Source organism: Gobio gobio, assembly GCF_949357685.1.
Source record: "Gobio gobio genome assembly, chromosome: 16".
In the NCBI taxonomy this organism is placed as follows: domain Eukaryota; kingdom Metazoa; phylum Chordata; class Actinopteri; order Cypriniformes; family Gobionidae; genus Gobio; species Gobio gobio.
In genome coordinates this window covers 36,540,115-36,684,293 of record NC_137109.1, presented here as the reverse complement: position 1 = coordinate 36,684,293, position 144,179 = coordinate 36,540,115, and the positions used below count along the sequence as shown (strand labels likewise).

Sequence of the window (144,179 nt, the reverse complement as noted above, 5' to 3'; positions counted from 1 at the left end):
TGTTTTGCGTGCGGTCGGAAGGTATTGTCATCATTTACAGGGGCTAGTCAGTGATTTTATTGCCGTCCGTCTCCCACCACCCGCATAAAAATCCCCGGCCGAATTACTTACTGATTTTGACAAACACCAAGGTCGTGTGGTAATTTAATTGCTGTCCGAATCCACATCTCTGAGTTTTCAAGAATATATCACTTCAAAATTCACTGTTTATATCCTTTTTGACCACTGCAGAGCACCGTGCGGTTGCGCTTCGCTGTAATTTGGATGCATTTCTAGACTTGTATTTCTTTAAATGCTGGCACGTATTTTCAAGAGCAATATATTTCATCACGCTCAAAAAATAAAAAGGAAGAAAAGCACGTAAATATTTGAAGTGGGCCGGCAGCATTTATTCTTCTCATACCAAGCATATGATAAAGAGTGGCTCTTGGCAGATCCAATAGTTTTAAACTTCAACAGAGAACCCGCCTTCAAGGAAGTAAACGCTTGTCAATGGAGAGTGGCCAGACTCTCTGTACAAATGAAATGTAGGAGAGTCTGGTAGGACCAGGCTATCATAGCGCCTCCTACCATATAACAGTGAAAACACTGAAAGCCGTCAATGGCGGGGGAAGCGTTTTCTCAAAAATTACAGAAATTTCCATCAATGGCTGAGAAAGAGTTAAATTCCATTTCAGTTCCTGAAAGTGGCTTGAATTGAAGTGAGCAAACTGTATGCAGAATTGCAATCTGAATTTGAATGTAAGGAAGTCGAATTTCTGTGTTGAGTATTACTTGAAAAGAAAGTTCTTATCTCCAATGGAGAACAAAATAGACATAATTGTCAGCCACACAATCAACCGTATTTTATAGACACATTCACAGGCACTAACACACACTAACACAGTGCTTTTGTGGTAGACAGAAAACCCACATTTCCTCTGTGAGCCCTCATTTTGGTGAGCTGACCTTGCATGAGCTGCGTCAATCACTCTCTATCCAGTCTATGCCAGTAAATCCTGCCTTATCTTGGGCTTAAACTGACGGAGCACACATCTGCACTGCAGGAGACTGTGAGGCTGTACAATAAGCCAGGAACAGAGTGAGATTGACTGAAGCTGCTGGAATGATGGGATTGTTTGTTTGTGACTGGCGTATGTTGAAAGTGGGTTCGAGCTCAGGGTGTTTACGCAGGAGGGAGCTGAATGACGCTCAGATGTATTTTGCATGTTCAGGGCAGATGGCTGGCTAGTTTGAAGGCCAGATTAAATTCTGCGCAAGGTATTTCAGTGCAAACTAGTGTTAATTTAGCTGTGCAAATTGTGTCCTGCACAGTTTTTTTCATGTGCATTTGCTCTGTTACCTGATTTGCATAATTACTTTTAGAGATGCACCAGTCGACTGGCCATAAATCGGAACTGGCCGGCTTCCGATCGTGCGTTTGGAGTAAAAATCGTCCGATTCTGATTTATGGCTGTTTTTTGTTTTTTTTGGCTAAACTCTATGCTGGACTTGCACACAAACTGTATTGCAATGTGTGGAAATATTACAAAGTCTGTGCACAGGACATTAACACTGGCCAGAGACGGGACATGCTGAAGATGGATGCAAAGAAGAGAACACCGATTTGCCATTAGAGCAAATACTGGAACAGGCAAAGGAAGCTTGCTTGCACTGTTTGTGATGCTCAAAATATAGGAAGCAAAATATAAATATATGAATGAATCTCCGAAAGGAACTGATTGAATTTCAGTTCTACCTCTGTATAAAGTAGTGCTTTATGTACAGCGGTACCCAAAGAAACCGCTGCTGTTCTGTATGCGCCACCTACTGTCAGAGAGTGAATTTGCATTTTCATTCATTCAGTCTGTCTGCTGTTTTTATTTTTTGCAGGTGTCTTATGTAGCATAATTTCACAAAGCTACAGTCAGACCATTCTGCTTTTGCTTTAAATCTTGAAATGATACAATCTAGTTTAAATCATAAACAACTGCTCATGTTACATGTGTATAGCACCTTTCTTTGGATCGTGATTAAAATGCAGTTTGGCTTGTTATAGAGCAAATAAACAAAAAATAAATTTGCTTAAAGCTGCAGTCTGTAAGTTTGACCTCTTTGTGTCCATCTCTGTTTGCGGAATTATCATCTGTACGTGGGTTGTGCATCGGCACGGCTCCTCAGCGCGGATGAATCTAATGTTTTGAGGAGTATGTGTGGCTGTCAGTCACCGCACCAGTGTGGATACTGTACTTCAGAATCACAGATTCTACGTCTTGGAAGTATGACTAAAATAAGAATTTTCAACGTAAAATGTCTGCCACTTTTGTTCAGACCAACTGAGAAAAAAAAAAAAGAAGTCTACCAGTACTACTCAAATTAAAACACATTATTACAAGTTTAACGTTGTGAATAGGTAAGGAGATAGTTTTGAACACTGGCTGGTTATGTACTTTTTAGATTTTTATAGATTTTGGATCATTTTTAACCAAAGAAAGTTATGGACTGCAACTTTAAAAAAAAAAAAAAAAAAAAAAATCAGCAACCGGTATCAGAATCGTCCAATTTTCTTGTAAAAAATCTGAATTGGCCATGAAAAATAACTAATTACTCTAGTGAAACAGCCACTAAGACAATGGTAGAGCGTGCAAATAAGTGCTGCACTCAGTGAGCACGGTTCACTTTTAATATATCCGTAAAGTTTTAGGAGAAGGTGGAGTTTTGTTATAGCCGTTGAGACAGTTCTGTCTCTGGAGGTAGAGCTGTGTGATTTGAGTCGAATTGTCCTCCAAGACATTTGAGGGAACAGCTCTGCCTTGAGTCTGCTGTGCACTCAGTGGAACTGTACATGTCACCGTTGGCTGAATGTGTGCTCTGTTTCTTTCTCCCTCTTGCTCTCTTTCTCTCTCTATCACTCTCAGTTATTTAGAATATCATTGGAAACCCCTGTTGTTACAGAATAAAGTTCTTGTTGCACATTATGTTTTTTAGGGATGTATGATATATTGTTATCAGCCATTACTGGAAATGTTTATTGTTTTTAATTTTGGATTAGTAATGTAATTGCACATTTAGATTATCTTTACTGTAATTCATGCTTTTAGCAAATCTCAAAATTAACATACATTTTCGCGTTGCACATTATTATGTTGTGATGCATAAATTAAGTTGCAACATTTTAAAATGAAAGATTTTCCTTTTTATTTTTGTAATTCATTTATACAAAATAGTATATAATTTTAATATCAGCCATTTATCAGTTATATCAGCCATAACTTTTATTGGCTTATCGATATTTGCCAGAGTTTTAACATTGGTGTATCTCTAATGTTTTTGCTGTATATTTCTGCTTTGTAATCAGTTTATTCCTAGTCTGTCTATTACAACATTATAGTAATAAAAGATGCAGGGATGCTGAGATAGAATGATCAGGCATAACATTATAACAGGTGAAGTAGGGCTGGGCGATAAAACGATAACGATATGTATCGCGATAGACACGTAATCGATATCAATAAAAAATGCGTTCGATAAAACGTTCGATAATTTTTTTTTTTCTTCGTCGTCGGAAGAAACCAGAGGTTGCGAAGCAAGCTTGGTTGCATAAACAAAGGCACTCGCTCTCTGGTAACCAAGCAACGTAGGGACTACTAGTAACAGCCAATCATCGTGTTGGATTAATTCTTCAGTAAACAGAACCGCCAAACTGCTGTGATCACATGACTTTGGTGATTCAAACCGCTGAATCGACTCGCTGATTCATAACGCTTCGATGCTTCATGATGCAATGTTTTGAAATCGGTCATCACTATATAAGTCGTTATTTAGGATTTTTTTTGCGCACAAAAACTATTCTCGTCGCTTCATAAAGTTATTGTAGAACCACTGTAGTGACGACGTCTTTAGTACCTTTTATGGGTCTTGAGAGTGTACAGTGCATTGTGCCAATGGAGGCCTTTCTGAGCCATCGGATTTCAACTAAAATATCTTCTTTTGTGTTCCGAAGATGAACGGAGGTCTTACGGAAGACAGAATTTTCATTTTGGGTGAACTAACCCTTTAAAGGATCTGCTGCTAACATCTTGGTGCCAGATACCACAGCACACCTTCAGGGGTCTATTGGAGTCCATGCCTCGATGGGTCAGGGCTGTTTTGGCAGCAAAAGGGGGACCAACACAATATTAGGTCATAATGTTATGCCTGATCGGTATAAAACAATTTTTCTAGTATGATTGTCAAAACAAGTGCGTGTTAATCAAACACGCCCTCTTCTCTGTTCGCTCATCAACTCTAATCTCATCCTTTCTCTTATGTTTTTTTTTGTTGTTCTCTGTGAATTTTTCGCCCGTTTCTGACTCCTGTAGTGTAACCTGAAGCTGAGCTAATGTGGTGTCACTGCTGCCTGTATGCGGCTGTGTGTGCGTGTCTCTGACGTACAGAGACATAAGGTGGCAGCCTGCAGACTTGGAGATGCTAGCATTTTTTCCTTACCTGTGTCAGCATGGGGTTCAAAATACTTTGCTCAATCTGACACTGATAAGCTAGTATCTTGTATTTTTGTAGAGGGAAGATTTGTTTTTGTTTACAGTAAGATTGTACGAGTTCTATTGACACATGAATGTCTGTCTCCTGTGTTTGTCTACATAAGGGGAGCGAGTGAGTTGGTTCATTGACATTCTGTTAAGGTGTGTTTTGTACTGCTACCTGTGGGTATCAAAAGTGGAAGCCCACTAAGCAATTTGTCAAAACATCACACACTTCATGTGTGTTTGTAGCCTGATGTCGTCATACTCAATTCTAGTCAGAATATGAGTCTGATACTGCTCCGTTGGGCTGTGATTATGGGGCGTGTTTCAACTGAACCAGGAAAGACCTCAATTGGATAGACCTACAACCAATCAGAGCAACGGAGCTACGCATAACGTTAGTTATCAAATGTCAACAGAACTCAACTGCACTGTGTTGCCATGTCCGCGGGTTGAAGCGACCCCAATTATATGATATACAGACCCAGGAATGCGATTTTTAGCGGCCAGCCCTGCCAAAATAACATATTTTACCCCCCAAATGCCTTTTTTTCCGGAGAACCCCCCCTGGAAAGATATTGGGCTTGTTTTTGGCTAGTTTTGAGGAACGTTAGCAATTGGGCGGGTTTTGTTGTAAAAACTTGGCAACCCTGTACCTGCACGCATGCTGGAATAAGTAGCCTAACGTTAGAAGAAAAAGATGAGTGTAAACGATCTTTGCCAGTGTTGTAAAAAAAGAATTTAAGGATACACCGAGTACTTACCAACACGATCATCATTTCTGAGAGAAATAGTAAAGGTGAATGCATATACGAACAAGTTCTCCGTTTAGGATTAGAACAAACTCAACCCAAGCGCCTTTGATGACGTGGATGATTATGTTACTGTTTATCATCTGTCCATCATCGTCTAAAGCCCGCCCTGACAATTTGATTGGTCCGAACAGTTTCTGTTCGGGCATAATTACTTCTCTATGGATCAAGTCCAGACCGAACTGCCCGAGTAAAAATATTGTGGGCGGTGCTAAGTTCGGCTGGCATCCAGGCTAGTGTGTTTGTGTATGTCAGGGTGAAATCAAGCAAAAGTCAGGCTGGATGCGCTTGTGTGCAATTAAATGCACATCAGTGGGCAGGCATTCAGATTAGATTAACAGGACATGACATTTTCTTGGTTGAAGACAGATGCTTGCTCCATTTCTTGCCTGACATTTGCCTCCTTTTTGATGGCAGATTTACACAAATTAAATTTTTTCCTTGTGACATCCAAATTGTGCATTCACATTGTAAAATAAAATAAAAAATAGGAGTTCATCTTTACTGGTCAAATATGATTTGATAAAAGCAATGGTGTGATTCCTGATCAGTATGCAGCCTAATTATAACGTAATGATAAGGAGACATTTATGTCTGTCAAGCTCTTGAGTGTTTGAATATAATTTCATGCATCCATAACTAGGTCTCTTTACTCAATTTTCCACTCTGGCAATCCTGATGATTCTACGGCTGATGCAAACCTAATTTAGCTTACAAAGAATGTATTTGACCATATAGCAACAAGTTAGAAAGGTGTTACATCATTGGAAAACAGACTTAACAAATGTACAAATGGAGCTACTGGTGCTATGACAGAATTACTTGCAAAAGGAAAACAAGTCCTCTGTGTCACATTAATTAGCTACAATGTCTCTATAGACTACTGTATTCCACGGTATAACCAAAGCACTGTGACAACAGATGGAATGAGTCATTCAGAGCTGACCATGGGTCATAGTAATGAAATTGTTTTACAGTTTTAAACAACACTATTATTTCTAGAAAATTGCATTTGTATTGCAAATCTGTTTGTAAACAGGTGTAAATAGCATTGGCTACACAGTGCATATAAATATTATATGATGTGCATGTATACTGTACTGTTCAAATTTGTTGCCTAGCTTGGAAATCTGCTACATTGTTTCTATTGACATAATTCCTACTGACAAACCTAAGCAAAAGATATAACATCTTAAATTAAAAAAAATATTTCAGGGAAACGCACGGTTAAAGTTTGTCTGGGTATCACCAGACCAAGCTCAATTTAAGATTGAACATTGGTCTGGGGAGTCTGCTATGTATTTTCTACTGCACAAGGCAATTGGATAGTCCTTCAACCAATCAGACCACAAGAGGCGTGATCAACGGGCAACGACCCATCGCTTCTCTATCCGTCATTGTGTCAAACTCTCCAATAGCGTGCCAGGTGAATAAGCCAGTCTGTGATTGGTTCCTGCAAAAGTGTAACAGAAGCAGTAGAAATTAATGTACAGGTTTCCAGACTGAGTTGCAGGGCGAAAATAAAATCGCCGGCAGATCAAGCTGGGTTTACCCAGTCTAGGTTAAAGTAGTTCCTGGCAGGTCTTGAGCGCATTACAGTTCCATATCACTTTGCCAAATGATTTCAGTTATTTCAAATGTCTTTACAGCTTACAACAGTAAAATAACCAAAACCCACAATGACACTGACCAAGCAAATAAATATAGTAAACAATAGGATGAAAACTACAAATTATTTCCATATTTTTTGACACAAAATGACAGAAAAGCACATTCTCACTGCCGCTATTCTGCCGCTCTCTCTTCCACTCAAACGCACACATTCAGTATGGACACACACTCACACAGAAATGTGTTGTCAGCGCTTCTCTGACAATTTTGTCAGTAAAACAGTTTGGAAACTTAAAAGCTTCATGACATTCCTCACTGTTCTTGAAGCAGATAAACTTACAGTTTCACTTTTAGTAGAGACTCTGCTGACGAACACTGTTGAGAGATGCACAGACTCGGGTAAATCACACACGCTTGATCTCTCTTTCTCTAACTGCATTAACAACTGCTATCAATGACTCAAGCTCTAAATTACTAGCTCTAAAATGACATTTTGGAATTAGCAACGGAGGCTTGGGATTAGGTGAGTAAGAAATTAGTCCTACACATGAGACCGTTTTAAGGACAAAAACCTGACAAATGTCTCAATACATTATCTGAACAATGTTTTGCTCTGCTTCGCGTAGTGGCTGAATTACCACATCGGGTGTGCATTATTTTTCTAATAATTCAACAGCCCATCGTCAATTATTCATGATTAATTTACAGCATTCTGACATTAATTTATTTTATAGTGATTGATTTCTATCATATATATATATATATATATATATATATATATATATATATATATATATATATATATATATATATATATATATATATATATATATACTGTATACGATGCCCATTGTTCTTGCTGGTCGTTGCAAAAAAACCCTTAAAGATAATTTTATTAATATAAATAATTGTATTTATTATTAGTAATTAGTAATTTGAACAATTATTAGCATCTGCCTACTTTTTAGTCAATTGATACCTAGAGATGCAGAATAAATGCTATTAAGGATTGTATTAAGGAACCATATTGCAATAAAGTGAAAACATATGTTTTTAGAGTATTTTTAAAACAGATTTCTTTGTACCACACTGGTCTTGTCAATGGTACAGTAGGTCACAGCTAAGGGTTGTAGAGTCTGAGACTAAACATCTGAGCCTCAGGCTAATTCATCCCACTCAGGAAGAGAAAGAGCTGCCAATACTGCTTCAAGAGAAGCCACAACAAAACCTTTAATTACAATAGAATTAATCCTCTCCACAAAATGCTGAGACTGGGTGCAGACCAAGCCTTATTTTGGCTTAGCTCAGATTCCCGCCAGGGGTTAGGAGCCATTAAACGTGGCCTCTCCATGTGAAGCCATTTTTTTTTTTTTTTTGGCTGAGCACCTTGTCTTTTCATTAACTTGTTCCTAAGCATCCTTGTATTTCTTCCGTGAATCTGAAGTGTCAGTGTGCTCTCATATGAATCAATCAATGTAATCATTTGCTTGACTGAACCCCTTAATTATTTTTTCCTGATTTGTTTATGGAACAGCTGAATATTCAGAGGATACTCTTGAGTGAGGTTGAGTATTTTAAGAGCCGTCATATATCTGCGAGTTGGAAAATATTGCCTGGATAGTGTTGACATATCAAATGACCCCACAAAACTTAGGCTTGCTAATTTCTCAAAGAACCAGGATGTTTGCAGGAAAAGGAATTAATTAGTTGTCGCATATCTGCTAGCTGGAATGTATGAGCAGCAATAAATAGCCCATGTTAAAGGAGAGATTAATCATTCGCCAAGTGCTACTCTAGTGGAGAGGGTCCTCTCTAATGTCACATACCTTATGCACATTATCAACACAAATACTCGTAAAGAAGTGCCTTCCCACCATGTGTGGCTTTTCTTGACATGGGATAATGCACAGGAGTGCCACACCGATGACAAATTGCATGTACAGTAAATTGATCAAGTGCGGAAATATTAGGTAAATATCCTCACCATTTCCCACTTCACTCTGTCAGCAGATGGAAGGCTGCAAAATGTAGTGCCCCCCATGAGGGATAATGTCCCACACCTGAATGCTGGTATATAAATTACACAGAGCTCTACCTGTTCACCATCACAAGCGCTGATGGGTGGCTGAAGAACTTATGTGGTTTATGGAAATTGAACAAACAAGTTAATACAGTCTCATGGTGATTTTTTAACCTAGTGATCTTTTCGCATTGACAGGCTCGGCTGAAATGTGGGCCATTTCCTGTTATTTGTGAGAGGTCTACGCATAGCCTCAGGGGTTTTATCAGGAATACAGCATTCTAATGAATGTATTCATCATGGAATTTTCTCTAGAGGGTGGTAATTCACTCTACTGTGGATGGCGTGGTAGTTTCCTAGCTCTGTGGCGCTAGCTCTAGCGTTAGAGACTGCAGTAAGATGGTGATTTAGCAGGCTGTCACACCACACCCAGAGGGCAAGCTCCAGTTTTTGCCATCGTCCTCTGGGCCATAAATAATTCCCATCGTGCTGCTGTGTGATGGCTTCCCGTAATGGTGCCAGGCAGCATGCCGTGACCGGTCACTGTCAACTGTGCACACCTGAGACCCACAAACACTGGGGAACGGAAATCTAGCATCCAACACGGCTGCTCAAAGCAAGCCCACTTCTGGCCACTACCACTGAGGACTTATCCAAGATAGAGCTGTTCATGTAAACGATGTTCTTTTAGACAGGTCCGCCTCAGGCCCAATGATAGAGAAAAGAATGTGTTTACCCTTGAGGAATCAGTTCTACTGCGCTGTTTCTTTTAGGAATACTGACATGCGATCAGTGTATTGAATCATAAAGCTCTAAGAGACACGCCAGGGGATTGGAGCTGGAAGATGTGGAATCCCTTGATAAACATGAATGTATTCTGCCTTTTGCATTTTTATCACATGCAGCTCTCCTGCAATCATCCCATTCCCAACACTTCCTGGAGTAATTGTATAAGACTCTTGTGGTCTAATAAAAAGAAGCAAAGAATAGGCACTTCTTAATATGCACACTATTCATCCTAAATATTAGGGCCTGTACAATATTAGAATTACGTTAAGTTGTTGAAAGGGATAGTTCTGTCATCATTGTTCTGTACTCATTTTTTTCCAAACCTGTATGGCTTTTTTTTGTTGTTGTAGAAGAAAATAGAAGATATTTTGAGAAATGTCTGTTTTTTGTGCATACAATGGATGTCAGTGGTGAGGGAAAAAAAACTAAAGGTTTGGCTACGGATATTTGTGACTAGTGCTGGCAAAATGAGTTGCAATGAGCAAATATTTCACATTGTCTATTAAAAAACTTTCAAAATGATGTATGATTTGTTGGAATCAGGCAAAAAATGACTTAGCTACACCTACAACGATTGAGTCAGTCACTTTTTAGAAAAATGAAGGTTCCAAGACAAAATCACATAGCAACCACCTTAAAATCCCTGGTAATAACACCTAATTTGGTCAAAACCAAACATCTATAGGAAAAATATATATTCAACTTTTTTCCATGATACCACAATTGTTTGATTTACATTAAAGAAACAGACAGCCCATACTGTGTTAAGACCTACTGTACCGCACAGATCTTATGTGAAGTTATTAAACGTAATTTCGGGAGGAGTACGCCCATCTAATCTTCCAATTAATACCAAGGTATAAAACCAGCAGCTTACCTCTTCCCATTTTTAGTTCCTGCAGCATCCCTACTCCTCCCCTGCTCCTCCTTTTGTACAATTTTGCTTTGTTATAAGGGGGCAATCGGAGCTCGGATAGAATATCCTCTCCGAGCCCCTCTATAGCAGACAGCAAGCCAAATCTGTTTACCGCTTTCACTAAGATTATATGGGCACACAAACTCGTGAAATAATGTTATTATATACTGCAGCGGCAGTCGTGGAGAAGCGCACAGAGAATTTTTTTTTTCATGGACAAAGGAAAGGTACTCCTCTCAGAATACACACAAATAAAGATACTTTTAGAAGTTTAATTGCTATTTGGTGCATTGGGATCGCTAGACGAGGGCTTAATGAACTCACTTTTGAGAAAAAAAGAAAATTTAACTTTTTCACTTGTTTTGCCTGTAGCTCGTAATTATCCCGTGCGCATTCCGGGCCCTATCATTCACTCTGCGCAATGCGCAAAGTGTGTTTTGCTAGTTTCAGCCTGACACAGTTATCATTTTCACGTCCAGCGCCACGTTGTTTAAATAGCAAATGGACTCACGCTCATCTGTTCGCCCATCTGTCTGCATTGTTGACGCGTTGCTATTTTGAGGCAATTGAAAACGACTACGCCATTGACTACCAACAAAAAACTGGTCTAAAGTCATTAGTGCAGTATTTTTTATATTATTTAAAGGGCATGTTAGTAATATGCGCCTATATACGGGTGCACAACGCGTGTACACTCTGCTTGTTACACACACAGGGATGTGTGTAACAAGCAGATTCCCTTTTAAATGGAATGGGAGATGAGACTCTGGTTTATATATGGTCCTTATATATGGTAAATATGGTCCTTCTCATTAAATGAGAGCACTGCAGGAGAGAGACAGAGATGAATGGAAAACCCAAACCATTGCAATGAAGTCAGCACAAGTCGCATGTACAGTACTGAAAATACATTCTAATTAGCTCTGATTGATCCATGTACACTTTGGGAAATTTCAAGACACTCATATCATCACCAGGGGTTAAATTGAGCTGGAACAATCCAGAATGGTGTTCCAGACTGGCACACATGACTAAACATTTCTTTCAGATTGCACATTATGCCCAAAACACACCCAATATTTATTAAGAGAATAGGGACAACCCTTTTAGACCATGTGCCGGGCATGCCAACCATTAGCAAAAGTGGATTCGGACACGCCCTAAGTACACTTGCGCCGTGCGCTTTAGACCATGCGCTTAGACCATTAAAATAGGGCCCTCTGACTCATTTTGCCAGCACAGGTCACATTTTTCTAAATGTCTACTTTTGTGCTCTGCAGAGGAATCAAATCCATTCAGGGTTGGTACTATATGAGGGTGAGTATTTATTGTATTATTTTTTGCATGAAATAGCCCTTTAGGTGAACAACCAGATCATTGAGTCAGTGAATTAAACTCTTAAACTGCATCAGTACTGCATTGTACACAAATCATTCAGTACTGTGTTTCTCAAAAGCATTGTTAGCTTAATTAGAACTATGATCTGCTTTGGGAAATTCAGCCCTGACTGGTTTTGTGAACTGGATTGACCAATTCATCGAAAAGGTTCAGTTCAACTCAAAAGAACAGTTTGTTCATGAATCAGACATATACTTCCTTTATTATTCCTTACATAATCGCTCAAAGGAGAGTTTGGGCACATTTTCAGTAACTGCTAAAATTGGGCCTGTTCCTCACAAATCTTGCAACTTCAGAAGAATTGGGCTATAGTGTATGAGTCATATCGATCACTTGAAGCTTGACAGCCTCAGTCCGCAATCATTTGCATTATATTAAACCAAATGATTGGTCTGGATATTCTTAAATTCACCTTTTAACAGAAAAATATATATAATACGTGATCGAAACAGCATGAGGTTGATTCAATAATGGCAGAATGTCCTGATTTTCTGTAAGGCACTGAACTGAACCTCTGCTGTCCCAGGGGTTTGCCTTTGTTAAATTAGAGCTGAAGTACTGAGCAGGCTGTGCGGTTCTCTCTGTGAGGCAAGAAAAGAAGTTATGAGAGAGACTGTAGCTGCCAGTCCTGCCCTGTCGAGGGCAAGGGACCTGCAAGCAATGCAGAGAGTGAGCCTGATGGTAGATGGGCAGAATGAAAGGACGAGACAGAAGAAGAGAGAAATAGTGCTCTTCTCTTCCATCGTAGCTGGCGAGGCACACACTGACTGTTCTGGCATCGCTGTGATCTTCAAAGTCACTCACACTAACCCCTGCTCAGGAGGGGCAACGTGCAAGCTGCCCTCAGGCGGGGAAAGCTTTGCTACTTCAAAGTTTTTCTACACTTCTATATATCTCGTTCTCATTTCCACCCTCTCCAAACCCCATATTCAAATTAACTTTGTCTTTTTCATTTACTCTAACAAGAGAATACCAAATTAAGCTTTGTTCAAGGCTGGATTAGATATATCTTAGTGACACAAAGGTTACAGCGGGTAATTAAAATTTCCGCCAGCACAGTCACAATACATCACACTGTCACTTTTTTAGGGTACAACTGGCAGTTTCTGCCTTTCTTTCTTCTTGCTTCAATGAAAGAAATGAGGACGAGAATGCAAGAACAGGTATCTTTCAGTTCTTTGTTTACCACCCGTCAGTTCTCACCTTGCATATCACCTCAGGCCACAAAAGTTTTCTTACTCTGTTTGGTTATAGTTGTTCGTTTTGTTTTCATGTCACAAGCATCTCAAACTGTAAAAAACCTGAGCCTTGAGACCAATTTCCACCGGTTGTTTTTTAATATCGAAGTTCTGTTTTGCTTCAAAACCAATCCCACATGTAATGTAAACGCACACAGAGTAGCATACAAATCTGTCAATTTGTAATTCATAAAACTAGTGTTAAAAGTGCTGAAGGGAAGATGTCAATACTCCATGCCCTTTCTCTCTTTTTTTTTCTTCCAGAAGATGCATGCATTTGAAATGAGTCTATATTCTGCATTTTATATTCACTACTGTGTGTGAATCAAAATATGGTCCTTCTCATTAAATGAGAGCACTGCAGGAGAGAGACAGAGATGAATGGAAAACCCAGACGATTGCAATGAAGTCAGCACAAGTCGCATGTACAGTACTGAAAATACATTCTAATTAGCTCTGATTCCCTCTGAGTCCATGTACACTTTGGGAAATTTCAAGACACTCATATCATCACCAGGGGTTAAATTGAGCTGGAACAATCCAGAATGGTACTCCAGACCGGCACACATGACTAAACATTTCTTTCAGATATCCATTGATATTGAGTAGCAGCTTTGCTTACACTGTTAAAAATGTTAGTGTGAGATTACAGTATATTCCTGGTTAATAATTGCGTTACTTTCACAGTAAGACTTCTCTTGTATCTAACACTTGTATCATACTGTATTTCTACAGTGCGTATGCACTATGACGGTACCCAGCATGCAGTGCGGCATGAATAGATCATGAGGTGGAGTTTCTTGATTCTTGTTGGTTTTATCTGACTTATTTTTTGGTTTACTTTTAGCAGTTTGTGTTGTTTATTTTGCAATGTTCAGAATTTATCATTTGTTTCAATTTTTCAGAATTTATTATTATAATTTGTTGAGTGTCATCATTGTTGTGTTTTGTATGTCGAGATTTGATGTCTGTGCATCATTAGGTGATGGAAGAATGTTGTCACATCTTTCAAAGATGTATCAGCAGCTGCTTCACTACTGTGAAATATCCATCTACAAACAATTATGAATTTGAAATAAGATATTGGTAAATCTTTATGCTGAAACAACGCTAATAATAGTGTAGTCTGACTAACCTAAAATCAACCAATTAGCTTATTGCTTATTACCAGCTTGTCATTGTTTTAACAAATGTTTACATTTGTCACACTTCTGACTTGGCTAGATCAGAAATTTGAATATGAATAGGCTATAGAAAGATCCCATTATGGTGACTTCAAAACAATTACAGTACTAATATAATTTTCTTACAGTGGCATGGTTAAAGACAACTTTATAATGTGAATTCACAGTAAAACACAGAATACATCTCCATCAATGGCCAATCAGTAGAAATTGTTGACAGTTTCAGGTACCTTGGCATTATTTTGGACAATAAATTGATACAGACATTCATGATGCTGCCAACAAAGACTATTTGTCATACGGAAACTCAGAATCCTCTCAGTCAAACCACACCTCCTGCTTCTCTTGTACCGAAGCATCAATTAACCCCTCCTCCTGTACTGTGCCACCTGCTATTTCACCATGCTTTCTCTCACTAATAAAAAACAAGCTCCTTAAAGGGTAACTAAACCCTAAACCAACTTTTTTTAGTAAATGATCTGTAAAACTGGGGCTTTATTAATGCTGTTCATTGATTCGAGTAAATGTTTTGACATTTGGGTATAAAGTGTTTTAATTCTATAAAATATGGTGTAAAACCGCCAAAGTGCTGCCCTCTTAAGGTTGAACAGTGGCTACTGCAGTTGAATTTTCCTATTGGACGTTGCGGTACATCGTGACGTAGGATGGGACTTCCAACGGCTCACTATCCACGCCCCTGGCACGAGCTCACCACGCCCTCAGAAATGTTTTCCCCAATCACATGATGAGAACGGCTTCACTCCAGTATGAACTCTCATGTTACATGAAGTAGAAACATCATGTATGAAACTTACTTGACACTTGCTTTAACATTGTAATTAAGAAAATGCGTTAAATAATGCAGTTGTCAGTACACACCAGGATTTTCTTGCAATATTATTGCCGCCCGTCATGTGTACAGATAAGTTTCATACATGAGATGCACTTTCAAACCCTGACACGCAAGTGGTTGCGGCGGTAACGAACAACAATACCGTAATAGGCTATTAGGTCTGAACTTATTGGTCCTGCACTGCTTATTGATTCAGTTAATTTGAATGAAAACTAGCATCGTCGGTATCGGGAGTTAACGCAGTTTGAGCCAGCGGCTCGCATTGATAAGGCTCTGGGTCTGTGTCAGACAATTCACCCTCCTCCACTTCAGGTGAAGGTGGGGGAGAATGACCGCTCTGTTGTAAAGCTACTGGCGTCATTCCAGTCATTCTCCATCTTTTTGACTTGCGAGTCAGACAGCTGTCAATCAATCCGTCACTGCGGGTCTCAGGTGCACGCCCTCCGCTCTGTCCCGCCCTCGGTTCGTCCCCTCTGTCTCCGCTGGGCTCTGCCCACTTTTCCAGCATTTTTCAAAAATTGCCAGTGGGTGGATTTAAGCTCTGAGCTGGGATTTAGTTACCCTTTAAAGGGTTACTTAAGCGATTTAGCATTAAGCTTTGTATCAGTAGAAACCCGGTAGTATATTCGAATTATGGTACTTTCCCCCCTCATGTCCCCCTGAGACGAGAGAATTATGCATTTTATTTCTGGAAAAAATCCTCAGATGACGCAAATATCGTCATTTTACGTCATCGGAGGATTTTTTGGCCAGAGGCTATAGACTACAGCCAGTAGAAGGAGCTAGTTCCACATGTTATCAACCCGCCCATAGGGGTGGGAACTCACTCACAGAATGTAAATGCGCACGGCCGCTGCCACTCGGCTCTGGCATTCATAACGGAGCGGTACGGAGCAAAGTGAGTGTTTCAACTTTTCAATGAATTCCTATGAGAGTTAAGCTTCCATAGGCATGATCTGACAACGCGCCAGACTGGACATGCGTCGAGAATGACTGCCACGCTTACCTCAGCTCTGCTCAGCTCTTCGCTCTCGTGATGAATGAAATCTGACTCCTGCTGCGTCTGTGCCTGACTTTCGCTCGGCTCACTCCCACTTTATTGAAAAGACACGTTCAGTTTTTAATTGTAGTGTCTGTTCTCTAACTGAACTAAATTATTTTATTTCTATGAATATCAAAACGACGGTAGGGCGGTGTCATGGTGGGAAAGTGTAACCAGTAGCCGTGGCTTTAGGAGTGGCCTCATAGGGCAGCGAAGCAAGTGCATTCTGAGAGTTGCTGTCTTTCATCCGAGTGGCCTCATAGGGCAGCGAAGCAAGTGCATTCTGGGAGTTGCTGTCTTTCATCCACATGAGACATTAATACATGTTCTGTCTTTTCTCTGTCTAGAAGGCACCAAATTCAAAAATAATTTCACATTTCTACTACATAAATGACCCAGTTTAAATACACATTCATCTTACCAGCGCTGAAGTACCCCTTTAATCACTAACACCTCAAAAATAATTGGTCTTGCCTGCCCCAATTTGTCGGCTCTCATTGATGCTGCCATTCGGAGAGCGACCATCATAATACAAAATCATGGCCACCCTCTCAACTCATGTCTCACCCTTCTTCCCTCAGGCCGTAGATTCAGACAGCTGCCCCATCACGCCTATAGGGGAAAAGTTGTGTACTCTCAGCTAGAAGAGCGTTGAATTTACAGAATGCATAATTTCTACATTTTTACAGTTCTGTTGCTGATGCCATTTTTGTACAGTATGTCTATTTATGTATACAATAATATGTGTAGTATGTGTATATTATGTGTGCTGAATGTTGAGTTGAGGACAATAAAGAGCAGTAAATTACTGTGATGTTAGCATCATTGTGCTGTTGATTAACAGTAATTCATAGGAAAATGACCCAGCATGCATGAATTTCACTGTACATTTCTGATTACAGTACTTTATTGTACAATAATGCTCTTTAATCCTGTAAATTCCTAGCAATATTTCTTACAGTTTAGTTTATCAGAAACTATATAGCCAAAAGCAAAAGATTATTCCCAAAAGTAAGACCCATATTTAGTGATATTTATACTGTTAAAAACATTTTTTTGTGTTTGAAAGAAGTCTTATATGCTCATGCACCAAGGCTGCATTTATTTGACCAAAAATACAGTAAAAACAGTAAAACTGTAAAGTAGTGAAACAACTGTTTTCTATTTTAATATTTTTTTTAAATGTAACGGTAAAGCTGTATTTTCAGCATAATTACTCCAGTCTTTAGTGTCACATGATCCTTTAAGATGTTTTCCATTATTATCAGTGTAAAAAAAGTTGTGTTGCTTAGTACTGTTTTGAAGAAGTCATAATACTTTTGCACTTTTTTAGAATTATTTGATATAGAAAGTTTAAAAGAACAGCATTTGTTTGGAATTGAAAATCTTTAGTAGCATTATAAATGTATTTCCTGTCACTCTTGATCAATATAATACATCCTTGCTGAATAAAAATTAATATTCATTTATTTTCAAAAAATTACTGACCCTTAAGTTTTGAATGTATGGGGGATCTTTATAGGCATTTCACTTTTTTATTTGTTTTTGTTTTGTACAACCCTGGCTCATTTTTAGCTTGGTTGTGTCAATAGATCCAAGAAAGAATATAGTTTTTATACTTCAGATGTAAGCTATTTGTTCAATGTGTTGTGTTTTCTCATGCGAAGGTGTTGATAAAAGAATGACAGGTTTCATCCATCCAAACACGTACCTCGCTGGCAGACAGTATGTATGTTTTATGCCTACCGTTTCACTCAAGAACATCATATTTGTTCTCATTCATTTCCCGGGGCCCCTCTTATAGGCAGCCTTTCTCATTTAATTAACTCATGAAAGAGCTGTCTTACAATGCCATTTTGCGATGCGAAATATCATTACCTTATCATGAGTCTCCAATGTCATTGCAATCCACCATGAAAAATAACTCAGCCTTCAGTCTCTCTCTGAAATGATGCTATTGTTCATTTGACAGGCATGCAAAGTAATAAAAGTTGTATTTTTTTATTATTAGATCCTCACAGTAAGGGTTGTTGATTGACTCGCTGTGCTAAAATGTCATGCGAGCCGCACTCTCTCATTTGTTTCCGCCCACGCTGTGTATCCAAAAGGCCACCATTCCTTAGAATAAGTTTACACAGCCCACATCAGCACCCACCATCTCTGGACGCATAGCTGTTGCCAAGAACTGTATATGGACATTTTTTAGCTTCTGTATAATCGAGTTTATTTTATTATGTTGTGCTATTCATTCATTTATTTATTCTCTACTCAATAGGTACCCACATCATTCGACCCATTATTGCCTTATTTTGTGGCCCGTAATATGCCTGTTCAAAAGTTTGGGATAAATACTGTTTAGTTTTTTTAAATTAAGAATTTAGAATTTAATACTTTGATTTAGCAAGGATGCATTAAATCAAGTGACAGTAAGGGCTAAAAAAGCAGCACAGCTGTTTTAAATATTGATCATAATAATAAATGTTAGTTGAGCACCAAATACTATGATTTATTTTGATTATGGCTTTTTCCACCCACCACAGTAATATTAAAACAGTCAATTTAACTTAATATTTAATTTAGCATTTAATGATATTTCACTATGTTGCCGTATTTTTGATCAAATAAATGCAGCCTTTTGAGCATTCAAGACTTCTTAAAAAAAAAAAAAGAAATCGTAAAAATCTTTTTTGAACAGTAGTGTACTTTTTTTTTCTTCAAATACAATGCCATTCTGAATTACATTATGTTTCACAAGAGCTAATCCATCAAACCTGACATTTAAAAAAAAAGTTTAAACCAGGCATTAGTTACAGACAAGTTCTTGAAAGTTTATGGATTTATGGAACCACATTCTTTAGCTCAAATCTCCTTTAAAACACACGTGCAACATTTTTGATGTAAAATGTCAACATGTCTTTTTGATGTAACATCAAGTCTTAAAGTATTACAAAAGATTATATTGAATGACTTGCTGCATTTGATACAAAATTGATATTTTTTTGTTCTGCAGTTTTAACAAAAAGCATGTTTTTAAAACCACGCTGCTACTTAAAATACACCAACATTCCACAGGCCACAATCAACAACCTGATCAACTCTATGCAAAGGAGATGTGTTGTCGCACCAGATATTTACTTTTTTTTTTGTAAAATAAAAATACAAATACCCCAATACAGTAAAACTGCACATTTTAGAGTGGCCTTTTATTGTGGCCAACCTAAGGCACACCTGTGCAATAATCATTCTGTCTAATCAGCATCTTGATATGCCACACCTGTGAGGTGGATGGATTATCTCGGCAAAGGAGAAGTGCTCACTAACACAGATTTAGACAGATTTGTGAACAACTTTTGAGAAAAATAGGCCTTTTGTATACATAGAAAAAGTCTTAGATCTTTGAGTTCAGCTCATTTAAAATGGGGGCAAAAACAAAAGTGTTGCGTTTATAATTTTGTTTAGTGTACATACTCTTTCCACTCCAACTTTGGGAAGGCCCTACTACTGCAGTTTGGGTGGGTGGAGTATACAAAAAATAATAATAATAAATTATCACTGGCTTTTTTTTCATTCAGCTTCACAAAAAGCCGTTTTTGTTCACTGGTTTGTTTTTGAATCCATGTTACCGTTCAAAGAGAATAGATACATATATAATAAAAAAAACAACAGATGCAAAAGGCTGATGGCAGCCCTTTGATTCTGTTAAATGTGGCCCCTGTTGACCTCTGAAGCAGAGTATTTAATCTTTCATTCACGTGTTTCAATGTTTTATTTGGTGTTACAGCAGAAGATCAATTGTAACTATACTTTTTCAAAAAATGCAATCTTTCATTTCCTTGGGCATTATGGAAGCTTGTTTCCGCCACAGAATATTTTTTTTTTAAAGATAATTGCATCTTTTTATCTCGCAATTCTGACTTTTTCTCAGAATTGTTATATATAAACTCTTTTTTCTTGCAATTGCCGGTTTATATCTCACAATTATGACTTTTTTGTCTGCAATTGCCAGTTTATATCAGACAATTCTGTCTTTTTTCCTGCAATTGCCAGTTTATATTTCACAATTCTGACTTTTTTTCCTGCAGTTGCCAGTTTATATTTCACAATTCTGACTTTTTTCCTGCAATTGCCAGTTTATTTCTCGCAATGCTGACTTTTTATGCTGACTTTTTTCTCTCAGTTGCCTGGGTATCTTGCAATTCTGACTTTTTCTCAAAATTGTAAGATATAAACTCGCAATTCTGACCTTTTTTCTTGCAATTCTGACTTTTCTCCTGCAACCGGTCTTTGTCAGACACGTGGGTTTGTTGTGTGTGACGTCACCGCGGCGCCATCTTTGAGTTATCGCTACTGACTGACTCATATTGAAGATATTATAAGAGTAGAGATAACAAATAAATAACTCGCAAAACTGGAGAAGCAAAAGAAAAATGAGAAGCCGTACCACGATTAACTCAATAAAGATGCTAGGGACCGTTATTTTGAAAAATTGTCATCCTTTCAGAACATAGATCCATATGAGCTGACTGAAGTTGGAGCGCTGACCCCGCATTGCTACCTCCATCCTCATACCTCGACATTGTCAACTATCTTGTTTATGGTATAAGCGCATATACCAATGAACAATTAAAAAACGATAAATCTCTTGAAGCCAACGGGCATTTCACCAATGGCTGGGTACAGGATTTATTTACATTCCAACCGTAGGACTGCGACAACAGTAGTATCAGCAAAGGTGGGCTTGCTGTAATGATAATGATGTCATGTTAACTGTATAATTCATTAATAATTACGTGCATTTTTGTTCTTTATTGTATCAATTACACAAACCAAAATGCCTAATACAATAAAACAGAAACAATGTTTCAATAAAACAAGTCATCATCATGAAACAAACTGTCTGACATTACTGAAGTAAATCAATGTATGTAGAATTTTATAGTGTATTTTATTATAGTACATTCGGAGATATGTTTGCAAAGGTGATGTTGTCGCACCGCTGCAACCCTGGCCATCGGACGCCGCGTTACATCCGCTACATGCTGTCCATGTCCTTTCTTCAAATTGGGAAAGCTAAAAAATCTTTCCCCGTTGTTTAGTTTTGACCCTTTCTGTCATGAGACTTACTATTGCAGCCTATCACACAACAAGAACGGACCATTTTTTCACTGAAAAGAAATGAATCAAAAACACAACTACCGGTATCTAACAACAGAACCCCACAGCATTGATACCTTACAAATGGCGGCTCCGCCCACAATGCACTTCGGTTCTCACGAGTGTGACATTACCTGGCAAAGACCGATTGCCAGTTTATATCTTGCAATTCTAACTTTTCTCCTGCAATTGCTAGGTTACATCTTGCAATTCTGTCTTTTTTTCTGTGACTATATTTCTTGCAATTCGCACTTTATAACTGGCAATGCGACTTTATATCACACAATTCTGAGAAATCAGAAAAAGTCAGAATTGCAAGATGCAAAAATAATTGTGTCAAATTTGTGAGATAAAAGTCACAATTACCTTATTTACTTTTTATTCAGTGGCGGAATAAAAGCTTCCAGGGCATCAAAAAGCTCATTTAAAAAGCGAAGAAGCTGTCAGGCTCATTATTGCTATCTTAATTATGCTTGGGGAAGAGACTCAGACTTTGGTTCTAAAGAGACTTGCTAAATGTACGCATGCGTTGCAGCATTTATTTCATGTTTTATTTTGCTTCTCTTCTGTTCTCACTTTGAAAAGCCAGCAATAATTCAGAAATGTGTTGTACGGTCAGAGCAGACAGCGAGACCAGACCCCCCCCGGTGTGGGGTGCGCAGTGTTCTTGGCTCAAGCCAATTACGACTGGAATACAAGCTTCAGACCTGCTTTATTCTGTGCCCTCTTAGGCAAAATGAGGCTGAGGACCTGAACCCGGCTGTTGTTAAGTGATTGTTCAGTTTGCAGAATGGAAACGAAACTGATGTGATATATCAACCCCCCACAGAGTCTAGACGAGGCCTCGTCTGATCCGTGGCTCTCTATTTCCATGCCACGTGACTCAAGTGATTGGCATTCTCCGACTCCTTTTTTATTACTGTCTCTATCTTATTTACAAACACACGATTTTGCCTACTGCTCTGTTGGTCTCAGATTTTCACTAAAGGTCAAAAGTAAGTTCTTGATTTTTTTATGTCTTTAAAAGAAGTCTCTTTTGCTCACCAAGGCTGCATTTATTTGATCCAAAATATAGCAAAAACAATTCAAATTTCTATTTGAATATATTTTCAAATGCAATTTATTCCTGCATTGGTAAAGCTGAATTTTTCAGCAGCATTTCTCTTTAGTATCACCTCGTCTTCAGTGTCACATGATCTTTCAGAAATCATTCTAATATGCTGATTTGCTGCTCAAGAGACGTTTATAATAATAATATCAATGTTGAAAACAGTTGTGTACCATTTTTTTAGGCTTTACTGATGAATACTTTTTGAATTAGCTTGACTTCCTAGTGAACCAGGGTTGTTATGGTAAAATAAAAATAAAACCATCAAAAATTCTGTTGCTTGAAATAAAATAAACATATAAGCTAGTTGCCAGTCATCCTAAAGTAACTAAAACGAAATTAAAAATGTATATAAATGTTTTTTTATGTTTTTCCTTTTTTTTTTTTACAAAATAACCAATAAAAATAACAAAAATATAATAAACACTTAATATAAATTAATAAAATTACTAAAACTTGGTAATGAAAATGGAAAATACATAAAGAAAAACTAATTCTATATGAGCAGATGGGCAGATGATGCATTTTATTGATCTCTATTGTATCTGTGTTCTGAATCTAAAACCCATTCATTTTGCTTTGTAATGCTGTTTAAGTCTGTGACAGCCGTGAATACGAAGTGACATCTGCGTTCACAATTTCACAAATGAAGTCCTATCTGATCACCATTGATTTTCTTCTTTCCACTCCAACGTACTCAAAATAATTTAGCAAGCATTTCAGCTCGGCTAGAACGGCCATTACTACTGCAGTTTGGCTCGGTGGACTATACAAAAAAATTATTCTTGGGGATTCAATAATTTATGGCCATCTTTTTATATTTAACAACAAGCTGTCATCCTGACTCCCGTCACATAGAATCTCAGTGACTCATTCTGCAAACAGGAAGTGACACGGCTGACAGGGCAACCCACGTGGACGAGCAGGAGAGGGTGAGATGTCACACAGAAGGCTGTCAAAAGCCTTTTCTCTCACTTTTAATGAGATTCCCAGATTTCAAATGAGCCATAGTCCGATCTGCCTCAGCTCTCCTTATTATTCGCGGTGGCAGCCGTGACTTTGGCGTGTGTGCGTTTAGGTGAACGGACACCCCTGTGTGTGTGAACATATATCCATCAACAATCTGTATCTATGCAAGTGGCTGTAGACTTCTAGGTCACATTGTTGCTGTGTCACTTGCTGAACTTTCCAGCACTGTAAACAAATCATGAAGCATCAGCACTAAATTCCTACTACAGTCTTGATTAGCTGCTGTCATAATTAAGGGTTGTTAAATTAGTGATTTGCTGGACCAAGAATTGTTGCTTTACAGATCAGTGGCTTTTAAGAATAGCGACAGAGTGGAATATTAATCAGATTTTTCCATGCATAGAGGCCGAGGAGGAGTGCGTTTAGTGTCCATGTAAGAATCTCTGTTAATTAGGTTTAAACAGCACATGCATATTTGCTTTGATAAAATTAGCAGAGAGAAGAACGTGGGCTGATATCAGAGGATGTTCATACAAACACAATCTGTGTTTGCAGCTTGGTTGTCGCCTAGAAACAAGACAAGCTTAGTCAAAAGTACTCTCTAATGCTCAGAGTATAAAGGTAACTTTGGTGCTTGTTTGCTTGTTAAAAGATATACATCTGTGGTGCTTGATTCGATTTTTAAAAGTGAAATAGACTAAATGGAAATGCAGGGGCACTTTTGATGCTGTTAATAATACATTTCTTGACCAAAGTCTGATAAAAAAAAAAAAAATTCTTTTATTGACACTCTTTGGCAAAATACGCTTTGCCAAGAACTTAAAAAATGTGTTTGTTTGTTTTTGTTATTGTTTGTATTTTCACCAAAATATTCAAATTCTGTAATTACACACTGTATAACTTCTTATATTTCTGCCATTTTTTTAAGAATATAATTTTTGAACAATAATAATATATATTGCAATTGTTTAAACATTAAGAATGTTGTGTACACATAAATTCATAATTTTTTTTAGTGATTTTACAGTTTTTTTCATCTAGATGAATTGACCGTAGCCTTAAAAAAATGTGGTGCGACCGTGATTTATCTTTAAATTAATTTATTTCCTCTTTTTTTTCTCTGTAATTAAAGTGTGTGTGTGTGTATATATATATATATATATATACATATAATATATATTCTTTTGAGTTTTTGCAAAAGATGATCTAACATTTTTTTTTAATTATAGAGTTGCCTTCTTAAATGTAGTTAACAGACTTATTTTTCTTGTAAATTGCATAAAACTGATACAAATGTATTTAAAATAGCATTCACTTAAGCATTCTTTATCAGTGATTCCTATTTCAGCCACTGACATGTTATATTTCATTTTTTTTATTTAATACAGTTATTGCTATATATCCATCATGGAAAACACTCGCACCGCATGATATTTTAAAATTCACTCAAAAATTACAGAATAATTGGCCACCTAGACAAAATAAGCTAGATTTCCACAAAAGGTCACTATGAAATTTATAATAAAAATATATATTTGTAGAAATAACTTAATATTCATTGTTTTTTTGAGGTCATACCACATGATATCCAAATGTGGTAACTACATACCAGCCAAATTTGAGAGAGAGTTACACACATGCTTGCTGCTTCAATGGGTCCTTGGCAAATTGGTATATGATGCAACTTCCTGTCTCTGAATGGATTTCAACATTAAAGTCCCAAAAATGGAAATGGAACATTTCTTGATGGTCGCACCACATGATATTTCATAAAATGGACATCATTGGACAATGTTTGTTTGTATATTATGAAAGAAATAATAATAAAAATGTGTGCATGATTGCAAAACACTTTAAACCAGTTTTTAACAGAAAGAATGTAATCGGACAGACAATTTAGGCGTCACGTCATAGAGGTTTGTGAAGACCTAAATGATCTTCTCAGAATGAGGGTGAACAAATTATGAGAATTTTTATTTTTGCTTTAATTGCTGTTATATGTTATAAAATCTTTATCTGCAGCTGCTCTCAGATCTCATTGGGCCATTCTTGAAAAAAAGCTTGAACTGTGCTACTTAAATCTGTCACGTCGTATTTAAGAGAGAGAGAGAGAGTGCCAAAAATGTATCGTTTGATTTCCGTAATAAAATTGACCGAATTTCAAAAGTAACAAAGCTTTTTGTGATTATTGGATGGAAGTTTTCTGCACACTGCACATGCAATAGAAAATAGCAGATTAAAAGATTTCAGATTTAAAGGTGCAGTATGTAATATTGACTTGCTAAAAGACTCGCTTTTCTCTTTGAATTCTTGCACCCAGGAGCAATACAAGTTGACTCCATTTTGACTAAATGTTTATTTTTTACTCTGGTCAAGCCTATCCAATAGGAGCAGACTTATAGTGGCCCAGTGCATTATGGGTCTTGAAGTTTCCCTGCCTATTTGTCAAAAGGGAAGACAACAGGTAGAACCAATTTCAAAAATCACCTTTCTACCGCATAGTCAGTCAAGTTTTATTGAGAGCAAATTTTGCCAGCGGTGAATCACCCCTTTAAATTTGGCAAGTTGTGTTCACTGATGTCAAACCTGGTGTGACACCAGTCATTGGTCTTCATGTTCCAAGTCTGAATATGTGCAAAGCGATGATATATGAGAGCTGCTGTGAAGGGGAACTTTTCAGTGACTGATTGTATATGTAAATATCTGTAATACAAGATTAAATTTCCTTTTCTGAGTTCCTATTCCCTGAATTTAGCTTGAAGACTGAGCCAGCCCTCTACAACCTTTTACGTATTCCTTCCACACATGACAGAAGATGTTAGAGTGTCACAGGGGAACCAATCTGCCAACTCGTTTAACAGTGTATGTGTAATTCAGCAGATTAATCACATTTACCTCCTCTAGCACTCAATATCTTTACCGCTCAGCAAACCGGTCCCAATTTTCAGATGTGAGTTTACAGCCAGAGTGGACAATGAACAACATGAACTATCTTGATTGAAGTCTTAAATGAGTTCTCTCTAATTGGCCCTGTCTATAGTTGCTCTCAGGCAGTCCTACACGATGCAGAGACCTAGTTCTTTTGATATGAGGCAGAGGCACCATGTTTGCGCTGTCATCTGTTTTACACAGCACAAACTAATCTCATCAGAATCCTACATATGTTACCACCCCTCCTTAACCTTATTAAAGGCCTCTAGAGCTTAGCTCTCCGCAGGGTGACAGACAGCCACTGTTCATTAGGCAGATGTGGAACCGATCTGAAGACAGTATGAGAATCTGCGGACTTTTGTATTCAGGGCAGTTTTATTCAGGGATCCTTTGTCAAATAACTGATCTCTAGTACTGTCAGTTTATTGAGTACATTTACATGCACCCTCATAATGCGATTATTATGGGATTTTGGCAATATTGCGATCAAACTTTACCTCATGTAAACGCAATACTTCGATCAAACTAATGCGATTAAGCTAGAGATGAAACGATGTAAACGGCCGCTGATATTAATTGGACGATTTTTGATCAATTTACAACCATCGGCATATCAGCTATAGCATGAAAAAGGCAGATATAACAAACCGTGGTTTCCGGCGTAGGAGGTGGGCGCTCTAGCAGGAGGCTAAAGAGGCAGCCTATTGCGTCAGTTGTTAGAGCACCTCTTGAGATCAGGGGAGTGAGCTTTACATGTACAGCTCTTACTGGCCTGTGGCAGTTACACTCACCCCCTTAAACCTCACCGCCAGCCGGGTCCTACTCAACGCGTTCGGAGCGGGAAACGAACCGTGGTCTCCGGCGTGGAAGGCGGGTGCTCTAACAAGGAGGTTAAAGACTGGAGCCTCTCAGCGTCAGTAGTTAGACCGCCTCTTGAGATCAAGGAGTGAACTTTACATGCACACTGCACAGCTCTTACTTACTATTTATGTAGTGTATATACAGTTGTGGTCAGAATTATTGGCACCCCTGGTAAATATGATCAAAGATGGAAAAGGTTAGAAAAAACCGAACCTTTCATTGAAGTAAAAGAATTGAAAGTAGGGGGTAAATCACATTATGAAATAAATGTTCTCCAAAACACGTTGGCCACAATTATTGGCACCCCTAACATGTTTTTGTGAGTAAAATATCTCTCAAGTATATTCCCATTAATATTGACATTTTTTAGCACACCAGGGAGACTAGGAACATGAAATTGTCTAGCTATAAATATGTGTAAATATGAGGAAACAGAAAGGCCAAATTCACCTAATCATTCATCACAATGAGCAAAACCAAATGATATAGTTCTGATGAGCAGCAAAAGATTGTTGAGCTTCACAAAATAGAAAATAGCTGTAAGAAAATAGCTAAAGAATTGACAATCCCCATTTCCACCATCAGGGCAATAATTAAGAAGTTCCAATCAATTAAAGATGTTACAAATCTGCCTGGAAGAGGACATGTGTCTATACTGTCCTAATGCACGGTGAGGAAGAGAGTTTGAGAGGCCACAGACTCTCCAGGGATCACAAATGGAGAATCGCAGAGATTAGAGTCTTTGGGTCAGAAAGACTTTAAAAAAAAATCTAACAACCCCTACACCACCACAAGTTTTTTGGGAGGGTTTCAAGAAAAATCTTCCTCGCATATCCAAAAACAAACTCAGGCATATTCAGTTGTCAGACACGACTGGAACTTCAAAAGGGTTCTGTGGTCAGATTAAACAAAAAAAAGAGCTTTTTGGCAGAAAACCCACTAGATGTGTGTGGTGCACACAGGGATAAAAAGTACCCCATGTCCATATACTGCTAGATCTTTAATGTTGCAGGCCTATTTTTTTGCTGGAGGTCCTGGACATCTTGTTCAGATATGGTATCATGGATTCTAGCAAATACCAACAGATAAAAAATCTAAACCTGACGGCTTCTGCTAGAAATCATATAATGGGCCATGGTTGGATCTTTCATCGGGACAATGATCCAAAACAAGCATCAAAATCAACACAAAAATGTGTCACTGAGCACAAAATAAAGCTTCTGCCATGGTCGTCCCAGTTCCCTGACCTGAACCCTGTAGAAAATGAGTGGGGTGAAGCACCAACAGATCTGATGGGAATCTGAAGGATCTGGAGGGATTCTGTATGGAGGAATGGTCTCTGATCTCCTGTCAGGTGTTCTCCAAACTCATCAGGCAAAAGTGAGTTGCAAAAAGTATTTAATAAAAGGGTGCCAATAATTATGGCAAACATGTTTTGGAGAAAAGCATTTATTTCATAATGTGATATACCCCCCCACTTGGTTATTGATAATTTGGTCGATTATTAGTACTGTGTGGTTTCTTTGCCTCCATGCTGTGCATTAAAATCGTGTAATGGACACCTAGCCTTGAATTACCACGCTTATGCCATGGTTACTTTCCAAGTTATGGCTGTCATTGATGTTTGCAGCACAAAAGTTGACTGGAAGGGTGAAATGAAGGTTATTTTTTCTAGCTACGACTTGTTAGACTTGTAGCATCCTGCCCACTTTAAATCAGACACAGAGATAAAGTTGTGCAGTAAGGTTACATTTAGTTGATTGAATTATAAAGTATTTCAATGAATGAGAGAGAGAGAGAGAGAGAGAGAGAGAGAGAGACATGTGTGTGAATTACTCTTCTAACAATAAAGCTGTGATAAATTACTCCAAAAACAGTGATGCTACTACTTCGTTGCTAACTAACATAATATAGTGATTCAGTAGCTAGGCTAATTTATTAATAAAAGTTGCGGGGCAGTGTTGACAACAAATGTGTTTCTGTGTGTGCAGCACGATCTCCCATCACTGTGTGCAAGTCAAGTGAGTGTATACATTTCATTTATGTTACTATGTTTATTTATAGCTATGTTTACATGTGCTGGTTTTCGTGCCTATATCAATACATTCAATCCGACTGCAATGTTTATGTGTACCATAAAACACACGTTTTGTGCATGCAAATAGCATTAGCATGGCAACGAGAAGCTGTCAGCACTCCTGTCAGAGACATGGCTCCATAGACTGTAATTGGCGTTCACCATTTTGACATGTAAAAACGTCAAAACAGCTGTTGATTCCATCCAGTTTCTCAACAGACTTTTTATCCACTGATTATTTCTTCACACCCTCCATCTTGTTTATAGTTGCATGCAAATAAATGCACACTGCACTGGACACATGCACAAGGGATTTTTGAACGAGCCTGTACAAATGTAATAGAATATTCTGATGAATTTTCAGCTGAACAGCTTGCTGGATGGTTATTCGCACCGAGTCAGATTACATATACAATTTCAGTGACATGATCACTGACCGGATTGTGTCAATTTCTTTTCAGTCAGTCACAAATTTTCACACCTTCATAACACATTAGCTTCAGTCTGTTGGGTCTGTTTTGTTTCTTTAATATGCTTCTCAAATGTCTGCTCATGTTATTCACCCTCCCTTTTTTATGATATATTACAAAGAGCAAAGTTGAATTGTTTTCCTACCTCTCAATGAGAACTGGATGTCTGCTGTCAAGTGCAATTTGTCATGCTACTAAACTGCAAGAGCTCTACAGCACACTAAAGCCCTATTTGGACGTGACTAGTCTAAACAACGTTTGATTTACGATTCTTATCATTCGACGTGTGTGATTTCATGTACCAATTAGGAGGACAGTGTGTGTTTTCTAGATGTGGATGTTACAAATGGTCATCTGCTGTGCTTACATGCATGACGCATGTCTTTTAATTTACTATTTGTTGATATCATTTTAAATTTATTATAAAACCCCTATTTAAAGGGTTAGTTCACCCAAAAATGAAAATTAGACCATGATTTACTCACCCTCAAGTCATATGAGATTTTTCTTTCAGACGAATAAAATCAGAGTTATATTAAAAATGTCCTGACTCTTCAAAGCTTTATAATGGCAGTGAATGGTTAGGTCGTTTTTGAAGCTTTTTGAAGCTACAACAGCTTGTCAGCCCTGTGGAAACTAGCTCTGAATTGACAATATTATTTCTCGATCTTAATTGGTAATGATATGGTTTCCTAAAGGTGCTGTATGTCATTTTTTCACTGTACTAAAGCATAAAAATGGCATTCGTCTGAAAGAAGAATGTCATATATACCGAGGATGACTTGAGGGTGAGTAATTTTCATTTTTGGGTGAACTATCCCTTTAAGTAAACTTCACAAGTTTACAAAACACTATTAAAATAATCAGTCTTGGCAGTTTCCACGATTTGGCTCTATTTATTATTTTTATAATGTTATTTTTTTCGACGGATGCCATCCATATCGAAACGAAATGAAAGGATGCTGAAGATTGGTGTGCAAACGGTGGCTCATTTAGGTAAAAGAAATGTTAGGATAATACAACATCAGCAATTACAGGCATTCGGACAGGATTAGACTCCTCAGAGGAGTGTTGAGTTTACTGAAAACTAGTAGGTAATCTGCTCTGGAATCTTTACAGAAGTTGTGTGAGAAAAACAGACGGGATTAAAATCGCCAAGTACGTATGTGAAACAAGAATTTCTTTAACATCCCCCTGGGAAAAAAAACGTCCGAATAGGGCATTACCTTATTTAGTTGTATTCAAATTTATTCTCAGCGACACTCACACTAGTTAATAAGCCTAACCTTTCAATCACATTGGAGCACAGCTCAAATGGAGAGACCATGCTTGAAACATAATAACGATTTCTACATCACATGACGTTGCTACTTTGGTTTTCTGTATTTCCCAGACGTCTTCTCCCCTTGGATAGAGAGCCAGGCATATGAGAGGTGCTTTACTGGAGAGTCTATCCAGTCTAAAGATCTTGTGACTCAGAAGATTTTGTTTGGTGTAGAGTGCTCCACTCCTTCCCGACCAGTCTGTTCACCTTTTTCCCCCCAATCCAGCAATCTATTGCGTGAGACACTTCTAGAGGTTCCAATCAGTTTGTGGCATGGATAAGTAGTCGGCTGAGGTTTGTCTGCTAGACCTTCGGCACTTAAGTATACTCGTACACATGTATGAATAAAACATTTGCTTATCAATTGTTTATCTGATGCACAGGGACAAAAGGTGCACTACGCAAGTGCCGGAGTAATGGCCTGTCATCTCGCTGATCCAACCATAGCCTGGGATAATGACTGCTAATGCTAATGGAGGTCTAATTTCCAACGCTGCTCTTCAGAGTGGAAAACAAGGGCATTGCCTTCATAAATAAGTGTGCATGTGGCATGTTTTTGTACAGAAAATTACTATATGTCATTGAGGGGATAATAGCTTTCCTGGAGAGGGCAAACAGTTTTTGTGCTCTGTTTAACCGAACCAACTTTGCACTGAAAACGAAGATTCTGCTTCTGTTAGTGGATTTTGACTACTAGTAGGTACAGTAGGTTTATTTAACATCTTTTTTTGCTTGATTAACATAAATGACACAAACATGTATTTTAGGCTGCTGTCACTGACCGAATGCTTCTGATATACTCAAATCAGTTTTCACCGAGCTGTATACTCCACATGATGGGCATTTTGACAACTGTGTCTGTATTTGACCATTCAGGGATTGCGCGCTGTCTGAGAGAGCTCTTCTGGTGTGTGTCATTCAGCGCAATACAACATTGACTTTTATTCACACCTTATTGCATCATAAACTGCGCTTGACAAACTATTTTTGAAGATCCTCGTTAAATGTACATGCTTCTTTGACATCTTAACGTCTGACTTGATCTCATCCGTGCTCTCTAATATTTGCCTTCACTAAATTGTGATTGGAAAATAATTTTGCTCTCCAAAACATAGCCTACTATGACAAGATTGGCTACCTTTGATGAGGCTATTCTCGCGTGACAGAACACTACTACTTGCTTTTATGATCACCTAGCGAAAACAATTTAGTAAAGAAGAAATACAGGACAAAACATGATTTTTTCATAAGTCGGGACACTAAAAATAGAGTTGAAATATGGGACTGTCCTGGGAAAAAAACGGGACGTCTGGTCACCCTAATAATGCAAGGCGACAAGTTTGGCCGTTTAGCAGGGCATCATTAGCTGGTCACCATTCAAAGTCATTCAAAATTAGCTGTGTACATACATTACCGGTCAAAAATTTGTCACACTTCAAAAAAGTTCTCACAGAACATGTTTTTGCTGTTAAAGACGCAGGTCATTAGCAAGGAAAAAAGTGCAAGGTCTTGAGATGCTTTTCTTAAAAACTTATTGTAACTTTGAGAGTCCTGTTTTTAGAATGCTGCACTGCAAAAAATGCTTTTTTTATTTAGTATTTTTGTCTCGTTTCTAGTCTAAATATCTAAAAATTCTTAAATCAAGATGCATTTACTAGATAAGTAAAATGACATAAGATATTTTTTCTTGTTTTCTGAGAAAAAAACCCCAAATGAAGTGAGTTTTTACTTGAAACAAGTACAATTATCTGTCCATGGGGTAAGAAAAATAAGCTTGTTTCAAGATTAAAAAGACAAGATTTCAAACAGAAACAAGCTTATTTTTCTTACCCCATGGAAAGGTAATTGTACTTGTTTGTTTCAAGCAAAAACTCACTTCATTTGGGCACTTCATTTTTCTCAGAAAACATGAAAAAACATCTTATCTCATTTTACTTATCTAGTAAATGCATCTTGATTTAAGAATTTTTTGATATTTAGACTAGAAATTAGACAAAAATAGTAAATAAGAAAAGCATTTTTGCAGTGTGTGTCATACCCAAGACGCTGCTTAAGACGCGACATACACGTCCATCTAGCGCGTGTTTAAAGGCACAATATCTATGATTTTCGGATTCCACTTGTGTACTTACATTATCCCAAATGTTTCCGAGAATGTTTAAATCCAGAGATAAGCTATTTAACCTATTTTATCCAGGACACAGGCCGTGTCTGTGCGTCGCCTATCAATGACATCATACCCGTGCTACCCTCAATTTATTTTGTAGAAACCATGGAAACACCAAAGACGCTTTAATATATTTTTTGTTTATATATTATGTGTATTCTGTTTGGTTTAATGAATCATTGTTATATAACTCAACACAGTTAGTCTTATTGTTTAAATCTCGTTTTTCATGATTTACCGTAGTGCTGGGTGGTATGACCAAAAATTTATATCACGGTATTTTTCAGAATTATATCGGTTTCGCGGTATATGACGGTATTTTTTTCCCCCCTATGCATGTCATCGCGGTCATGATCAGACGTACAGTTCAGTGTCCTTTGCATAACATTACATTTCATTTGAAGAAGACTTGATGAAATATGTGTGCATACATGCTGCCGGTTTATGTTTAGAGCACTAGAGAGTATATGAAATATGTCCATAAAAAACGTAAACGCACTCGCAGGGGTGCCGCTAGCAATTTTGGGCCCTATGAAAGAATATGATGTTGGGCCCCCTGCTGCACCAACCTAGCTATCCAAAATCTTTGTCTGCAATTTAATAATACTGACCAATTAAGCTCTGCTCACTCAACCCGGAATGCCCCAATTGGCTAATGAAACATTGATTCAAATTAAGATACAATTTATACAAAACAAAATTTACTTTAAAGAAAGGCTTTCTACAAAACAAAACTTAATGAAGTGGTCACAATCATGTCTGACTTATCTTATGATGTGTCCTTTCTCACTCATGCTGTTCACTTTTCAAAATCAACATAGATTGACAGATTGACAACATAGACATAAAAAAAAACATTATAATATTTAAACATGAATATAAAACTAAATACCTTTTCTTAATGGCTACAACAAGTATAGTAGCCTACAATACAGATACATTTCATGTCGGAGTGGGATTTGAGCAAATGTCGTTTTACCCATGAGCATGAGTGGTTCGTGAGTGGAATGTTTTGCTGTATTTTGCCGGAAATGCAGAAATAAGCCATCATCTTGTAATATTTGTAACTCTTTGGTAGATTATACATTTATAATTTATATTACATTACTACTAGTACTGTTACTACTAATAAAACCAATCTCTGGGGGCCCCAAAAGTGCGTGGGTCCTTAGAATCGTCCTAACTTTCCCCCCTTTAGCGGCGCCCCTGCTCGCCTGCTCCGGTCTATATGTGCTATAATTATGATCCATGTGGAGAACATTAATCTCAGCTCCGCGCAGAAACCGCTCTCTCTAGCGTGCCGTGTGTAGTTTGAATTGTCCGCTGTAATCCAGGGATGAATCCAAAATCGCCCCCTATAACCTTAAATAGGGCATTATTTGAGGGGACAGCCATTTTTAGTGGTGTCCGAAACCAGTGGACGTTATTGAGTGCACTCATTCAATCCCACATTGCACCGCAATAACGAGTGTACAGCCGATGTAGCTACACTCAACAGCTGTCTGAATTCACTCACTCATTTTAAGTGAACAATATAAGTGGATAACGTAGGAAATAATGAATGAGGCTTTAGGGGGTTATTTGAGACTTACCATAGGCTGTGATGCAATCTCAGCTGTGCTCTCACTACAGTGCAACACTGAAACGTGACCCCTCGAACAGTGACGCTGCGCCGCGTTCCGAACATCCAAACGTGACACATACCGGTATTGCGGTATCATCAAAAATCATATCATAACAAAAATAAATACCGGTATACCGCCCAGCACTAATTTACCGTGAGTAGCCTACCATGTTTTACCATGCCTAATATTGATCTAGCTTACTGCAGTGTGCAACAAGTGTCTGTAACACTTTACAATAAGGTTGTATTAGTTAAAGGGGCTATATGCAACTTTTTCCCCAAAATAAACGTAACAATAGCCTTTTTATTTGACCATTTATGACTCAAACATCTCCTGATGAGCATACTGACACCTTGTCCGCTCACAGTGGGTGCACCCATAAGCCTTTTTTTTGTCGGGTCGGATTTTTCCCGCGCTGTCTGCGGATGTGACGTCACCACCGCTGCCAGAGCGAGCAGAAAATAAGAGCAGTTCTGTTTTTTGGCCACAGGTGTCAGTCGCGAGTTTAAATTTCAGAAAAACGCCCCTTTAACATTAGTTAATGCATTAGTTAACATGAACTAACCATGAACAACAACTCTGTTTAGCATTAGTTAATCTTTGTTAATGTTAGTTAAAATGCATAGTATATTAGTATAAAAATACAGCTGCTCATGGTTTGTTCATGATAGTTCACAGTGCATTAACGAATGTTAGCAAGATTTTTATAATGCATTAGTAAATGTTGAAATTAACATTAACAAAGATAAATAAATGGTTTATAAGTGCAGTTCATTATTAGTTCATGTTAACTAATGTCGTTAACTAATGAACCTTATTGTAAAGTGTTACCCAAGTGTCTTATAGTAGCTGCCGAGTGAACGCACAGAGAAGCATTATAACATAACTTTCAACACACTGAAATGTATCTAATATGAAAAAACAGTGCTGTGTTACCCAACATACGTATGACCGGAAAAAGTGGAAGCGGTCGTCTGCGGCAAAACTCTGTGAAATCAAGGCGTCATCAAGCTATGCCTTTGTTTTGAATAAGCGACCTCTAGTGGCGGAAAATTACATATTGTGGCTTTAACATAGAAAAACAATGGAAAAGTAGCACACTGGAATGGAAAAATGCCTTCAGTGTATATATATATATATATATATATATTGCAATTATCCATTATAGTAGATCTGTACAATACAATGCTGGTCACAGGAAGTGCAGAAAAACGAAAGCTGCATTTATTGAGTGATTGTTTTTTTTACGTGTTAAGCTGGTCATATTGATCACAGAAACTGCCACTGTGATGTATGGGATGTTAACAGATAGTATTCTCAAGGTTTAGGCGCATTAGGTGAGTTTTAGGTGAGCCTCAACAGCAAAACCTAATCATAGCTATCATTTGGTCCAGCCTGGAAGTAATGAATACACAGAGGTGAGTTGGAGTTAGTTTGAGAAGTAGGGAATACCCAGCGCAACAGGAGGACTCTGGGTAGGCCTGAGAGGCGGATAGTGGCCAGCTGCCATGTGTTGAGTGTCACTTAGACAGACGTGCAGCCAGTTAGAGCCTGCTGGATTATGTACATGGCATTTTGTTAGCCTGGTGGGTGGACAAGTCAGGTTGGTGTGATGTGGAATGTGAAGGACAATAGTGCATTTGATTGTAGGACTTCTGCAGTATTTGAGACATAAACAGCAGACCCTCTCTGTAAGCCCAACTCACCCACTGTGGATGACAAAGGAGAGCATCCATATGTGTATATAACGAGAGTCAGGCTCTTGAATGCACATGCTGGTGTCAGAGGCAGAGCTTCTGAGGTGGTCTCCACTCTGAGGTAAGAACTATCACTGTCTTGTCAACTGTAGGGTTCAAAGAGCAGACGTTTTTCACAGTGCACTGAGGCCTGAATCAGATTATCAAGGTCTGCTTTTTAAGGCCTGTCTGTCTCCTTTACAGGCTTTGACCACCTGACATTCATGCTTTTAAGGCATTTGAGATGACATTGAGCTACCAACTGAGTGTTTTATTTTAGTGACATTGAAATAGTCAGTCTTTGTAGGCAAAGTGAAGTACTTTGCTGAGCACTGGTCAGTGAAATGTTGGTAAATTGGCTCAGCTTTGACCTTCCTTTTGATTATGTATGTTGTGCACCTCTGACTGAGTCATGATGAAGTCTGGCTATAACTTTCTCTTGTATTGCATAAAATGGTTTGAACCAAGAAGAAAGATAGAGATGTTATGCCAGAACTTACATCATGAATTAGACCTTCACTTATTTAACCAACAAAGATCCAATGAAATAGACTTTTTAGCTATAATGAATATACATATACCGTTTAAAGGTTTTTGGTCGGTAAGAGATTTTGAAAGAACAAAAACACAGTAAAAACAGTAAAATTGTGAAATATTATTACAATTTAAAAGTTTTCTATTATAATATACTTTAAAATGTTATTTATTCCTGTGATGGCAAAGCTGAATTTTCAGGCTCATTACGCAGATGATCCGTCAGAAATCATTCTAATTTGCTGGTTTGGTTCTCAAGGAACATTTCTTCTTATCAAATCAGTTGTCTTGCTTAATATTTTTGTGGAAACCGTGATACATTTTTCAGGATTCTTTGATGAATAGAAAGTTCAGAATGGAATAGAAATCTTTTGTAACATTATAAATGTCTTTTTAGAGAGAGGTGTACATTCAGTGTGTGTGAATTCTCTGTATTCTGTAAGTCAATTTCTATGTAGGCATATACTTTTGACACAAAAAGCTTTTCCAATTTTATTTCCCAAAGGAAAAAAAGATACATTTCTTTATTGTAGAACATTTGTCACAGTATTTGATGTAAGTTGTCACATTAGGAGCTTCCCATTTAAATCAGCTGTTATAGGTTAATTAATGCGCCTTTTCCCCCCACAAAATATAAACCGTAAACCAATTATAAGGCACTAAACAGTACCAAAAATATTGTTAGTTGAATTATTAACCTTTCAATTCAAATCTACATTAATTAAATAGGTGACTCTTTTCTAACAGTGTCAATGTGTTTTAATTGTTTAGCCAACAGCAAAAATATGGCATTTAAGTTTTAGTTTGAAGAATTCAATGCACAATAATTATTCTTATTTTAAGAATTGTTTGAACCAAGAAGTGTTTGAACCAAAAAAACAAAAACAAAGCTAGAGTGTTAATCGACTCAAAACATTATACTTAATGAGAGCCCTTGTAACAACCCACCCATATGACAAAAAGCTCCAAGCTCCCTTAAAAATCTTTATGTAGTACATTTGAATTCCATAAAACTGTATCCACAGGGAATTGTTGTAAATTTGTGCATGTTTGTGTTTGTTTGGCATGGGAGGTGTAGGATTTCTGTAGGCATGCCAGTCCCTGTGCTGCCCGGGCCCAATGAAGTGGTGCAGGGTCCTGGCAGTGGACAGCAGAACGCACTTGCCTCTGATTGGAGGAGAAGTCTCTCTGTAAGTCCTCGCCAGAGGCTCATTTCCGCAACTGTTTTTGTTTTGAGCCGATTCAGCACAATTTTTGTCAAACACAAATCACTGAGCGGCGAGGGCGTGAGCGGGGACTCGTTATGGCACATAAACACAAAACAGGAAGAGATCCTGCACTGCAGGTGTTCACTCACAGGTCCTACCTCAAAGTCTCCTGAACATTTTGAGTTTTAACAATATTTGACTCCCCCTCTAGCTATCTGATTAACCATAAATACCCAGGATTAATCAAAGAGACAGTGGATTGAACAGAGAGAGAGAGAGATAGAGAGAGAGAGAGATCGAGGAAAGTCTGAAAAATGACAGTGAATTAAGAGGAACGGCCTGAGGAGGGGACGCATTAGAGCCGTGTGGAGGCATTAATTCACTTACTGCTCTGGGGAACATAGCATACAGAATTTCTCATTGAGACACATCTCAGGTTCTGTTTGTTTTGGCTGTGTGTCACGGCTGTATGGGCCCAGACAGCCGGATGTGTTTATTTCTGCACAGATGTCGGCTGAGATTATGCAGCAGTGACTAGGTGACAGTATGTCGTCATGGTCATTTAACAGGGGGTCCCAGAGGAGGGCTCGAAGTACTGTAGATGATTTGTGGGATGATGAGGCTAAACAGGGATGGGATGGGACTAAAAAAACAACTTGCGGATATATGCCTATCATAACTCAAGGTGGATAATCACTCACTGACTGTATTGCATATGCATGCATGTAATTTTATTCCTGTTACGGCAGAGCTCAATGGCAGGTATTCAATTTATATATTTTGTCTCTTTTGTCTCAAATCAATCCTTTTAAATGCCACGCAAATTAGTCATCATAACGTTTTATTGATATTCAACTATTCGTGTTTTAAAGATGAACTTTGAGTGTTAGATGATGGAAAATGCTGAATGCAAAAATTGAGGAAATTAGATTTAATGTACAGAATACTTCAATACTGGCAGATAATCTAATATTAATCAATATGGTACCAATATTATATATTCCTAAACTGACATTGACATTGCCAGCCCACAAACCATCTGAAAATGTCCCAGCGCTTCCTATGGCTTGTCACTCCCTGGGACTAATGAAAGGCAAAGAGGGGAACATATAGGCAGTCTGACAGCAGCACTGAACGAGACACAAGGGTTTCATGACTGAGGGAAGGCTCCTTAATCATAAGACTTTTGCTGGAATGATTGTGTCGCCGTCCCTTTGCTCTGGACGTGTGCTGAATTCCAGCGATACTTTAAGTAACAGCAGAGTTACTGCCACTCTGGCTGAGGGAAACAGCGCTTACGTGACCTGCAGACAATATAGATATTGTATTTATCTGCCGTGTGTTTCAGGGTTCAGCTGGGGTGCATCTGTACAAGTGGGTATTTGTTTGTTCCTATGTCTGTTCAATTTTTATTGTTATGTTAATATAGGGATTACTTCTGTTTTAATTATATTAATGTATATGATGGAGATGTGGCGTGGTAGTTATAGTTCAAGTCTGGCTCAGGTCACTTCCCAAAACACACCCCTTTTTCTTCTTATAGTTTTCTGTCACCTCTAACAAAGTCACTTTTTAGGCAAGTCAGTTCACTCAATGGCCATCTTGGCAACACTCCCTGGCAGATCATTTCTAGTCAATAGGCATGCAAGTACTGTCCAGCTACTTGAATGGGGAAAGATATCAGATATTTTTATATCAGCAAATATATCCATATTTGACAATAAGGGTATCATAAAATTGCTTCTTCAGCTAAAATTGCAGTATTTTCAGGCACATGGCATTAATTCCATAGGCTCTTTTATTGGAAAAGGGACTTCCATTACTACAGCCGCTATATAATGTGTCGCAATTTTTTTCATTCTTTTTCAAGAAGTCATCTCTTCCTCCTCTTACTTCTAATCTCTCTCAATATAGAAAGGTAATATGCTACAAAACACAGGCTATAATCAATCAATAATTTGCCACTAAGAGTGTTGTACTTCAGGATATCATCAGAGCCGTGGTTCAGATGTGGGCACCACTGCAACTGTGATATTAACTACTTGTTTAGGGAACTGTTGTAGGCTTATACAAGCAATTTCAAGTATCTTACATTTTATACACAAACCTGCATTTTATACAGTTATTTTGTCTTTTATTATGCTCCACTAATTAAAACAGTGCCAAAGGAAACCACAGCAGAAATAATAATTGGATGACACAGAGCCAATAAACAAGATGTGGGCAGTGTAATGAAAAAAAAAAATATATATATTTTTTTTTACTCTTTCTCTGGCAGCGTTTTAAGAAATATATATTTAAATTTTTTAGTTGCCAGTCACCGCCAGCGTTTTTGACTATTTTCACAAAAAAATTCATGGTCCCCAGAATATTTTGTTATTTTGTTGTATGAATATCTGAACATACATATATATCAAAAGAAAGAACTGACCATCTGCTTTAAAAAAAATAACAGCATTTTATTCTAGCTTCATGCATGTTTTATCAATACTTGAATGTGGGTGAGTTTCATAAACCTAAACAATATTTGCAAAGTTACCACGCTCAAAATTCAATGCAAAGGGAGATATTTTCTTTTACAGAAATCACTTTTTAAGGATTACAGCAAACCGCTGGTAGGGACTACACAAGCACAAGTGACATCACTAACCCTAAAATTGACATAAATCCTGTCTCCGGGAACATGCAACAAAGGGGGTGAGGCCATGTTGGGCTGTGTTAGAGTAGAGGAAGAGTTATGTAGTAGTGTTGTTACCACGTTGAAGCGCTGTCTTTTTCACCACGATTGCAGGTCCTCTTTGTTCGGCCTTCATAGTAAATGGTAAATGGATTGCATTTATATAGCGCTTTTTTTTTAACAGACCTACGGCCATCCAAAGCGCTTTACATTTGCCTCACATTCACCCATTCATACACTCATTCACACACCGACGGTGGCGTCAGCCATGCAAGGCGCCATCCAGCTCGTCAGGAGCAGCTGGGGTTAGGTGTCTTGCTTAGGGACACCTCGACACTTGGTCAGGTGGAACTGGGGATCGAACCACCAACCTTCCAGTTTGTAGACAACCTACATGAACCACTGAGCCACTGCCGCCCCAGTCCCTAGGAAGTCCCTGGACTAACACTGTGTCTACACCGAGTGGCGCGATGCGACGCAACAAAAGTCATTAGAACCCATTATAATACAATAAGACAATAAAACCCAGTGTTGTTATGAGTGGCAAATCTTCTACAGTTTATTTATGATGTACTTACACGATGGACAAATGCTTTGCAATGGGCACTTTGTCGCGTCCAGTGTAGACAGCCTTTAGCTGTTGTGATGCAAGCAGCAAACCTTTTTTATTTTTTTTAAACAAAGCATGAACATATGTTAAATCTCACCCCATAAACACAATTTAGCCTTCGAAAAAAGCTAATCAAACACCCCTTTAAAAACAACAACATTTTGAGCAAAAAGCATCCAGATCAGATTCAGAATTATAATCAAAGCATAGATGTAGCAGATCGAGCGCATCAACACCCCCAAAGCTTTCACAGCTCATTCTGGGTCGAAAAAATTCCGCCAGTTGTGGAGAAAGAGTAGCCTGATGTCGTCATACTCAATTCTAGTCAGAATATGAGTCTGATACTGCTCCGTTGGGCTGTGATTATGGGGCGTGTTTCAACCGAACCAGGAAAGACCTCAATTGGATAGACCTACAACCAATCAGAGCAATGGAGTGACGCATAACGTTAGTTGTCAAATGTCAACAGAACTCAACTGCACTGTGTTGCCAAGTCCGCGGGTTGTTTTCCATGTCCGCGGGTTGAAGCGACCCCAATTATGTGATATACAGACCCAGGAATGCGAATTTTAGCAGGCAGCCCTGCCAAAATAACACATATTTTACCCCCCAAATGCCATTTGTTCCGGAGAACCCCCCCGGATAGCTATTGGGCTTGTTTTTGGCTAGTTTTGAGTAACAATTGGGCGGGTTTTGTTGTAAAAACTTGGCAACCCTGTCTGCACGCACGCTGGAATAAGTAACGTTAGAAGAAAAAGATGAGTGTAAACGATTTTTGCCGGTGTTGTAAAAAAAGAATGTAAGGATACACAGAGTACTTACTAACACGATCATCATTTCTGAGAGAAATAGTAAAGGTGAATGCATATACGAACAAGTTCTCCGTTTAGGATTAGAACAAATTCAACCCAAGCGCCTTTGATGACGTGGAGGATTACGTTACTGTTTATCATCTGTCCATCATCGTCTAAAGCCCGCCTTGACAATTTCATTGGTCCGAACAGTTTCTGTTCGGGCATAATTACTCCTCTACGGATCCAGTCCAGACCGAACTGCTCGAGCTCAAATGTTGTGGGCGGGGCTAAGTTCGGCTGGCATCCAGGCTAGGGAAAGAGTTAACTTAAAATACTTTTAACTTGAGCACAGAGTTTTATAATAATTGTGTTTATTATAATATGAATATAATAATATAAATTATAATAATATATGATTATGGAGTTCCCTAAATCCTTAACTGTGTGTTGCAGCTGCAGGGCGGCCGTCGTGGCCGGGATGCCACTGTGTACCCTGCCAGTCGGCTGTGGATCCTGAGGGGCAGGAGCTGCCCACCCAGTGCAGGGGGCAGAGCAACAAGCACCCTGATCACGACATGAATCTCTGCTGGAACGAGATCAAGCGCAAATCCCACAACATCAGGTATACCTCATTTTTTGTCCATCTGCTTATATCAAGCTTCTATTTGGTTCATTGTCTTCTGGGGATTATTAACCTTTCCTCAGTATAGCACCAGTTAGAGATGCACATATTGCAAATTCTCCCAGTCTCAGAGGCACTAATGAAACCATTGATTGAGTTCGGGCTGTTTTGCATGTCATTTGTATGTACGTCTGTAATGCAAGGTGCTTTGTTTACATACTTAGCCTCATAATTACAATCTCGACCCCAACTTTTCTCTGGGGATAAATTTAACACGGTGTGATTGGTTTAGACGTCTTCCCTGCAGTACAGGGCAATAAGATCATCCCAGGATACCCTTATCAGTATGCTGACATCATCTGGCCCAGAAGGAAGGCTACAGCCATACAACATCACATGTAATGGAAATGGATAGAATACTAAGTGGCCTCTACAAAAGACCCTCTGGGATTATATTGCACCAGCGTTTCAGTGGCTGACTTTTTCAGCTGGCTGTGTTTTGACAGACAGATGTCCCTTCCATCTAATGGCCTGATTTTTCATCTTTGGTATGCAGCATCTGTAAAATGCAATGGCAGACATATTAGTCGTATTAGATTAAGTTTTGATTTAGGTTGTTGGAAGCAAATAATAGGTATCTTTTTTGTAAATTAATGGATCAGGGTCAAGGTTTTCGTTTCGGCAATGGTGTTTTTGAAGAACGTTGACTGTAGAACTGTAGAACATTATTTGTTTTATGCCTAATGCTGAATTACTGCTTGATTTTGTAGATTGTGTTTCAGAATCCAAAACAACATGAATAATTTACTTGAAATTTTAGCAGTTTTTTCTTTCTAAGGCTCTGTGACAGAAAGAAATCAAACAGACTTGCTAGCGGGGCAGAACAGAGCTTGTCTTTGTCATTCTCATCAGAATGTTTGGCTTCATTGGGGTCCACTCACACAGCAGTGAATGTGCTGTGACCGGGGGGCTATGTGGCTGAGGGGGGTATATGGGTGGACAGAGGCATGCTGGGAATGTGTGATTGCAGACGTGCCTGGATGTTTCTCACCTCGCTGATGGCGCAGCTGTGAGTGGGCGCTTATGATGCGACTCAAAACCCACATCCCTAAATCTGTTCAAAGCATCTCTTTGTCTTCGTAGATTGTAAATAATTAACACATCTGAACTGCCACAATTTTGATTATAATTCAGGTGTGTATCATGCTCTTTGGTGATATCATTCCACATAGATTTACATTAAGTGCAGAGCTTGCAGTGGTAAAGGTAGTACAAAGAAAGGCATTCCGGTTCTGTTCTTTTTTATGCTCAGCGCTAAACGGCAGGGAAAAGAATGGTGACCTTTCAGCTATCCTCAGCTATCCCATCTTTTCAACTGCATGCATACAAAGGCTTGATTGAGCACTAACAGCATGATAATTGCTGTCCTCTCTCTGAGTTTTTAGGCTTGGAGATTAGAATGTTATAACCCCTTTTGCTAATGGGTCTACTGCCATGTCAAACTTGACATGTGCTAAATGTATCTTGTGCATCTGAGTGCAGTTTGCAATAGAGGAAATGGAATATTCTGTCAACCCTTATGAAAATGAAGTTTATTCAAGTGTGCTTTTAGAATACTTCTTTTAAACTAAAAATAAGAAAGTATAATTTCATTCTACTTTTTTATGTACTTCTCAGAAATATACTTTATGTGCTTCTCAGAAATATACTTAAAATTCCACTCAAGTATACTTGACTTATATTGACAGAAACGTCTTAATATTTTGGCATACACTTGTACTCAATCTTTTGATCGAGATTACTATATAGTATATACTTAAATATTCGAAGTATACTTGGCTTGAAATTGTATTTACTCTTTTGATTGAGTAGCCTATTAAATACTTGTTCACATAGTTTTACATTAGGGCTGTGCGATATTGAAGAAAAATGCGATATGCGATATCCTTGTTAAATATTCGATATGCGACACGATATTGCTTTAAGTGTGTAAAATCTATTTCTTTCCCCAACTGATATCTTTCACTTAAAGCATAACCGACTTTTTGTTTACATGAATACTCATCAAGACACAACTGTGTGTGTATTTGATTTTGACAGTTCGAGTGTGTAACAAGACACGGAAAAAAGAACGGCTTGTGCGCACGTTTCGGTGTGTGTGTCAGACAGCAGACAGCACAAGACTGCAAGTTGTTTTTCGCAAGTTATTGCGTTTAATAACTCTTTTTAACGTCAAGCAAGTCACATAAGTAACAGTCATGTGCTCAGTCTATTCTCTGCTTTATGCATCAACCTAAAAAGTTTACTTTTCACAATGTTGAAGAAGCTTATTAAAATCATTCAGATAATGCGTGCCCTTGCGATATGCATTTTGCGATATGTACATTTGCGATATTTAGATAATTTCTGTATATTGCGCAGCCCTATTTTACATACTGTCTCTTAAACGTACATTGTTTGAAAATATTGATTTATAAAGAAAACAGATATGTTCCTAATTCTGAGTATCTGAATTGTTGTGTAGGCTAGTCCTCTAGTGTACATAGGAATTTACATCTACTTTTCCCCGCCATTGACTGAATTCTTTTGGTTATCCATGTTTTCACTGTTTTATGCCTGGGGGGCACTATTACACATCTTCTGAAATAGTACAGAATCTCCGGATAAAAACACAGGTGAAGAAGAAGCACAAACAAGTGATAGAAGCATTGCTGACACATGTAAAATAACGTGATCACCAAACATTCAACAGCATATAAGTTCAAATCTGCCAAACGTTACTGAATGAAATGTCAAACTTATGAAGATGAAACAACTGTGAAGCTTTGGGGGTGTTGGTGGACTTGATCTACTCCTTCTGTGTTTTGATCATTATTCTAAATCCGATCTGGATGTAGCCTGACAAAAATGCAATTTTCTCAGCCTTTTGTTTAAAATATAGCTTTTTTATTAAACTTACCCACATTCAAGTGTCGATAAAAAGATGCATGAAGCTAGAATAAATTATTTTTAAAATGGAAAGAGTTAAAGTACAGTTAAAGATATATTTCAAGTATAAAAAACTAATACATAAATAGAAACATAGTAGTATACTTAAAGTGCAGAAATAATATATAAATAGTAAACTATAAGTATGATGTTATGTTCACTTAAAGAAAACTTACAAGTATACTTGCATAAAACTACTAGTAGTTTACTGAGAGTATACTTCATAAAGTGTATTTTCATAAACAAAAAATGTGCAGAATGTGTAAGTATTTAACAGTTAAACTATCAGTATACCTATAAGTTCACTTGTAGGATACTTGCAGTACAAACGAAAAACAAAATCTTTAAATGATTAAAGTTAGATGGTTAACTGTGTAGGCAGCAACATGAATCCTTTGTCAGTTGTAGACCATTAAAAAGATAGTTCACCAAAAAAAAAAAAATTCTGTCATCATTTACTCGCCCTCATGTAATTTACTAATCTTTTACTCACCCAAACCTTTCTTCTGTGGAACACAAAATAATATTACTATGTTGGTGATCAACCAGCTCTGTATGGACAAAACCATTCTCAACATTTGTTTTATGTTTAGTTCCACAAAAAAAAGGGAGTCTGGCATGAGGGTGAGTAACTGATAACATCATTTTCACTTTCACTGCGTGAACTATCCCTTTAAGGAAACAAATACAGAAATTAATGAGGCTTCAAATAACCATTTCAAAGTAATGTAAAAATACTCTTTCTATTAAATGTGTTGGGAGAATTATTAGTGTCTCAGATTGTTCAAGATCTTTCTGCTTAGCTTCCCAGCATTGCTTGTTATCACAATTTGTTGTGTTTTGGATGCTGGTGGGCTGGTGACCTGACGTTTTAAAGTGCCCCTATTATGTTTTTTTTTTAAATATTCCCTTTTATGCAGTGTGTAGTTTGTGAATGTAAATGTTCTGATGTAAGTGCACAGTCGAAAGTGCACAGTGTAAGTCGAAAGTGCACAATAAATAAAGTTATTGTCTCCCAAAATAAAGAATCGACTCTGAACCGCCTTTACGAGTTGTTTGTATTTTGAATATCATTGCATGATGGTTCTACGTCACTAGAAAATACATTTGCATAATGCCCGCCTATGTTGTACGCTGCCCTCAAACAACATTTTACTGATGACTGCTTCTCAAATCTCGGAGTTCAAACGCTTGCTCTTGAAAGATGGGTCAGTACTCAGTTTATTTGGACCAGCTTGCTTCTCAGAATTGCAACCTGTAAATATAAATAATTATGGATGTATATACAGTGAGGAAAATAAGTATTTGAACACCCTGCTATTTTGCAAGTTCTCCCACTTCGAAATCATGGGGGGGTCTGAAATTGTCATCGTAGGTGCATGTCCACTGTGAGAGACATAATCTAAAAAAAAAAAAATCCAAACAATAACAATGTATGATTTTTTTAACTATTTATTTGTATGGTACAGCTGCAAATAAGTATTTGAACACCTGAGAAAATCAATGTTAATATTTGGTACGGTAGCCTTTGTTTGCAATTACAGAGGTCAAACGTTTCCTGTAGTTTTTCACCAGGTTTGCACAGCTCTTTGGTCTTGGCCATGTTAGTAGTTGGATTCTTACTGATTGTATGGGGTGGACAGGTGTCTTTATGCAGTTAACGACCTCAAACAGGTGCATCTAATTTAGGATAATAAATGGAGTTGAGGTGGACATTTTAAAGGCAGACTAACAGGTCTTTGAGGGTCAGAATTTTAGCTGATAGACAGGTGTTCAAATACTTATTTGCAGTTGAATCATACAAATAAATAGTTAAAAAAGCATACATTGGGATTTCTGGATTTTTTTTTTAGATTATGTCTCTCACAGTGGACATGACAATTTCAGACCCCTCCATGATTTCTAAGTGGGAGAACTTACAAAAAAGCAGGGTGTTCAAATTCTTATTTTCCTCACTGTATTTTCTACCGGGTGTTCAAATGACATAGTTTTGTTTTTTATATTGTGTAAATTTCCATCTAACTGACTCACGTTATTACTGTCTTACTGAAATACTTCTAAGCAGCTGTGGGCCACTATTACCTAAAAGTCTGTCTGTTAATGCAGATTGTCTGTCGTTCTTACTACTTTGAGTAAAGATATAGGATGGAGCAAGATCTTGTTTTACAAACATTTGTTACATCAGTCATTCACGTTAGTGCTGGGTTAACGAATGCACTGTTATTGATACAGTTCCTGCATGTGCACCACAATAAATTAGAAATATACACATCAGTTTGTTGATGGACATACACTTGTTAATGCTGATGTCGAGGAATTACAGTTGCAACATCTCATAATGTACCTCAAAATGAGTAGCGTATCACTGAGAAACGTCCTGCTCAAGTCGTCCTTACAATGGAGGTTCGGGTTGAATAACTAGTCCTTCCAACGTTTCTTCATCGGATCAATATGGTAAACTCGACTCTACTCTATCACAACACTCTATCACTCTATACCTCCGGGTGAAGCTGAAGGTCAGTTATGGTGATGGCCGTTTAGCTTCCGAAACACACACTGTAAGTGGGAGACCAATCACAACAGATTGGGCCGTCTGGCCAATCAGAGCAGAGTAGGCTCATCGAAAGGCGGGCTTCAGAGAGACTGATTCATCCGTCGAGTCGTTTGAGAATCATTGAAAAATGTGGTGACATGCAATGTATATTATGAGAAAATTATTATAATTTTTTTTACCTTTCATGCATGTAAACCTGTTGTAGCTATCTAGCAAGATTTGCTTTGGTCAGCAAGCTTCACCAGAATAATCCTGCTGATTCACAAGCCAAAAAAGATGTAAATAGTTTTTTAATGCTTCCAGTTCTGATTCATTTTAACAATTCTGGTTCTATAAAGATTTCATTTATTTGAAAAAAAGGAAATGCTGTTCTTAATTGAGGACATCATTTCAACAGAACAGATATGCCAAATAAGAAATATATTTAAGACAATATTTTTTTTAAAGTGCATTTACAGAAGCAGCATAAATGCACTTAACTAATTGGTAGTGTTTCATTAATTAATTCATTTTTGCAAAATAACAAAATTCAAAATATGTCTCTTTTAACTACACATCATCTTATGAACAACCAGTTTTTGAGTCACTAAAAATATCTGACTTTTACGAGTTATTTGTTTATGAATTGGACAAGCACAGATCTCTGTTTCTGTAGATTCAGTATAGTGTTGTTTTTTTGTCCACATTGGCGGAAAAATGGATGTTTGTGGAATGGTTAATGGAACTGAACATCATGCTTCCCATCCAGCCTGGGCCACCAAAGAAATTCGTGCCGGCCTTTTCAGGTGTGTTATTTTGAGTTCAGCCCATATTTTGACATAGTCTACTCATTATCAGGAACTTTCGAAATGTTGCAGCCAGCAGTGAACACAACCTCTTCTGACTTTGCTGAAATCCACATATTTGTGTTTGTACCAGACAGTTGTTCAATCCTCATACGGCTGTAAACCGCATCAGTTGCATCATGACATGGGACCAGAGATGAAGAGCAACAAAAAAAAAAGGGAATGTTTGTGAAAGGTATGGTGTGGTGTTTTGAGTTTTATTGCTAGGCCTTGCAAATAAACCCACTATTCAGACACCCTAATGAATGAATGAGTCAAAAGGGATTTCGAAGTGCATGAATTATTAAGAATAAGTCTACCCGGCTGTGTTTGTAAGGATTAAATCAAATAAAGCTTGTCCAACTCGCTCATCTATCAGTGTGGGGCAGAGCGGATCGCTCTCTTTTGCTTGGTAGACACAATGCACTGCTGAGACAGTTACATTTATGCTCCGACAACTCTTTGTGGGAATAATAATCATGGACATAAACAACCACCAGCATGGGGTGTATTCACAGCATGTGAATATCTGTTCCTTAGAGAAACGAGACATTGTAGTAAGGCTGACTCAAATTTTAGCTGGGAGAGGTTGCCAGGCACTTAGGCGGCACTCATCATCCCTAACTTGGCAGAAGTTTTGCATTGGGGAAACTAATGATACAGTTGGACCACCCGACATAGTCTCAGGTGGCTGCAGTTTAGCTCTCTCAAATTGTACACTGAGGTAGCTCAGACCTGTGGCTTTCTTGCCAGGTGTTGTTAAAGTCAAATGTCTGCTTATTCCCTGCTGAGACCTTAAAAAAACTTTTGTACACATATATACCACAGATAATTTATGCTTTAAGCTGGTATTTATTGGATGTGAGTGAATATATGAATACATGAGCGTCTGTGCAGAATGCATATCTAACGCTCTCTTGCAGGAAATGAATTCCTTTCTGCATTTCAGTGCTCATATTAAATATTCCGATGGCGCGTTCCAATGGAGTGTTTATGCATAATAACATATATGTGTGTAACTGTTTGATAATACGGGTGCAGTATTTGTATGCATGTAAGTGCTTGTGCAGCAGCCCATTGTGTTTGCTTAACTGTGTCTTATAAACAGAATGTAGGGTAATGAAAGAGGCGAGATGGGCAATGCTGAATTGTAAGGCTCATTTCTCCCATGGCACCATCGCCTATTTTAGCCATTGGCTTCATTGCGTCTACGGATCTGTCCTCGCAGACAAATCTCCCACCCTTCTTTTTCATTCAGTGTTATATTTGAAGCTGGTATCATTGAGAGGACAGGCCTCAAAGAGAATGGCGCACAGAGCCGTAGGCTACGCTTCTGAAACAGAAACACAAATGAAAGAAAAAGGATATCACCAAGAACCTCACTCTTATCTTCTGCATTTAGTTATTTGCTGATCTGTGAAGCGACCCCTGGCTGATGGTTATCATGTAATGACCAAATAGCCATATTGAATGAGTTTTTTGGTCTTATTTTTGCTTTAATCTGTACAATTGAATGTTTTTTCATTTACATTTTATGTTTTTTTTCCCCAATTCAACTTACAATGTCGTAAGCAACTTACGATGTACATGTTACATGTTCCCTGGGAATCAAACCCCATCCTTAGCTCGCTGGTTTTTGTTCTAGACGATAAACGATATTAAAGAAAATGACTGCTATGAGAGCATCATTCAGCATTGCTGATAGTCTTGCATATGTCATTGGAGCGCACGTGTGCCCAGTCTATTCTCTGCCATCTGCATCAACCTAACTTTTCGTAAGTTTATTGCTTTGTTAAAATCATTCAGTTATAACAAGTCATCAGGATATTCATATCGCAATGTGTACATTTGCTGTTTTTTTGCAGCCCTAATTTGCATAAAATTTAGACATAAATTTTGTATGTCCAAGTACATACAGCATCTAAAATACAAGAATATTTAGGTATTGACAGCTTTTGTTATGAATTTATTATATTTATATTATATATTTGCATAGTTACAATTTACTATTATATACATTAGGGGTGTTACGATGTATCGGTATTGACGATAACCGTGATATCCAAAACAATATATCCAAAAATATATATCCATATCCTGGTTATTAAGGGTGTGACAATATACAGGTATTGCCGATAACTGTAATATTTCAAATGAATAGTACGCATATGATAATATGACACGTAAATAACCCGGCGCCAGTATCTGGTTGACATCCCAAAGTACAATAGGTGGGGGTATTGCACCTTTAGGCCCTGATCAGAGAGAATGCGTTTTTCCGTTGTTTGTAGGAAATAAATCGACTGTATTTTGCTTTGGATAGAAGCGTTTGAATCTGCTTATGTTGCTCCCGCTTGTTAGTTGCATTGGATAAAATGTCTTCAAAATAAATAAATGCCCATGTAAAGTCATGTAAAAAAAATCATGTAGTACAAATGGCTCTGAAAGGCATGAATTGTCCTTGCTTTGTCCCTGCCATGTGTGAACATTGTGAAAGTAGCTCCTCATTGGCCGCTGGTATTGATTGCTATACCCTATGCTAGCCATCATGCCTGATGGTTCATATCGAACAAGCAGCGTTACAAGACTGCCAGAGCACTGTGCACAGCTGTTACCTGTTTGCTTCCCAGTCACTAGCAGTCATGGCCAGCCACGAGTCTACACTAAAATGCCGCCCAGCTCCTGCAACCGAACCGATCCAGATGCCTCCAGCATGTGTTGTCTCAGTACTGCTATCCAATCCATTAAAGCCCCCCATTAATCTCCATTTGTTAACCCGAGGTTGCTACCTGGAACTAAGCGAGGAGGTCTATAATACTGCCCTGCTCCTATTCCAGTGGGTTTTTATTTGTTTCTCCTCCTCTGTAAAAAGGACCACAGAATTTGGATGCTTGTCCGGCAGAGGCATTGTTTGATGTTGTGGCTTTTGGAGGAATCCCCATAAAGCCGCAGAGAGATGAGATGATCGATGGTCTAAATCTGAGGATTTAGAAGGGCTGCAGAAAGCCAGCGGGCTCTGCAGGATGGGTACTGGATGTAATGCACTACATCTGTGATGGTGAGAGAGGGAGAGAGATGGTGTGCATTGCTCAAACATGCCACAGGTGTGAGGTGCTACAGTATTGCTGTGGATCAATTAGTAGTACAAGGGCTTGACTGTTCAGGACAGATCATACCCCAGGGAGCATAAAGGGCAGATGCGTCCCATGTGCTCAGAGCTCTGGATGCAGGAACTGCTCTGATTGAGTCAAATGTGTCGAGAGGCCAAACCTAACAAGAGGAGAAAGAAATTTAAGAAGTCCATCCAGTAAATGGGTGTAACAGTATATATGCCAAGTCCTTGGCCTCTCTTTGTCTTTACATTTATTAATTTCACTCTAAAAAACACTGGGTTAAAAACAACCCAATTTGGGTCTGGGTAAAAATTGGATTGTTTATTTAACCCAGCATAGTTGATTCATTTTAACTATAGTACTAGTTTTTTTTTTTTTACTTCATACATGAATTAATGTCCACGGATTAACTTAAATCCTCTTTTTTTCAGTTTTCTTCTTTTTTTTAAATACTCGACACAACCTTGCATGATAATTCCTTTATTTTTCGATCATATTTTACAGTATAGCATATTTTTATATAGTTTTTAATACATATTGCCAACATTTAAGCTTGTTTAACAAATATTAGAAGTAAAAATGTAACATTTAGAAGTCTTCCAAGTGTAATCGACCAGTCTCTGTTGTCCCGTTTCCACTGTAACAACGCTGGATCTCATGCCAGAGCTTGAATCATGTTCAGCTGGGGAACTTCTAACTTTAGACCACCGCTGTTTCTCTCATAGCCAAAATATGTGGTGACTGGTTCCATAACCTGTCCATAAACTATCAGTGTATAGTTCTGAGAACATATTTTAACATCATACGTATTTATATTCTGTATCTCTTTGAATAAAATCATAAAGTTTTATGCAAGGGATCAGGCATTTCCATCATGCGAAAAGACTGACGCAACACTCGTTTAGCTGACTCACATCGCATATGTTGCTTTACATAAAATTAAACGATATACAGTAAAATAACGAATTTATAGATAAAATAAAATGTACACACACCTGTATTTTACCGAAGCCATGCACCAATTTGATGGAGCTGCACTGCTCTCTCTTTACCTGCAGTAAATAACTCAACCCCTGGGTTGTTATGTCTGATTCAGGATCTGGGTAACACAAAAACTACCCAAACGCTGGGTTGTTATGTCTGACCCAGGATCTGGGTAACACAAAAACTACCCAAATGCTGGGTTGTTATGTCTGACCCAGGATCTGGATTACACAAAAACTACCCAAATACTGGGTTGTTACGTCTGACCCAGGAGCTGGGTAACACAAAAACTACCCAAATACTGAAAGAAATAACCCAAAAATTACTGATTCACGACGCAATCACGCAGGGGCGTTCTCCAAAGCGGTGACGCAGCGTCTCGTTCCCTACTCAGGGAACTAAGGTTACAGATGTAACCGAGACGTTCTTTTACATTCATCAGTCCTGAAAAAAATGCAACATGGTTTCCAAACAATATTAAGCAGAACAGTGGTTTTAAATATTGATAATAAAAATAAATGTTTCTTTAGCACCAGATTAACATATTAGAATGATTTTTGAAGGATCATGTGACTCTGAAGACAGGAGTAATGACTGCTGAAAATTCAGCTTTACCATAACAGGAATATAGTATATTGAGATGCTGTATATTAACAAGTCATTTTAAATTGTAATAATATTTTACAATTAAATAACACGATCAGAAAACTTTAAAAAGATCTTGCTGACCCCAGGAGCAGCGCAAAAACACTCAGTTTCAGTCAATCTCATGTCAATCTTGAGTACCTATAGAGTAGTATTGCATCCTTCATATCTCCGAAAAGTCTTTAGTTTTATTAGATTTATAAAAGACAGATACGCTGTACCGAGTCTTTCCGGAAAAAACAGAGCGGCTGGAGGCGTATCGTGTGGCCGAGGCTAAAGAATGATGAGCGCGCGCAGCTATTGCGTTGAGAGCGTCTGGAAGCTGTGACATCCTTAAACGTGAGGGGAAAAAAAACGTTATCCTAAATAAACCATGGAGGTCAATCAGATTTAGTCATACATATATGATCCAGAATCTGATCTAGAGGCTGAAATTGAACAGGAGAAACAGCAACGACGACTACAGCAGGACGTCTAGTATGTACTGTTACTGTAACTTATATACTTGCTTAGCGGCTTGTCATGCGCAAGTTTTACGACATTTGATTTGTGTGCGTTTACTCATGGTTTATGAGGATATAATTTGGTTTATGGACTATTATATGGGATTTAATGTTAGCAGTAGCAAGCGTAACGGTTTTGCACGTCACACTAGTGCGTGTTTACATAGAAAAACAATGGAATAGTAGCATATTTGAATGATTGAGTCTATAGCTAACAACACAAAGACATTTGAAGCAGTTTTACTCACCGCCTGCTTCCAAAACACGAGTCACGACCGTGAACCTTAATGACTGCTCCATCTTTCAGCATTAGAAGAGCTACAAATCCGGGGTCGAACTGGGCCTTGTTTATAAAACAATCGTCGCCGAAATGCAGGGAACAAACAAAACACTTGCACAACTCTGTTGCTGCTCCGGAAAAACAAACTCCATCCTGCCCTGACAACCAAAAACACACATCTTTGGTGACATTGTTTATGTCGTGTGACTGCAGCGCAGCCGAGCAAAGCAATTTGATGGGCGTACTGCTTTCGCTCTCTCGCGCTGGCCTATGGGTGCGCGCGCGCCCTTCCGGGAGAAGTGCCCTTAGGACCCGTATAAGGAAATTCCACCCCATTTGACGTCACACATACCCATACTCGAAAAAAAACTTTCCGAAACTTGTGAGAAACCGGAAGAAGTATTTTTGGCACAGAAATACTCCATCAAACGTCCAACTTAATTTTTGAAGCTTTGTCCATTGTTTGCACCAATGGCCCTATTTACATTATTGTAATGTTCAATTAAATCAAGAAGCCGTGGTTTGCAGTGTTTTTAGGACAGCTTAAGGGGCACAACAAATATTTATTTGAATCTTTATCTCAGTTTTGCAGTAATACAGGAGGATGTTTGTAATTTACAACGGCTTTGAACGCAGCTCAACCAATAAGAATCAAGAACCAGAACAATCCTTTTTAATAAGACTTTTTATACCCATGTTTGAATATACAGTTACAACACACTAACATACTTTAATTTACAAAACTACAACAAGCAATAGAGTATCATTTAATAGAGTAATAGAGTATCAAAAGCAGTATGTGCCAGTTATAGCTGAAGGTTAGCGGTGTGACAAAGGCCCTTTCAAGAACTCGAAGAACAATAACTTTTTTTAAGTAAGTTCAACCACCGACTAGAAATGCTACGTGAACTCATTAAATTCACCCAGTCAGAAGCTTGATTTGATCCTTGATGTGAACAGTACAAAGAATCTACAGCTTGCACTGTGACCCCAGCAGAATTTTCCTTGGGTTCAATTCAATTCTTTTGGGTTTGTATGTGTGTGTGTGCGTGCATATGTGTGGTTATTTATCCGCTACACAGTCACACTAATGGAGGAGGTGTGTGTGTGTGATTGTTTGTGTTTGCGTCTGCATGATGAAGGAGCCTCCGGGCAACTATAGAACACACAGGCTCTCTAATGAAATGTCGGCAACCTGGCTGCCTTTATTGAGTCTAATAACACATCATTATAGGGAGCACTGTGCCCACCCTCCTCCAGTACAATAGAGGTCAGGACAGGTTTTGTATTTGACTCTTCTCTCTTTTCATTGTATCCCCCCTCTTGGTCTGTAATTATGCAGTATATAATAGCCAACACTTTCATTTTTACTGAGAATGTGATTTCGCTCTGATTATTTTTATTTCAAAGCACTAAAACTAAATTACTTTTTATGTGGCATTGTTTTGTTTGAAAATCTTCTTAACAAAACAAAATTAAACATATGTTTGCCTAAATGTTGTATATCTGACTGCGTTGTCCTAATGAGCAGCACACAGTTGCCTGACAATTGGCCTCTGTGTGCGAATGATTAAAAATAACAAGCACATTAGTGTTTGGATGTCCCGGTGGACACTGTCGCTTCAATTATCACTAAGTGGAGGCTACAATTACTTAGCCTTGTTGAAAAAAGTCATTCCTCAAAACAATCTCTGTGAACCAGAAGCGGATTTTTAAGGGAAGACACTAAGGCCAACAATCACTGTCTTTTTAGTTAGGCCTTTAACAGACGCTTTTATCCAAAGGGGCTACATATAACACGGACAGTCCCGCTGGCGCAACCTGGGGTCTTGCTCAAGGGCACAATGACAGCTCATGGATTGTGGAGTTTGTACCTGTTTTTTTGTGTACTGTTTTGCCCAGATCCTTAAAGCTACATCATCTTTGATTTGGTCTTTAGAGCTCAGTAGCTGAGAATGGAGCTTACAGTTGCACCAGACCATATACACTCACCTAAAGGAATATTAGGAACACCTGTTCAATTTCTCATTAATGCAATTATCTAATCAACCAATCACATGGCAGTTGCTTCAATGCATTTAGGGGTGTGGTCCTGGTCAAGACAATCTCCTGAACTCCAAACTGAATGTCAGAATGGGAAAGAAAGGTGATTTAAGCAATTTTAAGCGTGGCATGGTTGTTGGAGCCAGACGGGCCGGTCTGAGTTTTTCACAATCTGTTCAGTTACTGGGATTTTCACGCACAACCATTTCTAGGGTTTACAAAGAATGGTGTGAAAAGGGAAAAACATCCAGTATGCGGCAGTCCTGTTGGCGAAAATGCCTTGTTGATGCTAGAGGTCAGAGGAGAATGGGCCGACTGATTCAAGCTGATAGAAGAGCAATTTTGACTGAAATAACTACTCGTTACAACCAAGGTATGCAGCAAAGCATTTGTGAAGCCACAACACGCACAACCTTGAGGCGGATGGGCTACAACAGCAGAAGACCCCACCGGGTACCACTCATCTCCACTACAAATAGGAAAAAGAGGCTACAATTAGCACGAGCTCACCAAAATTGGACAGTTGAAGACTGGAAAAATGTTGCCTGGTCTGATGAGAAATGGCCCTCACAGTCACCAGATCTCAACCCAATAAAGCATCTTTGGGATGTGGTGGAACAGGAGCTTCGTGCCCTGGATGTGCATCCCACAAATCTCCATCAACTGCAAGATGCTATCCTATCAATATGGGCCAACATTTCTAAAGAATGCTTTCAGCACCTTGTTGAATCAATGCCACGTAGAATTAAGGCAGTTCTGAAGGCGAAAGGGGGTCAAACACAGTATTAGTATTAGTTCCTAATAATCCTTTAGGTGAGTGTAGAACCAATAAGGAAGTGGTTCTCAAACTTTTAGATGCAGAAAATGTACTGATATAAGTAAATTAACCAAAAGTCATCTGTATGTTCCTCATTAAAAATAGCTATATTTGCTTTTTTAGCTTTACAATTTGTGAATAAAAAAGGAATTCAATAATTTACAAATCTCATAAACTTATATTTTATTCATAATAGAATATAGATAACATATCAAATGTTGAAAGTGAGACATTTTGAAATGTCATGCCAAATATTGGCTCATTTTTGGATTTCATGAGAGCTACACATTCCAAAAAAGTTGGGACAGGTAGCAATAAGAGGCCGGAAAAGTTACATGTACATATAAGGAACAGCTGGAAGACCAATTTGCAACTTATTAGGTCAATTGGCCACATGATATGGTATAAAAAGAGCCTCTCAGAGTGACAGTGTCTCTCAGAAGTCAAGATGGGCAGAGGATCACCAATTCCCCCAATGCTGCAGCGAAAAATAGTGGAGCAATATCAGAAAGGAGTTTCTCAGAGAAAAATTGAAAAGAGTTTGAAGTTATCATCATCTACAGTGCATTATATCATCCAAAGAGTCAGAGAATCTGGAACAATCTCTGTGCGTAAGGGTCAAGGCCGGAAAACCATACTAGATGCACGTGATCTTCGGGCCCTTAGACGGCACTGCATCACATACAGGAATGCTACTGAAATGGAAATCACAACATGGGCTCAGGAATACAACACAATCCACCGTGCCATTCGCCGTTGCCGGCTAAAACTCTATGTCAAAAAAGAAGCCATATCTAAATATGATCCAGAAGCGCAGACGTTTTCTCTGGGCCATGGCTCATTTAAAATGGACTGTGGCAAAGTGGAAAACTGTTCTGTGGTCAGACGAATCAAATTGTTAAGTTCTTTTTGGAAAACTGGGATGCCATGTCATCCGGACTAAAGAGGACAAGGACAACCCAAGTTGTTATCAGCGCTGAGTTCAGAAGCCTGCATCTCTGATGGTATGGGGTTGCATGAGTGCGTGTGGCATGGGCAGCTTACACATCTGGAAAGGCACCATCAATGCTGAAAGGTATAGTTCTAGAACAGCATATGCTCCCATCCAGACTGTGGCGAGCAGCGCCGCCTCGTCCCGCCCTCACGGTCCCTCGGCCTCGCTGCTCGCCACACAGACGTCATCTCTTTCAGGGAAGACCTTGGATTATCCAACATGACAATGCCAGACCACATACTGCATCAATTACAACATCATGGCTGCGTAGAAGAAGGATCCGGGTACTGAAATGGCCAGATCTTTCACCCATAGAAAACATTTGGCGCATCATAAAGAGGAAGATGCGACAAAGAAGACCTAAGACAGTTGAGCAACTAGAAGCCTGTATTAGACAAGAATGGGACAATATTCCTGTTCCTAAACTTGAGCAACTTGTCTCATCAGTGCCCAGACGTTTACAGACTGTTATAAAAAGAAGAGGGGATGCCACACAGTGGTAAACATGGCCTTGTCCCAATTCTTTTTTAGATGTGTTGATGCCATGAAATTTAAAATCAAATTTTTTTTTTCCCCTTAAAATGATACATTTTCTCAGTTTAAACATTTTATATGTCATCTATGTTGTATTCTGAATAAAATTTTGAAATGTGAAATGTCCACATCATTGCATTCTCTTTTTATTCACAATTTGTACAGTGTCCCAACTTTTTTGGAATCGGGTTTGTATAACCCGAAACTGCCACCTTAACTGCCACCTCCTTGTAACTGCCTCCTTTAACTGTCCTCCTTGAACTGCCACCTTAACGTGGTGGAGGGGTTTGAGTACCCAAATGACCCTAGGAGCTATGTTGTCCGGGGCTATATGCCCCTGGTAGGGTCTCCCAAGGCAAACAGGTCCTAGGTGACGGGTCAGACTAAGAGCAGTTCAAAAACCCCTTATTATGACAAGAAAAAGGAGGACCGTGACGTCGCCCGGTACGGCGCAGCCGGGGCCCCACCCTGGAGCCAGGCCTGGGGTTGGGGCTCGTTTGCGAGCGCCTGGTGGCCTGGCCTTCCCCCACGGGGTCCGGCCGGGCTCAGCCCAAGGGAGCGACGTGGGGACACCTTCCCATGGGCCCACCACTCGCAGGAGACATCCGTAAGGGGCCGGTGCAAAGAAAATCGGGCAGCAGTCGAAGGCGGGAGCCTAGACAACCCGATCCCTGGACACGGAAACTGGCTCTTGGGACATGGAATGTCACCTCGCTGGCAGGGAAGGAGCCTGAGATTGTGCGTGAGGTTGAGAGGTTCTGACTAGAGATAGTCGGAATCACCTCTACGCACGGCTTGGGCTCTGGAACCACACTCCTCGAGAGAGGATGGACTCTTCACCACTCTGGAGTTGCCCATGGTGAGAGGCGGCGGGCTGGTGTGGGTTTGCTTATAGCCCCCCAGCTCTGCCGCCATGTGTTGGAGTTTACCCTGGTGAACGAAAGGGTCGTTTCCCTGCGCCTTTGGCTTGGGGATATGTCACTCACTATTGTGTGTGCCTACGGGCCGAACGGCAGTGCAGAGTACCCGGCCTTCTTGGTGTCCCTGGGAGGGGTGCTGGAAAGTGCTCCGACTGGGGACTCCGTCGTTCTACTGGGGGACTTCAACGCCCACGTGGGCAATGACAGTGACACCTGGAGGGGCGTGATTGGGAGGAACGGCCCCACTGATCTGAACCCGAGTGGTGTTCAGTTATTGTTTTTCTTTGCTAGTTACGGTTTGTCCGTAACAAACACCATGTTCAGGCATAAGAGTGTCCATCAGTGCACATGGCACCAGTACACCCTAGGTCGTAGGTCAGTGATCGACTTTGTGGTTGTTTCATCTGACCTGCGGCCATATGTCTTGGACACTCGGGTGAAGAGAGGGTCGGAGCTGTCAACTGATCACCACCTGGTGGTGAGTTGGATCCGATGGCGGGGGAGGAAGCTGGATTGACTCGGTAGACCCAAGCGTACTGTAAGGGTCTGCTGGGAACGTTTGGCCGAGTCTCCTGTCAGAGAGATCTTCAACTCCTACCTCCGGCAGAACTTCGACCGGATCCCGAGGGAGGCTGGAGATATTGAGTCCGAGTGGACCATGTTCACCTCCATTGTCAAAGCGGCCGCTCGGAGCTGTGGACGCAAGGTCTCCGGTGCATGTCGAGGCGGCAATCCACGAACCCGGTGGTGAACACCGGAAGTAAGGGATGCCGTCAAGCTGAAGAAGGAGTCCTATCAGGCCTGGTTGGCTTGTGGGACTCCTGAGGCAGCTGACAGGTACCGGCAGGCTAAGCGGACTGCAGCCCGGGTGGTTGTGGAGGCAAAAACTCGGGCCTGGGAGGAGTTCGGTGAGGCCATGTAAAAGGACTATTGGCTGGCCTCGAAGAGATTCTGGCAAACCGTTCGACGCCTCAGGAGGGGGAAGCAGTGCCCTACCAATGCTGTTTACAGTGGCGATGGGCGGCTGTTGACCTCAACTGGGGAGGTCGTCGGACGGTGGAAGGAATACTTTGAGGATCTCCTCAATCCCGCCGTCACGTCTTCCATTGAGGAAGCAGAGGCTGGGGGCTCAGAGGAGGACTCGTCCATCACCCAACACTGCATGAAAAGTGGGATTTTCGACCCCGTAAACGCCTGTAGACTCCCGGAAATCTCCCTAATTTTCGGCAGTTTTCGACAATTTAGAGGCAGCAAACGTCGCGTTCGTCTGTGCCACAAATTGTCGTAAACGAACCATGATGTAGGTGGAGAGCCCCCCGCGGAGAGACTGCGGAGGTGCAACGCCTCTAATTAGCATATGAATAGCAGCGAAACCAGAGAGTCAACGGCCTGACTTGAATTTACTCACTCAGTATTGGCTGAAGCCACTACTTTTAAACAAGAAAAATCCCTCGTGATTGGTTGGCAGATCACTGCAAACCAATCATTATTGGTCACCCTGGCTCATTATAAATGTAAACCCCAATAATAATAATAAATATATAATTTATGTTGTAATAATTTATGTTTTATATTAATGTTATTGTGCTATGAACTACACTATTCATACCATCAAGGAATATATGGGAAAATTTGCCCTGACCATGCCGTTTATTCAAAGAAAGAGCTTTATTGTTAAAACACACAACTATGTACAGTGCAGCAGTAATGTCTTTTGTGTTGTCCTCCAAAAACGTCAAAAAGAAGTGCCCAGAGGGCGGTGGTCGCACAATCCATCCAGACACCGCCGTCTTCCTCATCAGACATGAGGTCAATGGTCGCGCACTTCCAAATGTCCATCTCATTCTCAGCCAGCACACTTCGTCTCGCTTCCAGCAACTGTAATACAATCCATAAAGACAATAAGCAACCTGAAAAATACTCACATTGACAAAAAACGGATCTAATATAATAAATCTTACCCTTTTTCTTCTTGATCGACTCTAAACTCTTCGCAGTTTCCGCCTGCGATGCAAGTTCAGGTTGTTTGTATCTGAAGCTGCGGCGTATCGATTCATAATACGTCTTACAGGCAGCTGGAAAACAATTACATGAGACTGGTATTAATAAAAACAGTCACAGTAAAATTAAACAAGGATTGAGAAAAACATTAGAAGTTATACTTACACACAATGTCGTCATGATCAGCGGTTAAATCTGGACTCGCGGAAATCGCTCCAAGCAAATAAGAGGTCACGGCTTCGTTATGAGGCGAGGATAGTCTGTGAAAACAAAATGTGCAGTTTTAAGCTCGGATCTGTTAACGCATCCATTTCCTTATACAGCTGAATAAAAGCATATTCTTTAAATCGTAACGTTACATTACCCATGCTCTGGTTCATAGCACCTGCAGTTTGCCTCAGAGTTGTGAAGACGCCAGACAGCTGAAAATTAGTCGAAAAAGTTGGTCGCGTCCATGCAGAGGAGTTGAAGAGGAGCTGAAGGCGAGACGGCGTCCTGTCATTGTTGATCACGAAAAATCAAAGCAGCAAAAACACAGGAAATGTATAAAAAAGAAAGAAAGTCCAAAACACGTCTGTTTAAAGCTCGTCTTCACGTCTTGTACGCGTCATGGCCATGACCTCGCACGTGATTGGACGAGGGCGAGAAGCTCGTCGGGCTGCTCCAATCACATGCGAGGTCATTGTTATAAGGAATATCTCGCGATAAGTGCTCGCATACCTATGCTGCCCTACAAAGGCAAAAGACCTTAACTCACCAGAGTGTGAAACTGAGAAAAATGACTTTAAAGTTTTTTTGTTGTCCAGCCAATTGTATGACAGGTAGGACGCTGAAAATGTGCCAAGTAGTTGTCATAATTAATATATTTATCTACATTAAAAAAAAATGTTGCTCAAACCTGACCTTTGACCCTTATTCGGAAGTTACTGTATTCTGCCTTTGCATTATCTGCAAAACAATAATGGGTCATACAAAGGCAAAATACCGTAACTTCTAATCTATTGATCATTTTGACTTTATCACTCTATACAAACATTTCTATGATAACAATGATAGCCTTAAAATAACATTTAGTGAGTTCTGTCTAGTAAGGCTTAATATTACATCAATAGAATTTTACAAAATAAAAAATAATGAGAAGGCTACAACTGTACTGGATCATTTTAAAACTTTATTATTGTGCTTAATTTAAGTAAAATAACACTTTAAGAGGTTAATAAAGTAACCTTCTACAGATATTTCTTACATTTGAAAGGTTTGATTTGACTATACCAGTAATATGTAGACGTCCTTTCTCAAATACCATTCACCCTTTTCTGACAAAATGTATAGGAATATGCTTATATCTGATGACATTGTGTGTATGTTTTCCAGAATTAATGAAAAAACTCTGTATTAATATATTTTCCTGGACAGAATGGAAAATGTATTTAGTACCACATGCATGTACAGACTACAGTTCTCGCTCACAAATTTGATGGGATTAGGATTGATTGTCTTGATATAGTCAGTTTATGACAGTTTACAAAGAAGGGAGTCTAACAACAAACTGATTTTAAGAAATGTATTAAATTAACAAGAAAATGAAACAAAAGAATGTTAAGAGGTGAATAAAATAAAAAAATGTTGATGTATTTTGGCTGTGTGCGTGTGCGTGTGTGTGTGTGTGTGTGTGTGTGTGTGTGTGTGTGTGTGTGTGTGTGTGTGTGTGTGTGTGTGTGTGTGTGATTGTGTGTGTGATTGTGTGTTTGTGTGTGTGTGTGTGTGTGTGAGAGTCCATAGAGGGGCTTAATTTATCCCTATTCTTCAACCTCATTGAGGTTTCTGACCACCAAGGAGCTCCAGAAAAACCTATTATATTTATTTTCACTTTATTTAAGTTAATGGGTGTGGCAAAAGTGCTTCAATACATATAGGCATAACACTGTAACTTTTTATTTTGTGTGTATTTTTTTTTTTACATAACATTGGTTATTGCTAATGACATACAGAGTAATTAATCTACTACACTGTTAGCCCGGACAAGTTGAATCTACTTAAAAAATTGGAGCAAACTGGTTGCCCTAAAAATTTAGTAATGTGAACTAAAAAGAGTACATTTAACTTAAAATGTTTTAGTTTAAAAAATTCTGAACCTAGATAAAACTCCCCCTGCTGCTACTCTGATTTGCATTTGTGTAGCTCACAGCATGTTCATTTACATGTTAAAGCCTCCCCTCGAATTAAGGGGAGGGGGGGTCATGGGGGGACAACTGCCAAGCAAGGCCCACGTCAATTTCTGTCAATTTACGGCAGTTTTCGGTGTTGCCTGCAAATTGCCGTGCACAGTCGTAAACCTGAAGTTCCACGGCAATCTACAGTGCCACATACTGACGTAAATCCCACTTTTCATGCAGTGCAAGCTGAAGTCACTGAGGTGGTCAAGAAACTCCTCGGTGGCAAGGCACCGGGGGTGGATGAGATCCGCCCTGAGTACCTCAAGTCTCTGGATATTGTGGGGCTGTCTTGGCTGACACGCCTCTGCAGCATCACGTGGCGGTCGGGGACAGTGCCTCTGGGATGGCAGACCGGGGTGGTGGTCCCTCTTTTTAAGAAGGGGGACCGGAGGGTGTGTTCCAACTACAGGGGGATCACAGTTCTCAGCCTCCCCGGGAAAGTCTATGCCAGGGTACTGGAGAGGAGAATACGCCCGATAGTAGAACCTCGGATTCAGGAGGAACAGTGTGGTTTTCGTCCGGGCCGTGGTACACTGGACCAGCTCTATACCCTCTACAGGGTGCTGGAGGGTTCATGGGAGTTTGCCCAACCAGTCCACATGTGTTTTGTGGATTTGGAGAAGGCATTCGACTGTGTCCCTCGCGGCGTCCTGTGGAGGGTGCTCGGGGAGTATGGGTATGGTCCTTTGCTAAGGGTTGTCCGGTCCCTGTATGACCGAAGCAGGAGTTTGGTCCGCATTGCCGGCAGTGAGTCAGACTTGTTCCTGGTGCATGTTGGACTCCGGCAGGGCTGCCCTTTGTCGCCGGTTCTGATCATATTTTTTATGGACAGAATTTCTAGGCGCAGCCAGGGGCCGGAGGGTGTCAGGTTTGGGGACCATGCGGTTTCGTCTCTGCTCTTTGCGGATGACGTTGTCGTGTTGGCCCCTTCTAACCAGGACCTTCAGCATGCACTGGGACAGTTTGCAGCCGAGTGTGAAGCGGCTGGGATGAGGATCAGCACCTCCAAATCCGAGGCCATGGTCCTCAGTCGGAAAAGGGTGGTTTGCCCACTTTCAGGTTGGTGGAGAGTTCCATTTATTCAAGAAATGTTTCCATCATAGTTTTAATATGCTCATATCTTCTTACCGTATTACACGAGTGAGATTTATTTAGTGTATCCATACAGCATTTTTATGCATTATCCAGTTTCGAAGGTTGTGTTAATGGAATATTTTCCGTCATTGACTGGATTTTTTATAGGAGTGACAGGAAAATCTACACTGAGGATGACAATTGTGACTTGTAACTGTAATCCCCACCCAGACCAGTTGGTGGTGAGTGAAGTTTGGCAGCAGAACGCGGGTTCAGCCTCCAGAACAAAATTAAAACTGCCACAACTGTCTGAGGCACAGACGCAAAATCGAAGGACAATAGCAAAATTTTGATTATTCTTAGGTGAGCACTTGAGTCCATGCAGGAAGGTTTGAGTTCAGGCAAATAAGGAAAGTCGATTCAGTTCATGTTTTCTGTGTTTTTTGTTCATATTTTAAATGTTATTGTAATATTGCATTGTTCATAATATTTGCCTGTTCATGCACAAAGTTCTTGTTCTAGTGGCCTCCGCTGTCACTGCGGGAAAAACACAAACAAACATTCATCTGCTTCGTGTGGTCTCTGACTGTTCATCTGCTCTCTTCATAAATAAATAAATGCATAATCCAGCCTACTTGCTCATCCTATAAATTCATGATTAAAAAATGTAAACAGAAACAAAAGCTATTAAATGTTTTATTATCATTCAAATATGAAGATTTAAATGACAGGTAATAATAGATTATGACAGAATTTTTACGACCCTGTCTGTCAAAATGACGGACAATGAGAAAGTCAAATGCAAGTCAACCACCGCCCAGCTTATAACTGGTATGGGAGAATGGCACAAGAGAAGCCTAATAAGATCCATGTTAAAGCACACCTGAAGCCAAAAAAAACATTAGACCCAGAAAATATTGCTGAGATGAGCCCAAAATCTAGCTTTTTATCCGTATTTCAAAGATATATGTGCTGCAAATCTGACACTGCCCACACTTCAAACAGCACCATACCTACAGTGAAGCATCATCATGCTGTGAGGCCGCTTTTGTATCAGCAGAGGCTGAGCATCTTGTTAAAATAGAAGGAAGACAGGATGCTGCAAATACTTGGAGATAAATTCATGATCCCAAACACAAAAACACACTCAAAAAAAACACAAATAGGTGAATGTCCTACAATTGTCTTGTAAAATTGTGATGCACAACCATCATGCGACTAACCTAAAGGGATGGCCTGGAGAAAATCTGAATTGGCACATACTTAATTGGCCATGACTTAATGCGGTCGTCGCTGCATTACCGTTGCAATGTATTGAAAAGGTAATGCAATTACTAATATAAAATATACTAATGCACATAACATAAATTAATGTATTATATATATATTCTCTTCTCTTTTATCCCTTTGTCTTAGCCATTATTTTTTCCCCGCATTCCCTGAGCTTTGACAATGCTCTAGAGTGGCATATAACAGGCTAGAAATAATGCAATTGTGAGGACACTGGGGGATATTGAAACAAGGGTCTTTCTCTCTTAATCCTCTGTACAGCATCAGCTAGGTTGCTGACAGAACCAGCCTGTCTCTAAAACAATTCCAGTCTGTGTGGGCAGGTGGCTAAACAACTCACTTTATATTTTATTTATAATAATGTGAAATGTGATTCCTGCAAACAGATAAGATTTCATCCTACGATTTCCTCCATGTAAATGCAGGGCAATGGGTTGAGACGTGCTTTTCCGGTTTTATTACATGCTGGGACATCACAGAGATGTGTTATGCTCCTCAGTAGACATTTCTCTTCGTTTGACATGCCTGGGTTGGAGATATGGAGATTTTTTCCAGGTTAAAGCTGTGGCTTACCATGGGGTTTTTTGATCCCGTTTCCTGTCATTTCTTTACAGTGGATTTAAAAAGTCTACATACCCCTGATAAAACAGCTGTTTTTTGTGATGTCAATAAGGATACAAAAATAAATTGTATCAAAACTTTTGTACCTTGAAAGGCACATGTAAGATTTTTGGATTCAAATATCCAAAAACCCCTAGAACAATGTTATATATATTTTGTTGACTTGTGTACACTATCCTAAATTTTTCCAATATTGTTTGAATCCAGAGAAATAAGCCAGGACACGTTTCTGTGCGTCACCTATCAATGACATGTCCGCATTACCCTCTATTTCAGGTTTTATTTTGTAGAAAACATGGAAACACCAAAGAAGCTTTAATATATGTGTTTTGGTGAGCAACTGTTTGGATACATTCATCGACAGAAAACTAATATATGTTCTATAACTCAACACAGTTAGTCTTATTGTTTAAATAACGTTTTGATTTACCGCAAGTACCATGTTTTACCATGCCTTATATCGATCTAAATTACTGCAGTGTGCAACAAGTGTCTTATAGTAGCCCCCAAGCGAACGCACAGAGTAGCATTATACATAACTTTCAACACTCAATGTATCTAATATGATAAAACAGCACTATTACCCCACATACACATGATGGGAAGAAGCGGAATCGGTCGTCCACAGCATAATAAAAGCTCCGCTACATCAAGGCTTCATCAAGCTATGCCTTTGTTTTGAATAAGCAACCTCTTGCAGCGAAAAATTACATATTGTGGCTTTAATGTAAAAAGTACAACCTAAGCAATGACACTGAAAACTAGTGACACATTTCAGAGAAGAAAAAACAAACAAATAAAAACTTAAAATAACCTATTTATTTATTTATTTATTTTTGTGTAGGTACTTAAGAAGTCTGGTGGAGATCAGCATCCAAACTTATGCTGTTGTCTAGCTATGTTGGCCTGTTCACCAGGGAATAACATTGCAAAATAATAAAACAGAAATGGTGACAAGGTGCCGTAAAAAAAAAATGTCCCGAGATTTCATATATGGACACTTTTGCAGTGCTGTGATCTCAGTGCTGTCTCAGATTTGACCATGGGTCCGTGCCCTGTGGTGGGCTGTCGTTTGCTGTTTTGGCAGGGTACGGCTGGAGGCCTTTTCGGACAACAGCGGGAAGCTCCAGCTGTCCCTGCAGGAAATCATCGAATGGCTGACAGCTAAAGACGAGGAGCTGTCCGAGCAGCTGCCCATAGGAGGTGATGTCGGAGCAGTGCAGCACCAGCGGGAGTTCCACCAGGTTGGCTTAACACACATACACTTATTCATGCTGTCATTCCCCACATTAGCATATATTTTCTCTTGCTGACTTTGCTCTTGAACACTGTTAATCTTGTCATCTATCAACATAACAGAATCAATTCAATATTTAAGATTGCAATATGGCAGCAGGAGTTCAGATAGAATGACGTTAACGATTCAAGCCCACCTACCTGTGAGCTGTTAAAAAGCCGCTAAATCCATTATCAAGATGCAAAAGTAGACCTGAATGAAACCTGTTAATTGGAAATCTGAACCCCACAAAGGGGTTTCATAAGCCACAAAGATCACTAAAAATAGAACAAAGAGAATAGTGACAATAGTGGATGCGTGAACAATAAATGACATATTTTATGTTCACATATTTTTCTCTCCAATTAAGGAATAGTTCACCAAAAAGACCTTTACTCAAGTCATTCCAATCCCATATAAAAATTATTTCTGAGACAAAAAGAGAAATTTTGAAGACCGCATTGTGCATAGATTGGGATGCTTTCAAGCTTCAAAAATGAACAAAAAAGCACTAGAAAAGAATCAAAGAACTGGTTCATATGACCTTTTGTGTGAGAAACAGACCAAAAATGACATTATTTACTGACAATCTTGCCCTCCAGTGAGCTGATAACCATTGTAACCAGATCATTGAGTCAGTGAGTCACTAGAGAATCAGTCAGATTTGTGAATGAATCATTCAGAATTGAATTACCTGATTCATTGAAGCGATCTGACACAAAATAGTGATTTGTTCACAGATCACACATCATGTTTCTCTCATGAACGCATGTGAACCAAGGAAAGCTGTGGTGGATGCCAGAATTTTATTTCATACGGGGATGATTTTTTTGTTTCAATTTTAGGTGAACTATCCCTTACTACTCTCCTGTACATACACATTATGTTCTGCACTTAAACTTGTTCTTTTTCCCAATACACAAACTCACTCTCCCAGATAAACACACACCTTGTAATTGGTCCTGTATACTGCAGGATACTGCTTCCATCTTAGCACCAATTTCCAGTGTTGTCAGCTGAATAAAGCAGGAAAAAGAGGGGAGGAAAGATAGAGCAAGAGAGTGAGAAAGAGAGAGAGATAGCAAGCTCTTTCTTTCTGTGACTGACACACTGTGAAATCAGCCTCCAAATTAACAGGCCTGTATCTCACTGTCCCTTTATTGGCTCTCACGCATTTCTTCCTTATTGCTCTCAGTGTAATATGTACATGCACATATGCACATGCATGCACTCCTGTCCTCGCTCTATCATTCTCCTTTCCTCCATTTCACGCCTGCAATGTATGATGTTCGTATTCCCAATATGCCACATCGCCCTAAAACTTTTCTGACATAGCAGAGAGCAAAATCACATATGCTGCTCTGCAGAGAATTACAGCGTTTTAAAAAATTTAAATTATTGATCATTAATGGATTTCATCCTCTGTGTTTTAATATCAGACTCGTTTTGTCTTCCCCTGTGCTAATATTTTTTTTTTTAGTTTGTTGACAGATTTGAATTCTTTGGATTGGTTTAAAAACTGTGTATATATTAAGGCTTGTCCTAACACCAGTCTAGACTGAAATTATAATGGTTTCCCATGAGTCTTTCAAGACTAAGTAGTTTTAGTGGGCACTTGTTAACATTACCAGGCTGAAACAACCATTTCTTGCGGCTTTTCCTTCAAATGTATAATTAATACATGAGTGATCTTAAGGCTTTATTTTTAGCTACTATTAAATTTTCACTTTAAGTGGAATAAAAAACATTTTCAGGCCTCAGTTATTACACGGAATAGCAAGAGGGCATGCTCTCCGTGAAGACCCTTCTGGAGATTTCCTGTGACTTTCCTGTGGGTAATACAGGAGATTTAATAGTAATTTCTTCTTGCTATAAGGAGATTGAACTGTTGGATCATCCAAATAAATGACTTTAAGAAGAGGGGCTACTGTTGTTCAAATTGCTCAAGAAGTTAATGCTGGTTCTGATAGAAAGGTGTCAGAATACACAGTGCATTGCAGTTTGTTGCGTATGGGGCTGCATAGTCGCAGACCAGTCAGGGTGCCCATGCTGACCCCTGTCCACCACCAAAAGCACCAACAGTGGGCACATGAGCATCACCTGGTCTGATGAATCACGTTTTCTTTTACATCACATGGATGGCCGGGTGCGTGTGCGTCGCTTACCTGAGGAACACATGGCACCAGGATGCACTATGGGATGAAGGCAAGCCGGCGGTGGCACTGTGATGCTTTGGGCAATGTTCTGCTGGGCAACCTTGGGTCCAGCCTTCCATGTGGATGTTACTTTGACACATACCACCTACCTAAGCATTGTTGCAGACCATGTACACCCTTTCATGGAAACGGTATTCCCTGGTGGCTGTGGCCTCTTTCAGCAGGATAATGTGCCCTGCATCAAAGCAAAAATGGTTCCGGAATGGTTTGAGGAGCACAACAACGAGTTTGAGGTGTTGACTTGGCCTCCAAATTCCCCAGAATGTGCTGAACAAACAAGTCCGATCCATGGAGGCCCCACCTCGCAACTTACAGGACTTAAGGGATCTGCTGCTAACATCTTGCTGCCAGATACCACAGCACACCTTCAGGGGTCTAGTGGAGTCCATGCCTTGACGGGTCAGGGCTGGTTTGGCAGCAAAACGGGGCCCAGCACAATATTAGGAATATCATAATGTTATTCCTGATCTGTGTATATGCATAGTTCATTTCTGGTTTGAGCTTCACCTCAATGCATTAGTAACACAAATTGGTTTCTATTGGACCCAAGATCAAGATCATGATCAAGATTGGAGCTAGTGGCCAGAGTTGAGAGGGTGCTTCTCAATATCCCTCCTCGTTTCCTCGCTCCTTCGTCCTCCATCCTATGACCCGGAAACCGACCGAGCTCAGCCATCTTGTAGGACATCTCAATTCTCTAATTGCATCGTGAGGAGGCGAGGATCAAGGAGTGAGGAGGCTTCCTGAGGAGTCATGAGCGAGGATACATGGGTGTATCCTTTGCGGAAGTGTTTTATCGACTAAACGTGACACGTATAAATTCTCCTCCCCCTTCACATCTTGCCACAGTTCATTCATTATTATTATGTTTACATGTACAAGACACAAATGGATGTCAAATAACAACAACTGACAGTTGCATAATTATATCAAAGCACAAGAAAATGAAAGAAACAAAATGTAATACTATAAACAACAAATAAAAAGCAGTTAATAACTGGGAATAATTAGTTGTTATTAATAACTGGTAATATTAAATAAAATATGGACAAATGTGGTATTTTGTTGGGGTTGAAACTATTACAATATAAATAGTTATCTCTAATGTTCAAGAATCCCGATGTGCAAACTAATTCCAGCGGTGTAGAGTCATCATTATTTGACGATGCTTTGAAGTGACGCTAAAGGGAGCGAGGATATATCATTTCACTTGATTCAATTCCTCCGTCCTCGAGTCTTTTCCTTTCGTCCTTCCCTCGCATCCTGAAGTGGTGGAGATAAGATGCGAGGAAAGGAAGCTAGGAAAGAAAACAAGGATGCACAAATAAGAATTGAGAAGCACCCTAAGAATAATTTACTCATCCTCATTTTGTTCCAAGCAGTATGACTTTCTGTCTTCTGTGGAACAAAAAGGTCTCAATTAGGTGACAAAAGAAGTATGTCCGAATTCACAGTACTCATAAAAAAATATAGGAATAAAATAAAGAAAACTAAATACAGCAATAAAACAAATCAAGGAAAGGCCCTCGTGAACAAATGTGTTTTGAAATACTTTTTAAAAGTGCATAGTGAGTTGTCAGAAAGAGTTCCATAGTTATTATTGGATGTTCAGAGTGTTCTTGCTGGAGTATATTTATTCAAGAAATTAGAAAGGTATATTAGGGCAGTACCATGAAGAAATTTAAAAACGAATAAAATGATTTTAAGGGATGATGGATGTTGTAGGGGTCCCATTCACTGTCTGTGAACTAGTTTATTTGTGTCAGAGAGGCTGCTTTCATGTTTATGCCTATGCATGATATTTGATCATGTCAGCGTGATACACTAGTAAATATCTGCTCTTGTGTGCAGGGTTTCATGGAAGATGTCAAATCCAGAGGGCCCTACATCTATTCAGTGTTGGAGTCGGCTCAGACTTTCCTGGCACAACACCCATTCCAGGAGCCTGAGGAGACGTTGCCTGAAAGCAAAGGTCTGTTCTCTAGTGATGAAAAGTGGCTAATGAACCATTTTGATACATTTAACCCTTAAATGCATGAATGTTTCGCCAATCATTATTACATATTCGGGTCTTTAGCGACCCGGATCAATATCTAATACAGATGGATTTCTACCTGTTGCAATAATATAAAACTCTCCTGATATTGGAGTAACAGTTACAGAAGAATAAATAAAGCATATTTTGTTACCTTTTTGAGCTTGGAAGGGTTCAGTTTGAGCAGATGTTTTATACCATCATCACTGTCCTCGTCAGAACTCATTTCCCAGTCCATTCAGCATCTGGCTCACATATTCTCATAACTATCATATTCAACATCTTCAAAATCAATCTTTTGATTGCTGAAAGTCATCAGTCATCAAAGATTCAATTATTGTTGTGGGAAAAAAAAACGTACATTTTTTTACCAAAAATGAATGGGGTTCTTTTATAATTGTGTTTTTTTTCTTGTTATGTTGTTTATAATTAATTGATTTAGCAATACTAAAAAGGTTAAAGGGATAGTTCACCCAAAAATGAAAATTCTGTCATCATTTACTCACCCTCAAGTTGTTCCAAACCTGTATGAGTTTCTTTGTTCTGCTGAACACAAAAGAAGATATTTTGAAGAATGTTTGTAACCAAGCAGATAGAGCAACCATTGACTACCATAGTAGGGAAAAAAATACTATGGTAGTCAATAGTTGCTCTATCTGCTTTGTTACAAACATTCTTCAAAATATCTTCTTTTGTGTTCAGCAGAACAAAGAAACTCATACAGGTTTGGAACAACTTGAGGGTGAGTAAATGATGACAGAATTTTCATTTTTGGGTGAACTTTCCCTTTAATGTCACTAAAGACCCGTCACATGATATTTAGGGCTAAGGTGATTGACTCAAAAACAAGGGGGTCCTGTGCCAGTCAATCAACTGCCACTAACAATGTTTCCATTCATGTTGTAAGTTTAATTATATGAAAAATCAGTGCTAATGATCATCCACAGATGCCTTAGGCCTGGGCAACCGTGTATCAAACCTTTCAAGGTGGTAGTACATTTAACGGCCGTGCGCACATTCATGAGAGAGTCGAATTACAGGGTAACCTGTGACCCGATGTGTGACTTTGGCATACAGTAAGCTTAAGTGAGAATGGAGGAAACAGCAAAACAAACGCCTGTCACGAATTAGAAGTCTAAAACAAGAAGTTTTAAAGAAAATTGACGGAGGATTTCGATATAAGAAAAGAGCTACGTCCTACAACGGGTCAGAGAACACCCGCCAGAACTCGACTCTCTCGTAAAAGTACGCAATTTATAAAGTTTTAAATATGGATATTTTTCTTAGAAAAACCCATCGCTTCGCTTCAGAAGGCATTTATTCACCCACTGGAGTTATGGATTAATTTTATGATTGATGGATGCGCTTTTTGGAGCTTCAAAAACTTGGGCTCTATTCAATGGCATTAGAAAGAAGATAGTCATATACACCTAGGATGTCTAGAGGGTGATTCAATTATGGGGTAATTTTCATTTTTGGGTGAACTATTCTTTATTTACAACTCTCGTTTTATTTTAAGCTTATTTCTACTAAACACAAATCTTAAGTCTTAATGTTATGCAGTGTTGTTTCTCAAGTACATTTTTTTTATATAAATGTTTTTAGATATTTTAATGGGAAAATTAGACAAAATACATAAGAATAGGTGGACACTTATTCTTAGGATGGACACACGGTTAATGGCAGATAGCTCTTCAGTTATTATAACCCAACATTAATTCAGCACAGGTGCATAGACATTACAATGCTTGATGAGACGATGCTTCCCTTCATGTAGGTCATCAGCCAAATTCTGCATCCACATGTCATCATGAGTGTGTCTGTGTCATATGGAAGAATTAATAATGGAGAGATCAGGGCTGTTGTTTTCACTCTGTCATTCTCCATTCTTCCCCTCCTCTCCATCACAGAGCTCTCTCCTCGCCGGCGAATGCTGAATGTAAGTCGCTCTGTGTGGAAGCAGGCCAATGTGGCCAGTGACCTGTGGGAGAAGTTGACGGCACGCTGTGTGGACCGACACCGGCACATGGAGCGAACCCTGGAGAGGCTGCTGCAGATCCAGGCTGCCATGGAGGAGTTGGCTGCAGCTCTGGAGCAGGCGGAGGGAGTGAGGGACGCCTGGGAGCCTGTGGGAGACCTGTTCATTGATTCGCTGCAGGACCATATAGACGCTACCAAGGTAATGCATCTTCGATGACCTGATCACAAGTGACTAATGCAGACAAATCACTGTTTACACATTTGTAATTGGATTTTTAAAAGGAATGGTCTCTGATGGTCTTTGGTGACTACATACATCATTTGCTACTTCAGTGTGCTACCACATACATACACAAAGCACAAAACAAGTCAGCACAGTGTTACTCCCAAAAATACGTCAATCCTCCTGCATAATTGAAGTTTTGAGTGGAATTCTCTAGGTTATTTTAGTCATGCATGTTGTGCTTCACATGATCTGTGTCTGCATGATATCAGGAAAACCTAAGAAGTTATGTGAAGTCTGTATGTGTGCCAGTTATTTTTTTAAGCTGCATGTATTTGTCAAAGTTTAAACGTAATATAGACACAATAGTTGATTGATGTGCGAGTAGGCGGCTGTCTAGGATGCATCAGGGTGTATTAGAGTTTACACTACATTGTGACATTAAACCACAATGCGCTGAATTAGGTCTATTTTGGTAGTAGCAAATTAAACTTTAAAAACATCCAAACTGCAGTGTTAAATCTTGCACTGGTAGGAATGTTTAAAAGTGAAAAAGTGACTTGCACTTGACTTTTGTATGGTTGGCTGTTGAGACCCTGTGATGCATGTAGCCAATTTACTTCTAGATGTGCTGCTTTAAATAGATAAAGATAAAGTGGCTCAGTGTGCATTCACATGTATTTTGATGTATTATGTGAGGTATTCTGATGGACTTTAGATATTTTTTACAGTTTTTTTTCATTTGTTAGAGGACCACACATCTTGCTCAGTTACTAATTCTAAGAATTTCAGCCAGATTGTAATGAGATTCTCCACAGGGCACATTTCTTTAATGGCATATAATGTCTTACTCATTTCATTTCACTGTAGGGTTTAGGGAGGTTATTTTTTTTCAGACTTTAAATTAATTGTACTGTGAATGTGTGATGTGATTTGCCACTGATGTGAATTATCTGTGTTATTTATTTATTTATTTTCAGAATGAGCTTTATTCACCAAGTCCCAACAAGGGATTTGTATGGTTTTCAGGAGCTCTGACTGCTTAAAACCATGAATACGTATATAACACAAGAACAGAAAGTTGAATTAAAATACAAATCTAAAAGAATATACATCTAGATTTGTAAGCAGTAGATTTACAGTACAAAATAAATACAGTTTCTTTATTGGCATGCACTGGTACCTTTCCATATGGTTCTTTATTGTGGGGAAATGTTCTTTACACTAAGGAAAACATGATTTAAAGAAAAACAAAAAAAAACTGTTCACTGGTTCACTTTAAGGATCCAAAATGGTGCTTCAATGGTGAAAACAATATTTTGGAACCTTTATGTTTAAGAATGTATGTACAGGTGCATATTTAGTGTATAAATTATTATTATTTTTTTGCATAATTATCTAGTGCCTAATGCCTGTGGCCTAAATAATAATAATATAAATATACTCAACTATAAAACCAGGTAGATAGTAGTGGGTATGCTATAGGGGTGTGTAGTGGATCCAGTATCTGTATCTGTAACAATCTCAAAATTGTTTAATTATTCAGATAAAGCCAGAAGTGGACAGGGCTTTAGACAGCAGTAGTTCTTAAAATTATGTGAGAAGAAATGTACTTTTGTTACCTTCATAGTTATCATTTAACAAATATACCTTGTTTAACTCATTAAATAATTATTTTTATTATAATTATAGGCAGTGCTTTGAGATGTAGTGCGAGTACAAGTCCTGGCTCAAGGACCTTTTCCGATCCCGATAAATATTTAAACATAATCTAATTAGAGCAATAATACTAAATTTTAATTAAAAGGGGAACTTTGTGTACAGAATATCAGGACAATCATCCACAATTAACCTCAAATAAGAGGAGAATATTTAAAATGCTGATTAATGAAAACTGAAAAAGCTGATTGGTGAACATGGAAGTTAAAAGAAAATATGTAGTGGTTTAATATTGCTAAAACAACTTTTACTATATGCATACAAATGTAAATCTGAACTGAAATTATAAAGAATATATTAAATGCTTGCCGTCTCCAAATCATGTAGCCATCATATCGTTCAAGATTTTAAACATTTAAATACACATTTCAAGTAGCAAGCAGAAAATGTTTATGATTAAATATATTTGATATTACTCTTGACAGGGAGCTGTTTCTGAGAGACGCACAGAGACGGCAACGCGACTATTTGATTTGCGATAGTGCTGTGCTTATTTTATTTATTTGTGTATCATATCGTACAAGGTTTAAATAATTTAAATGGACATCAAATTGTAGAAATTGTGTAGGATTTAGTTTAGTTGATATTACTCCTGCTAAGCTCTGGTTTCTGAGAGACATGCGGAGACAGCAACGCAATACGGCTATTTGAGTTGCGCTCATTTCATTCATAGAGTGTACAGTAATTCATTCACACACTCAGTATTGTGTAGAGTTTTATGTATAATATTGTGTTATCTCTGGCTCACCTATTATCCAGCAAACGTGAAGAGTGACTATATTTTTGCCTACCAAATATTTTTTCTATTATTTGGTGGAATTTGTTATTCATTTTGAATCCATTATCCATGTCTTTCCGTATGAGATATTTGCTTTTGGGCCCATCCATTCTATAGCTGTTAGATGTGGAGATGGCCTGTGGAGTAAAACTGTTCTTGTGGCTGGATATTCTAGTTCACAGAAAACTATAGCATCTGCCCGAGGGCAAAAGTGCACATGTCCTACAGTAGGTGAGGTGTGATGATGTTACCTGCCCATTTCTTCAGCCTGGAGGTCCTGGAGGTTGAGCAGGTGCATACCAATTTTCATCTAAGCAGTCCTAACATTATATTTTGCAGTCTACCAAATGAGATCTAGAATGCAAATGGCAGTCATAATCCATCCAGTGGATTTTTATTAACTTTATTTTCTGGATGTCCTTTGTATAGTTTCCAGCGTTTTATGGTTTTCTGATAGCTCACTCAGCTGTACGCTGCTATTAGTTTTGCCCTTAAGATACTGTACTCAGTCATTTGACTGTGATTAAACAGAGAGATTAGGGTCATAATAAAAGCACTGAAAGATGATGGATATGAATGTTATCCTTTAATCTACCATACTATTTCAAAGACTTGAGCGTAAAAGCATATCCCCCTAATGTTTCCCCATGGCAGCAGGGGCTGCCGAACAAAAACCATGAAATGAAAGTAAAATATCTTAATTTAAACAAGGAAAAAAGCTGAAAAATATTTTATGTACATTTCTGTAAAATTATTGTTTTTGCACTTTATTTGAATTAAGATATTTTACTTTAATTTTAGGTTTTTTTGTTTGGCAGCCATAGCTGCCAGTCATTTGACCTTTTTTATGATTTTATTTTTTACAGTGTAAATATAAAACTTATAAGATTTGCTTTAAAATTACAAAGAATAATGTTAAATTGTTATCATGGACATAAACCTTTATTATAATGGGCTACATATTTAATTACAAATTTATGTAAAATTACAGAAATAATACAGTAATTTCTCTGTATAAAAATGAGAATTATTGTAATTTGTCATTAATTATATAATCCTTAAAATAATGGTCAGGTTTATAGATATTGTTTGTAATTTTACATGAATTTGTAAGTTATTAAAACAGAAAAAATACTGTATAATACAGTAATTTTCCTGTATAAAAAATGAGATTTGTCATTGATTTAATTATAAAAATAACAGTCAAGTTGTTAATTTACAGATATTGTTTGTAATTTTACATAGTTTTAAACGTAATTTAGAATTACAAGTTATTTTCCGTAAAATTTTGAATTTTTTTTTTTTTACAGTGTACCATCAATGGTGTACAGAATCAAACTCCCTGAGCTGTACAGTAGGAGGTCTTTTTATTGACAATACAATCATGGTTGTTTCCGTGGAGATAAGCTGAGTTATTATAAATATGGAACACTGTGGGTATCTATTTGTAGTACTACCTTGTGCATCAGTGAGTCAGATATTCTATTCTGCCGTTGGGGTCCCAACAGATTACTTACTGTGTGGAAATGGTATTTCCGTTTCTCTATTAATGTAAACATGTTTTTGTGATGTAATGTGCTTTTTGTGAATAGTACAGTACATGTCATTGTAGCCGCGTAATTAAATAATTAACTAGTTTGTCTCCCTGGAGCTGTACCCTGATGCAATATGTTGAGTTTTTAGTTCAGGCAGAAGCAGGACTCAGCGAACTGACATGTTCGTGCTATGCTCTGACAGGAGGTGGGGCATTTATCAATGTTTCCCCTGCTGTCAGAACCAGCAAGCACATGGCAAATCATGCAGGCTTAGTTTTTCCATTTGTTTTCCTGGCTGCCTGTCAAAGTCACGAACAAGCCAAGATCAATGCTCCTACACTTATCTACATGCAGTAGGATTCAAAATTCTGAGGCCACATTGAATGTCCGGAATTTTTTTATTTATTTATTAATATTTGTATTCGGGAAGGATACATTAAATTGATCAAAACAATAAAGATAACAAATTGACAATAAACACATTATGGGCCAGATGTATTAAAAGCTTACGCCAGTGCAAACCCTCTTTTAGTGTTAACAAACTTCTGTTAGGATTCTGATAGGAGAATGATATGTATGGACTTATCTAACTCTGGGGGATACGGTGAATAAGCTAAAGTCCCAAAAAGTCGGCGTGTTCCTTTAAGCAGCACTGTTTTCAGTACTGATCAAATAAGCCTTGGTGAGTCTTCTTTTAAAAACATAAAAAAAATCTTCCAGACCCTAAATGGTGGTGTATTTCAACTTGGCTTTTCACTTACAAAAATATTTCTTTAAATTTTTTCAAAATTTCTCTTGCCACCATTTCGCACTCTCACACACATTGGGTCCTGTCACACTTAGACATTTGGTGCGGGTTCAGTGCTATCGACAGACTGGGTCTCTCTTGCACTTTTGCCCAGTGTAGCGCCTCAATGTAAATGTGTGGAAGGAAGCAAGCAGCGGTGTTGGATGGAATGAAAATGGACAAGTGTAGACTGTGAATGGAATAAAAGATCACTTTAAACATCTAAAATATCCACCCTGTGGCCAGCCTGTCAATATCACAACTCTTTAAATCGTTTGTAGTGGAGAGCAGGCAGTTGTAACACTTAAATGTAACATGATTCAGTAGTAACACAATGAATAGTGCACTCACCCACATGGAAATAATCTATATGAACATATATGTTTTAATATAGGTTTTGATATAGGTTTTTAATATATGTGACATATATAAAATTGGCCATTTTCCTATATTATATGTACATATATGCACATATGTGTACATATATGTACACATATACAGTATGTACATATATGTGTACATATATACATGTGCATACATATACCTATATAGGTATATGCATAATCTTTTTTGTTAGTTCTTAGTTATTGCATTGATAATAGATATGAGCTAGGCATCATGTATGACAGTTGCCAAAGTGAGATATGAGCTACAAAATGACCAGATCCTGCCATGAGCTATAGAAGACATATCTTGTATGTAAAGGGCTTATATGTGGATATAAAGAAGCAATACAGGAGACCTATATGGCCTGTATATGCATATATATCCACCTCAATTTTGCCTATATGTGGCATATATACGCATATATGCGGCATATATGCAAAATATATATTATCATACATGTGCATATATGCTGTATATATGCAGCAAATATGTGCATATAAACTGCATATAGGTTTCATATATGTGCATATATGTGCATATAAACTGCATATAGGTTTCATATATGCGCATATATGTGCATATAAACTGCATATAGGTTTCATATATGCGCATTTATGTGTATATAAACTGCATATAGGTTTCATATATGCGCATATATCCTCATATAGGTTCTTTCCATGTGGGCAGAAATCAGATGGAAAGTTTCAGCAAGAAATCATATACAGTATATTTTTTTATTTAAGTGAAAATGTAGTGTTGATCATCCATCTAATTTTCTCTTTCTTTTGTAGCTGTTTAAAGAAGAGCTGACCCAGGTGAAGGAAGGAATGAAACACATAAATGACCTGGCCCATCAGCTGGCCATTTCTGACGTGCACTTGTCCATGGAGAACGCCAGAGCCCTGGAGCACCTCAACAACAGATGGAAACTTCTGCAGGTAGTAAAATCACATGCCATATCTCATCCTTACCTGTCCACCATAACTAATGGACCCCTATGGATATCATACAGTACACTGGTCACCATTGCCATCGCTGGCTCCAGCCAACTAAGTTTGTGCATATGCACTATGAAAAATGGAGCTTAGGAGATGGAATATAATACGCCGGTCTTGCCTGGCTGGGAGCGGTGATGGCTCCATTATCATCGGTCACGGGGAGTGCCTTTTGTCTACATGCTCATGGGAAAACAAAGGCCTTTCCGACGAGAAAATAGAGGAGATGTAAAATGAAATTGAGTGTTTCGATTGCATCTGGTTGTTTTATGTGTGAGATGAGCTTAAGAGAGCCAGAAAGAGATGCAGGGAGAATGAGAAGTACACTTGAATGTGTGGGAGTGTGTGAATTCAGTTATTGAAAAATGACTATGAAATGCATATCTGCAGCTGTTTGCGTGAGACCTAATGTGAGGGAAAACAAACAGGACTATAGTCTATAAGCATTTCAAATATGTTTGTACTTTTTAGTATAAATGCCATGAGAAATTCTGTGTTAATAAATCCTTGGCTTTTAATGCTCAAACGTTCATATAGTCATGTGAAAAAGAAAATACACCCATTTGAATTCTATGGTTTTACATATCAGGACTTGGAAGGTCTTAAAATTAGGCAAATGCAAAAGTTTGCAAAGTTGCATCTGAACAAAGACTTCTGGAAGTCCTTTGGACAGATAGACAGCACAAACACCTCATACCAACTGTCAAGCATGATAATGGAGGGGTGATGATTTGGGCTTGTTTTGCAGCCACAGGACCAGGGTATCTTGCATCCTGTAGTCATTGAGTCGACCATGAACTCCTCTGTATACCAAAGTATTCTAGAGTCAAATGTGAGGCCATCTGTCCGACATCTAAAGCTTGGCCGAAATTGGGTCATGCAACAGGACAATGATCCCAAGCTACACCAGAATGGCTGAAAAAGAAAAGAATCAATGTGCAATGGCCCAGTCAAATTCCTGACATCAACGCAATTGAAATGCTGTGGCAGGAAGAGAGCTGTGCATAAACAAATGCCCACAAACATTAATGAAGCATTATTGTAAAGAAGAGTGGGTCAAAATTCCTCCACAATGATGTGAGGGTCTGATAAAGTCATATAAAAAATGATTACTTCAAGTTATTGCTGCTAAAGTTGGTTCTAAAAACCATTTGTCACACATGGCTTCTCCATTTGGCTTTATTTTTGTTAAATAAGTAATGACACTGTGTTGTTGTTGTTCCTCCACCTAATTTTAAGACCTAATAAAGTCTCTCATGCTCACCAAGGCTTCATTTATTTGATCAAAAATGTAATTTATACTTGTGACATCTTTACTGTAACTTGTAATCAATTGAATGCATACTTGCTGAATAAGTGTTCATTTCTTTACTCTCATTTTTTTTATATAATATTATCATTAATTGTACTAAATGAACATGTTAAAATGACAGCCCTTATATTTATCTAACAAGACATTTAGTGGCTCAATAGCTACCATGATTAACAGAGATATCTGCCTTTTACATGGGGCAATATTATATTTCTGTTATTGCAAAGCAGTGCTGTTTGTCCTTGAAATGCCTCATAGAAACAGAGAGAATACAAGAAGAGAGTGAGGGAAAAAAATACTTCATGCTTGAGTGGATTTGCTGGCCTTTGTATATGCCAGTGTTTTGACATCCTCTGAATGATTTACATTGTAAATAACTCAGAATTAGGTAGTCCACCATTCCCTAGAGACATCTGGTTGGTGGCGACAGCGTCAGAGATGGAATACTCTTGGGAAACTTCTTACGCAACACACTCCCCATTTTCCTTATTACCGCTCACAGACTTTTCACAGACTCAGTCATTTTTCATTTATCTCAGTCACTGCTCATCTATTCAGTATGTATTCTTCAAAAGTATTAGACTGGTACACTGGCCCAATAACAAAACTTAAAGGTCTGAATTTGCTCACTGTCATGGTGTTAAAAACCCATCTGACGTTGTTTTTTGGGGGACCATTCCATTAACACAATCAGAGAACTTTGATTTAGTATGTTAAATTATTCACTCCTCTTTCTCCTTTTTTATTCAAGGGGTCTATTGAAGAACGTCTAAAACAGTTGCAAGATGCCCACAGAGATTTTGGCCCCGGATCACAGCACTTCCTTTCCAGTAAGTGTGGTATAACTCATTTGAAGCTGTAGAGGGTGAAGTATGGGCTAATGAAGCTCAGTGTAGAGAACGGTTGGCACAGGGCTGTGTTTAAATGGACAGGGTGGGCTGTGTCTTTATTCATTTTCGCCATCACATCAGATCTGTCTGGTGAATAATTGCGGGACAAAGACTGTCCCTGCTACAAATATATCCTCATTTAGAAGTTGTCCACACTTTTCTGTCTGTCTAAATCACTACAAATCAGTGCTACATTGCAACGCTAAAATGAGGACACAGGGAATGTCAATTCCAAGTGAAGTTTCAAGCAATGTTGTAGTACTCAAGATCCAAGAGTCCAATAGTTTCAATCCAAGACCATATTTGCATGGTCTTGTTATTATCTTGGTATTCACCTTGAGAGAACCTTGGCTCTTGACTTGAACTCAACCAGCTCACACAGTTCAGTTATAAATGAGAATGGCTCTTTCAAATTTGAGCAGATTTTTAAAGGTGCACTCAGTTAGAAACACTGGCTTGTTGTGTACAAATTGATTTTGATAAAAAAAGTTACGGACTGCTAGCCTGACGTTGTCATACTCAATTCTAGTCAGAATATGAGTCTCAGGGTTCCTACGGGGTTTGGAAAAGTATGGAAAAGTATGGAATTTGATTTGAGTTATTTCCAGGTCTGGAAAAGTATGGAAAAAATAAATCAGAGTATGGAAAAATATTTATGTTTCCAGACTAATGTCCCAATTTCATTTTCTAAATATAAAATTAAGAATTTCTAAATGTATATAATAAATATATACACAATCGTTTTTTTCAATGAATGAAAAACTTGTAGCCTAGCTATGGCAGTAAAGGTCAGACCTGTGTGTTCCTTCCTTTTCACAGTTCAACAGTGGTTAACACAGCACTTTGTAGTTTGAGAAAGCAAGTTGGGTTTGAGGATAAAACAGTCGATAGTGGAGTTCTTAAAGGAATTGTATACCCAAAATGAAAATTTGTCATTTATTCACCCCATGTCTTTCAAAACCATAAGACTTTATTATATTAACATTTTTAATATTTTAAATCTGAGAGATTTCAGTCCCTTTGTTAAAGGACTTGTTCACCCCAAAATGAAAATGTCCTAATAATTTTCTCACCTCAATGCCATCCAAGATATCCATGACTTACTTTCTTCAGTGAAAGATAAATTAAGTTTTTGAGCAACCAACTGAGTTGGTGCCATTTTGGATGGCATTGGGGTGAGTAAATGATTAGGACATTTTCATTTTGAGGTGAACTAATCCTTTAAATATCTTCATGTGTCCAAGATTTCCAAGATTAACAAAAGTCTTATTAGTTTAGAATGACATGAGGGTAAGTAAATTATGATATAAATTAAATTGTTGGGTAAATTAATAACCCTTTAAAAAAATTGTGACTGATTTAGCATTTTGATCGTTAAGGTCAAAAAAGGCAATATTTTAATATAGGATTTCTAAATATTAGATAGCCTACATAGAGGTTTTGACTCAGAGTGTAACAGACTTGTCGGCACCAATAGCATTGTGGGTAAGTGTGTCGCCATGTAGTGCTGTAGTGCTTCGGTAGACCCGAGTTCGAGTCCGGCCTCATGGACTTTTCCCAATCCCGCCCCTCTCTCTCTCCCACCTTACTTCCTGTCTAGCTACTTTCCTATCCTAATAAAAGGCAAAAACGCCACTACTAAATCTTTAGAATGTAACACTTGTTAGCAGTTGAATTTGAAAACATTTTATCAGAACAAGTTAAATATGGTCGGAAAAATCTGTAGGAAGTCTGGAAATTCGAGTCTGGAAAAGTATGGAATTTTGAAATGAAAATTGTGTAGGAACCCTGGAGTCTGATACTGCTCCGTTGGGCTGTGATTATGGGGGGTGTTTCAACCGAACCAGGAAAGACATCAATTGGATAGACCTACAACCAATCAGAGCAACGGAGCGACGCATAACGTTAGTTGTCAAATATCAACAGAACTCAACTGCACACAGTGTTGCCGAGTCCCCGGTTTTGCCGTGGGATGTTTTTTCATGTCCGCGGGTTGAAGCAACCCCAATTATGTGATATTTAGACCCAGGAACCCAGGCAACCCTGCCAAAAAAACACATATTTTACCCCCCAATGCCATTTTTACCCCGCGGAAAGCTATTGGGCTTGTTTTGGGCTAGTTTTGAGTAGGAATTGGGCGGGTTTTGTTGTGAAAACTTGGCAACCCTGTCTGCACGTACGCTGGAAGAAGTGAGTGTAAACAATGTTTGCTGGTGTTGTAAAAAAGAATTTAAAGATACACAGAGTACTTACCAACACGATCATAATTTCTGAGAGAAATAAGGTGAATGCATATACGAACAAGTTCTCCGTTTAGGATTAGAACAAATTCAACCCAAGCGCTCTTTGGTGACGTGGATGCTTACATTACTGTTTATCATCTGTCCATCATCATCTAAACCCCGCCCTGACAATTTGATTGGTCCGAAGAGCTTCTGTTTGGGCATAGTTGCTCCACAACGGATCAAGTCCAGACCGAACTTCCCGAACTAAAATGTTGTGGGCGGGGCTAAGTTCGGCTGGCATCCAGGCTAACGGACTGCAGCTTTAAAATAGGACATTTAAGTAGCCTTTTTAAACATACCTTAGAAAAATGACTGATTACTAAACATTAATGGTGTGTATCTTGAGACAAAACAATGGCACTGACATATTTTAAGATGTCAGTGCAAGTTGCTTTCAGTTAAAACAGCTCGCTTAAGCCTTGTCTGTGAAACTGGGCAATTTAAGCCTGTTTAAGATTTAGTTTTGTTAGCCTGTTAACCTTTAGCTCAGGCCCTTATCTGAAAATGAGGCTCAGAGGACTATTAGTGGCTGGCAATTATTTTTTTAATAATCAAAATAAAGTCAATTTAAAATTAGACCTTTGTCAGTAGCTCAGTATATAAGTAATGATGTATTTTAGCCCTGTTTCCACCTAAATTACCCGGAACAATTTGTCCCAGGAACTTTTTTCCCCCAGACCTGTTCCTGTCTGCATTTCCATCACAGTCTTAAGTACCGTGAAGATTAGTCCGTTGATTTAGAACTGGATTACCACTGGATTTCTTCCTTCTCATATAAACTTATAAAATATTTTTTAAACTTCATCGTTGATTTGATGTCCCATCCCCTAAAAGTTCCTGAACTTTGAAAAAGTACTACCTCGCGAGCAGGGACGTTTTGAGAGGGACATTTTTACCTGTAACTTAATTTAGACCCTGGTCCCTGCGATCGAAACACACAGAGTACTACCCAAAAGTCCCTAGTTCCTGGGGAAAGTTCTTGTGGTGGAAACGTGGCTTTTGTGGTACTTTTATTTTGTGATTTCACTGGAACAGAGAGCGAGTTAGGATGGAGAATTAAAGAAGTATAGTGTACATATGAAAGCCATGTGTGGAGGTGGCGCCCTGTCCTCTCTCTTGGGCCTCATTCCACCACTGACTAGAAGGAAGGATAATATTTGTAATGTTATATAAACCGAGAATTTTAAGGGTGCTGACACCTAATTCATTTCAGATTGTAAAAGCAGCTGAGAAGGAAGACAGGGGTGCTGAAGCCCCCTAAATGACCTCAGAGACTATATAGTTCTCTACGTTCTTACCTTTTGTATATCATAGCAAAGCAACGTTTGACCTTAGAAGTTCCACAAAGAGAAGTTTACACATCTCCACTTACAGAAAAGCTTTCTACCATTCTGAACACTTTTGAGGTGCTGTTGTTTAATAGCCTCTCCGTGTGGAAGCAGTTTGCTTGAAGGACCTTGAGCTGTGCCGTTTGAGATTTTCAAAATAGCTTTTCATGCTCGACATGTCTGTCTGATTGATATTGCACTTTTTCTTTCTTTGTCACTCCAGGCTCTGTGCAGATTCCTTGGGAACGTGCCATTTCCCCCAACAAAGTGCCATACTATATCAAGTAAGTCCAGCCGTAAACCATCAGTAGTCTATGAGTGTCAAAAGTTAGACAGTGTAAAACTGTGGGATGGGCATGTCAGATTATCAGGTATAGAAAGCAAACTCAATTACTGATCCCTGGTGCAGAAGATTATAAAGCGATAAAAAAAGAAAACAACATTTCGACTGTGGCGTTCCTTTTGTCAGGCAGCCCAGTGCATTTTTGGCAGTTGGAGTTTATCCGCTTGTTAAGTCCTGACATAAGGAACACCGTTTCTGGGTCCAAGCCTCAACTCGTTTCACTTGAGGATGCCATCGACGGCCGTTTATGAGCGCTATTTATTCATATTAAACATCAAACATTTTAAAAAGTTAAACATTTTAAATACTTACAGTCTACACAACAGTCTCTGTGCTCACAGCGTCACAGACATTAATATTTTAACGATTTATAAAAGATGAATCACTGTCTGGCCATCTGGAATTTTGGTATGGAGATAAAGGTTATGATTATAATTTTTGTAGTATTACACCACATTGTATGTGTATATTAGCACCGTTTGTTGTTTTTCTTGTGGTATGAGATATGAGCGTTTGGACCCGGAAGCACTGCTGCGTGACGTCAGACTTAACAACCGAATAGATGTCACAGCAGTGTCTGTGTTGGGTGGGGATCGCAATTGAGAGGAGGTCTGTAGTACTTTGAAAGATTTCCTTTAGCATACCTATTCATCTCAGTGGTAGTTGTTATCCTCCCCTGAACGCCACTGTTTGAAATCTTTATTCATAGCAATCAGTATTTTTATAATGAACTAAAACTATTAATTGAAGTAAATAAATTAAGTAATTTAAATAAATAAAGCTGTAATTAAATACAATATAATTATAACCTGAAAATCTCAACTTAAATAAAAATGAATGCTGCCTTGGCAACTAACTGCAATAAATAAGTTGAAATTAAAATGTATATTATAAAAAAACCTCATAAAAATGACAAAAGCACATAACAAAATTACTAAAACTTAAACTAAAAGGAAAATAGCAGTGATGGGAATCACAGCTACGGCTCAGATGATTGGCTTAAAAAGTTATGTGTAGTTTATTTATATGCTATTATATGATTTATTCATATTTTGAAAGTCACAGACTGCCATGTGACTTATCATTCGGAAGTTGCAGGAATTGGCTGATTGAATGACAAGAATAAATGACTAACCGTGACGTCAAAGGGAGCAGACAGGGAGAAATCAATTTCAATAAAACCTAAATGGTGAGAAGGGTGGTCCATATGAACAAGCCACAGGGTAAAAATTATGCAACAGAAGGTTTTCATGTCACTGGCCAATCAATGTAATCACTAGCGCAGGTAATGATGAGTGAACAGCTGGCAAACTTCCCTCTTCAGGCCCTGTCACTTGTTTATTTGTTCCTATCATTTATTCATCTTATATCTTTATCTCTTGGCTGATGGTACTATAAAGGCTGCAGAGTGCAGGAAGTGGAGTGGTTGTTTCAGTAAAGCATGTAGCACACATGTATCAGATTTATCTTGCTCTTATTGTTCTTGCCTGTTCGAGCCTTGTGTAGTATTTGAGCTTTTCGTTGAATGACAACCCTTATGTTTGAGGATATGAGCACATTGAGACGTTGAAGACATTGAGGTCTTTGTTCAAGATTACTGTAGTTGTCTCTCATACTATGGCAATGTTTCATTTGCTGTATATTTTACAACTGATTACTGCATATTAAATTAAGTGATATACCATGATTATGATCTACTTGAACTATCAAAATCTACGTTTTACCTTAAATGTACTGATAACTACCATGACAATACAGGTGGTTAAATAAAAACCACATAACGAATTGGAATTCATCATAAATGGTCTGTTCATAAAACGCAGCCAGTACTCATACACTCACACGTGCACACACACAAAAAGACAAAACAGCATTAGAGTAACACACATGACACTAAAATAATGCAACAAACAATAACTAAATAACAGAAAATGAATCACGCCAATGTACAACATTACTGATAACAAAAATAAGAAGAAACTAAATGATATATATTTATATGATATGCAGGGACTTCTGCTTTTACTGTTTATCACTGCAAATTTTACAGTATTTATTAGATTTTACTTGCAAAAAAACGAAATATGACAGTAATTTACAGTAAAATTACATATTTACACCCACTTACAGTTTTCAATGTATTGCATGCCACTAGGTAACAGTTATTTAGAGGTTTTTACGGTAGCATTTTTTTCAAGAAAAAAAACAAACATTTGTACACTTAAAGGGATAGTACACCCAGGAAGGAAAATTCAGACATCATTTATGCAACCTCATGTCATTCCAAACCCAAATGGCTCTTCTTTTTTTTGTCATTGTGTGCTTCGCAACCAATTGCCAAATTTGAATATGCAGATATGCAAATGAATTTTGAAAGCTTCAACAGAGGGGGCATTTTTCAGTACATAATGATTTGAATTTGCATTTGTGCATAGAAGAAACAAAATAATATGTGTTTGGAGTGGCATAAGGGTAATAAATAATGAAAAATGTGTAAATAATGGCAGAATTTTCATTCTTGGGTGAACTGTTGCTTTAATGTTTCTCTCGCATGTGTTCTCCCTCTTCTCTCTATGTTTTTCTATTTTTAGCTTCACTACTCTGCTCTTATATCTCTCTCTTTCTCTCCCTTTTTATAGCCATCAGGCCCAGACAACCTGCTGGGACCATCCAAAGATGACTGAATTATACCAGGCTCTGGGTGAGGCAATTAAACACAATTAAACTTCCCACAAATGTGTCTACTTCCCACTGGGCAACCGTGATGTGGACACACACAAGCTCAAATACACCAACTAGAAGATGGTCTCACACTGAGCACGATTTTTTTTACCTGGACCTCTAATTATAACCTAATATTTCATCCCACCCCAGAGGTGTCGACAGCTCTCTCGTTAACCCGAGGGCAGCTGGGCCAACAATATCCATAGCTTCTAATTAATAATGATTAAAGGGCGTTTACTCTGTGTGTTAATCTGATGTGACGTGACACAGGTAGTCTAAACACTCCGGCACGGCATGAGCATAAACCGCTCAACCCCACTGAAGTGACGCATTGCTTTCTGTCTCTCTATTTGCCAATTTGTGGCTTTTTATTCTCTTTCCTTACATTATTATCTCTTTTTACTGTCCCATCTCCCCTGCTGTTCTCTCACAGCGGACCTGAATAACATCAAGTTCTCTGCATACCGGACGGCCATGAAGCTGAGGCACGTGCAGAAGGCTTTAAGATGTATGTAAAAAGCAGCACCCACATTGGTTTGCCCTTTTCCTATCTTGTTCTCTGAACCCAAGTCATTGATTATTCGCGTATGGGGCCGGCCCTGCTGTGCGCTTCTGATCTGTCTTTTTCATTAGAGCCTAGTGATTTTTATGTAGCTTAATTAAGCCTAATAATTGGTGTGATTGTACTTCTTCGGGGGTGGTAATTAAGACGTCTGCATGAGGAATTAACCACTGTTCCCCCTGTGACACGCTTTGTGGGTGGAGGTTTATCTGCCTCTGTCCAGACAGGAGCTCTTTCTCGTTGACAGTTTGCTTCTTTCCCTCAGCCCCCCACTGTGCACATAATATAAATATACACTTGTCCTTATAAGTCCGTTTTATGCTTTTAATTGCCTTTCAAAAATATAATCGAGCGCTGTAAGACATCTGCTTTAATACACTGAAATATTTGGGATTCATATGTCTTGCAAAAGAGTCTATTTCTATCGTTCAATGTCTGTCAACAGTAAAATATTATTTTTGTGTAATACTGGTGTAGTTGTACAACATCTACTAGTAGGGGCTTGGTCACGCTAACTAGCCAAACTTGACTCCTTTGTGGAGAGTTTTGAATCTTGGGTCAGCAGGATAAATGGATTCTTCTATAAAACTTGTGTGTTTCCCATTTGATAAGTATATTTAATCAAGTGATGTAGTAAAAATTGTTTTCTTTTTTTTAAGCATTAGTCAAATGCATTGTACCATATTTTCTGAAGACATACTTCAGAAAGTTATCAAGGTTGATGGTTTTACAGTTTAATTTGACACTGCAGACGTATTACTCAGGGTTTTGAAACGACCAGCTTTTCTAAATTTTTCCCCTTAAAATTCAAGGTAAGATTGTCCTCAGCAGACTTATCAAAACATGGTAAAGTGGAGGAGACTTTAGCTAGTCCTTGAAATGCACTTTGTACATTTAGACATCTTGAAATGATGATGTCATTCACAAAATATAAAAAAGAAATTTCAGAATTAATATTAGTAAATATTGTTAACTAAAATCACAGCTAGACAATTAAATTTATTAAATTTGAGTTACTCATGGTGTCCGTGTTTTATGGGGACCTTCCTTAGACATGATTTTTAAACTGTACAAACTGTATATCCCCCAATCCTACCTCTAAACACATCCCTCACAGAAAACGTTCTACATTTTTTTTTTTAAATCATCATTTAGTATTATTTATATCAACTGTTTTTCTCAAATATTTCTGGTATTACTATGCTGGTGGGGACCAGATGTGGACCTTAGTGAAGTATTTTTACTTCCTACTCAAGTACATTTTTCAAGTACATGTACTTTATCAGGGTTTTTTTTTTTTCTTCACTACATTTCAAAGCATAATGTCGTACTTTTTACTGCACTACATTTCATAAATAAACGAGTTTTTTTTTTTTTACCTTTAATACTTAATTGTGACTTATACTTAAACGTAGTACTTTCTTACTTGTACTCAAGTAAAACTTTGAATTACTTTTACTTGAGTAAAATTAAGTATTTTTAATTTATGTAATTACGTATTAAATGATAATCAATAGGAAACGTAGTGCAGTAAAAAGTACAAAATTATGCTTTGGAATGTTGTGAAGTAAATTTTTTCCAAAGAAAAACACTCTAGCTGCGTCCGAAATCGAATACTTCTCGACTATATAGTATGCGAAAAACAGTACGCCAACAGAGTAGTATGTCCGAATTCATAGTATTCGAAAAACATTAGGCGAAAAGTACCCGGATGACCTACTATTTCCGGCGTACGCATCCGATGGACACTTTACTATCCCATGAGGCAACGGGAGATGATTTATGAATGGAGGTGATGGGACGCAACTGACGCTGGTAGGTCACATGATCATGACAACATGGCGGATGTAGTAAGTCCGGATTACATTCATACTACATTCATTCATACTATATAGAACGTACTTTTTTAAATTCAAATGTAGTACCTACTTACAAAGTACGCGATTTCGGATGCAGCCTCTGTCTCTTTCCTTTCTCTCTGTCTTTCTCTCTACTCTCTACTCTCTGTCTGTGCACTTTGACTCCTGTTTTGCTAGTCTATGTCATTAGCCGAATGAATAATCGGGCTGCTATAGAAACTGTGTAGATGATTGAGGATGGCTGTATAAAGAGAGCATCAACAAAAAGCCTGTTAGTGTCCGTCTACCCACCTAACCCTGAAAGCATCGTGGCCACTCAGCTTCCATATTTCAGCTCATTATCCAATTTAGGATGACATCAGCATACAGCCTTAACCCCTATACTCTCAATGCTGCACTAGAGATGGCCAGATACAATGATGTTAGAGCAGTCAAATCCAATTAGTTAACACTCCACATGCAGTAATAATAAGCATCTGGCCTATGTGCGTGTGTTTTCTAGTGGACCTGTTGAAGCTGAGCAGCGTGGTGGACGTATTTAGAGAACAGGATTTGCAGCATGCCGAACATGTGATGGATGTGGTCGAGATCATCCACGCTCTCACTTCCCTGTATGAGAGACTAGAGGAGGAAAGGTCCATCTTGATCAATATCCCCCTGTGCGTCGACATGTGTCTCAACTGGCTGCTGAACGTTTACGACAGGTACTGACGGTAATGTCACCCACAACCCCTTTGACCTGCTCCCACAAATGATGTCAAACCAACTCTGCACCCTCCTGCTGTCTGCGAGACACTTTTACTGGTCAGTTACAGCCTGTGCATAAATGAAAGGGCCGCCCTTTTTTATGATTTAAGGAGCTATGACATGACGCTCTTGTCCTATCTGTTAATTGATTAAAATGCCTTAAACATGCAAAGCATTTCTGCATTAAAATTAATTTTGATATTTTTAAGGGTGAAAGTAAAATGTCAGAGTGATACAAATTTTATTTATGTTTTGTAATTTTATTTGCTATATTAGTTGTTTCTATTCCTTTTTAGCATTGATTTCTTTTTATTTCAGTTTAAGTTTTAGTCATTTTAATGTTTGAGCTTAAAATTATTTTAATTCCGTTAGTTACCAAGGTTATATTTCTCTTTTTTTTCGTACATTTGTTAAGTTCAAGTTCTCATCTAATATTCATGTTTTATTTTATTTAATTTCAGCATTTAATTTGAGTTAACAATAACAACATTGGTCCTATTATTATAATGAAGAGAAAAATTAAATTCTTGAATTCCCCAAGTCATGTGGTACATACAGTACACACACACACACACACACACACACACACATATATATATATATATATATAGATCAGATAATCTGACCTTTTTATGACAACATAAGGTTAGTTTGTTGTAAACTGTGACGTGTGACTTCCCAACAATGTATTTACTTATTAATTAATACTTTTTAACCTAAAAACATTTATTTTTAAACTGTACACATATTAATCACTACTTTTGAAAACACTGAAATGTATATAAGGTGTAAGGAAGAATATGTTATTACGTTTTACTTTCATTCAGTTGAAAATGTATAAGTTATTATAAGAAATTATATAATTTTTCAAAACCTTATGAAACCAACATGAACATTTCTAAGAACTTGCCAAATGTGGACACTATTATTGAACCTTAAATATCTTACCAACAGGGAAAGCTGTGTTCTCCTTTTCCCTCAGTTAAGTGAATGACTGAGAAATCACCAGCAGGCAACTAATCAGACCGTAGGAGTTAAAAGCTCCACTGATTTTCTCTAAAAATCACATTCTGTGCCAAGCTATTGGCTTCTTAGCCAACTTTAAAAATGATTCATTCATTAATTAAAAACAGATTTATTTCTTTGTTTTTCATTAACCATCATGAATTTGTCTCAAATATATACCAGACTCTTAACTACCTACTGCTAATGACTGGAAATCAGAGCTCTCACCCTGTGAATAATTGGTAGTAATTGCTTTTTTGTTTTGCTACAAACGAATGTGAATAAGAATGAGCAGCATGCATGAGGATGATAATGACAAACTCTCAGTCAAACAAGAAAGCCCCAACAAGGTAGGAAATGTTCCCTTTAGTAACAATACTGACAGGGAATTCCTTGTTATACAAAGCAAAATGTGTTTTGGTGGTGCTTGATCAGTTTTCTAGAATATTTTTGGATCTGTACAGCAATCTGTTTGGATTTGCTGGTGAGATCTTGATCTCAGTGGAGCTCAAATGCTTCCTGACCTGTTTTAGTCTTTTTGACAGGTCTATCTGGGGCAGTAAATGTAAAATGTCTTTTCCTGTAAGCATAAAACATTTAATAAGGCGAGAAATGTTCCACTATACAAATATCTGAAAAGTTCACTGTGTATATATACTTGCTACATCACTATTTTGCTCAGCTAGCAGTACCAGCCCCTGGCAGCATCCTCCTTAAGGATTCAGATGTTTTGGGGGAAGTTACTCCTCCGGAACTTCATATATTGACCTTAAATCCGTGGTAGCTTGTTAACGACTCTAGTAGTGAGCCGAGGCGGTTGCTGAGATGATTTTTTTTTTGCATTGTGTAGTACATCCATGGAGAAACATTGAGCCGACTGTACCACACAATGCAGGGCCTTTTAGATTGGTTTGGTCCTGGTTACCTACTACACGGTCATACTAACTGACAGTATCATTTCAATATATGTAGAAGAACCTCTTCCAAAGTTGAATTTTTTTATGTTGAATATGTGTTCGTATTTCTTTCAAATTTTTGGCATGTGTTCCTTTCTCTAGTGGTCGTAATGGTAAGATGCGAGTGCTCTCCTTCAAGACGGGACTGGTTATTCTATGCAATGCAGACATCCAGGAAAAGTATAAATGTGAGTAGAGCTGCTATCTGTTCATCATATAAAGCTATCATGTCTCTTCAGAAAATTATGGACTAAACAGCTCAATTCATGTGGATTAGTTTTACGATCTCTTTATGAACTTTTTAAAGCGTCAAAGTGGTAGTTGCTTAGATGTCTATGGAGGGACAGAAAGTGTTCTGAAGATAAATGAAAGTCTTACGGGTTTGGAACGACACGAGGGAGAGTAATTGATAACAGAATTCAAATTTTTGGCTGAACTAACCCTTTAATGGGTTACTTCAGCGATTTAGCATTAAGCTTTGTATCCGTAGAAACCCGGTAGTATATTCAAATAATCGTGCCCCCCCCCTTCATATCCCCCTGAGACGAGATAATTATGTATTTTATGTCTGGAAAAAAGCCTCCGTTGACGCAAATATCGTCATTTTGCGTCTTCGGAGGCTTTTTTGGCCAGAGGCTAAAGACTACAGCCTGTGTAGTAGGAGCTAGTTCTGCATGTTTTCAACCCGCCCATAGGGCATAGGGATCTCACTCACAGAATGTAAGACACAGACGGCCGCACAGACATTCATAACGGAGTGGTGCGGAGCAAAGCGAGTGTTCTCAATGAATTCCGATGAAAGTTAACCTTCCATAGGCATGAACTGAAAACCAGCCAGACTGGACACGAACTGTGAGGCCATGAATGAATGGCAATGCGACTGTGAATGAATGCCGGTCGTCCGTGCTCATTTTAGTTTTGGTTTAAAATTAGCGCCAATTCATGCGCGGGTTGCTTGAATTGTGGGTTCTTGAAAGCACAACAAAAGAACGGTACAATGACAAACTCACTTAAATAGGCGCATTTCACTTTGAAACCAAATCTTCCGCGATCATCTGGTCTGTCAGCTCCTCAGTCTCTGATGAATGATATCTGACTCCTGCTGTGTTTGTGCTCGTGCTGTATTGAGCAGACACGTTCAGTTTTTAATTGCAGTGTCTGTTCTTATTTTATTGCTATACAAATGAAAACAACGGTGGGTTGGTGCCACGGTGGGCAAGAGATGTAACCGGTAGGCGTGGCTTGGGAGTGGCCTCGTAGGGCGGCGAAGCAAGTGTATTCTGGGAGTTGTTGTCTTTCATCCATATGAGCCAAAAATACATTTTCTGGCTTTTCTCAGTCTAGAAGGCACCAACTTCTAAAATAATTTCACATTTCTACTACATAAATGACCCAATTTAAATACACATTCATCTTTCCAGCGCTGAAGTACCCCTTTAAGCCACATTTAAGCCACCATTACAACAAACTGATCCTTACAACAAACACTGCTGTTCAAAGTTTTGGAGTTGTGAAGATTTTTTTATACTTTTGAAAGAAGTCTCTTGCGGTCACCAAGGCTGCATTTTTTTCTATTAAAAATTACATTAAAAACTGTAATATTGTAAAATATCAATAAAAATCTTATTATTATTATTTCTTAATTATTAGTATTACTTATTATTGAAAATAGTTGTGCTGCTTAATATTTTTGAGGAAACTGATTTTTTTTTATAAATGTCTTTACTGGCATTTTTTTAAATCAATTTAATGCATCCTAGCTGAATAAATGTAATTTCTTAAAAATGTAATTTCTTCTTACTGACCCCAAATGTGAATGGTAGTGTAGATGTAGGTGATTTAAAGTTTTACTGTCCTTTTTGGTCACCACAATGTCAGCAACACCTGATCTACACACCTCCTCTAACCTTCATTGGAATCTGTGGTCCATTAACACTAAAGTGAAAAAAAGCATGTGTCACAGTGCAAAGTCAGTTTTTCTCTCATGGGGTTTTCCTTTTGGCCTTCTCTAATGTTTCAAAATTCCATCTGTGGCCTAAATCTGAAGAGAGTGGGTTAGAGGGTAAATTTGACCGCACAGTCACAAGCAGGACTCAGTAAATAAAGAGTCAGAAAGCATCGGAGGAGAAGAGTCCAAGCTAGAGGTGGACATCCTTCGGTCACAATACTTTCTGGTGATCATTATAACACCCACAATTTTGCCTAAATTGTGAGATTTACATCAGTAAAGAGAGTGAGCACTGATTTAAGGATCAGTTTTGCTCTCTTTGTCACCAATTACTTTGTCATTTCAACAGTAATGAGCACATCCGCCCTTATTAAGACTAAGACTAATGTGTAGATGGAGACCTATTGGCCATGGACAAATTATGGTCCTGCAGAGCCCTTGTGGAAATTGTGATTTGTTTTCTGTTGGTAAACCCTGTTTAAGTCGTTTTTGGAACATGGTGGCTTTTTTTCTGGTCTATGCTGGTCATTAACTGTTCCAAACTGTTCATTAATTGGTTGACCAGCCACCATTCCAAATCTGATTTGATCACAAACTGGTTTGTTGGTGGTGTTCAAGCTTATACCAGCCAATGACAAGCTTAAGCCCAAAGTATTTTCGTCATCAGGAGGGTCTGCGGACGTCCGTGCACACTATCCACTTGCGGACACAAATATTTGGCTGTTCGCGGACCCTCCTGATGACGAAAACACAACAGGAATACAACAGGAATATTTATTTCATATCATGCAAAGAGCCACTGGCACAAAGTGCTGTTCATCTGTCTATATCAATTTTACATCTGCAGTGGCTTCTGAGTATTGGGCCACAGTCGGTATCTCAGTTAGAGGCCCCGGGGCTCTGGCAATGATTGACCTGGTCTGATAAGTTGTCCTTGGACTAGACTATGTATGAGGCTGGTTTACATGTGGGTGCAAATGTGTGTATGTGCCTGCACAGCAGGAAGGTCTGTGTGTGCCAGCCACTTTAGATGATGCTATTTTTACAGGCACTGCAGAGATAATTCTCACTCATGTAAGGATCATTCTGCTCATTGATGGCTTCATGACACACACACACACACACACACACACACACACACACACACACACACACACACACACACACACACACACACACACACACATACATACACATACATACACACACACATATATATATATATATATATATATATATATATATATATATATATATATATATATATATATACTCACCTAAAGGATTATTAGGAACACCATACTAATACTGTGTTTGACCCCCTTTCGCCTTCAGAACTGCCTTAATTCTACGTGGCATTGATTCAACAAGGTGCTGAAAGCATTCTTTAGAAATGTTGGCCCATATTGATAGGATAGCATCTTGCAGTTGATGGAGATTAATCCAGGGCACGAAGCTCCCGTTCCACCACATCCCAAAGATGCTCTATTGGGTTGAGATCTGGTGACTGTGGGGGCCATTTTAGTACAGTGAACTCATTGTCATTTTCAAGAAACCAATTTGAAATGATTTGAGCTTTGTGACATGGTGCATTATCCTGCTGGAAGTAGCCATCAGAGGATGGGTACATGGTGGTCATAAATGGATGGACATGGTCAGAAACAATGCTCAGGTAGGCCGTGGCATTTAAACGATGCCCAATTGGCACTAAGGGGCCTAAAGTGTGCCAAGAAAACATCCCCCACACCATTACACCACCACCACCAGCCTGCACAGTGGTAACAAGGCATGATGGATCCATGTTCTCATTCTGTTTACACCAAATTCTGACTCTACCATCTGAATGTCTCAACAGAAATCGAGACTCATCAGACCAGGCAACATTTTTCCAGTCTTCAACTGTCCAATTTTGGTGAGCTCGTGCAAATTGTAGCCTCTTTTTCCTATTTGTAGTGGAGATGAGTGGTACCCGGTGGGGTCTTCTGCTGTTGTAGCCCATCCGCCTCAAGGTTGTGCGTGTTGTGGCTTCACAAATGCTTTGCTGCATACCTCGGTTGTAACGAGTGGTTATTTCAGTCAAAGTTGCTCTTCTATCAGCTTGAATCAGTCGGCCCATTCTCCTCTGACCTCTAGCATCAACAAGGCCTTTTCACCCACAGGACTGCCGCATACTGGATGTTTTTCCCTTTTCACACCATTCTTTGTAAACCCTAGAAATGGTTGTGCGTGAAAATCCTAGTAACTGAGCAGATTGTGAAATACTCAGACCGGCCCGTCTGGCACCAACAACCATGCCACGCTCAAAATTGCTTAAATCACCTTTCTTTCCCATTCTGACATTCAGTTTGGAGTTCAGGAGATTGTCTTGACCAGGACCACACCCCTAAATGCATTGAAGCAACTGCCATGTGATTGGTTGATTAGATAATTGCATTAATGAGAAATTGAACAGGTGTTCCTAATAATCCTTTAGGTGAGTATATATATATATATATATATATATATTAGTGGTGGGCCGTTATCGGCGTTGCCGTTAATTTATTCTCAAATTTGGGTTGGGAGCTGGGTCTATACTACGCAAGCTATGATGACTTTCACCTTGATATTTTAGCCCACCTCCTCTCATTCAGTCCATTTAATCCTCTGAACATTTTTTGCTCATGACAGCATGTTAGTATTGGTGTGACCGGTCTGAATTTCGCGCGGGGTTTACATAACATTCCCGCAGATTTCGCGCTCCCATCTGAAACGCACACACACATACCGTAATAAAGCCGCCTCTGACATACAAGTGCAAATTTTAGCTCCTTTTTCCAGCTTATTAATGGTCAAATACACTCAAAATGCCCATCTTGGTGAGTTTTAAAGTAAACACAGTCGGAACCAGCTCACAGGAACAGGGGTATCCATGCGTGCGTCAGGTCTTAAAGGGACAGAAGTTATTTATTATTCAAACTACAAAAAGACAAACGATCACTCACGAGTACACATATTCTGAATGAGCCATTTTAATCTAGATTAATTCCACGATTACAGTGAGATTAATCTAGATTAAAAAAAAGAATCTATGCCCACCTCTAATATATATATATATATATATATATATATATATGTGTGTGTGTGTGTATGTATGTGTACACTGTAAAAAATTAAAGCAGAAAATCTCCTGGAAATGTTCTGCCTGTACATTATCCAGAAATTGTATGGAAATTTCCGTTAACCCTTAAAACACAATCTAATGCAATGTGTAATTCAAAATACAGGTATAACACCTGCAAAAAGCCAATACGGAAAATGCCTTCATATTTATACAGTACATTGTGGTTTTTTCCAGTGTGTATATATATATATATATATATATATATATATATATATATATATATATATATATATATATATATATATATATATATATATATATATATATATATATATATATATATATATATATATATATATATATATATATATATATATATATATATATATATATATATTAGTGGGGCAAAAAAGTATTTAGTCAGCCACCAATTGTGCAAGTTCTCCCACTTAAAAAGATGAGAGAGGCCTGTAATTTTCATCATAAGTACACTTCAACTATGAGAGACAGAATGAGAAAAAATAAACGTATAAACGACACCTGTCCACAACCTCAAACATTCAGACTCCAAACTCCACTATGGCCAAGACCAAAGAGCTGTCAAAGGACACCAGAAACAAAATTGTAGACCTGCACCAGACTGGGAAGACCTGGGAAGAATATGCAATAGGTAAGCAGCTTGGTGTGAAGAAATCAACTGTGGGAGCAATTATCAGAAAATGGAAGACATACAAGACCACTGATAATCTCCCTCGATCTGGGGATCCACGCAAGATCTCACCCCGTGGGGTCAAAATGATCACAAGAATGGTGAGCAAAAATCCCAGAACCACACGGGGGAACCTAATGAATGACCTGCAGAGAGCAGGGACCAAAGTAACAAAGGCTACCATCAGTAACACACTACGCCGCCAGGGACTCAAATCCTGCAGTGCCAGACATGTCCCCCTGCTTAAGCCAGTACATGTCCAGGCCCATCTGAAGTTTGCTAGAGAGCATTTGGATGATCCAGAAGAGGATTGGGAGAATGTCATATGGTCAGATGAAACCAAAATAGAACTTTTTGGTAAAAACTCAACTTGTCTTGTTTGGAGGAGAAAGAATGCTGAGTTGCATCCAAAGAACACCATACCTACTGTGAAACATGGGGGTGGAAACATCATGCTTTGGGGCTTTTTTTTCTGCAAAGGGCCCAGGGCGACTGATCCGTGTAAAGGAAAGAATGAATGAGGCCATGTATCATGATATTTTGAGTAAAAACCTCCTTCCATCAGAAAGGGCATTGAAGATGAAACGTGGCTGGGTCTTTCAGCATGACAATGATCCCAAACACACCGCCCGGGCAACGAAGGAGTGGCTTCGTAAGAAGCATTTCAAGGTCCTGGATTGGCCTAGCCAGTCTCCAGATCTCAACCCCATCGAAAATCTTTGGAGGGAGTTGAAAATCTGTGTTGCCCAGCGACAGCCCCAAAACATCACTGCTCCAGAGGAGATCTGCATGGAGGAATGGGCCAAACTACCAGCAACAGTGTGTAAAAACCTTGTGGAGACTTACAGAAAACATTTGACCTCTGTCATTGCCATCAAAGGGTATATAACAAAGTATTGAGATTAACTTTTGTGATTGACCAAATACTTTTTTTCCACCATAATTTGCAAATAAATTCTTTATAAATCAGACAATGTGATTTTCTGTCTTCTGTCTCTCATAGTTGAAGTGTGCCTATGATGAAAATTACAGGCCTCTCTCATCTTTTTAAGTGGGAGAACTTTCACAATTGGTGGCTAAATACTAAATACTTTTTTGCCCCACTGTATATATTTGTGTGTGTGTGTGTGTGTGTGTGTGTGCGTGCGTGCGTTGCGTGCGTGCGTGCGTGCGTGCGTGCGTGCGTGCGTGCGTTATTGGAGAATATATGTTGAATAGTTTTTTTCTAAATCATAAATCTTATCAGATTTAAGGAGATTCATAGTTAAAGCGAGAAAATAATAAGATTTGTCATATGCAGTGTTATTTAGTATTATTTATATGATATAGTATTTACTGGTGTTAATATTTTGGATTTACTTTAACTTCACAACTTATTTCAGTTTCTAGCAAAGGCAACATCTCTAAGTTTTCACTGATATTAATTTATTTATTTTATTTCAGCTTTATTTCAATTAACATAATTTATTTGTAATAGTTTTAGTTAACAATATCGAAACTAGTAAGAGGAGGTAGACTTAATTTAAATGTACTGTAATGTGAAAGTCTCTTAACAATGGTTAAGAATTTTATTTTTGCAGTGCCAACACATTGCACATCAAAGTGTTAGCCATCTCTCCTCACACCTCTATAACCTAAAGGCATTTAAGTCTCACATTCTCAATTTGCCCACCTCCAGATTTCTCTGGCACTGGCACAAAGCTTCTTTTCCCTAGTGTCTCCTTTTAGTGCAGTATTCAACCAGGTCTTCTGCTTGTGTATTGCAGACCTTTTCAGACAGGTGTGTGGTCCAGGTGGACTGACAGATCAGAAGCATCTCAGTCTGTTACTGCACGAGGCCATTCAGATCCCTCGGCAGCTCGGGGAGGTGGCGGCATTTGGGGGGAGCAATGTGGAGCCCAGTGTCCGAAGCTGCTTTCGGATGGTAAGACTTCTTTAGCTAACCAGATTCTCTCTATCAGTATCTCATTACAATGTTCAGATTCAGTATCTTTCCTTTTCTCTGATATTCTCTCTGTTCAGATGATGAAAGGGCCTCCCTCTACACAGACCCTTTGCTCTCTGTGATGAGTAAATCTTCTTAAATATTTGGACCAGAGGCATACTTTCTCACTTTTCTTCTTTATTGCCTGTCACATTTCTCTCTCTCTCTCTCTCTCTCTCTCTCTCTCTCTCTCTCTCTCTCTCTCTCTCTCTCTCTCTCTCTCTCTCTCTCTCTCTCTCTCTCTCTCTCTCTCTCTCTCTCTCTCTCTCTCTCTCTCTCTCTCTCTCTCTCTCTCTCTCTCTCTCTCTCTCTCTCTCTCTCTCTCTCCCCCCTCTCTCTCTCTCTCTCTCTCTCTCTCTCTCTCTCTCTCTCTCTCTCTCTCTCTCTCTCTCCTAACTGGGCTCTGCTTCTCCTGGGTTTTTAGGCTGGAACTTACTGAGATTAAACAGCTGTTCTGTGACTTTATTCCTTTGGGTTTTAGTGAGTCACTGGCCAGAAACATATTCAACACAAATGCTTGGTCAGTGCTTGGCTGTCCTGTTGTACTTATTAAACGTGTATTTCTCCTTTACTGTGCCAGTATCAAACTTGCATACTCAAGGGGACAATAGAGTTACCTTCTAACATCTGTGCCATTAAAAGTGAAGTGTGTAATTTCAATGTCATTTACGACACTAAACAGAATATCCAAAACAATGGCTATTTTTAAAAGTTTCCTCAAACAGTCTTGTCAGCCATTTATATACACCCATCAGGCATAACATTATGTCCCCTGACAGGTGAAGTGAATTACACTGATTATCTCTTCAACACGGCACCTGTTAGTGGGTGGGATATATTAGGCAGCAAGTGAACATTTTGTCACATTATTCATAACATTATTCCCCAGATGTCAATCTAATCGAGCATCTGTGGGATGTGCTGAACAAACAAGTCCGATCCATGGAGGCCCCACCTCGCAACTTATAGGACTTAAAGGATCTGCTGCTAACATCTTGGTGCCAGATACCACAGCACACCTTCATGCCTCGACGGGTCAGGGCTATTTTGGCAGGCAAACGTGGACCAACACAATATTAGGAAGGTGGTCATAATGTACAATAACTTTTTGGGGAAATCAACCAAGAATGTCTATTATTATACTTTTGTCTTTCCATATAACTAGGATTAGGGAAGGTATTTAATTGTAACTATTTTATATTTTAACATCTTTTGAAAAATTTTAAAAAACTAATTTTAAAAGCTGTAAAAATGCTTCCTCCTGTCATTCATAGATTTATTTTCCCCCAAAAAATGTCAAAATGTGGGAAACCTGTTTGGAAGTATTTTTGCTAGTTAGCTTTTTGCTCCCTTCAGATCATCTCCAAAGCCACTCAGAGTAGAACGTCACAGGTTTCCATCTCGTAATTACGGTAGTTATTGCGTGAATGCAGCATAAGCTCATTGTTTTGGTTCAGGAAGAACTATAAAAGGTGGCTGCTGTTTGTTCTGTTTGAAGATGTGTGATGTCTACGTGAGCAGGGTGCGCAGAGGTATGGAAATGCATAGGTTCACAGTCAGGTAGGACATCGGACTGAATGCAATGACTAGATTAACAATGTTTTGGTCCAACATTTGTGGAGACTTCCACAGAGGAGTATACTGGTATTTCAGTCAGTATAACAAAAAGTGTTCGATACGTTGGCGTCGATATTTTAATTAATAAAATAAGGCACTCTAAAGAGATTTCCCTACTCCCAGCGTCGCTACTTCATGGCTCCTCGAGGTGGCGCTCAACACACGAATGAGGGAAACATGAACATAAGTTAACTAGCCTAAGAAAAAGAGAATTTTAACGGGATGGCGAACAGCAGTATGAGGAAAATAATAGATGCCCCAGCCACATTTAAGTCCAAAGTCTGGAAAACCTTTTCACAGGCATTCGTGATTTATCATTATAGGAATTTCTAGCAATATATTGAATATCGCAAAATTGCTGTATTGTGATATTATCGGTATGTATCATGTATCGTATCACATCGTGAGGTAGGTGTCACATGATCCTTCAAAAATCATTCTGATATGCTGATTTGGTGCTCAAGAAACATTTCTTATTATCAATGTTGAAAACAGTTGTGCTGCTTATTATTTGTGTGTTTGTAATTTTTTTTCAGGATTCTTTGATAAATAGGAAGGAAGTGCAAAAGAACTGCATTTTTTAAACAAAAATATTTTTGTAGCAATGTAAAATTCTTTACTGTCACTTTTGATCCGTTTATTACATCCTTGGTAAATTAAAGGATTCATGTATTTTCTTTTTTTTTTAAGTCTTACTGACCACACATTTTTGAATGGTAATGTAAATTTACCTGAAAGTGAAACTTGATCATTTAATAATATTTGAATGTGTTACGTGTTTAAAAGATGTTTAAAAGGGATGACGCAACATTTATGTGAGATGTGACTGTTGAGGGGTGCAGGTAGAAAAACATCCAACAACCTGAATAAATGACATTAAAGTAATTTATTCCCAGGAAAACAATACCACAAAAATCACCATAATGAAAAGTAACAGAACACGAAAGAATCAAGAATAACAAGAGAGTCGCCCAAATCAATGAAATAATCAAAATAAAACCCAATGATTACTAACCCAACCTCTAATACTAACTAACAAAGAAAAATGTAGAAACCAAACCGAAATCTTCAGCGTATGCGACGCTATAAATAAACTACACTAACTACCAAACAAAATTACAACTGAGGGCGATCTCTCTTTCTAACTAAATAACATTAGAAAAAACTACCTATCTAAATGGAAGTAAATAGACAAACAACTAACACGAAACAAAGAAATCCGACCTCCACTGACGAGTTATTTCACCATGTGTCCCATACGTGTGTAACGCTCTGATCTCAAACACCTGCCGGCAATACAATTATCGCAAGCACTCTCAAACGTGACGAGTCTAACTCTAACATAGCAACGAACAAACTCCAAGATAGAGTTAACAAGGACAGATTAAGCAAAGGCTTCTCATAACAGTTAGGATACTTTGACAGTCACAAATATGAATAAGCAAAGGCTTCTCATAACAATTAGGATACTTTGACAGTCACAAATATGACTAAGACAGAGACTTCTCATAACAGTTAGAATACTTTGACAGTCACAAATATGACTAAGACAGAGACAGCAATGAGTGAGAGTTCGCGTTGATCTGCTCACTGGCCATCCATGGGAAACGAGGCCTCTTATCCTGCAGGCACGTCCGCCGATTGGCCGAACGTCAATCATTACGTATGACGTAGTGACGTCAGTAATGTTCGTCCGTAGTGAGGATTCCCTAAAGAAATTAACAAAACAGACAAAAAGTGGAAGAGAAACAAACACCCTCCAAAACATGTTAATGAAAACACATGGAATGTAACACTTCCCCCCCAAAAGAGAAAAAAAACAAAAGTAATATTAGTAAAACTTTTTTTTTTTTCTTCACAATGCTTTACCTTAAACTCTAGACAGAGCATCAGCAATTATATTCTCTGAACCCTTCTTGTGTTGGATCACCAGATTGTAACCTTGCACAATTAAGGACCAGCGCATCAAGCGCTGATTCTGATTGTGCATGCGTGCCAAAAACACTAAAGGATTATGATCTGTAAATACCATTACAGGCAAATTACTTGAACTCACATAAACATCGAAGCATTGCAAAGCTAATAACAGGGCTAAAGTCTCTTTCTCGATGGTAGAGTAGTTCAACTGGTGTTTATTGAACTTACGTGAGAAATAACATACAGGATGGTCAATACCCTGTACATCTTCCTGTATGAGCACTGCACCCGCACCCACCGAGCTTGCGTCAATTTCCAGTTTGAAAGATTTTTCAACATCAGGAGCTGCTAAAACAGGTGCATTACATAACAAAACTTTGACGTTTTCGAAAGCATCCTGACACTCATCATTCCACAAAAACGTACGTCAAGGACTAAGGAGGGATGTCAACGGGTTAGCAACAGTAGAAAAATTCTTGCAGAAGTTCCGATAATAACCGGCCATTCCCAAGAATCTACGAAGCTCTTTACGCGTAGTCGGAACTGGGAAATCTGCAATAGCAGTTACTTTTGCCTCAATTGGTCTTACCTGTCCCTGACCCACTTCCCTGCCCAAATACGTGATTGTGGCCTGACCAAATTCGCATTTGGCTAGGTTTAACGTCAGTGAAGCTTTTTCTAAGCGTTCAAATACCTCTCGTAATGTAGAAACATGCGAGGGCCAATCAGTTGAATAAATCACAAGATCATCCAAATATGCATTACAGTTCTTGACACCAGCAAGCACAATGCTGATGAGCCTTTGGAACGTCGCTGGAGCGTTTCGCATCCCAAAAGCCATCACGCAATATTGCATGAAATCATCCTGAGTGACAAAAGCAGACATATCAGATGCACGAGGTGTTAGAGGCACCTAACAAGTAACCTTTAAGTAAATCTAATTTACTGACATATTTCGCAGACCCCAAGTTGTCCACGCAGTCTTCCATGCGAGGCAATGGGAAGCAATCAGGAACAGTTATTGCTTTTATTTTCCGATAATCTGTACAAAATCTAGCAGACCCATCACTTTTGTTTACAATCAAGCACGGGGAACTCCACGGGCTGAAGCTCTGCTTAGCTAGACCATTTTCCCGCAAATAATCAACTTCAGCTTTCATTACGGAACGCTTCACCGCATTAACTCTGTATGCATGTTGCTTAATAGGAGTAGCATTACTCACATCAATGTCATGTTGCAAAACCGTAGTACGTGAAGGAACGTCATGAAATAAAGATGGAAAATCAGTAATCAATGCTGCAACATCTCTCTTGTGCGAATCTGGCAAATGTGACAAATGAACATTTAAATTCGCCATTACCTCCGAATTTTTCAACCTAGCACACTGTTGGTACATGTGTCGTACTAGAATTCCCTCGTCCTCATCTTGGGTAGTAATGACATCCACCACATCACATACAAGCGTCGTAGCAGAGACAACCGACTCCTTCACCTCAGGAACATCAACTGGCGATGATTCTCGAATGTGGTATGCCTTGAGCATATTTATATGGCATACTCGAGACTTCTTCCTGCGATCAGGCGTACAAATTAAGTAATCAGTATCACTCAATTTCTTAGTTACATCATACGGACCTGAGAAGCGTGCAGACAATGCAGAACCCACAACTGGCAATAACACAAGAACCTGATCTCCCTGTTTAAAATAACGTTGAACCGTTTTACGGTCAAACCGACTCTTCATAGCCACCTGAGCATTCAGTAGCGATTCCCTCGCCATCGAACAAGCTTTGTGCAGGCGCTCGCGAAACTTACTTACATAATCTAGCACGGTAGTTGTAACACTACTCTCACGGGACAACAGATCTTCCTTCAGCATTTTCAAAGGTCCCCTCACAGTGTGACCAAATACAAGTTCAGCAGGACTGAACCCCAAACTATCTTGTACTGCTTCCCTCACAGCAAACAAGACTAACGGTGTGCCCTCGTCCCAATCCTTACCCGTGTCTAGGCAATAACGGCGCAGCATAGTTTTCAAGGTCTGGTGGAACCGCTCTAAAGCTCCTTGGCTCTCCGGATGGTATGCACTCGAAGTTCTGTGAGAAATATTCAAAGTCTTTAAAACCTGGGCAAAAATCTTTGACAGGAAGTTAGTACCTTGGTCAGACTGTATCACCTTAGGTAGACCAAACAGAGAAAAGAATCGAACAAGTGCGTTACTGATCACTGGCGCTGTGATTTTCCGCAACGGTATCGCTTCGGGAAATCGCGTCGCTGCACACATCACTGTCAACAAGTACTGGTTTCCAGCTTTTGATTTCGGCAAAGGACCCACACAGTCAACAATAACGTGCTCAAAAGGTTCTCCCATCACTGGAATAGGAACAAGCGGTGCACGCGGAATTACTTGATTTGGCTTTACCTGAGTACTGACAAATCTGACATGTCTTGCAAAATTTTGCAACCTCAGATTTCATTCTGGGCCAAAAAAAATGCTTAAGAATTCGATGATATGTTTTCTTAATGCCAAGAAGCCCAGATAAGTCATGATCATGAGCTAACGAAAGTACACTCTGTCTATAACATGAGGGAATGACAATTTGATTTACATGAGTCAATTCAGTCTCATTCACATCAGCGCACCACCACCGCATCAGTAACCCGTCCTCCAAATAATAGGCGGTTTTCCTCCCTCGGGCCACCTCCAAAGGAACAGCAGAGGAAAAACATTTGCGCAAAATAAAGTCATCTTTTTGCGCAGCGATAATTTTTTTACGAGTCAAGTGAAGTTTCACATCATCTGACTTCAGAACAATGACTTGATTTTCTGGCTTACCTTCATCGGTAAGAAAAACATCGTTCTCAAAAGTAGGTGACATGAAAGTGGAAGACAAGTCATCTGCATCAGCAAACTTACGAGCTTGCGCTCGCGTCACTGCACAAACGGGAAAAACCTCCGGAAACCTCTCTGATAATTCATCAGAATGATCGAACAAAACAGGTCTATCACAAACCTCCAATAGTGGCACGATTTTACCACCGGCTATATCATTACCCATTATGAAGCTCACTCCATGCACAGGTAGACTGTCACGCACTCCAACTTTCACCAGCCCTGTAAACAAATCGGATTTCAGATAAATCTGATGCAAAGGAACTTTCATCGTGCTCATTTCAAGTCCACGGACAAATACATGACTACCGCAAAAAGTCTGTTCAGAAAACAGCGAGGTATCTGCCACCATAAACGACTGCATGGCTCCTGTGTCACGCAATATAGTCACTTTCACCTGATCCGACGACTGGTCATTGATAGACACAGAACCTTCCATCAGAAAAGGCTGATAGCTAATGTCTGGCTTATCATCATAACTCTCAGGAGTAACAACATCAATCGTCTTTACAAAGGCAACACTTTTTGTATTAGCATTTTGCTGTTTGCGTTTTAAAACAATACAGTCAGCTATGATATGTCCTGGCTTGCGACAATAAAAACACTCTCTCCCTTCCTTCGATTTTATAATTTTTTCCGAGTGCTGATTCTTTACAACAGCGGGAGCAGGCAAGACTCTCTCAGTGCGAGAAGAGAAAACACTCTTATGGGTTAGCGCAAACTCATCAGCTAGAACAGCCGCTTGGGGCAATGATGTCACTTTCTGTTCATTCAGATATACTCCGATTCGATCAGAAATACAACCTTTTAAATTCCTCCAACAAAATCAGCTCACGCAACGTCTGAAAATCTGTCACCTTGCTCGATGTGCACCACTTGTCGAACAACAGCCCCTTTTCTCTAGCAAATTCTACGTATGTTTGATTCGAATTCTTCTTATGGTTCCTAAACCGCTGTCTGTAAGCTTCTGGTACAAGCTCATACGCTCTCAAAATGGTAGATTTAACAATGTCATAATTTAAACTGTCTTCTAAAGAAAGCGCCGCGCAAACTTCCTGAGCTTTTCCCGTCAACCTACATTGTAACAGCAACGGCCACACATCTCTCGACCAATTTAAAGCAGAGGCAATTCGTTCGAATACATTAAAGTATGAATCAACCTCTGTCTCCCTAAATTGAGGAACTAGAGAAATATGTTTACTCACATCGAACGTTGATGAACTCGCACCAATAGTGGGCTGCACAGGTGGAACAGATGCAGGAATCAGCGCAGGGGAAACTGGGGCGTCTCTGGCTGCGTTCAACTTCAGCTCCAGTTCTTGCAACCTGACTTGTGTGTCCGCCTCGATTTCCATACGGCGGACTTGCAGTTGTAGATCCATCTGAGCCTGGCGGTCCGCTGCCCTCTCACGCTCATCCATTTGGACTCTTGCCAAACGTACTTTGAGGCGTGACTCACCTCCAGACGCCGACATGGCCGGAGAAAAGGGATCGAAGGGTGGCAAAACTGCTTTGGCTCCGGAGCCCTCGGCCTCGGCAGTCCCACTCACAACCTCCTCACCAGTCCCAGAAGGACGGACAGCAGAACTCAGAGGATCCAGCTCACGTCTGTCAGCCAGATTCAACACACCCAGATCTCCCAAACCCTGCACTACAAGTTCCTTAATTTCTCGTTTAAGCTGTTGTTTAAATACTTTAATGTGAAAATGTTCTGCCACACGCAGCAAGTCATCCTTTTTACACTTATCCAGCTGTTCGACAGTCGGTGCACTCAAGAAACTATCCAGATCAAAGTCAGCCATAGTACTCAACCTTGACAAAATCAATAAACTCCGACGTATCCTTACACACAATCTGCCCTCACCAACCTTATACGAAATACCTCATTCCATGTTGAGCCACCAGCACACCAACAACAACACATCTCACAATACTCATCCCAAAGAAAAAGAAGGATATCCCCTATAAAAGGAATATCCCACCGCTGCCACCAATAAATGTTACGTGTTTAAAAGATGTTTAAAAGGGATGACACAACATTTATGTGAGATGTGACTGTTGAGGGGTGCAGGTAATCCAACATCCAACAACCTGAATAAATGACTTTAAAGTAATTTATTCCCAGGAAAACAATACCACAAAAATCACCATAATGAAAAGTAACAGAACACGAAAGAATCAAGAATAACAAGAGAGTCGCCCAAATCAATGAAATAATCAAAATAAAACCCAATGATTACTAACCCAACCTCTAATACTAACTAACAAAGAAAAATGTAGAAACCAAACCGAAATCTTCAGCATATGCGACGCTATAAATAAACTACACTAACTACCAAACAAAATTACAACTGAGGGCGATCTCTCTTTCTAACTAAATAACATTAGAAAAAACTACCTATCTAAATGGAAGTAAATAGACAAACAACTAACACGAAACAAAGAAATCCGACCTCCACTGACGAGTTATTTCACCATGTGTCCCATACGCGTGTAACGCTCTGATCTCAAACACCTGCCGGCAATACAATTATCGCAAGCACTCTCAAACGTGACGAGTCTAACTCTAACATAGCAACGAACAAACTCCAAGATAGAGTTAACAAGGACAGATTAAGCAAAGGCTTCTCATAACAGTTAGGATACTTTGACAGTCACAAATATGAATAAGCAAAGGCTTCTCATAACAATTAGGATACTTTGACAGTCACAAATATGACTAAGACAGAGACTTCTCATAACAGTTAGAATACTTTGACAGTCACAAATATGACTAAGACAGAGACAGCAATGAGTGAGAGTTTGCGTTGATCTGCTCACTGGCCATCCATGGGAAACGAGGCTTCTTATCCTGCAGGCACGTCCGCCGATTGGCCGAACGTCAATCATTACGTATGACGTAGTGACGTCAGTAATGTTCGTCCGTAGTGAGGATTCCCTAAAGAAATTAACAAAACAGACAAAAAGTGGAAGAGAAACAAACACCCTCCAAAACATGTTAATGAAAACACATGGAATGTAACAGAATGCTTGATATAACGGCTTTCTGTAGTGCAGATAATACAGTGCATACTTGCATTATGAATTGCATTCTGACAAATTTCAAAACACAACTATGTGAAATCAAGCTTTCGAAAGGTCCAAATACCAATTTAATAGGAATTAGTAGTCCATAATAAAGAGAAATTAAGGCCTAATGCCTGCTGACATCTCATCTCTCTTATGAGGCTGTAATTCAGAAAAGGCGGGTGCATCGTAACCTTCTGGCATTTCATTCTACTGACGGCCTAATTATGAAATTGGTGTAGGCCACAGGTTTCCTGTACAATTGCCTTAAAGGTCCCCTTCTTCACGATTCCATTGTTCAAACTTTAGTTAGTGTGTAATGTTGCTGTTAGAGCATAAATAATACCTGTAAAATTATAAAGCTCAAAGTTCAATGCCAAGCGAGATATTTTATTTAACAGAAGTTCCCTTTCAAAGCCTACAGCGAACGGCTGGCTTGGACTACATCCTGGTACTTCCTTCTTTAATTACGTCAGTAGAGCAGTAGAACAGACTAACCTCCGCCCACAAAGAAACGCGAAAAAGGGGGCGCGGTCTTGTTGCTGTCCCACGTGGAGAAGCGGACGGTCGCGTGGAGAAAAGGAACTGTTGCGTTGAGTGTGTTTATCGCCATGTCATCGAGACGCTGTTATTTTCATCCAGGAGTCAAATCACCTTTGTTTGGCTTTCCCAGGGACGCTGTAGAGATTATTGAACGCATACATCTCTCCGTTAAGAGGCGTGACCTTTCCAACGTGCGCTAAACTGCTGTCAAATTACAACACAGGAACCGCTTTCACGTGCGCTAAGCTGTGGTCGAATCACAGCACAGGAACCGCTTTGCACAATCAGAACTCGTTACGTGTTTCTGAAGGAGGGACTTCATAGCACAAGGAAATCACCAGCCGTTTTTAGGACAGTGGAAACAGCGGTACACAGATAAGTAAATTGTGTGAAAAATACTGTGTTTTTTTACACGCGAAACATGAACACATGTTATATTGCACACTGTAAACACAATCAAAGCTTCAAAAAAACACGAAGAACGGGACCTTTAAACCTTTCTTTCTTAGAACAGGATTTAATTAAGGACTGGAGCACTAAGAACATGTGTGCAATTGCAGGCACATATAATTAAAATTAATTTATTTTCACGTTTGTTCCATGTCTGCCTTTTTATTACTGGAGGAAATGCCACTGTGGAAACCAGTACTTTCCAATTACACAATTTTTCACCCGGCTGCATTAATCATGACAGGCCAAGAATGATGCAGCTCAGCCTTCCGACATGTGTTGTAGCATGTTTCTAGATGAAAAGACTGATTCACTTTGTTTGAAGTTATGGACCATCTCATGAGAAACTCTCGGCTCTCCCTGTGGTGTGGACTGTTTAAAAGATCCTCTTTTTTGTTTCATTGAAACTTCTGAAGTGTTCCACTTAGCTCTACACAGACTTTGGTCTCAATCCCAGACCTCAAGCACTGCTAAAGACACACACACACCCACACACACTGCGGTGCCCTCTGAAGAGACTGTACACTCCAGCGACTACTAAGGGCCACGCTAGAGATACTCATGTTAATTATAAATCTCTTCCTGAGCTTCAGAGTGCGCCCAAGGGAAATCAACCTTTTAATGCATCTTCGATGCGTATTTAATGAGAATTTAGCACGTTCTAGATTTTATGTCATTTTTATTAGGATTATTGCCTGTCATCCATTTCCCATCAGGTCACTGTAACAAGGGGAGACCTCTCTGAGAATCTACCCTCAACCAGAAGTTGTTTTGGTGTTTAATTAGGCATGCACAATGAACAATATGGCTGCTGGGTGTCTTGAGTCATGCTACTTGTTGCTCTGTGATTTTTCTCTTTCTTGTGTATCTTCTGTATCTACCTCTAGGCTCCAGGTAAGTCTGCAATCGAGGTGTCTCACTTCCTGGAGTGGATGATTCTAGAGCCTCAGTCGGTGGTGTGGCTTCCTGTTTTGCACCGGGTGACTGTGGCTGAGACTGCCAAGCACCAGGCACGCTGCTATATCTGTAAGCAGTGCCCTATCAAGGGCTTTAGGTGAGCTACTGCAGTGCTGATCAAAGGTTTTGAAGTAATAGCACTATATTTGAGAACTGTTAATGGACTGGTTTTGTGTTTGTAAATTAAATAGAGCTGAGAATAATTGAATATGTGAAAACTGTTAAATTTATACATGTATATAACATATTTTCACTTATTTTTAATATTTATTTTTTATACAAATTTTAATGAAATCTTAATAACTATTATATATTAATTCCTTCAAAGAGAAGCGGAATGCATTAAAACTGAATGTGATACAGTATATGATTAATTCAAAAATTATTCAGAAAAAAAAACTAAAATCATGAGATTTACCTGCTGAAAAAAACAAACATCTTAGTAACCAGAATGCAATATGTACACTATCATTAAAAAGTTTGTAGTAAATAAGAAATTGATACTTTTATTCAGCAAGGATGCATTAAATTGATCAAAAGTGACAGTAAAACTTTTACATTTTATTTTACAGTGTCCTTGTTACATATGTTACATGTACTTACCGTAGTAATAACAGTACATTTTTGCATAATTACATGCAACTAACCCTCAACTAAACCCTAACCCTATAGTAAGTACATGTAGTTAATTACTATTGCTCAGTACTTAAATATATAATTACACTGTAATGATGGCACCTTCAAATAAAGTGGTACCAAAAATTCTATATTCAAATAAATGCTGTTCTTTTGATCTTTCTATTCATCAAAGAATCCTGAAAAAACTACAATGGTTTCTACAAGAATATTAAAGCAACACAACTGTTTTCAACACAGATGATAATAATAAAAATGTTTCTTGAGCGCCAAATCAGCATATTAGAATATTTGTGAAGGATCATGTGACACGGAAGACTGGAGTAATGGCTGCTGAAAATTCAGTTTTGCCAGTTTTATACAGGAATAAATTACATTTAACAAAAAATATTACAATAGAAAACAGTTTATTTAAATTGTAATATTTCAGAAAATTACTTTTTTTACTGCATTCGTTAGTGAGCATAAGAGACTTCTTCTAAAAAAATTGAATGGTAGTGTACAGTAAGTATTATTGATTTGTATGCTGAATTTTTTTTTTTGATGTCCCCCCAACTTGATTAGTTTAACCAGAAGGTTATCTTAGTCAGCCTACTTCACTAGAAAAAGCCAAGTTTTGCTGGTGAACACAAGATCCACTAACCAGCAGAATCCAGCATAAAGCACCCTGCTTGCCTTAAGTTGTTATTGTCAGCAGGGTAGTCATGATTCATTATTTTAATATATTCGTGATCCTAAAATTAACACATCTATAAATGGATGTAAAATGTGTCTCTGTCTCATCACTTTTTCAGATACCGAAGTCTGAAACAGTTCAATGTGGACATCTGCCAGACGTGTTTTCTGACAGGCCGGACTACCAAGGGCAAGAAACTACACTATCCCATCATGGAGTACTACACCCCGGTACATATGCTTTGTTACTTTCCTTGCCAACTGGCAGTTTGTGCTTGCTCAAAGGTTTTAAATTCAATCACTATTGTTCAAGGCACTGCGCAAAATAAATATGAATTGAACTGAATTGATCTTCTGCAGTGAAATATAGCATTAGGCCATTTGCTTAATGGTTTTCCCATGCTCCAGTCTGAGTTTTGTAGGTGGGTGTCTTTATTATGCACCGGCTTTCTGTAGCTGCTCAAGAGATGATAGATTGAAATGGGAGGAAGACAAATGTGTGTGTAGGAACTGATGTACTGGCTGTGTGTCGGAGGAATGTTACGAAGGGGATGTTTTGTGTCTCAATCGCTCATGTTCTCTCATTTTTCTCTCCGCTGGCTCTTTTTCTGTCTCTCTCTCTTTCTGAATCATTCCAGACGACCTCAGGCGAGAAAATGAGGGACTTTGCAAAAACACTAAAGAACAAGTTCCGCTCAAAGCAGTATTTTAGCAAACACCCTCAGAGGGGCTACCTGCCCGTTCAATCAGTACTGGAGGTGGAGAGCTCTGAGACGTGAGTCTGACTTCCTGTCGCCGCTGATGAGAATCACACCTAAATGCGTTCTTTTTGAAGGTTTATAAGTGGAGAACTGTGGGACTAAATGCAGTGCACTGCAAAAAATCATTCTCTTCCCTGCTGAAAAGAAGCATCTTAAATTGCTTCTTTAGCTGGTCTGTTGCCTGGTCAGGGTGGGAGACATCTAAACAGCTAAAAAACAACAGCTTGTCCAGGTTGGAAGGACCCGGAGATCATCTTAGGCCAGCTTATTTTTTTCTTATCTAAACATCCTTAACTATTTTGTTTATAAAGTACTTGAATAAACCTAGATGGTTTGCTGGTCTTGGCTGGATTAAGCTGGTCGTCCTGCTGTTTTCTCAGCCTGTCTGAAAGCGCCCACAACTCTTCTAAATAAAGCAAATGGATCAGCCTGTCTAGGTTGGTAGACCATCTTAGACCAATTTATTATTTGTCTCGTTTCTAGATCGACCAGATCGTTGAGAAATTAAATTGAAAAAAGCCTAGTTTATATGTTGGTCTCCAAGCCTTGCCAAGCTGGTCTTCAACTGGTTTAGCTGGTCGTCCAACTGTTTCCCACCCTGGCTAGCTAAAAGCATCCAAAACTCCTCTAAAGAACGCCAACGGATCAGTCTGACTAAGTTCAGTCTCAGCTAAGACCAGCAAACCAGCTTGAACACATGCATTTATACATAACAAGCTACTTTGCTAACAGACATGTATGTATGTGTGTGTGTGTGTGTGTGTGTGTTTTGACAGGCCCTGCTCATCTCCCAGGCTGCCTCATGCGGACACACACAGCCGGATCGAGCATTTTGCCAGCAGGTGAGAGTTCAGTCTTGCACGGACAGTGATCACGCATCAATTTTGCTCTGATATTCTCCCAGCAGCCACATCTGCTCACTCTCCTGAGCTCTGATTGGCATATTGATCCACGTTACATGGACTCGGTGTACCAAACAGCAGGGCCTTAACAAAAGCCTTAGAGGAAGTGAGAGGGATGTGGGAAAGAGAGAGAGGGTGAGAGATGGCATTCAGAGGGGTGGACAGGGGTCAGCTGCTTTTCACTAGAAAAATGAAAGCTCCACACACAAGGTCTGGATGGCTTGAGGGAGCTGCTAGCACAGATCAGTCTCATCTGGCCTGGACGGAGTGCACATTACACACTCAGGAAACATACAGACATGCACTTGTGCTCGAACATGTTAATACGCTCATAACCTACACACAGTTTTACCCTTATGTCACCCTTACACACATATTTGATGCCACACAAAAACACGATTTCTGTCATTTTACTGCTGAAAAAAACTTTTTAAACCAGCCTAAACTGAGTTCTTTGATATTCCAGCCTGGTCAAGCTGGTGTTAAGCTGGGCGAGACCAGCTGGTCTCTCACCCTCACCAGCTGAAAAGTGCCCAAAGCCAGCTAAAACACTGGCCTGGGAGACCAGCAAACCAGCTTAAGTCACAAAGAGAAACAAACACTATATGAGACCGTTATCAAACAGTAAAACCAGAGTAATAACCAATGCGACAAAAGTAATTCACATGATACAATTACTAAGCAATAAATATAAAATAATTTAACTTATAAACCTTTCAGTGAGATGCACAATATACAATAAAAAAGGGAAAACCAACAAATGATTGAGGTGAGCGTCCACACACACAAAGAAGCATTTTATACGGTCACATCGGCGTGTTAGTACTGTCAAAATCGTAGTCTTCCATAACAATTCAATGCAAATATAAAATTCAGCAATACAGACTGTACAAATTATATTGAGCAAGTTATCAGGTCATTTACAAAACATTTTCAGTTGAAAATCACATGGGTTTGGAACAACATAAGTGTGAGTAAATGACAGAATCTTCATGTTTGGCTGAACTAACCCTTTAATTCGGCTGTGGCAGCGCAGTGAAGCTAACGGCCCAATGTGACTGGTTTGGTTTGACTGCAGCAAACGATCAGGGATATGCTCCTCTGCCCCGACTAACGTCCCTGCCAACTACCTAAATACACACAAGCACATGCACACATGAACGCACAGATCAGCCCTTTGCCTGCCCTACCATACTGTGCTGCCAACTGTCTCAGCTCACACTCTGCTGCAGCTCTTATCTGTACTACAAATAGACCAGAGCACACACACACACTCTCTCTTGACTTCAATGTCCTTTTGTCTTCATCTGTCTCTCTCCTCCTGTCATGTGCTTGATTTCTACTCCTTCCTTTGAATGTCTTATTTCATTTCCCCATTTCCTTCTTAATATCAGTCACTTATTGTGTCCCACTTTTTCCTCTCCTCTTGTCCTATTTAATTTCCCAAATTTTTCTCTTTTCTCTTATGCCATCTCTGGTTTCCCCCAACACACATCAGTGCCGTTCGTGTTAGTTGTCCCTGCTCAGAACAATAGTCATTGTTATTATTCAACTGTCGCCTGTTAATATATTTCACATGGGTCTGTTTGCAACTGACTGAATGTGTAAAATGTTCTGGGATCGTCATTTTACAGAATGTCAACATTAATTAATTTATTCATAAAACATACAGTTTAAAGGTTAAATGTTCTTCATGGAATATATATATATATAAACTTGTATATTATATTCATTCATAACACACAGACTGATATATTTCAAATGTTTATTTCTTTTAATTTTGATGATTATAACAGACAACTAAGGAAAATCCCAAATTCAGTATCTCAGAAAATTTGAATATTGTGAAAAGATTGAATATTGAAGACACCTGGTGCCACACTCTAATCAGCTAATTAACTCAAAACACCTGCAAAGGCTTTAAATGGTCTCTCAGTCTAGTTCTGTAGGCTACACAATCATGGGGAAGACTGCTGGCTTGACAGTTGTTCAAAAGACGACCATTGACACCTTGCACAAGGAGGGCAAGACACAAAAGGTCATTGCAAAAGAGGCTGGCTGTTCACAGAGCTCTGTGTCCAAGCACATTAATAGAGAGGCGAAGGGAAGGAAAAGATGTGGTAGAAAAAAGTGTACAAGCAATAGGGATAACCGCACCCTGGAGAGGATTGTGAAACAAAACCCACTCAAAAATGTGGGGGAGATTCACAAAGAGTGGACTGCAGCTGGAGTCAGTGCTTCAAGAACCACTACGCACAGACGTATGCAAGACATGGGTTTCAGCAGTCGCATTCCTTGTGTCAAGCCACTCTTGAACAACAGACAGCGTCAGAAGCGTCTCACCTGGGCTAAAGACAAAAAGGACTGGACTGCTGCTGAGTTATGTTCTCTGATGAAAGTAAATTTTGCATTTCCTGTGGAAATCAGGGTCCCAGAGTCTGACGGAAGATAGGAGAGGCACACAATCCACGTTGCTTGAGGTCCAGTGTAAAGTTTCCACAGTCAGTGATGGTTTGGGGTGCCATGTCATCTGCTGGTGTTGGTCCACTGTGTTTTCTGAGGTCCAAGGTCAACGCGGCCGTATACCAGGAAGTTTTAGAGCACTTAATGTTTCCTGCTGCTGACCAACTTTATGGAGATGCAGATTTCATTTTCCAACAGGACTTGGCACCTGCACACTGTGCCAAAGCAACCAGTACCTGGTTTAAGGACCATGGTATCCCTGTTCGTAATTGGCCAGCAAAAATCTATGGGGTATTGTGAAGAGGAAGATGCGATATGCCAGACCCAACAATGCAGAAGAGCTGAAGGCCACTATCAGAGCAACCTGAGCTCTCATAACACCTGAGCGGTGCCATGCCACGCCGCATTGCTGCAGTAATTCAGGCAAAAGGAGCCCCAACTAAGTATTGAGTGCTGCACATGCTAATACTTTTCATGTTCATACTTTTCAGTTGGCCAAGATTATAATCATCAAAATTAAAAGAAATAAAAATTTGAAATATATCAGTCTGTGTGTAATGAATGAATATAATATACAAGTTTCACTTTTTGAATGGAATTAGTGAAATAAATAAACTTATATAAATAAAACTTTTTGATGATATTTTAATTATATGACCAGCACCTGTATATATAATATATTCCATGAAGAACCTTTAATATCCAAAGAACCTTTTGTGCAAGGGAAAGCTTCTTTAAAGAACCTTTCAAAAAACGATTCTTCAGGGAACCAAAAATGGTTCTTCTATGGCATTGCTGTGAAAACCCCTTTTTGGTTCTTCCTGGCACCTATATTTAATATCTGGGGGCTTGTCCGGTATTATTACTTCACTACAGTGTATATTTTTCCTTACACCTATATTTATACATTTACTTAGTCACAAATTGTGATCAAATTGCAAATGGTCACGTTTGCGGCGTTTTCTAGTTTGCATTATTTCGTTATTGAATTTGGCTGCTAAAACATGGTTGACAAATAACAAAACATGGTGATAAACGACATTATTTGACAGGTGTCATTCTTTGTAATTAAATTCCTCACACTGTCTTTGTATGTTCACGTTTGATTCTTTGATCTTGATGTGCTTTCAGAAAACTCTCGAGCCTTCTATTCAAATCCTTACTTTTGTGCATTCTTAAACATAACAGCTTGATCTAAGTGTTGGCTAAATAAGAAAAGACAAGCAGCTGTACAGATGCTTCTATAAAGAATGAAAAGTCCACATCTCTTTTGCAGCCTATTGGAAAATCAGTTTCATTTACTTTTATCAGATAGTTCGGTCCTTCACAAAATATGAGCAATAGAGAGCATGTGCTAAATGAGGTGGCACATTATTTATTTCCAACATTGACACGACTTGCTTTGAACTCAAATAGAAAATGTAATTCTTGTCAGATGTTTTAGATGTGTTATCTGCAGTAAGAGCGCAGAGGGAGAACATTATAGCCAGGAGAACAGAGATTGTATGTGCGTTTATAGTCTAATCAAGAGTAATGACTGGAGGACCTCAAGATCGAGGGGGTGGGAGACTAAATCCACTGGCATTTGATGTCCTAGACTCGCTGTACAGGGGCGGATTTAGACAGAGTCTTCATGAGTCTTCATATAACAGAGTAAGTGGTCTGTAGTGATGGCCTTTCATCTGAAAAGCTGACAGCATATCAGAAAAAATTAGCCATTATTCTGAATCTTAACACACAATGTCCATTTCAAGACAGTGCTTCTCAAAGGAGTAAATTGTTTGTCATGTACTCGCTGATCTGTGTATGTGACCTCTCTTTTTCCCTTTAACAAGAGACAACACTAACCACACACAGAGAAATACCCATTTAAACAACTACAAAGACATACATGTATAACCATGAAATCCATTTGACCTTGCACCCTGTGCGCATCTGTTGCATCATCTACTGACACTTTTGATTGGATCTGAACTGATGCTGAACTGAATTCTTCTGTGGATTCAATAATGGATTCATTATTATTCAATGTTGTCACAGCCAGACGTAGGGGTTAACCAGGACAGCCAGTACCACGTCATTGGCTGAAGGACACCTGGTGGGTGAATGTGTATCGACTTTCTGCTATTCTCTGAGGCAGCCCCATCCTGCATGTGGGTTCTGTAGTGTGCTGTATTCTGAAGTTGAATTTAGACCCTTCTCTGGCAGCTTTCCTAGCAACATGACATGAATGCACTTAGCACTCCTCATTACGGTCTCGATAGAGGCTCTTATACTGTTGCTAATTCACAGGCTGTCCTGGTAAGGCAGTGAAATCTCCCCAGCCTCTCACCTAGGGTAAGCTAAGGCAGGGAAAGTGCAGTGCATTGCTAAAAGCACATTTTCACCCCTGCGTTGCTAATGGTAAGCACAGGGACCATTGTCAACTCCCTGTTGTGTTGAAAATACCTCTGTTGTGCTGGGCTAATCTTGTCTGTTCGGGATGACACAGAAGTTTGCTGGAGGCACAGGGTTAACTTTCCAGCCATGCAAGCTCATTTTCATACATTGTTGGATTCTGATGTGGGTCGGAGCACAATTTGTTGCATTTTCAAAGTTGCCACAATAGTGAGTGTTATCATCAAGTGTGTCGCAGATGTCCTAAAAATTGAAGCCAAAACATTTTGATCACCCCCTTTTTGTTGGCTTCAGTATAGGTCATTAACCCTTAAATGCATACCTCTGGTCTTTAGTGACCTGGGACGTCATTCACTACCCTCCTCCTCATTCATTTTTTTAAAGTTAGACATCAACCTTCTTAGTATTCCTTAATAAATTCATTATAATTAATACAACTATAAAAGAATGCTTGTTTTCCCATTTACCTTTTGTGAAAAATGTTATAGGGTTGCTAATGACCTGAGGTGTGTAACAGTGCAAGTAGATTTCTTTTATGCACAACAATAATCGAATCTTTGATGTGCAATTCACATTTATTTCACAAGGTGGCAATGTGATACACAATGATGAAGTGTTTCACTCATAGTTACCACAGGCAGTAAGCAAAATAATAGGAAGTAGCATCAGCAAAACTTGAAATGACTCAGCGATTTACTGCAGCGCAAGTACTGAATGCAATCAAATATTAGTGTTACTGTCACTGTTATTTTTCACAAGCTGTCAGTTGATCAAAATAAAAACATCTGCCCAAACTGAACTCTTCCAAGCTACAAAAGCTAACACAATATGCTTTATTTTATTCTTCTGTTATTGTTCCTGTAATATCAGGAGGCTTTTATATTATCGTGACAGTTAGAGATCCATTTGTGTTAGATATAGATCCGGGTCGCTAAAGACCCGAATATGTAATAATTATTATTAGCAAAACATGAATGCATTTAAGGGCTAAACTCCGTACTCTATATGAAATCAAATGAGACACAAGCCAAACTAAAAAGTCAAATTTGAAAGAATTTGTAAATTGTAAAACTGCTTTTAAACGAAAAGTGCTACACAAATATACGTGACTTGATAAGCTGGACCAGCCTAAATAGTTTATTTTAGTCTTTTTTATGATTGAGCTAAATAAACATAATTTATCTTTATTTCTATTAGATTTATTTTTATTGTGCATTTCACAATACACATTTGTTTCAAAGCAGCTTTACAGAAGTTATTTTTCACAAGCTTTACATACAGTATATAAGATCTATATATCTAGCAAATTAGAGTTGGGCGATTTGTGTTATTAGAGTTGTGCAATCATGCATTTGAGAGATGCTATATTACCCTGGATGCCAGCCGAACTTAGCCCCGCCCACAACATTTGAGGTCGGGTAAGTTCGGTCTGGACTTGATCCGTTGTGGAGCAACTATGCTCGAACCAGAGCTATTCGGACCAATCAAATTGTCAGGGCGGGCTTTATATTATGATAGACAGATGATCAACAGTAACGTAATCATGCACGTCACCAAAGAGCGCTTGGGTTGAATTCGTTCTAATCCTAAACTTGTTCGTATATATGCATTCACCTTTACTATTTCTCTCAAAAATGATGATCGTGTTGGTAAGTACTTTGTGTATCCTTAAATTCTTTTTTATAACACCGGCAAAGATCGTTTACACTCATCTTCTTCTTCTACTTCTTCCAGTGTGAGTGCAGTTGAGTTCTGTTGACAAGTATGCGTCGCTCCGTTGCTCTGATTGGTTGTAGGTCTATCCAATTGAGTGCAGAGGCATTTTCTTTCCTGATTCGGTTGAAACACACCTCATAATCACAGCCCAATGGAGCAGTATCAGACTCATATTCTGACTAGAATCTGAGTATGACAACGTCAGGCTAGCTATATATCGTAATCTATGATACCAATGTCATCATATTTTTTTGATTTTGATCGGTTATTTTAAATTGTAATAACATTTCATAATTCCTGTTACTGTATGTTGTGATCAAATACCCTTGGTGAGCTTACAAAAACTTCTTACCGACCGACCTTAAACTTTTTATGAGTAGTGTATGTTGTTGAAATGTAAGCTTGACAAACAGTTTTGGAGATTTAATTCTTTCTCAATTTAAGTAGGCCCTCTAATTGCCTATTTTCAATATGACCACAGTCTTGCATGAAAACTTGCAAGGGTTTGGGTGAAAATACCCAGGAGAGGCGTTTATGTCATACAAATTCATGTGACAAATTAAGTGAAAGGGGAACAGATTCTCCCCTGGCTTTGTCAAGGCAGAGGGTGAAGACGGGAGGCACAATTTTTAGCGGTTACATGATAATTTGCTACCCAGGTTAGTCGTACATGGTATCTAAAAAGTCTGGATCACAGCATGTGATTTTTTGGTTGGAGAAACTGCTCTAAGGTGTCGCTGAGATGTCTCGATGAGTCACAGCTGTTTTCATCTGCTCCTCCGCCAACCGTGTGCCTCTTGTGTTTGAAGCCACAGTCCTTGCCGCAGCAAACAAATATCAGTGCAAAGTGGCTTTGCCTTTGTACGCCTTTTTGTATGTTGTGACCCGTGCTCCATAAAATGACATTTTCATTTTGCTTGCTTTTTTTTTTCAGGTTGGCAGAAATGGAGAACCAGAACTGTTCCTTTTTCACCGACAGTCTCTCTCCGGATGAAAGTTTGTGAGTACACCACCTCCCACACACACTCGAATCTGTCACAGCTGCTAAGTCCTCATGCATGGGCGTGTGGATGTGCACATGGGCATGCATGCATGCCTTCATGTTTGGTGTGGCTGTGCAGTCACATTAATTAAAAAAGATAATGAAAACGACCCATGGCAATGTGCAACGTTCACCCTCCATCGTATTAAGTCGGTGTGATTAAGGAGCAGAACAGTAGGGATGAATAGAGCAGGCTTGGATGCTGACAGGGGGGAGAGGGGGAATGAGAGAGAGAGAGAGAGAGAGAGAGAGAGAGAGAGAGAGAGAGAGAGAGAGAGAGAGAGAGAGAGAGAGAGAGAGAGAGAGAGAGAGAGAGAGAGAGAGAAAGAGGTTGGGCTATTGAAATGCCACCAAACAAGATGTTAAGAGCTGCTGGCCAGCGGACAAGCGAAAGCCACTGAATTATGGGCATAAATAGGTGAAATAAGGTGAGAGCTCACAAAATCAAAACTAATAAAAGAGGTCAGATCATCACAGCCCAGAGTCATGGCAGCGCATACTTTGTGCTGGAAATGACTGTGTGGGTGTGTGTGTGTGCATGAGTGAGAGAAGAAAAGGACATTTAAAAAGAATAGTTCACTCAAAAATGAACTTGTCCTCGTGTATTCCTGTGCTTTATGCCTTTCTTTTTTCCATGAAACACAAAAGAATCACTCTTTTCAATGTAATTACAATAAGTTATCCAGCTTTAAAAGGCATGCAAAGGTCCATTCAACCATCATAAAAGCGACATTTATGTAGTCGCTGATGACGTCATTAATGAGCAAATAAGCCTGAACCTTGAGTCGAGACTCAAAAGCGGGTTGTCTTGTGCACAGCTCTGGAATATAACACACTGTGCTGCCCACAAGGCTATTGCTTCTATAACAGCTTATTTTTATCAGTTCGTTTGCCTTTGAGTCGTTGTATTTCTCACTGATTTCTGCTTGTTCTAAATCAGATACAGATAAAGTAGCACAGTAAAGATTACATTTTTATGAATGCATTAGTGAGAGAGTGATTGCATGTGAATTAATTCTACCTGGCAGCGTATCTCTACTAATAGTAAAGCTGTGGGTTTTAGTTACTTAAGAAACTGAAAAGTTCAAAGTTCTAGCATATATTTCTACATTATTTTATTGCACAGAACATTGTTGACAATACATTTCTGGGCCCCACTTTATATTAGGTGGCCTTAAGTATTATGTACTTACATCAAAAAATAAGTACAATGTACTTACTGTGTTCAAATTGTATTGCAAAACACCTTTGCTGATATTGAGGTGGGATACGGGTAGGGTTAGGGACAGGTGTGGTGGTATGGGTAAGTTTAAGGGTAGGGTTAGGTGTAAGGGAAGTGTCAACTGTGTAATTACAAATGTAACTACTGAAATTAATTACAGATGTAATTACATGCAGGTATTTTTTTAAATGTAAGTACAATGTAAAGACATGTATGTACACAATAAGTGCATTGTATCAAATGATTAAATTAAAATGTTAGTACATAGTAGTTAAGGCCACCTAATATAAAGTGGGTCCAATTTATGCGCTACTGAATGATTCTGTGTGTGTGCAATCTGCACGCTACTGTCTATGTAAGTGTGTGTGTTACAAGGCAGCACGCATTCGTTTAGAACGGCGGTTAACTTATGTGTATAATAAGCTATTTAAAATGTGAATTCACCCTATCAATAGCATCCAGATGGTATAATCAAACATGTCTTGTGGAGCGCTCGGAGTATGCATTTATTTGTCATTTTAACAATTTTAGTTTTAATTTTAGTCATTTTAGTTTGGAAGCAGAGTGTAAAAGTGGACTTCAAAGATTTCTTATTCTCAGCCCTCTATAGGCCTATGACCAGCGAGTTGACATCAAGCTGAAAAGCATCATGGTAGAACATTTAAAGTCGATTAGTCGACTAGTCTGTGCAACCCCTACCACGTAACTTGTGCCCTGGATTCCAAGTCTGAAGCTATACAGTAAACTTGTGTGAGGAATTTGAGTCGTCATTCTCTGATAATCTTCATCACAACTGTTAATTGTGAACAGATCATTGGGTCAGTTTGTTGGACTTGAGAACAAGTACAATCCTGAATAATTTAGACCAGTGGTCAGAAACCTATGGCTCATGAGCCACACTGGGCTCTTCGACAAAAATCATGTGGCAGGTTTCTCACCCTTCACCTGCATTTGGCCATTAAAAACTTAGGCACATCAGAATTCAGTTTACTGCAGAAAATGCAAAGTTACAATTCCTTAGTTGCACAGTCTACCGAAGTTAATGAAAAGTCAATTTACGAAAATATTTTAAGTTGTTCCAAATTCAATTTGCGTATGTAGTGCTGTACGCAACACCAATCAAAAGCAAACCACTTGTTTTTATGAATACACTCACAAATATTTGGAAATGACAACCACACTTATTTGCATATCTGATTCTCAAAATGTTCTGTTCACACAGCATTTTACAGTAGCGGCTCAAATAGCCCTATTTTCTGTATGAACAAACAACTAAATCACGAGTCTGTATTCTATTATCACGCTTGCCTTGAATATCACCTGTAACCAACCATGACAGTGATTTAAAATAAATATCAAAGGCATCCATAAAGCTAGAAATTATCATTGTCAAGTTCATCATTCAAACCTTAATTAACCGACTGCAGCTTTTATGCTTATACAGACAACATTTTTTTATATAGTTGAGAGCGAAGAATTTGAGTCATGCACCGACCACACAATATGCAGCTCAGATGGAAGACACAGACTGAATCTAAAACCTTCACATGACAGACACAGCTTACATCTTTGTCTCTGTAAGATACCAAAAAAAAAATTGAAAACAAGCCACACACATGAGACACACGTGTGCAGCGCAGAGTGGTGCTTTCGTGTTGTATGGCGTGATATACAGTGGGGAGAACAAGTATTTGATACACTGCCGATTTTGCAGGTTTGCCCACTTAAAAAGCATGTAGACGTCTGTAATTTTTAGGAGGAGGTTGTTGGCCAAGATCTCGCGATGCATGGCCCCATCCATCCTCCCCTCAATACAGTGCAGTCGTCAAGTCCGCTTTGCAGAAAAGCATCTCCAAAGAATGATGTTTCCACCTCCATGCTTCAAGGTTGAGATGGTGTTCTTGGGGTTGTACTCATCCTTCTTCTTCTTCCAAACTCGGCGAGCGGAGTTTAGACCAAAAAGCTCTATTTTTGTCTCATCAGACCACATGACCTTCTCCCATTCCTCCTCTGGTTCATCCAGATGGTCATTGGCAAACTTCAGACGGGCCTGGACATGCGATGGCTTGAGCAGGCGGACCTTGCAGCCGTTGCAGGATTTTACTCCATGACGGCGTAGTGTGTTACTAATGGTTTTCTTTGAGACTGTGGTCCCAGCTCTCTTCAGGTCATTGACCAGGTCCTGTCGTGTAGTTCTGGGCTGATCCCTCACCTTCCTCATGATCATTGATGCCCCACGAGGTGAGATCTTGGATGGTGCCCCAGACCAAGGGAGATTGACCGTCATCTTGAACATCTTCCATTTTCTAATAATTGCGCCAACAGTTGTTGCCTTCTCACACAATCCCTGATGTCCTTACACAGCTCTCTGGTCTTGGCCATTGTGGAGAGGTTGGAGTCTGTTTGATTGAGTGTGTGGACAGGTGTCTTTTATACAGGTAACGAGTTCAAACAGGTGCAGTTAATACAGGTAATGAGTGGAGAACAGGAGGGCTTCTTAAAGAAAAACTAACAGGTCTGTGAGAGCCGGAATTCTTACTGGTTGGTAGGTTATCAAATACTTATGTCATGCAATAAAATGCTAATTCATTATTTAAAAATCATACAATGTGATTTTCTGGATTTTTGTTTTAGATTCCGTCTCTCACAAAAAATTTTCTCTCACAAAAAAAGACTTCTACATGCTTTGTAAGTGGGAAAACCTGCAAAATCGACAGTGTATCAAATACTTGTTTTCCCCACTGTATCTAGTAGTCCAGTCTGGTTCACACAGTGCAGAGAATGCAGTTCTCAGATTTCAGAGAAGCATAAACAATGTCAGTGACTGGATTGACACACACAGAACAGAACACTGGATAAGTTTTATGCTGCTCAGGTGGAAACTTAACCTCATAGTGAAAGCCCTGATTTAGACCATTTTGTGAACTGGATCAACTTATTCAGTGAAACGAACCAACTAAAAAGAACAATTCACATTCAAACTCACGAGCCAAGAGAATTAGCTATTGCTATTGCATTACTTCAAAAGACCTGGAATAAACAGTAGTGCACAATGAGATTGTATAAATGATACACATAAATAAATTAAAGCACAAGTTACCATAAAGTCTTTATAAATGAAAAATAAACATAATAAGTTACTTAAAATTAATTGGCCATTTTTATTCTGGTTTTCGTGTGAAAAAGCTTGAAATATCTTGTCCCACATTTCACTGTTAAGAGCATACTAAACAATCATCAGGATTTCATCGTTTGTGTTTCACAGGAGGAAAAAAGACCCACTTTATATTAGGTGGCCTTAACTACTATGTACTAACATTTTAATTAATCATTTGATACAATGCACTTATTTTGTACATACATGTTTTTACATTGTACTTACATTTAAAAAATACCTGCATGTAATTACATCTGTAATTAATTTCTGTAGTTACATTTGTAATTACACAGTTGACACTTCCCTTACACCTGACCCTACCCTTAAACTTCCCCTTAACACCACACCTGTCCCTAACCCTACCCGTATCCCACCTCAATATCAGCAATGGGGTTTTGCAATACAATTTGAACACAGTAAGTACATTGGACTTATTTTTTTAGGTAAGTACATAGTAGTTAAGGCCACCTAATATAAAGTGGGGCCGGAAAAAAAAAAATTACTGTTTTGGAACGATAAGAGTAGTGAATATTCAAATTGTATTTTTAGTAAAACTGTTCCTTCAAAGGCAGAGAGTTGACAGGGCATATGTGCCATTTCAGTGGCTTTTATCAAATCTCTCTCATCCAGTGCTCTATAAATGGCCTTGGTTTACTGATGATGGCCCATGTAATGGCACCTGTATAATTACAGCAGAGTGCATTAAATATTTTTTTGTATTATTGATGTGACTAATTTGAGGCCAAGATTATTCCACTGCTTCCTGTGTGTATTGGTAATTCTTCTTTACTCGTGCTGTATGCCTGTATATTGGCTGTGCCTCTTTATCTTTTTTTTGTATTCGATACCATGGAGAGTGCTTTGCTTACCAAGAGTGTGTGTGTGATTGCCTATTGTTCGGCATCTACACTGCTATTTGTTTTATGGATGTTGGCTTGCATTGCTCTGTTTGTCTACACTCTAAATACGCCATCCGCAGAATATGCGTACATGTGTGCTGTATTGATATGCCACTGCTGCATTGTGTGCATTTGGCTTATGTACCTGCTGCTTTGTGTGCACGCTTGGCACTGCGTGTGTGTGTGTGTGTGTCTGTCTGCTGCTGCGTGGCACCGCTAATGTGTTCAGTGTGCGCTGTCTCCTGTGTGGGGGGACTCAGGGATGAAGATCAGTACCTCCTACGTCACTCCAGCCCCGCCCTCGAGCAGGACTCCCCCCACTGCCACCTGCTGGCCCACCTGGACTGCCAGGACAGAGAAGAGCTGCAGCACACCCTCCACCGCCTGGAGAACGAGAACAGGTGAGGACACAGCCAGGGGCACATTCAAATGTTCACACTTGTGCAGCTTGTGCAGCACTAATCGGAATTCCAAAAATAACTACAACTTTTCATTTTTTGAAGAAACTGTGAATGGCATGTAACCAAGCAAAACATCCACACAGATCATAATTTTTAGCTTGTTAGTTCAATGTAAGTCTGAGATTTGCTTGTTTTTTCGTCCACCAGACAACAAAACTCTATATCACATATAGAAACTATATGTAATAAATATAATATGAAATAAAAAAAACTACAAATAAAACCTTTATCAAATAAAAATAAACACATTAAAGTTATAAAAACCTAAATAATATATTACATTAATCTATATTTATTAATCTAAATCTATAATTATATAATAAAACAATTCTAAATATTTTATGCACTTTTACTGAAAATTCTGTCATTATTTACTCACCCTCATGTCATTCCAAACCCATAAGACTTCCATCTTCGGAACACAAAAATTAAGATCTTTTTTGATGAAATCTGAGAGCTTTCTGTCCCTCCATGCTAGTCTACTACCACTGATGCTTTAAAAAGTTCATAAAAAGATTGTAAAACGAATCCATATGAATTGAGCGGTTTAGTCCACATTTTCTGAAGAGACTGGATCGCTTAATATGATGTACAGATTGAATTTTGATTTTATTCACATATACACCTTGATCAGTGAACACACACAGAAGCTCAACCGGACTTGCTTGCCGCTCGAGAACAAACCTTATTGGTTCTTGTGGAAGTCAAATATGCTGCGTAACACACGAGAATTAACCCTAATTGGCTCTTACATGTCAAGCAAGCATTCTTGAGCTTCCGTTTACCAGATCTGATGCATGCGTTGATGAATGTTCTTCAACAATGAATTGACTAAATCGATAATAATCAATAATGAAAATAATTGACGATTAATCGCATCTGCAAGCTACAGAAAACATTTGCCTGTCATGTCGCTTTACAGTAGTGACATTACAGTCTGAGTTGCTGTAGGAAAACCGTTCAATCCATGCTGCCCAAAACATGAGAATGCTTTATATTAGGCACTTCAAACAAATGCATCAGCATAATGTTAAACATGGCTTGCCATCCAATGCTCTGACAGATGCGTGTACTGTTTAATGCATTTGAAATGTGCTTCCTCAGTGCATAACTTATATTTTATGGTTGTATCCTTCGCTTATGAATTTGCATGCGTGCGCATACACATCAAACAAACGGAGCGCTGCATGAGTAAACTACGCATTTTGCTCAAATATTTCTTGTTGGGTGTTAAATGTAGGTTTAAAGTTCTACATATAACAAAAGTAATTGTATTTTTATGAGAACAGTACCTGTAAAGGGATTTTTGTAATGGAGTATAAATGTAACAAGTTTACTTTGTTCAGATGTGTGAAGTGAGTGTTACTCCTACCTCATACCAGCCTTTTTTATTGTAATGTTTTTATATAGTAACCAAACAATTTTTTTAGAGAAACTGAGAAAACTGTTCTGTGGTGGTCTATTTATGCATATTGATATGAAGTTTTCACTGAGGGTTATCCCCTGACCTTTATAGTTATAAATAATGAGGGGTAAAATGATTTGTCTTTGTATTTGTGACTCTTGGTTTTTGTCTGTAATTGACTGCACTTCCTGTTGGACCTTTAAATTTAAAACCTTTTTAGAGGATTAAGATAAAGCTAATAGTTTTTAATTGGTTGAGATAAAATGTGTTTATGGGAAAATGTGGACATTATTACAATTATGATGGTTACTCTAGGTCAAAAATCTTTTGACCTCCATCCAAAGAAAGAGGTGTGCTCTTTAGACCTTAAAACAACAGGTTCAAACATCTGCAGAAACACAAAAAGTCTATTAGGTCTACCATTTTGTTTCATCCCTGAGGCTATTGTTACAGCTGTGAGTCATTTATGAGTTTTGTCTTTGGCGTAAATCCTGACCTTTAAGTCATGCTCTCATGGGGTCTTGCTTTGTTATATGTGAGTAATAGGTCAATAAACCAAGATTAATTGTTAGTGTCTGCAGGGGATCTGCAACCTTAACCTCCTGAATAAATCAGGGCTTCCCGCTGTCATTATCAGGATAGAACGAGCTGAGTGATGGCTGCTCTGTTAAAAAGTCTGTTTGTGTGTGTGTGTGTCATTCAATTTGATTTCGTTTTAAGGGGTTACAATAACACAAATTTTTCAACAAGAAAACAAAACAAAATATAAAGCCTATATTTGTCCTCTGACCCACCCCAATCCAACCCAACTCACATGGAGACAAATAGAGAAGTAAATATTTCCATATCAAATATACAACAATACAGAAAATAATAACATAAAACAAATAAAAAATATATATTTTGCATTGACCATGTACAGTATACATACTACACTATCATTCAAAAGTGTAGGGTTGGTTTAAGATTTCACCAAGGCTGCATTTATTTGAAGAAAAATACAGTACAAATAGTAATATTGTGAAATAGTATTACAGTTTTCTAATTGAATGCATTTTAAAAATGGAATTTATTCCTGTAATGGCAAAGCTGAATTTAGCAGCCATTATTGTATTCTGATTTACATTTACAGTCATGGCCAGAATTATTGGCACCCCTGGTAAATATGACCAAAGATGACTGTAAAAATAAATCTGCATCGTTTATCCTTTTGATCTTTCATTAAAAAAAATCGCAAAATTATAACCTTTCATTGAAGTAAAAGAATTGAGAGTGGGTGGAATTTTTTTCTTCAAAACATGTTGGACACAATTATTGGCACCCCTAAAATTGTTTATGTGCAAAATATCTCTGACGTGTATTCCCATTTAATATTGAAACTTTTTAGCACCCCAGGGTTACTAGGAACATGAAATTGTCTAGTTATGACTTCTTGTTTCACAGGAGTATAAATATGAAGAAACACAAAGGCCAAATTCCAAGTAAAAGCAAAGAATATAGTTCTGATGAGCAGCAAAAGATTGTTGAGCTTCACAAAATAGAGAGTGGCTGTAAGAAAATAGATAAAGCATTGAAACCATTGAACCATTTCTACCATCAGGGCAATAATTAAGAAGTTCCAATCAACTAAAGATGTTACGAATCTTCCTGGAAGAGGACATGTGTCTATATCGTCCTAATGCACAGTGAGGAGGAGAGTTGGAGTGGCTAAAGACTCTCCAAGGATCACAGATGGAGAATCGCAGAGATTAGGGGGTCAGAAAGCCTTTTTTTAAAAATCGAACACTTACATCACCACATGTTCAGGAGGGTTTGAAGAAAAATCTCCTTGTTCATCAAAAAACAAACTCCAGCATATTCAGTTTTCAGACACGATAATGGTCTGATCATGGTCAGATGAAACAAAAACAAAAAAATACAGCTTTTTGCCAGGTTTGGTGTAAACAGGGATAAAAAGTACCAATGTCCACGGTTGAATATACTGCTGGATCTGTGAAATTTTTGGCCTATTTTTTAGCTGGGGGTCCTGGACATCTTGTTCAGGTACTGTACATGGTATCATGGATTCTAGTAAATACCAGCTGATAAAAAATTCTGCCTGAAATCTTATAATGGGCCATGGTTGGATCTTCCATCAGGACAACGATCCAAAACAAACATCAAAATCAACACAAAAATGTATCACTGAGCACAAACTGAAGCTTCTGCCATGACCATCCCAGTTTCCTGATCTGAACCCTATAGAAAATGAGTGGGGTGAACTGAAGAGAAGAAGGACCAACATGGATCTGGGAATCTGACGGATCTGGAGAGATCTCAGTCTCTGATCTCTTGTCAGGTGTTCTCCAAACTCATCAGGCATTATAGACTCAGAGCTGTTATCTTTGCAAAGAGTATTTATTAAAAGGGTGCCAATAATTATGGCCAACGTGTTTTCGAGAAAAACATTTATTTCATGTTATTTATCTCCCACTTTCAATTCTTTTACTTCAATGAAAGGTTAGAATTTTGCAAATTTTTGAATGAAAGATCAAAAGGATAAACAATGCAGATTTATTTTTACAGGCATCTTTGATCATATTTACCAGGGGTGCAAATAATTCTGGCCATGACTGTACATACTGTACATTTATTGAGCACAAAATCTGCTGTATGTATGTATATGTGTGTGTGTGTGTGTGTGTGTGTGTGTGTGTGTATATATAAAAATAAATATTTTATGAAATTAAATTTAAGTAAAAAAGTTACGACAAAACAGCTTTTGATCATCTAACTCAGGCGTCGGCAACCTATGGCACACGTGTCCGAAAGAGTGGGCATTTTTTCTGCATGGACAAATGCATCTGGTTGTTGAAGCAACATTTTTCTCCTCCTAAAATGTTAAAAACTTTATAACGGCTCCCGTTAACCAGATATGACAGCGCTACTGCAGCACGCATCATGGCACAGTGATTAACTCAGAAACGTAAAAAATGGCACTTCATGACAAAAAGGCTACCGACCACTGATCTTAATGATGATGATGATGTCAAGAAGGCAATCGTAATGATAATGATGATGCTGTTGTGTCTCCCGCAGGGTGCTGCAGGGTGAGTATCGGCGGCTGAAGTGGAAGCACGAAGAGGCAGCAGCATCACCCCAGCTTCTGGAGTTGGGTCCAGGTTCACCGGCTGGTCAGCAAGACGAAGAGCTCCTAGCCGAGGCTCGAGTCCTCCGACAGCACAAGACTCGCCTGGAGACACGCATGCAGATTCTGGAAGACCACAACAAGCAACTAGAGTCCCAGCTGCACAGACTCAGAGAACTACTGCTGCAGGTAAGTTCAGATGTACCTTGAAAATGAGGCTTATGCCCACAGTGAGTACTGAAATGTGAGCCAGGGTAGATTATTGTGATAAAAACAATGAAGAAATGGTGTGTTGGGAGTTGTATGAATATGTTACCGCTGCACAGGGAGGAACATGAACAGGTAAATCAGGGCCTTCTGTGCTGGAGACTTTAATGTTAAATGTTTATGGTTTTGAAGGAATGCTTTGAGCTATAAAACGGGCCACTGTGAGAGAAATAAAGATGGCCTGACAAAATATTCTGATAAAGAGGGGCAGAGGGGAGGAAGATGATGTATTTGAAGATTTCAGAAAAAAAGAGTTGGAAGACAGTTGAACAGAGGATAAGACCATATTATAGACTGCCTTGATGTACCGCATGTAGAAGGGTAAATGCGAGGCAAGAGATGCTTACTAATGCAGGTTGTGTAAGGACAAGGAAACAGTGAACTAGAAAAGACTTGTCAAGTGAAAGGAGAAGAGATGTGGAGACAGAAAAAAATGTACCCATTTCTAAGGCCTGAAAAGAGGTGGAGGACGAGTGAGTGCAAGGAAGATGCACTAACTTCTGGTAAATTGCTTCTGGTAAATTGCAAAGATGGGAAGGAGATAGAGAGAGATTATGTATGGGGGAGAACACCATTGATGGAGATGGAATCAGGGATGGAGTGGGTGGAAGGTAAGTCATTTCTAGAGCTGACGAACATAGAGCTTAAGAAACGAGATGGACAGAATAGAGTGGGTAGAAAGAGGATCCCTTTTCTTCAGTGAGAGAAAGACAGAAAGCAGGCCGAGGAGGGAAAAGAAAAGCTCAGGCAGTGCTGAGTGAATGGGATAAGGGGTGGTTGTGCAGAAAAAAGAGCGGTAGTGCTGTAGAGATATGATTGGCAGGCTGGATGGTGAGAGAGAGTGGAGCAAAAACACTGAGGCTATAGCTATAGGTGAAAAGGAATTAGATGGAAATAGAGGGAAGGAACGGAGGGGAGAGAGATTGACTTAACCTATCAAAACGAGCGAGGGATGTGTCACGCGGAAGCAAAAATGTGTTGGGATTATGGAGATCTGAACTCTTTGTTCAGCACCCCTAGAAATTCGCTGGGAAATTTTGAGTCTTACCTCTGTGGACATCTCTGTAGAACGATAAAAGATTTTAACTCGGAATACATTTGAGGTATTCATGCAAACAGCCTCAGTTCAACTCATCTCCCAGTGAAATGTGGAGAAAAAAGAGGCGAGCCATCTCTGAGTTGCTTATAAGTTTGTTTCATCCTTCATGAAAATACAATGCCTTTGTAACATATGGAATACAAGCCAAATCCCTGGTCGATAAACGCCAAAGTTTGGAGTTTTGGCAGCATTTGAAAACTTGTCACTTTTTTTCTCATCAAATAACCCACCGTCTTCTGTCTAGTGCTATTTTACAGTATACAATACATATTTACTGCTATTTATGTTGCGCAATTACAATGGCAAATATTTCTGATGTTAATGCTACATGTTTGGGGGTTTGCAGGATTTCTTTTTCTCACCAGGGCTGCATTTATTTGATCAATAATAGATAAAAAGGAATTTATTCCTGTGATGCCAATTTAAATAATATGTTGTGCTCAAAAACATTTCTTCTTATTGTCAATGTTGAAAACAGTTTTGCTTAATATGTTTGCAGAGAACTTTTTTGTCAGGATTCTCTGATGAATATAATACTCAAAGAAGATGAATTTGTTTTGAATAGATTTTCTTTAAGTACTTTTATAAATGTATTCACGGTCATTTCGATTCAATGCATCCTTGCTAAATCAAAAAAAAATCGTAGCGATCCCAACCATTTCAATAGTAGTGTTTTTACTGCTGAAAAATAATAGTAATATTCTTAACTGCTTTAATTATGATTTAATTGTTTTCTTGTTCTCTATCATTTTGTCATGTCTACCAGCCCAAAGACGACTCAGAGGCCAATGGTTCGGCTCCTTCCTCTCTGTCCTCTCCCGTGTCAGGAGGGGGCCACCAGGGGGAGCCTCCCAGCAGAGAGATGACAGACACAGAAGCTGCAGGTAAGACCTGGGATAACCTTGCAGCTCAGTGCCATTTACTGTCATCCTGCCAGCATCCGCCCATAATGAGATGCAAAGAGATGAGACTTATTTGAATAAAGCTGATTATGTTCGCTTCTGATGCATTTTGTTGAGTTGATTTTAATTGTAGGGTTTAATGTTGTGTAGGTGAGGATTTTGATCATGAGCAAGACACTGTACTGCAGCTGCAGCAGGTAATCGAACAGCTGAGGAACGTCTTCCCATCTGAGCCAGGTCCATGAAGAACCTGAAGCAAAACTCAGAGGCCTAAAAGTGTGCAGGTTTGCTTATTTCCGAATGAAAGCTACACTATGTAACTTTTCCGTCCACTAGAGGTCGCCTGTTCAAAACAAAGGCGTAGTGTGATGACGCCACGTTTGTGCGCAGAATCTTGGGACATGTGGTCTTCACCATAGATATCCATAATAAAGGCTAGATGTCTTACGGCGGGGTCTCTAACGTCATCACCGGCGGCCATCTTGTCACAGGCAGGGCTCTGTGGTACCTGATGATCTGCATGAACACAAATACTCTTATCTCACTGAAATCTTGACGGATTTACAAATGATTTGGTTTCTTACAAACGTTATTAACGTGGCTATAATTATGGATGCTTGAACAAATTATGAATATTTTTTTCATAAGTATGCAGTGTCATAACTACATCTCTGACGTTTATAACAAACCAAACAGTTTGAAAATCGGTAGAAAATTGAGCAAGTTATGGTTATTTTCAAAGTGCAAGAACCCATGAAAACAATGTTACGAGTGAGCGAGCTGCCTGTGACAAGATGGCCGCCAGGTGCGGACGTCGACCTCCATTGGCCAGCAGCGCGCACAAGACATCTAGCCGTTATTATGGATATCTATGGTCTTCACCTCACAGCCGGTGGAAAAGAGTCAGGAGTCATAGGACTCGGGCAGAAATCATGTTCATGGATGCGATTATTAACATTACTGTAGTATGAAGCAGAGCAAGACAGAGTGTTGTGGAGCTAAGCAAGGCCGCGGGAGCGATTGAAGAGCGGGACTGTTATTATGGCATAGTCGCCGACGGAACTTTTATTATGACACGGTCGCCGGCGCCACTTCCTCTTTTCCAGTCATGAGTATGAGGTTACGCAACTCTGTTTATCGTATTAGATATATCTGAGTGTATTGAAAAGGAAGTTATGTCGTTCGCTCGGCGGCTGCTACGACACTTGTTCACACTGCAGTGAGAGTAAAGCGTTTCTGCTAAATAAAACCGGAAACCGAGGGTAACGCAGATATGACGCAATCGACAGGCGACTCCCTCAAATGCATAGCTCACATGTCCTGGTTCCTTGGTTAAAATAGCAATTTCTCACGATTTACAAATAGTTGGAAACATTTGGGATATTCTAAGTACTCAACTGAACAAAATATATAACACTGGCCTAGTGGTTTTTGGATATTTTACTGCAAAAATCTTGCATAGTTCACCTTTAAATAAGCTTTAAATCAGTATTTCGTCCTGTGTCATTTCAAACCTGCATGATTTTCTTTCTTCCGTGAAACACAAAAGAAGTTTAGCAGAATCTGTAAGTGGATGGTGATTTATACAACAAAAAAGCTCCATAAACGTCTTGTAAATGTGGGCTGTACGACTCCTGCTCTGTATTCTAAATCTTCTGAAGCCGTATGATATGATTTGTGTGGAAGCCAGACCGAAAAAAGATATTGTTCAATTCTCAAAAGTTATAAATATGGATATTTTTCTTTCAAATCACATATCACTTAGCTTCAGAAGGCGTTTATTAACCCCCTGGAGTCATTTGGATTACTTTTATGGTGGATGGATGCACTTTTTGGAGCTTCAAAAACAAAGGCACTATGTACTCCCATTATAAAGCTTGGAAGAGCCAGTCTGGCTGAAAGAAGAAAGCCATATACACCTAGGATGGCTTGAGAGTGAGTAAATTATGGGATCATTTTCATTTTTGAGTGAACTATCCCTTTAAGAACCAACTATAGTTGCCCTAATTCATTTTAAATCTTGTGTGACGCATCTTGAGCCGCCATGTTTAAATGCACACAATGCACTGTTTTGCTGAATGTCTTCAGAAGACATCTGTGCTCCATGAAAAGGAAAAAGCCATAAAGGTTTATTTTTGGCTGAGCTATTCTTTTAAAAAGGTGTTATTCTAGTGTGCAATGCAGATGCAGCTCTTAAGACTACCTTCTTCCTAGTGCGTTGAAGAGAAATACATTTGAAAACATTTTTGATCTTTGCACTTGAAGTTTGAACTTTCTATTGATCTGTCTGGATGATGCATCACCCTCCTTAAATTTTTCAGGTGCCGTATTGCTCATTTTGGCGAATCCAAGGACAGACGAGGGGACTGCAAGAAGGGTATCAGAAGAGTTTCAGGACAACCTTCTCAGCCTGCAGCCATTTGCCAGTCCCAAAGAGCAGTGGGATTATCTGAGTGCTAACTAAACAAACTAATGTTTACATGGTGCCAAAGGCCTGCACTGATCCGGATACTGTGCTAACCCGTGTGGTAATGCAAGGTGTGTGGCTTCATCAGTACAGCACAAGAACCACAAACAAGACTTACACCGTGCAGAACGTGTCTCTCCTTAGGTATCCCTGTGCCAGCAACTTATTTATTTATTTACTTTTTTTTCCCTTTTTAAAATGGTTTTCTGTGATTCACTCATGCACATAAACACAAATACTTATACCGATAAGTCATGCTTGGCAATGCGTGGCCCTTGTTCTGTGATGCAGTAAAAGAACAGATTCCCCTGAACTGTCGGGACTCACAGAAAGCTTATTTACACTGTTAGGATGACGTCTTCATTTGAGGCCATCATTTATTTAAGATGCCAAAGTGCCCAATGAGCATTGTGCTCCTGCCCTGACATTCTTTCCCATTTCCCTCTGCTCTTTCTCTCTTTCACATAACACACAGTTTCATCAAAAGTGCTCCTAAATGCATATATACAGACATAAACTGCCAAAAAAAATCCTTTTCTTGATTAGTATTTTGCCTTGTTTTCATTACAATTCCATTACTGTTCAAAAGTTTGGGGTGTTTACTTTTATTCACCAAGGATTAATTAAATTGATCAAAAGTAACAGCAAAACAGTTATTTCAAATACATTTCTAATCCTGAAAAATGCATCACGGTTTCCACAAAAAAAGCAGCACATCTGTTTTCAACATTGACGATAATAAGAAATGGTTCTTGAGCACCAAATCAGCATATTAGAATGATTTCTGAAGGATCATGTGACATGTGATCATGTGAGTAATGATGCTGACAATTCAGCTTTGCCATCACTGGAATAAATGGCATTTTTGAATATATTAAAACAGAAAACAGTTACTTCAGATTCCAATAATATTTCGCAACATTACTGTTTTTGAAAAAATAAAAGCCTTGCTGGGCTTAAGTTTCTTTCAAAAACATAACAAAAATCTTAATTTCAATTTCTTCAAATATTATGAAAGTGGAATCAGATGTTATGCAGTTAATGTTTTAGATTGAGTTTAACTTGTTTTTTTCCAAGTATAAATCCAACTATATTTAGTGAGTTTTCTGCTTAAATCAAGGAAGAAAAAAACTTAATTCAAGATTTATTCTCTGAAAAACATGTCTTATCTTAAAATTGCTTCTCAGGTAAATGCAACTTGTTTTTAATTATGTTTAGGTATTTCTACTTGAAAACAAGACAAACCCCTGATTAAGAAATTGATTTTGTGTGTGTGTGTGTGTGCAGCCACTCATACAGAAAGGATCTATTGCACAGATGAGCGGATTTCTTGGCTGTTGGTTTTCCGGTCACAAGGGAAAGGTCTCTCAGCAATGGAGATTTGTACTGTTGTTTTGTTGTCAGAGCACTTGCCGTTAAATTACAGCTGTCCAGCGTGGCATGAACAAGAAAGTAGAGACCCGAGTAGATGATTCGACCCAGGTTTGCCCTTTTCTCTTCGGCTTGAGAGGGTCTTTTACACCCAAGTCACGGCCTGATTAATTTTAAACCTAGCACAGCTCTTATTATGCCTTAAGACTTCAAAGATCCCACAGCCTTTTTTTTTTTAAAGAATAGCAGCCTTACATCTCTCTGTCTTATTGTTGTCCTCCTGATGTAAGTATTTTGTTTACCAAACACTGTTCTCCAGATCTCAGCATTTCCACAATCTGAGCAGGGAAATGAAAGTGAGTGTGTGGAAGGATTATTTTACATTATGCCGAGAGAGGAGGATGGCAAATGGATCATGCTCTTTGTAAACAGAGGAAAAAAGGCTTTTTTTTGTAGAGTGATTTACTGTGGGGTGTCAGATTTATATGAGCAGAGAAGATTCTGGGGGTGTAGCGAGTAGAGAGGAATAGATAGTGAGCGAGAGAGCGGGAACAGATACGGTGTGAAAGAAAGACTGCAAATGGGAAAGAGAAAAGTGTGTAAATATTCACTGTGATGGGTTGTGACACTGCAGCCCCTGCAAACGGGAATGAGATTATTGCAGCTGAGAGAGCAAGAGATGTTCTCCATTTGTTTTGGCAAACGTTGGAAGTACGACGATTTCTTTGTTCTCCCATTCTCCTTCAAAATACAAAGTGACCCTAGTTGCACTGCAGTCGCCATCGGCAACTTCCTTTCGCATGCATTGCGATCTCATTTTACATCACAGCAGCGAGCTGTCTGTTTGTTTTGACGCAGTTCCTAAGAAACTGTCCCCAAGGACACTGTGCTGAAGGTTGGTCTTTACAAAGGTGGGGTGGTATCATAATGGAGGAGATACAAATAAGCATATGGAGGAAGAAAGAGAGGGGGACTCAACTCCCCTCCATCCCATATGCCTGCCTCTGTTTAACTTGCATGGCTCCTCATTAAGATCAACATCTGGTGTTCTATCCACAGCGACACATATTTATCATTCCAATGCTTCATCGGGACAAAAGCACCTCACACATACATAAACACGCACATTGAAGTATGTACACTGCGTTTTCTTCAGCTCGTTCTTTATTCCATGCCAAACAGTCTGAACTGATTCAGAGCTCTGAACGTGGATTGTCTGAAGGGATTCAAACGATGCTAAAATGTTTCCCCCTGTACACTTATCTAAACATCCTTAAAACAAGAGAAAATGTACTAAATTTCATATTAAGACTTGTTTTCAGAGAGTATATTTTTAATAAAAAATTGTATTACCCAATTGGCAGTTATTTTAATGTCATATCTTATCTGAAAGCATAGCATTTACATCTTAAGATGAAATTTTTATTTACTTAATTTCTGAAAATACATTCATTTTTTCTTAATAAATGGCCAAATATAAAATACAATTGGTTAAGAAAAATAAAGATTCAATCAAAGACGGTGCACTCATATTACTTATGATTGGGAGAAAGTGCAACGTGTAATATGGCGGAATAAGTCCCGCCTTCTAAGTAAAAAAGCCAATCGGCAATTAGGTAAGTCGTGTCATTACAGCTGCCTTTAGAGTTTTTTTTTTTTAACCCTATTAGAGCATAAGAAACAACATTTAGGGGAGCGTTCATGCCAGATTTTCTTGCTGATTTTAAATATCTTATTTAAATGTGATTACAGCAAGCAGTTTTTGATATTTCAGGATTCCCCCATTCAAGTAGAGGATTTGGTCTGCGTTTAACTCCACTTTTAGACATACACTTGTGAATTTCCCTAAGCACTTCCCCTCGGGGGAATATCCACCGCCATTTTGAATTGCATTCAACTTCGTCAAGTGGACGAGGGATGTTTATTTGGACAGACCCTCGACCCCTCGTTTTTGAGTGAGTCTACTTAACATGTACACTTCAGGCAGATCCATAGACCACAATGCACCATGATTGTGACGTCACAGCATATCTTAATTTCCCCCCACCCCACACAACTCTAATGTATGATATTGCCGTTATTTTCATATTTAACCGCATTTAATTCTTGTACCTTAAAGCAGCACTAGGTAACTTTTCAACCTTCATAATATATTTTGAAAACTCTTGTGATGATACATCGACTTACAATAGGTTGAATGACACGTCTGCCATAGCCTGACGGGGTCTGTATCGTTTTTAATCGTACTTTTAAACTTCGGGTTTCGGGTAGTAACCCGAGAACAAAAAGAACTACAAAATTAGACTGCTTTACGGCATATACGTCACTTCCACCACCATCCCCACTTCCTTAAATTCGGACGTGCGTGAAAAAATCGCTCGCAAATCATTTGTTTGCCGAATGTTATAGTCATGGCCGAAGCAGCACAGAAAAATAAGAAAGCAAAGGTT

The 144,179-nt window shown here is 38.9% G+C and overlaps 1 protein-coding gene across 1 annotated transcript; it reads left to right on the top strand.

The window, feature by feature from the left end:
• The first annotated feature begins 36,834 nt into the window (after nt 1-36,834).
• drp2 (dystrophin related protein 2) lies at nt 36,835-138,163 on the top strand. The gene is made up of 22 exons (XM_079838840.1): nt 36,835-36,869; nt 43,064-43,232; nt 68,721-68,877; nt 72,977-73,097; nt 75,071-75,339; nt 81,361-81,507; nt 83,628-83,706; nt 87,603-87,663; nt 90,362-90,423; nt 90,880-90,954; nt 93,370-93,571; nt 95,678-95,763; nt 103,099-103,256; nt 114,691-114,857; nt 116,191-116,302; nt 116,710-116,846; nt 117,609-117,674; nt 125,245-125,310; nt 130,891-131,031; nt 135,575-135,812; nt 137,756-137,873; nt 138,042-138,163. The coding sequence occupies exons 2-22, from the start codon at nt 43,186-43,188 to the stop codon at nt 138,134-138,136; spliced, it is 2,604 nt and encodes an 867-aa protein (XP_079694966.1). The 5' UTR covers nt 36,835-36,869; nt 43,064-43,185; the 3' UTR covers nt 138,137-138,163.
• Nucleotides 138,164-144,179: the final 6,016 nt, after the last annotated feature.

Bases quoted from the DNA above. Each gene is read 5' to 3' on its own strand.
- drp2 (XM_079838840.1), top strand. From the start codon at position 43,186: ATGAATCTCTGCTGGAACGAGATCAAGCGCAAATCCCACAACATCAG. The intron at 43,233-68,720 runs GTATACCTCATT...CTGTTTTGGCAG, and splicing joins CGCAAATCCCACAACATCAG to GGTACGGCTGGAGGCCTTTT. The intron at 125,311-130,890 runs GTGAGTACACCA...GGGGGGACTCAG, and splicing joins CTCTCTCCGGATGAAAGTTT to GGATGAAGATCAGTACCTCC.